Source organism: Schistocerca americana, chromosome 6, assembly GCF_021461395.2.
Source record: "Schistocerca americana isolate TAMUIC-IGC-003095 chromosome 6, iqSchAmer2.1, whole genome shotgun sequence".
In the NCBI taxonomy this organism is placed as follows: Eukaryota; Metazoa; Arthropoda; class Insecta; order Orthoptera; family Acrididae; genus Schistocerca; species Schistocerca americana.
In genome coordinates, this window is record NC_060124.1 from 117,407,503 (window position 1) to 117,551,681 (window position 144,179).

The following is a 144,179-nucleotide window of genomic DNA, read 5'->3' on the forward strand; positions in this document are numbered from 1 at the left end:
TACAGCGCTGAGCCTTGTTCCTCTCTAAGTACCATTATGACATTCATTTTCGCCCTACCGGACAGCATGCCAATGCAGACGCTCTTTCCCATCTTCTGGTGGGCCCGGATCCTAAGTTTGATTGAGAGGAGATTATGTGTTTTCATTTGGATGTGGTGTCCCGCCAAGCGGTTGATGGCTTCCTGATCACTAGTTCTAGAGTTGCCAGGGAAACGGCAGCTGACCTGGTTCTCCGGCAAGTAGTTCACCTCATTCAGCAGGGGTGGTCATCCCAACCTCCAGGCCGGGCCTACATCTACATCTACATCTACATCGATACTCCGCAAGCCACCCAACGGTGTGTGGCGGAGGGCACTTTACGTGCCACTGTCATTACCTCCCTTTCCTGTTCCAGTCGCGTATGGTTCGCGGGAAGAACGACTGTCTGAAAGCCTCCGTGCGCGCTCTAATCTCTCTAATTTTACATTCGTGATCTCCTCGGGAAGTATAAGTAGGGGGAAGCAATATATTCGATACCTCATCCAGAAACGCACCCTCTCGAAACCTGGCGAGCAAGCTACACCGCGATGCAGAGCGCCTCTCTTGCAGAGTCTGCCACTTGAGTTTATTAAACATCTCCGTAACGCTATCACGGTTACCAAATAACCCAGTGACAAAACGCGCCACTCTTCTTTGGATCTTCTCTATCTCCTCCGTTAACCCGACCTGGTACGGATCCCACACTGATGAGCAATACTCAAGTATAGGTCGAACGAGTGTTTTGTAAGCCACCTCCTTTGTTGATGGACTACATTTTCTAAGCACTCTCCCAATGAATCTCAACCTGGTACCCGCCTTACCAACAATTAGTTTTATATGATCATTCCACTTCAAATCGTTCCGTACGCATACTCCCAGATATTTTACAGAAGTAACTGCTACCAGTGTTTGTTCCGCTATCATATAATCATACAATAAGGGATCCTTCTTTCTATGTATTCGCAATACATTACATTTGTCTATGTTAAGGGTCAGTTGCCACTCCCTGCACCAAGTGCCTATCCGCTGCAGATCTTCCTGTATTTCGCTACAATTTTCTAATGCAGCAACTTCTCTGTATACTACAGCATCATCCGCGAAAAGCCGCATGGAACTTCCGACACTATCTACTAAGTCATTTATATATATTGTGAAAAGCAATGGTCCCATAACACTCCCCTGTGGCACGCCAGAGGTTACTTTAACGTCTGTAGACGTCTCTCCATTGATAACAACATGCTGTGTTCTGTTTGCTAAAAACTCTTCAATCCAGCCACACAGCTGGTCTGATATTCCGTAGGCTCTTACTTTGTTTATCAGGCGACAGTGCGGAACTGTATCGAACGCCTTCCGGAAGTCAAGAAAAATAGCATCTACCTGGGAGCCTGTATCTAATATTTTCTGGGTCTCATGAACAAATAAGGCGAGTTGGGTCTCACACGATCGCTGTTTCCGGAATCCATGTTGATTCCTACATAGTAGATTCTGGGTTTCCAGAAATGACATGATACGCGAGCAAAAAACATGTTCTAAAATTCTACAAGAGATCGACGTAAGAGATATAGGTCTATAGTTTTGCGCATCTGCTCGACGACCCTTCTTGAAGACTGGGACTATCTGTGCTCTTTTCCAATCATTTGGAACCCTCCGTTCCTCTAGAGACTTGCGGTACACGGCTGTTAGAAGGGGGGCAAGTTCTTTCACGTACTCTGTGTAGAATCGAATTGGTATCCCGTCAGGTCCAGTGGACTTTCCTCTATTGAGTGATTCCAGTTGCTTTTCTATTCCTTGGACACTTATTTCGATGTCAGCCATTTTTTCGTTTGTGCGAGGATTTAGAGAAGGAACTGCAGTGCGGTCTTCCTCTGTGAAACAGCTTTGGAAAAAGGTGTTTAGTATTTCAGCTTTACGCGTGTCATCCTCTGTTTCAATGCCATCATCATCCCGTAGTGTCTGGATATGCTGTTTCGAGCCACTTACTGATTTAACGTAAGACCAGAACTTCCTAGGATTTTCTGTCAAGTCGGTACATAGAATTTTACTTTCGAATTCACTGAACGCTTCACGCATAGCCCTCCTTACGCTAACTTTGACATCGTTTAGCTTCTGTTTGTCTGAGAGGTTTTGGCTGCGTTTAAACTTGGAGTGGAGCTCTCTTTGCTTTCGCAGTAGTTTCCTAACTTTGTTGTTGTACCACGGTGGGTACAACCCTCTTCGTAATTATTTTGTTCTATGAGACCACCTCTCCATCTTGGAAGGAGTTCTCCTTCTGGCTACCGATGATACAGCTCCTTGTGTGGTAGTTCCTGCGAGTTTGTGAAGAGAAGTCCTCACGTTATTACATGAGGGCACTGGGGTGTTTCCCATACTAAAACCTCGGCTCACAGACATGTGTACTGGCCCGGTATTGACAGAGAAATTGAGCACTTGGTAGCCGCCTGTTCCCAGTGTGCGAACCAACAGGCATCTCCCAGGTCAGTGTTCTCTTCATGGCCGCCTGCAACCCAGGCATGGGAATGTGTTCACATCGATTTTGTGGGCCCGTTTCTCAATGGCATTTGGCTCATTGTCATTGATGCTTATTCCCGATTCCCATATGTGGTTTGCTGCTCCTCAACAACTTCAGAAGTTGCAATCCAGGCACTAGCAAAAATCTTTTCTGTGGAAGGTCTGCCAGTCACCCTGGTCTCAGACAATGGACCTCAGTTTATTTCGCAGACCTTCCAGGATTTTTGTAGGCGCTTCGGTATTCGGCATGTTTCCTCTCCCCCCCTTTCATCCACAATCAAATGGGGAAGCCAAGCGCATGGTGCGCACATTTAAGATGCAGATGAAAAAGTATGTGCACGAATTTCCTGCAGAGGAGGCATTGACGTTTTTCCTGACGGCATACCGGACCACACCAATGGGAGAACGCAGCCCCGCAGAGCTCCTCCGCGGGCGCCAACCTAGGACTCTGCTGCACCTCCTCTGGCCTGGTCCTTGCCAGTCTTCGCAAAACGGAGTACCTAGCTTTCCACCGGGTATGTTGGTCTGGGCACGTGTGTTTGGTCGCAATCCACGTTGGATACCGGCTGTGGTCCTGCGCCGAAATGACCGCCGGCTCTGTACCTTGCAGGCGGGGGACCAGGAGGCTTCCCCATTGCCGGCACCCATGTTGGTTTCTCAGTGGACATTACCGCCCCTCCCCCCTGTGACTCCACCGCACTGCGATGGTTCTCAGCCTTGGCAGCCTCCAGTAGTTCCAGCGCAGGCATCACCATCGTTAGAGATGCTCCAGCGAGAGCCGGCCCCCCTCGCAGGCCCGGTTTCTCAGAAGGTTGGTTCACCTGTGGTCGTCCCTTCCCCATCGTCCCCACCATTGGGTCTTGTCCCTCCCGAGGTGGACCAGGATCCGGAGTTTGACAGCTTGTCTCCCTTTCTGTCCCGGGCTCCAATGGTGGGATCACGGGGGCCTCTTCGTGTGGGTCACTTCCAGCTGTATTCGAAGGTTCCGGCTCGAGGTTTGGCAGATCCCCTCGACTCCAGCCTTCCGATGGACGTGGAGGTCATCGCTCCTGCATGACGCTCCACCTTCCGACGCAGTGGATCACAATGGCTTCACCCCCGCGAAGGAGGAGGAGTGCAGTAGCCACCAGAAAGATCGCGGGAGGCGCACATCGGCACGGCGTGTCACGGATGGTAGTTGCCGCAAGTAGAGTCCTGTCCACCAGAGGGCACGCGAGAATTCAACCACGACCTCTGCCGGTGGAACAACAACAACAACTCAGGCAGCACGGGCCGGGCCCAGTCAGTTCACATCAGGCATGCCTAGGACACAGTTCCCGGTCTACGCTATGTGAAGTGCAACGGAAACGTGTTACTACAGTTCTCAAGGGAAAGAGCCGGGGGGAGGGGGGCAAACCGGAGGATTTGACCCGGGCGGCAGTTTCAGAGGATGCCAGATTCATATGGTTCAAATGGCTCTGAGCACTATGCGACTTAACTTCTGAGGTCATCAGTCCCCTAGAACTTAGAACTAATTAAACCTAACTAACTTAAGGACACCACACACATCCATGCCCGAGGCAGGATTCAAACCTGCGACCGTAGCGGTCGCTCAGTTCCAGACTGTAGCACCTAGAACCGCATGGTCACTCCGGCCGGTGCCAAATTCATACCTTGAAGAAAAAACCCATGATTCACAAAGCACTTTGCATCCAGAGCACATTGGTTTATCAATTGTACATGTGATTTTGGAAGTCATGCCTGTTGGTTTTTGAACACATTCCAATTTGATATATCTGAACATTGTCACATCAAGCAATAAAAAATTTTCCCACAGACAAAAGGGTATGGTTTTATATGAGCTGAGCTGAGTAAATCCAGACGGGTGAATGGCAATCGCTGTTTGGTTATGTGGCTGATTGGGTGTGCAAATGATAAGCCTTGTTTTAATTATTAGTGAAGTCCATAGATTCAGACTACCAGGGCAGAAATAAACGAATAACAGGAATAACAGGTCAGAAAGATGACATATTATTTTCTCGTTGTATCCGAGATTAGATTAGTACTTGTTTCATAGACCATGAATACGACACTTTGTAGTGATGTGGAACATGTCAGGTTAATAAAAGGTATCTATACAAGATATTGCATTAGACAAAATATTACATGACTTGTTTTTTAAGTGACCAAAGACTTTTGTGGCATCATAATTTACCCCTTCTGAGCCAAAATTAGATTTAACCTCGAGTAGTGAAGATCACTTTCTCCTAGTGTTGTAGCCATGTACACGGCTGTCACTTTTGAATTCGTTCGGATTGTTAATAACAAATTTCATAAGTGAATATATATATTGTGAAGCTACACTGAAGATCTCTAGCTCTTAAAATAAGTGTCTGCAGGATGATCCTGGATGAGCTCCACCAATTATTCTGATTACATGCTTTTGTGCAATGAACACCCTTTTACTCAATGTTGAGTTACCCCAGAATATGAAGTCATACGAAAGCAGAGAATGAAAATAGGCATGGTAAGCTAATATACTGAGCTGTATATCGCCAAAATTTGCAGTGACCCTAATAGCATAAGTAGCTGAACTCAAACGTTTCAGCAGATCTTCAGTGTGTTTTTTCCAGTTCAACCCCTCATCAATGCATACACCTAGAAATTTTGAATATTCTACCTTAGCTACCAATTTCTGATCAAAGTCTATATTTATTAATGGTGTCATTCCATTTACTGTGTGGAACTGTATATATTGTGTTTTGTCAAAGTTTAATGAGAGCCTATTTGCAGAGAACCACTTAATGATTTTCTGAAAAACATTGTTTACAATTTCACCAGTTAATTCTTGTCTGTTGGTTGTGGTAGCTATACTTGTATCATCAGCAGAAAGTACCAGCTCTGCATCTTCGTGAATGCATAATGGCAAGTCATTAATATGTATTAAGAACAGCAGAGGACACAAGACCAAACCTTGCAGCTCCCCATTCTTGATTGTTCCCCAGTTTTAGAAATCACCAGTTTTTTGCATATTATGTGAACCGCTTATTTCAACTTTCTGCACTCTTCCAGTTAGGTATGATTTAAACCATTAGAGCACTGTCCCATTAATACAACAGTACTTGAGCTTGTCTAGAAGTATCCCATGATTTACACAATCAAAAGCCTTTGAGAGATCACAAAAAAAACCCAACGGGTGACTTCCGGTTACTCAGAGTATTTAATATTTCATTAGTGAAAGTATATATAGCATTTTCCATTGAAAACCCTTTCTGGAAACCAAACTGACATTTTGTTAAAACTTTATTTTTACAAAGGTGTGAAGCTACTCTACAATACATTACTTTTTCAAGAATTTTGGATAAGGCAGTCAGAAGAGAGACTGGGTGGTAGTTGTTGACATCAGACGTATCCCTTTTCTTATGCAGAGGTTTAAAAATGGCATACTTCAGTCTATCTGGGAAAATACCCTGCTTCAGAGAGCTATTACATATGTGGCTAAGAATCCCACTTATCTCTTGTGAACAAGCTTTTATTATCCTGCTGGAAATGTCATCAATTCCATGCGAACTTTTATTCTTGAGAGAGTTTTTTAGCTTCCTAATTTCAGAAGGAGAGGTAGGTGGAATTTCTGTTGTATCAAATTGTTTGGGTAAGGCCTCTTCCATTAACTGCCTTGCTTCTTCTAATGAACATTTAGACCCTATTTTCTCTACAACATTTAAAAAATGATTATTCAAAAAGTTTTCGACTTCCGGCTTGTTGTTTGTCAAGTTCCCATTCGCTTTGATGGTAATGCCATCTCTTGGTTGCCCTGTCTCCCCTGTAATAATATTCCAAATTGTTTTGATTTTGTTATCAGAGGTATTAATCTCAGACATGATGCACATGCTTCTGGACTTTTTAATAACCTTTCTCAGTGTAGCACAGTAGTTTTTATAATATTTGGCTGTTTCTGGGTCAAGAAATTGAAATTTTGACAGAAAATTTTAGCCAGATCGCTACACTGCTAAGGGTCAGTTGTACAGTACCAAGTTAGCAGCCGCTTAATTCTATTCTCGGGATTGTGCGGGAAATGCGTTGTACGAACATGTATTAACGCCTAACCATAGAATAAACGTGGGGTACTTAAACCTGTGATTCTGGCAGGCTTAGTGAAGTTAACTGTAGAATAACTATTGACAATGGCAGAAAAAGTTACAGAATTAGTGATGACAAGGGCGAGGTTGGAGAAGAAACGGTGACATCACACAAATTATATGGAAGAATATGCTAACTCCAAATTTATATAAACGTTCCTACTACTTTTTGATGTCATGCTTGAGAAACTGGAGCATGTGAATAAAATGTAAAACTATTGCCTAACATAAAACATTTTGCTTGTAGTAGGCCTAATAGGTATTTGAGTTTGGTAGTTCAAAAATGGCACTGAGCACTAGGGGACATAACTTCTGAGGTCATCAGTCCCCTAGAACTTAGAACTACTTAAACCTAACTAACTAAAGGACATCACACACATCCATGACCGATGCAGGATTCGAACATGCGGTTCCAGACTATAGCGCCTAGAACCGCTCGGCCACCTCGGCCTGCGAGTTTGGTACTTCTTGAGCTATATTCTGTCTGTTTTATTTATGTAGATGAGGTAGATAAAAATGACCATTTGTGCCAAAACAGTCCTGCTTATTTGACGTCTGTTACAACTGCTAAAATATTAGAATCTAACAGTGACAACACAGTCGTAATCAAATCAAAAAACCACACCAGTCTTGGGTACTATTTGTATTAACAGTTATTTCAGTATTAGACAACGACATTTTGATTTTTCATGTAGCAAAACGTTTGACGAACTTTAATGAGGTAACCGGTTCTTTCGCAGAAAGGAAAGCACGCCACGTAAAACTGTAACAAGATTGGAGAGAAAAAATGCTATGACCTAAGGACTGAAGAAATGTTTTGCTTGTCTCTTGTCTTTACTGCGTTTATGTTTTGTATATTTAATTTTATGTCGCACAAAAGAGAAAGTTATTATCTAATAGGCAATAAGGAGTACGGTATAAATTTTCTGAAGAGTTCTTATTCTCCCGGTCAGAAATAATACCACTGAGTATTAATAGTGAGTTTCTTTTGAACAGGAGAGACACCACAGGACATTTTAAATTCCACTGTACTACAGCTAAATACAGTGACGTGCGATAAAAGAATGCTGTGTGTAGCGGCGTGGCATGCATTTCGGCACACGTAAGACTAAATAATGTGTCTTACATTTTGTCGAACATATATGTTTTCTGTATTAAACTCTTCAGATAGGTTTTTTTTTTTTGGTCATCAGTCTACTGACTGGTTTGATGCGGCCCGCCATGAATTCCTTTCCTGTGCTAACCTCTTCATCTCAGAGCAGCACTTGCAACCTACGTCCTCAATAATTTGCTTGACGTATTCCAATCTCTGTCTTCCTCTACAGTTTTTGCCCTCTACAGCTCCCTCTAGTACCATGGAAGTCATTCCCTCATGTCTTAGCAGATGTCCTATCATCCTGTTCCTTCTCCTTATCAGTGTTTTCCACATATTCCTTTCCTCTCTGTTTCTGCGTGGAACCTCCTCATTCCTTGCCTTATCAGTCCACCTAATTTTCAACATTCGTCTATAGCACCACATCTCAAATGCTTCGATTCTCTTCTGTTCCGGTTTTCCCACAGTCCATGTTTCACTACCATACAATGCTGTACTCCAGTCATACATCATCAGAAATTTCTTCCTCAAATTAAGGCCGGTATTTGATATTAGTAGACTTCTCTTGGCCAGAAATGCCTTTTTTGCCATAGCGAGTCTGCTTTTGATGTCCTCCTTGCTCCATCCATCATTGGTTATTTTACTGCCTAGGTAGCAGAATTCTTTAACTTCATTGACTTCGTGACCATCAATCCTGATGTTAAGTTTCTCGCTGTTCTCATTTCTACTACTTCTCATTACCTTCATCTTTCTCCGATTTACTCTCAAACCATACCGTGTACTCATTAGACTGTTCATTCCTTTCTGCAGATCATTTAATTCTTCTTCACTTTCACTCAGGATAGCAATGTCATCAGCGAATCGTATCATTGATATCCTTTCACCTTGTATTTTAATTCCACTCCTGAACCTTTCTTTTATTTCCATCATTGCTTCCTCGATGTACAGATTGAAGAGTAGGGGCGAAAGGCTACAGCCTTGTCTTACACCCTTCTTAATATGAGCACTTTGTTCTTGATCGTCCACTCTTATTATTCCCTCTTGGTTGTTGTACATATTGTATATGACCCATCTCTCCCTATAGAGCTTACCCCTACGTTTTTCAGAATCTCGAACAGCTTGCACCATTTTATATTGTCGAATGCTTTCTCCAGGTCGACAAATCTTTAGCCTTGCTTCCATTATTAGCTGTAACGTCAGAATTGCCTCTCTCATCCCTTTACTTTTCCTAAAGCCAAACTGATCATAACCTAGCACATTCTAAATTTTCTTCTCCATTCTTCTGTATATTTTTCTTGTAAGCAGCTTCGATGCATGAGCTGTTAAGCTGATTGTGTGATAATTCTCGCACTTGTCAGCTCTTGCCGTCTTCGGAATTGTGTGGATGATGCTTTTCCGAAAGTCAGATGGTATATCGCCAGACTCATATATTCTACACACCAACGTGAACAGTCGTTTTGTTGCCACTTCCCCCAATGATTTTAGAAATTCTGATGGAATGTTACCTATCCCTTCTGCCTTATTTGACCGTAAGTCCTCCAAAGCTCTTTTAAATTCCGATTCTAATACTGGATCCCCTATTTCTTCCAAATCGACTCATGTTTCTTCTTCTATCACATCAGACAAATCTTCACCCTCATAGAGGCTTTCAATGTATTCTTTCCACCTATCTGCTCTCTCCTCTGCATTTAACAGTGGAATTCCCGTTGCACTCTTAATGTTACCACGGTTGCTTTTAATGTCACCAAAGGTTGTTTTGATTTTCCTGTATGCTGAGTCTGTCCTTCCGACAATCATATCTTTTTCGATGTCTTCACATTTTTCCCGCAGCCATTTCGTCTTAGCATCCCTGCACTTCCTATTTATTTCATTCCTCAGCGACTTGTATTTCTGTATTCCTGACTTTCCTGGAACATGTTTGTACTTCCTCCTTTCATCAATCAACTGAACTATTTCTTCTGTTACCCGTGGTTTCTTTGCAGCTACCTTCTTTGTACCTATCTTTTCCTTCCCAACTTCTGTGATGGCCCTTTTTAGAGATGTCCATTCCTCTTCAACTGTACTGCCTATTGCGCTATTCCTTATTGCTGTATCTATAGTGTTAGAGAACTTAAAACGTATCTCGTCATTCCTTAGTACTTCCGTATCCCACTTCTTTGCGTATTGATTCTTCCTGACTAATCTCTTTAACTTCAGCCTACTCTTCATCACTACTATATTGTGATCTGAGTCTATATCTGCTCCTGGGTACGCCTTACAATCCAGTATCTGATTTCGGAATCTCTGTCTGACCATGATGTAATCTAATTGAAATCTTCCCGTATCTCCCGGCCTTTTCCAAGTATACCTCCTCTCTTGTGATTCTTGAACAGGGTATTCGCTATTAATAGCTGAAACTTGTTACAGAACTCAATTAGTCTTTCTCCTCTTTCATTCCTAGTCCCAAGCCCATATTCTCCTGTAACCTTTTCTTCCACTCCTTCCCCTACAACTGCATTCCAGTCGCCCATGACTATTAGATTTTCGTCCCCCATTACATACTGCATTACCCTTTCAATATCCTCATACACTTTCTCTATCTGTTCATCTTCAGCTTGCGACGTCGGCATGTATACCTGAACAATCGTTGTCGGTGTTGGTCTGCTGTCGATTCTGGTTAAAACAACCCGGTCACTGAACTGTTCACAGTAACACACCCTCTGCCCTACCTTCCTATTCATAACAAATCCTACACCTGTTATACCATTTTCTGCTGCTGTTGATATTACCCGATACTTATCTGACCAGAAGTCCTTGTCTTCCTTCCACTTCACTTCACTGACCCCTACTATATCTAGATTGAGCCTTTGCATTTCCCTTTTCAGATTTTCTAGTTTCCCTACCACGTTCAAGCTTCTGACATTCCACGCCCCGACTCGTAGAACGTTATCTTTTCGTTGATTATTCAATCTTTTTCTTATGGTAACCTCCCCCTTGGCAGTCCCCTCCCGGAAACGGAATGGGATACTATTCGGAATCTTTTGCCAATGGAGTGATCATCATGACACTTATTCAATTACAGGCCACATGTCCCGTGGATACACGTTACGTGTCTTTAATGCAGTGGTTTCCATTGCCTTCTGCATCCTCATGTCGTTGATCATAGCTGATTCTTCCGCCTTTAGGGGCAATTTTCCACCCCTAGGACAAGAGAGTGCCCTGAACCTCTATCCGCTCCTCCGCCCTCTTTGACAAGGCCGTTGGCAGAATGAGGCTGACTTCTTATGCCGGAAGTCTTCGGCCGCCAATGCTGATTATTTATCAAAATTTAGACAGTGGCGGGATCGAACCCGGGCCCGAAGACGTTTTAATTATGAATCAAAGACGCTACCCCTAGACCACGGGTATGCGATACAAAATGAACATACCGGTATTTTTGAAAAATCTATTTTTTTTATTTTTGGCCTCCTATCTCAAACGCTCGAAGGGGAGGGCGCCAGTATCAAGTTTTTGCCCCGGTTCGGAAATATCGTAGATCCGGGGCCAAATGATACCAACAATGGAAGACATGGGCGGAAAACCGGGCTAACTCAAAAATGTTAAAGCTTAGAGATACGTGTTGCCATCTGTTGCTGGGTACGGGAACTATCAAAATTGACATTAGTCCCACTCCTAAATATCACCTAAGGGTTAGACTAATGTCAATTTTATTAAATGAAACAATAAGTTTATTACCAGGACGCGTTTCAAAGGTTTAAACCTCTATCATCGGGTGGATTTACGTTAGTTAGTATGCCATTTGTGTGTGTGTTGTGTTAAAAGACACTATTTCAGAACCTGGTTTTGGGTTTCTTCCTGTCAGAAGGTAATGGCAATTTTCCATTCTGATAGTTCACGTACCCAGCAACAGATGGCAGCACTTATCTGTAAGCTTTTAAATTTGAGATTGAGCCCATTTTTCCGGGCATGTCTTCAATTATACCTCGGGCACTACAGAGTAGTCTGGCTCATTTCACGGATTCCAATTTCGATAGCATGAAGTGCTAATGCTAATTAGTAGCTTTTTTTAATGGACTAAACAACTTGACCGTCACGTCACTTAACGGCTCTCTTAAGCTTAAGAACGCAGCAATTGCTATGGTTGTGGTTTAGTGTTAAACTTATTTCACAACGCATTTCAGGAAAGGAATCACATTTCCATTTTTGTGTACATCGTGTCTTCAGAACATGTATAGTGACTGTCAGCTTCGAAGGACAGTTTGTATTTAGGTGACTTTTATGTCAGCAGCATACCCTTCTTAAAATCGTGCCTGTTTTAGCGTGTATCAGGAAACCTACTTCCTCGGATCTCTCATCAGTTTCCCTTCCCAGCACATCGTAAACGAATGTTTTCCATGATGACAGTATTCCCGTTGAAAAGAAATTTGCTCATGATGGTAGTTCTAGAAACAATGAAAATGTCTTGAGAATAAGACAAAACTAATATAAAACACTGATAAGAATTTCATTCTCTTTTTCGTGTGAACTGTTCTTCTCAACTTATCATATTACGCTCTACACGATCCTTGGCAACTCACGAGCACATGACGATGACCGAACAAATGCGGGACAGAAACGCAGGATAACTTCAAAACAAGTGCGCTAGTGCCGGCACGCGATTGGCTGCGACAATCTGGCCTGTCATTGGTTAGGTTTGTGTTGTGCCAGAACTGCGGTACGGACGATTTTCGTGACTGAGTGATAAAGAAAGTGAAAACATGAGAACCGTAACATAAAAGCGCTGTTTGTATGGGTATAAATGCCTAGGAAGTTGACGGGTTCTAAATTGAAAGAAGTGTTCCGAAAAATGAAATAGCCGAAAAATATGCGTGAGGAGTGCCGAATCGAAGAAAGGTTAAAATACAATTCCATGAGTTTATTGTTTACTTGATGTCATTAGAATCCGAGACTCAAGTGCATCTCGTTTCGTGACACCCGCAGGTTCGGGAGGCATATAAGGTAAATGTTGCAGTTTGTCATTTTGTTTTGACCTTCTAGCTTCCACACTTTTAAACTTGCATGTACTGTTTCACGCATAGAAGATCCATGTTTGCAAGATTCCTTGTCTTTCGAACTCTTCATGTATCCAGGTCATTTGAACGATGTAATGTGTGTTCTTCCCTTCAGCTTTGACAGCTTAAAAGTACAAACATTCGCCCACAAAAATAAAAGGCTTATATAATTGCTAAAAAAAGACTTTGGCTCTTTGAAGCATATGGATGAAGTGTGAACTCATATATCCCCATCACAATATCTTATTATTAGGGCTATTTACTGTAGACCTGAAGAAGTAATTAAGCAAATTTACTCACCATCTTTAATTTTCACGTTTGAAGACTGCTCCACCACTGTGACTGACACCTTCGAAAGCTTTATATAAATTTGCATTATTTATCTGTTGTGTAGCATATGACAACCATTACATCGATATTTGTGCTTCAGATCCATGGTATAGGTCGATTTTAACTACTTTCTTACCCTTTGATATTTATACATAAACGTGTAGTTCGAGATTTAAACCGATACCAGCCTTTGGAACTAGTGATAAGTACTGAATAAAGAACTTCAGTTTTTATGTATTTCTTTCTTTTTCATAAAATGATAAATTAGTTAGACATAATTATCAAATTGGTCTATGGTTAACTTCCACCATTATTTCAGAACCATATAAATACCTCATGTTCAATACACTCTTAAGCAGAACCAGTTGATTTTGGAAATTATGCTAGTGATATCAATTCGAGTAGGCATCCACCAATGCTGAAATTGCAAAGATTGTGAAATAGCTACTGGGTTTTTTTCTGTGTATCTTATTTTTTAATAAAATGAATTAGGTTCCTGCAGCACATTTAGTTCCCATACAGTAAAGTAAAAGCAGCATAAAAAGTGAGACAAATAGGAATATAAAATCAAAGCAAGTAGGGATAGCACAGTCCTCTGGTAATGGTACGGGCAAGAACAATCAAAAAGCTGCAGCCTAGGTTTCAATCAATTTTTTTCTTGTTGCAGCAGAAAAATCAGGGAACCATAATACACAATCTCTTATAGAAACCATAAAACACATGCAGGTCACATGAAATGTAATACTTCATTTCAAAAACACAACTACTCAAGAAACTGAAAACATCATAAAATTACTTAAGAGCTCTCAATCCTCGGGATGCGATAGTGTATCAAATGGTGTTTTAAAATCACGTGCAGACTTAGTCACCTGTTCTACTATTTGTGCAACTAATAAATGAAAAATGGGGTATTTCCAGAGGGACTAAAACAGGTGATAGTGATGCCAGTTCACAAAAGTGGAGCAAGGATTGTAGTATCCAACTATTTGCTCATCTGAATGCTGCCAGTGTGCTCAAAGGTATCTGAGAGAATAATGTAGATAGGATTTATAGCAATAGTGTACAAAATGCATTACTGATACCTACACAGTTTGGCTTTCATAAGGTTTTTCCCACAGTGTGTGCTATAGTGAGGCTACCGGTAACAGATGAAATTCTAGGTAAACTAAATTTTTTAAGTTACCAAGCAGGGAACTTTTGTGACCTCGCTAAGGCATTCAGCTGTGTAGATCATATCACAGTGCTAAAAAGGCTCCACACTATGGAACCAAAGACTGACCTTTTAATTGGTTAGAATCTTATACACAACAGAAGACAGACCTGTCTTAACAGAGGCAGGTTTGAGGAAATGTAAAATACAAAGTCCCACAAGTCTCAATCCATGGGCCACTGATTTTCTTGTTTTTTTGTTAAAGATCTACCAATTAAAATTAATGCCAGAGCAAAAATAGTCATGTTGACTGATTATACAAGTATTCTGATCAAATGGTCCAACTCCACAATGTGTGACCTAGCTCTGACAGTCACCAATCATGTACATAAATAGTTCACAGCAAATAGTGTAACCATAAATTTTTCAAGAACTAATATGAGGTAGTTTCATTTAGCAAATTAAAAAAAAAAAAAAAAAACTTCAAGTTCCTGAATTGGATATTAACAGTCAGAAAATTTATGAAACCACACATTGAAAATTCCTTGGCAGTCAGCAAAGGTGGAAAGAGCAAATTGAAAAGCTGGTCAAGAAACAGCTCAGCAGGCTTAGCACTATGAGCCATTTCTTACTTTGTTGACAGATAAATAACACTGTTGTCATATCTGGCATGTTTCCATTCTATACTCTCCTGTGGTAGGCCGTTAATCTGAGGAAATGTCACAGGAGTTGAAAAAGTTTTCAAACTTCAGAAATGGGCAGCGAGATTAATATATGGGGTCACTAACAGTACAACTGCTGCGATCTCTTCAAATCTCTCAGGTCAGTATAGAAACGCACTGATGATGTTTGTAGCCAATAGAAAAAGTGCTCCTTCACAACCACAACAACGAGACAGGTGAAAAATTTACACCAAGGCTCTGCAACTCTCGTGGAAGTATACAGGGGTATTACTGAATCAGGTATCTATAACAGTACGCAAGTGCAATATGTTTCCCATCAGTATAAAAAAGGAAATTAATAATATACAGATACTCAAAAGTAAATTAAAAACATTATTGATAGAACAAACATTTATAAGGGGTTATGTACAGTTAAACGGCATCCTTTAGTGTAACAGTAGAAAAAACCATTTAGCTAAAAACACTCTTAAAAGAAAGAAAAGGATGTTTAGGTCATGAAGATAAAATTTTGCATATTAATTCAAACTGTGTTGATAAAACATAAATTTGTTTATGTCGTTAGAATAAAAGTCTACGTATTCTCGGGAGAAAAAAATTATTTTCATTGGTATATGTTGTTACAATGTAGATTTGTTTATTTCTATGTGTCATGAGGGTAAGAATATTTAGTTTCATTTGTTTTACAATTTTTACTGTTCACTTAAACTTATGCCGGTGCACTGCAGGTTATATTATAAGTAATCAATTGTTCTTAGAAAATAAGTAATATAGTATATGTATAGAGTGATTCAGGAGAGGAATGTCACATAAGTTTTGAGGTGATTCTACATGTGAAAATAAATGGAAGAAGTCCTGTGAAGGTTCTCACTACACACATCGACGAATAATTGTGAAGAAAAGCGTGACTGTTACTTATAGAAACGCTGTGTAGGTGCAGTGGTGGACAGATGATTGATCCATCCTACAAGAGATGTTCAAAAATCCCCTGCCTATCGCAATGCAGTTCTCGAAGCATTGGAGGGAGCGTTGGGTTGCCCACTGAATATTATCTTGGTGGGCTTTAATGAGGACAACAGTGTCGGTGATGTGAGAGGCAAGTTCTTCACTTGCACCCACCTTCGTAGCACACACATCCCCCATTAACCAGCCACATAAACAGAAGTCTGATGTGGTTAACTTGGGTTATCTGTCAGGCCAGTTAATGGGCCTGCCACGGCCAATCCACTGTTGAGGAAATGTGTTACTCAGATACTGTGATACTTTTCTGGTACAGTGAATAGGTAATCCATCATGTTGCAGGTACATTTGCTGTTGCTGCTCTAATGTAAAGTCTTCCAAAAGTGCAGGTATGTCTTCAATCAGGAAATGTGAACGTGCTGTGGCTATTATGTGATTTGGTAGGAACACAGACCCTACCATCAGGTCATCAATCAAACCACACCAGACATTCACGAAGAACTAACTTGGAATCTTCTTTCTGTAGTGTCATGTGGGTTGTCCTTTGTCCATTTATGAGAATTGCAGCTGTTCATGATACCTTTGCATGTAAATGTAGCCTCATCTGTAAATAAAGTGTAGTGCACGACGTATCTGTGTACAGCCAACCATTCACAAAATTATTGTCTGCTTACTGGGTCAGCAGGGTGCAGATGTTGCACAGGCTGCACATGTAATGTACACTGCACTTGTGTTTGTGGAATTTTGAGCTGATGGCAAATACCATGGCACAGGGGGTTCGTCGATCAGTGAAATGTGTCTAGTATTTTGTCACAACCACATGGGAAGTATCTGTACACAAACAACATTTCTGCGTATTCTGCATGGGTGCAGATGTTGCGTGTTGGTATTCATGAACACAGTAGACTTGCTCAATTAAAAACAGTCAGACATGACACACACAGGATGTCATGATTGTTCACTGATCCAACTCACAATTGCACACTGGGTGTACTTGTAGCTGTTGCCTCAGTGCGACATCACAGTGCTGCCGTTAGTTAGAGAATCCCCACACCTGTTTCAGGATATGGATCACTCACCCGTTTCACGATTATTCTGTCCACCACAGCACATATACAGCTTTTTGGTAAGTAATGTTCACATTTGCCATCATATTCATGCATGGATGTGTGTAGTCTTCAAACCACTCCACTTCTGTAAGGATCGGAAATCGGACACATGCTCACAGGACATTTTCGGTTTATTTTTACATGCAGATGACCTCACAAGTTATGTGACATTCCTCCTGAATCATCATGTATGTGATATATAAAATGTTCATGCAATACAGATTATTTAATTTGATTTGACCTATATTACTAATACACTACTTACACAATATGTTGTCAACAGGACCAGATTAAAAATCAGATCAAACCACACTGCAGAGGGCATTTTATCAACATGAATGTAGGGTATGGACAAGAGTTACATTAGGCAGAGCTTTTTTAAAAATTTTGATTGTTCATCACAATAAGGTATCGAATTTGGAAGAAAGTAAACTGTCCAGGGATTTTTAAAAATAGGATTTTGCTTGTTTTGAATTATTGTAATTATAATTTTTCAAAAGATGAAAATACGTAGAACATAGCTTTACATTCCTCCTCCCCCCTTTCCCTCATGAACCTAGATCTTGCCGTCAGTCGAGTGACATGTTGCCTCAGTGGTACAGATACCCGTACTGTAGTTTCAACAACAACAGAGGAGTATCTGGAGAGGCCAGACAAAAGTGTGGTTCCTGAAGAGGGATAGCAGCCTTTTCAGTAGTTGCAGGGGCAACAGTCGGAGCAGATGACGGACTGATCTGGCCTTTTAACATCAACCAAAACAGCCATGCTGTGCTGGTACTGCGAGCAGCTGAAAGCAAGGGGAAACAAAGTCGTAATTCTTGACAATGATGTGTAGCTCTACTGTATGGTTGTATGATGATGGCATGCTTGTGGGTGAAATATTCCAGAGGTAAAATAGTCTTTCCATTTGGATCTCTGGGCAGGGACTACTCAGAAACAAAACCGGCATTCTATGGATAGGAGTGCGGAATATCAGATCCCTTAATCATGCAGGTACATTAGAAATTTTAAAAGGGAAATGGATAGGTTGAAATTACATTTAGCGGGAATTAGTGAAGTTGGGTAGTTAGGAGGAACAGGACTTCTGTTCAGGTGAATACAGGATTATAATACAAAATCAAGTAGAGGTAATGCTGGAGCAGGTTTAATGATGAATAAGAACTAGGAATGTGGGTAAGCTGCTATGAACAGCATGGTGAATGCATGCTCCTAGCCAAGTTAGACATGAAGCCTGCACCCACCACAGTAGCATAAGTTTGTATGCCAGTGAGCTCTGCAGGTGGTGAAGAGATTGAAGAAGTGTATGTTGAGACAAAAGGAATTATTCACATAGAAAGATGAAAGTTTAATTGTGATGGGGGACTGGGATTCGATAGTAGTTAAAGGAAGAGAAGGTAAAACAGTAGGTGAATATAGACTGGGAGAAAGGAATGAAGGAGGAAACCTCCTGGTAGAATTTTGCACAGAGTATAATTTAAATTATCACAAACACTTGGTTTCAGAATGATGAAAAGAGGTTGTTTTTGTGGAAGGAACCTGGTGACACCAGAAGGTTTCAGATTGATTATATAATCGTAAGAAAGAGATTTCGGAATGAGATTTTGAATTTAAGATGTTTCCAGGGGCAGATGTGTCCTCTACCCACAATGTGTTGGCCACAAACTGTAGATTAAAGTGGCAGAAATTGCAAAAAGGTAGGGAATTAAGGAGATGGGAAGTTGAAAGAACCAGAAGTTGTTGAAAGTTTGAGGGAGCATTAGGCAATATTGACTGGAATGGGGGAAAAGAATACAGTTGAAAACAAATAGGTAGCTTTAAGAAATGAAGTAGTGAAGGCAGCAGAGGATCAAATATGTAAAAAGATGAGACCTAGTAGGAATCCTTGGATGACACAGGAGATGTTGAATTTAATTGATGAAAGGAGAAAATTGTAAAATGCAGCAAATGAATCAGGTGAAAGGGAATACAGATGTCTAAAAAATGAGATTTACAGGACAAATTTATAAAAAATGAGATTGATGGAGAGTTCAAAATAGCTAAGTAGGAATGGCTAGAGGATAAATGTAAGGAAATAGAAGTGTATTTCACTAGGAGAAAGATAAATACTGCCAACAGAAAAATTATAGAGGGCTTAGGAGAAAATAGAGGCAGCTGTATGAATATTAAGTGCTCAGATGGTAAACCAGTCGTAACTAAATAAGGGAAAGGTGATAGGAGTATGTAGAAGATCTATACAAGAGAGACGAACTTGTAAGCAGTATTATAGAAAGAGCAGAGGACGTAGATGAGGATGAGATGGGAAATATGATATTGCAAGAAGAATTTGACAGAGCACTGGAAGATCTAAGTCGAAACAAGGTCCCAGGAGTAGACAACATTACGTTACAACTTTGATAATCTTGGAAGAGCCAGCTATGACAAAACTCTTCCATCTGGTGAGAAAGATTCATGAGACAGTTGAAACCTCAGACTTAAAGAAGAATGTAACAACTGCAGTTCCAAAAAAAAACAGTTGCTGACAGGTGTGAAAATTACCGAACTCTCAGTTTAATGAGTCGTGGTTGCAAAATACTAACATTAGTAAAAGCTGACCTCGGGGAAGGTCAGTTAGGATTTCAAAGAAATGTGGGTACACGTGAGACAATACTGACCCAGTGACTTATCTTAGAAGAAGTGTTAAAGAAACCTACATTTATAGCATTTGTAAAGCTTTTGATAATGTTGACTGGCATACTCTCTTTGAAATTCTGAAGGTAGCAGATTTAAAATAATGCGAGTGAAAGGCTATTTACAACTTGTACAGGAACCAGATAGCAGTTATATGAGACTTCAGGAACGTGAATAGAAAGCAGTAGTTGAAAAGGGGGTGAGACAGAGTATTAAATCAGATGATGCTGAGGGAATTAGAGTATGAAATGAGAGACTTAAAGGGGCAGATGAGGTTTGCTATTAGAGCAAAGTAGAGATGATATAAAATGTGGACTGACAATGGCAAGAAACATGTTCCTGAAGAATAGAAATTTGTTAAGATTGACTATAGATTTAAATGTTAGCAAGTCTTTTCTGAAGGTATTTGCCTGGAGTGTAACATTGCATGGAACTGAAACGTGTATGGTAAACAGTTTAGACAAGAAGAGAATAGAAGCATTTGAAATGTGATGCTACATAACAATCCTGAAGATTAGGTAAGTAGATCACAAAATTAATGATGAGGTACTGAATAGAACTGATGTGAAAAGAAAGTTTTGGCACAACCTGACTAGAAGAAGGATGTGGTTGATAGGACACACTCTTAGACTTCAAGGGATCACGAATTTAGTATAGGAGGAAAGTGTGTGGGGTAAAAATCGTAGAGGGAGACCAAGAGATGAATACAGTTCACAGATCCATAAGGACGTAGGTTGCAGTAGTTATTTAAAGATGAAGAGACTTGCACAGACTAGAGTATCATGGAGAGCTGCATCAAACCAGTCTTCGGACTGAAGACCACAACAACAATAGCTTTATTCCATAAAAGTGTCCATAAGAAGGTGTAGTATGTGTCCATTATCATGTGGCTAACTTAAAATAAGGGATAGGATGATAAGGCACATCCTGAGTCATCGGGATGCAACTAATTTCATGTGATGGCAGGTGGGGGAGGTGGAGGGGAAGGGTAAAAATTGTACCAAGAAACCAAGGACTGACTGTAGTCTGTCATCAGGTTCACACAGATCAAGAGTCCAGCTAAGGAAAAAGAGACATTTACATGGGATAGACTTAACAAGGAGAGATACACCAAATCAGTTTTGGACTAATGAATATAGCAGCTACTGCTTTGAGTTCAGTATTTGAAGTGAAAAATTACAATTATCTTGTGAAACATCTTGTAAACAAGAGATGACGGTTCAGGAAGAGTAACAGAAACAGTTGCAATATGTATGCTTTTCTAAACTTGATCACATGTACCACAATAATCTTTTATAATTCGTGTAATGAGGCAAAATGTCTCATGGATAGCAAAAGTAAAATTGAAAACAAACTGTAAAAAGACATAGTTTTAAAACATTATACTGTCCCTTGCCATTTTCAGTTCTGAAAATTTTTTCGTGTGTAGGTGGCTGCATTGCACTTACATCTCCAACTAAAGAATCAGTTGAACGTTTACAGTACTGACGTATACATGAAAATTAGCTCCATGCCTCACTTCAGGATAAACATATGGCAAATGGTCCATTCATTTATAGTAAAAATTTCTGTTATTTTCAAAAACATGCACAAAATACATAATTAATACTTGTTGTTTTTAACTTAAGTTTGTCCTTTTTCATATCTGTTTCGAACATTTGTCAGTCTAGAATTGTGTGTCTCTACAACATATCCTGACATTCTAACCATTCAACTGTTGAATAATAGTTTATCTTATAAGGGCAGTGCAACCACCTGGAGGTGAACAAAATAGTAACTTGTAGCTGTCTTTTTTTCTTTCACTAAACCCATTGTACACAAGTTCTCAGGAGACTGTCTGCACATCTCCGCAAATTGCGATCCACCCCCCCCCCCCCCACCCCCCCCAAAAAAAAAAAAAAAAAAAAAAAAAAAAAACCACACACACACACACACACACACACACACACCTACCTCTCACACACATGACTACAATCTCTGCAGCTGAAGTCAGTCTTTCACATTATTGTTGCTGTCCATCCTGGATTTTTCATTATTTGAAGATAATGCTTGCTGCATCTAATAAATTATCTGTGTCACCTGGGTTACAGGTTTTGTAAATCTTGAGTTTCTCACCTGTAGGCAGGTCAGTGTCGCCACTCCATGAGCTCTGAGCAGATGTGAGCTACCACCATTGGAGCATCGTAATGGGACACTGTGTTTCATGGTGAGTTTTGCTCTTGGCTTAACCACTTAGGTGATTGCCAAAATAACGAAACAAGACTACATGTGCCAATTTTAACCATGCTTATTGAAATTTTAACCAACCAGAGTTCGAAATGAAGGACAATATTATACATTTTAAGGGGAATGTGCATTTTTTGAGCCTACTATTTGACATGAAATTAAGCTGGCTCCTGCACCTGAAAGCCCTGTGAACAAAGAGCATAAAATCATTGAATATTTAGAAGCGCCCCAGTGGAAAGGCATTGGGAACCGACAGGTCCCACTTCCTGCAGTTCTCTAGGGCATTTGTCAGATTACAGCTAAATAACAGCAACGTTGTTTGTGGATCAACATGTACTTCCTACCTCAAGACGTTAGATTTCTGTCCAGCATGAGGGCATTTGGATATCAAAATATAAAATATGAGTTTCTTAGACATAGATACCTTATGGGTTGCGAAGCAACTCAAATTGCTTGATACAGGCAAGTCTTCAGGTTCAGATTGTATACCGATTAGGTTCCTTTCAGATTACGCTGATACAATAGCTCCCTACTTAGCAATCGTATACAACCGCTCGCTCACCGATAGATCTGTACCTACAGATTGGAAAATCGCGCAGGTCGCACCAGTGTTTAAGAAGGGTAGTAGGAGTAATCCATCGAACTACAGACCTATATCATTGATGTCGGTTTGCAGTTGGGTTTTGGACCATATACTGTATTCAAACATTACGAATCACCTTGAAGGGAACGATCTATTGATATGTAATCAGCATGGTTTCAGAAAACATCGTTCTTGTGCAACGCAGCTAGCTCTTTATTCGCACAAAGTAATGGTCGTTATCGACAGGGGATCTCAAGTTGATTCTGTATTTCTAGATTTCCGGAAAGCTTTTGACACCGTTCCTCACAAGCGACTTCTAATTAAGCTGCGGGCCTATGGGGTATCGTCTCAGTTGTGCGACTGGATTCGTGATTTCCTGTCAGAAGGTCGCAGTTCGTAGTAATAGACAGCAAATCATCGAGTAAAACTGAAGTGATATCAGATGTTCCCCAGGGAAGCATCCTGGGACCTCTGCTGTTCCTGATCTATATAAATGACCTGGGTGACAATCTGAGCAGTTCTCTTAAGTTGTTCGCAGATGATGCTGTAATTTACCGTCTAGTAAGGTCATCTGAAGACCAGTATCAGTTGCAAAGCGATTTAGAAAAGATTGCTGTATGGTGTGGCAGGTGGCAGTTGACGCTAAATAACGAAAAGTGTGAGGTGATCCACATGAGTTCCAAAAGAGATCCGTTGGAATTCGATTACTCGATAAATAGTACAATTCTCAAGGCTGTCAATTCAACTAAGTACCTGGGTGTTAAAATTACAAACAACTTCAGTTGGAAAGACTACATAGATAATATTGTGGGGAAGGCGAGCCAAAGGTTGCGTTTCATTGGCAGGACACGTAGAAGATGCAACAAGTCCACTAAAGAGACAGCTTACTCTACACTCGTTCGTCCTCTGTTAGAATATTGCTGCACGGTGTGGGATCCTTACCAGGTGGGATTGACGGAGGACATCGAAAGGGTGCAAAAAAGGGCAGCTCGTTTTGTATTGTCACGTAGTAGGGGGGAGAGTGTGGCAGATATGATACACGAATTGGGATGGAAGTCATTAAAGCAAAGACGTTTTTCGTCACGGCGAGATCTACTTATGAAATTTCAGTCACCAACTTTCTCTTCCGAATGCGAAAATATTTTGTTGAGCCCAACCTACATAGGTAGGAATGATCATCAAAATAAAATAAGAGAAATCAGAGCTTGAACAGAAAGGTTTAGGTGTTCGTTTTTCCCACGCGCTGTTCGGGAGTGGAATGGTAGAGAGATATAGTATGATTGTGGTTCGACGAACCGTCTGCCAAGCACTTAAATATGAATTGCAGAGTAGTCATGTAGATGTAGAACTGGAGCCTATCAGACAAGCCTAGTTCAGAGTCAGTGTGGAGAGGCTGGTGAACCACCACTCCAGATTCGGTGGTGCTTGGCTTGTGAGGCCCTGAAAATCGTAGTAGTGCTTCTGTCATTATCATTTAGTATGGTAGTCCACCCCAACTTCAAGTGGCTGTTCAGGAATCGGCCCCATGTAACCAAACCATTCAGGATACATGCTGTTGACTGCCTCACAGATCTGGATATATCAAACCTCCGAATACACAGTCGGGGATGGAGCATATTTCTGCCTTGGTGTCTTGAGAAGCCCAAAGTGATATTGAGGTTGACACAGTACAAGAAAACTTGCAACCCAAATTACATTTTTACAACTTTGCTTTCTTCAGTTTTAAATGTGCAGCACAGTTTTATCACTGCAGCACACAGATGGCACCCAGTTATACAGTGCTCTCTGCTGTACAACTGTTTTCCCTGATAGGTTTTTTCCAGGTTGCCTTGCGGAACACTTTACAAATTATTATGGCACCATAGTGGAACAAGGGCATCACAGTACAGAGTTTTGCATCTGCTCTGACTTTCACAGTGTACTAAAAGCGATCCAACACACACATTTGGTAGAGTTATAGATTCTGATAATCCATAGCACCTTACAGTAGATCCAACACCAAGGCAAGGAGGTGGTCTTTTGTGTAGTACCCTGGGCAAGTTAGTATAGAGAGAAATGCCACAGCTGACAAAGCAGCCAAAGAAGTATGAAGGGATGCTGTTGTGCATCAAAGTGCAGCTCTGTTGCACACCTCATCTCATAGTCTGACAGAAGAGCACTGTATCGGTGGAAAAGTAAATGATAGAAAGTGGAAAACAGCAGACTGTGTTTGCTCAGATCAACCACATGAGCATGGTGGTCTTAAAATTATAAATTGCTGTTGTCAAAATGTTATGTATATCTAAAAATATGATCGCCGTCTGTCTCGGGCCTATTTGGACATTGTTGGAATTGAGAATATGCATTACTGCAGTAACGGAAAACAACACACAAAATGTGTTTGCTGAGAACAATAGTGCCATATGGGCAAGTACTGCATGTGAGAGGCCCTCATTAAGTTCATTGGCCATGTAAAACCTTCATACTTCCGTTATTGATATGGTACCAAAATAATGTATTTTCCAGTGATGATACAGTGTTGTAAAATTGCCAAATTGTTTGAATTTGAACTTTAGTTTGAACATTACTTTTGACAAAAAGTCTTACTGCAGGTTTGCAACCATGTTTGGCCCAATAAAACTCTCGTCTTGCTTACTGTAGTCTTTTTGCTACTGCCCCTGACAACACATTTCACTTTAACAATATCCTTGTATCAAATCTGTGTTACAGAGAAGTAACAATAAGACCGTAACAAGCCTTGATGTAAACAACATTTAGAATAATTGTGGCGACAATAGTTGATCACATATCTTATGGATGCCTAGAATCTAGTGACAGTTAAAAAACCTTATTTAACATCAAAAGCCAAATTGGCAAAGTAAACATGTTCAGACACCATGTGGCTGTAGTGAATGAAATATAGCAAATATAATTTCCCACATTAATTTTTAATGTGAATCTATTATTTCTATTATTAATATTCTAATTACAACTTAAACATACAACATTTTAAAATCATTTACAGTGAATATTATTGTTCATCAGAAGCTATGTGACTTGAATCCCGTGTCATTGCACTTACATTATTAATTTTTAAAGCTCAGACACTGTAATTGTAAAATGTGCAGAAGAAACATAAATCTGCTGTATTAATACATAACTATAGCTAGCAGTGTTACATGTATAGAGGAGAAGGGAACTTTACATTGAGGCCAGGAGAGGGAGCTATATGGCATCATATACTGAAGCACCAAAGAAACTGGTATAGGCATGTGTATTCAAAGACAGAGGTATGTAAACAGGCAGAATACGGCGCTATGGCTGGCAATGCCTATATAAGACAAAAAATGTCAGGCGCAATTGTTAGATCGGTTACTGCTGCTACAGTGACAGGTTATCAAGATTTAAGCGAGTTTGAATGTGCTGTTATAGTCGCCACACAGGTGATGGGACACAGCATCTCTGAGGTAGTGATGAAGTGGGGATTTTCCCATGCGACCATTTCATGAGTGTACCATGAATACCAGGAATCTGGTAAAACAGCAAATCTCCGACACTGCTGCAGCTGGAAAAGGATCCTCCAAGAACAGGTTTGACAATGACAGAAGAGAATCATTCAACGTGACAGAAGTGCAACCTTTTCGCAAATTATTGCAGTTTTCAATGCTAGGCCATCAACAAGTGTCAGCATGCAAACCATTCAATGAAACATCACCGATATGGGCTTTCAGAGTCAAAGGCCTGCTCGTATAGCCTTGATGACTGGTCGACAGAAAACTTTACACCTCGCCTGGGCCCATCAACACTGACACTGGACTGATCGGGACTGGAAACATGTTGTCTGGTCAGACAAGTCTTGTTACAAATTATATCGAGTGGGTGGATGTGTACGGGTATGTAGACAACGTCATGAATCCATGGACCCTGCATGTCAGCAGGGGACTGTTCATGCTGGTGGAGGCTCTGTAATGATGTGGAGCGTGTGCAGTTGGAGTGATATGGGACCCCTGATACGTCTAAATACAACTCTGACAGGTGACACATAATTAAGCATCCTGTCTGATAACCTACATCCATTCATCTCCATTGTGCATTCCAACGGACTTGTGGAATTCCAGCAGGACAGTGAAACACCACACATGTACAGAAATACTAAGAGTGGCTCCAGGAACACTCTTCTGAGTTTCAACACTTACGTCGGCCAACAAACTTCCCAGATATGAACATTATTGAGCATATCTGGGATGCTTTGCAGCATGCTGTTCAGAAGAGATCTCCACCCCTTCATACTCTTATGGATTTATGGACAGCCTTGCAGGATTCATGGTGTCCGAGATTAGGCGAGGCTTGTGGCACTTCTGCGTGCTCACGGGGCCCTACACAATATTAGGCAGGTGTACCAGTTTCTGTGGCTCTTCAGTGTAGATATAGGCTCATATAAAAAACAATGACAGTAGTAATATAAATGACATATTTTACAAGAATTTAACTGGGATAGTCTCTTGTCAGAATACACCCTTTAAAATATGGGTAATTACTTATCATCCCCTCACTCGAGTTTAACTCAAAGCGATTTCAAAAATAGTGTAATATCCACACCAAGTTGTGATGTTCTACTGTGTTTTTAAATTAATTTCTGGAAGGTTGACTGACAATTCCGTGATTACTGTTGCTTTTTTTATTAAAATATCAGCATAAGTGACAGTACTTCTCTGATTTTAATTTCAGATCATGATGTTTGATGATGACTTGGCACTACAGTTGCAACTGCAGGATATGAACAGACAAGTAAGGCTTCATTTCCCCTACCTTCCATTATTTGGAATTGTGTAATTCAAGTGTGTTCCAAACTTGTATGTTACTGTATTGCAACTTTATACTGTGTAATCAAGAAAATGTCAGTAATACTAAAGGCAGGTAAGTGACTGTTTAAACAAGCAACTGTATGCTGTATTTAGTATTCACCCCCTGTGTGAGTTATCAAGGTTTTGAATCACTGTGTAGTTTAATTTCTCTTTTTGAAGACAGTTTTGCTATAGTGAGATCCAACAGTGGTATACATGTTGGTGGTTTCAGTCTTCATGAATATATTTTTTTACATCATACAAATTGTACTTCACAGTCAAACATATAATTGACAACTGATATCAAGATTCCTTTAATAATATTTCAGTACTCATGTACAAGGTCGAAACATTTTCTATTCATCAACCATGCATCTTAGGCAACTTCCTGTCTTTAGTTTCTCAATCTCTTTTGGTTTCATTTATAAGGCTATGGAACCTATTGTTTCAAAAAGTAGTATTTTAGTTTGGTTTGGATAATTCTTGGGTAGTTAAGTGTTCCAAACTCTAGTGTAAGATTTTCTGTAACATTCGAATTAATGAGAAGTTGAAGTGTGTAAAGTCTGCCACTACACTTTGCCTGTAACACTAACAATAGATATGGTGCCGTTAGAAAAAAAGTCTAGGAATACAGTGTACTAATTTTGTACCAGCCTGCATTTTTCTTCACTGTTTCCCTGTTCCCAAATCTGAACCCATCCTTTGACCTGTCTGAATAACATTAAATTTCTTTGTGAGTAGTCACTGTCCCCCATTTTTTCAGACCAAAATAGTATTTCTGTTATTGGCTTGTCAAATAAGTCAGAAGAAAGCTGTTTATATGTTCATTTATTTACTAAGTTCCATGGGCCCATGTGAGTCAAAGCTGCCTAGTGATGGAATGAGTCAGTACATAGTTCACAGAATGCCGATTAGAGAATTTTTAAACAAAAGGACTAAAGAACTAATAAAACCAGTAATGAGCATATATGAATGAATAACCTATTACAGGGAAAAGTTATCAACTACTGTGTGGGACTCCTGTACAGAGTGCAAGGGGAGTGCCACAAGCAAATCTTTCAACTTAGGTTTGAAGACTTTGGGTTTAACACTTTCTTTTTTAGGGATCCGTCCTCAGTCTGTAAAAACGGAATCCTTTTAGGATCGCTTTGTCTGTCTTTATGTCCGTCCAACTGTTAAGAACCCTTTTTCTCTGGAACAAGTTGATGAATCAAGATAAAATTTACGTCACATATTGAGGTTAGTGGTGCCTTGGCAGCGTAAAAATTTTACATTTCTAAATCAATTCAGTCAGAAGATGTAGGCATTTGTCATATATTTCGATACTCAGAAAAACACTTGTTAAACCTATAGGGTACTTCTTGTTGACCTAGAATCATGAATTTTGGCAAGAAGCAAGGTTCCACAGTAAAACTAAAGAGAAAAATCCAAAATTGTTAATTTGTTGTTACATCATGCAAAAAATATATTTCTTTTGTCATTTGTTATGACTTCAAACTTGAAATTATAACACTCTTGAAAGTTTGGATTTCCTGGGGCCAATATCTGACAGTATCAGTGTCGATAACGGGCAAAACTCGTCAATATACTCGATTCCCAGAAGTATGAACTGTTTGTAGACATACTTAAGTTTGTACGAAACCCTTAAGTGTGCAAGTCCTGCTTGTATCTGGTCATACCCCCCACTTTCCCGTTGAAAGCCTGTTAAAAATGAAACCTGCAGCAGGATAGTGCACACATTTCTTTACAGTTCTTAAGGAAGTGTTACCCACATGTGGATCATTTCTCCAGCTAGTGCTCACTGAACGAATATTACAGGTTCTTCTGAAAGAGTGACTGTTGCCAACAGCATATCTGGCTATACACATTTCGTGAACTGACACTGCAGATCAGTCTGCCTGCCTCTTTTTGGATTAGCAATATTCTTGGTGAGAGCACAGGGTTGTCTCAAAATATTATACTGAGTGAGATAATAGAGAGAAAGTAAGCAGTGCAGAGAAGCCTTAGTAGTCCAGTGTCAGAGACAGTGGAAACCATTCTGAGGGTGACGATTACAACATTCAGGTTCTGCTCAATATCTTGCACATAATAGTTCCATGAAAGTATTCCATCCAGCCTCGGACCTAAAAATTTAAAATGGATGTCTTCACTGACTGTTTGGCCAGCTTCTGACAGTGAAGTTACAATTATACAAGAGTTCCATGTCATGTCAGAAATGGTGTACATTGTGTTTTGTTACATTTAAACATTAATCTGTTACCTGAAAGCCATGTGCGATGTTACTGACTACTCTGTTAGCTACATCATTTACATTACAGTCCACATCTTCCACAATAACACCTCTAATCTGCAAATGGGACAGTTTTTGTGTCATCTTTTGTGTTTATTGTCATGACATTGATATATATCAAGAAAAGCATTGCATGCAGAACTGAACACTGTGGTGCACTTTACATGATCCCAGTCAAATAAAACGCCTCCCTGTTTGCAGACACTGATAGAAAACCTTCTGCTTCTACTTTCCACATATGAAATAAACCATTTTGAGCTTTTTCCCTAATTCCATGATGTTCCAACTTGTGTAAAATTATTGGTTGCTCCACACAATCATATATTTTTATTAAATCTGAGGAAATGCCTATTGCCCTCAATGTGTTGTCCAGCCATGTTGGTACCTCACACACGAAAGAATAAATAACCTTTTCTATGGATACTTCCATTCTGGACTTGACAGCAGATTGTGTGTACTGAAATGTGCCACTACTCTCCTTTACATTGCTTTTTCAGAAACTTTCAAAAACATTGGTACACAAAGAAATTGGCCAGTAACTGTCTAAATTATCTCTTGTTTACATTATGTCTTACCATCATGTGTCTGAAGCTTTTCTTATGTATGTATGTATGTATAGTGAACATAATTTTCATTTTGCTTGCAGCCATCAATAATGGATCTACCTGACGACTCATCTACACACCGGTGGAAGAGTCGAAAAGAAAGTGAAAATGAGGACCCAAACAAAAAACCAATGACACTCATAGATCCATCTTTTGAGTATATTGATCCAACTCCAGATGTTCACGCTATGTTTTTGCAGTTCAACTCCCGCTTCTTTTGGGGTAAACTTTATGCTGTTGAAGTAAGATGGAGTCCAAGGATGACTTCGTAAGTCATATTTTTCTTCTTTGTACATATGTAAAGCATTGGGTTGGTTATATTGCAAACTTAAAAAAAATCAGAAAATACTATTTTGCTATGTCTGAGTTCACTTTCTTGTTCCAAGACAGCAAAACAGCCTGTTAGTGTAGCTTAATATGTATTGAAGATGTGTTCTCTTTCTGATGAAAATAGATAATTATGTGTTTGCCATATGTAGACAGGGGAAGTGAAAGAAACAGTACAAATGCCACTTGCAGTATGTGCCGGAATAAATATGATTTTTAACGTAGCTCAGAACATACTTGGAACTTAAAGTACAAACAGTTATTATGACATTAATATTTCAGCATCCCATTTATACAGAATTTTGTGTTGCTAGCTGAAAAAAGTTTATCCATTGCAACAGTGAAACAATATTTCATGATAAATTCTCTCTAATTGGCATTCTGAGCAATACTTGGATGAACTTTAATCCATTCCATCCCTCCCCCCTTTTTTTCATAGATTTTCCCAAATGACCTGTAAAAAGAATGTCTGCTTTTGCAAAATTAATTTCTCAGTATTTTAAAATCAAAGTCAATCAATGTGAAAGGAAACTTATTTCAGGGTCAACACAGCCAGCAGAAAGTCTCAGTTGACTATAAAAAAAGGCCAGGTTACTCCCATAGGTAAGGAGGGTAAAAGACTGCATCTATGAAATTATAGACCAACATTCTTAACATAGGCTTGCTGCAGAATTATTGTGCGTATTGTCAGTACAAATATAATATATTTCCTTGAGAGAGAAAACTTCTATCTACAAATCAATATGGATTTAGAAAGCATCACTCACATGAAACTTAACTTGCTCTTTTCTCACCCAATATCCTGTGAACCATGGATGAAATAGCAACAGGCGGATTTGATCATCCGAGATTTCTGGAAAGCATCTGACTCAGTGCCACACTACAGACTGTTAATGACTCAGGCCCAAGCACACAGAATAGCTTCTCAGATCCGAGTGGCTACAATACTTCTTAAGTAACGGAACTCAGTACATGGCCGTGGGCAGCAAGTATTCATCGCAGACAAAGGTATGATGTTCCAGTAAAATATGATTGGACTGCTCTTGTTCTCACATACTTAAACAGTCTGATGGTTAGGATGAGCAGCAATCTGTGATTGTTCGCTGCTGGCACTGTAGTGTACAGGGAAGTGCCATTTTTGTGTGACTGTAGGTGGATATGGGATGATATGAAGTATTTTTATTTGGTTAATGAATGAAAGCTTGCTCTAAATGTGGAAAAATATTAGTTAATGCAGATAAGTGAGAAAAATAATCCTGTAATGTTTGAATACAGTGTTAGTGGTATGCCATTTGACACAGTCATGTCAATTAAATATCTAGATGTAATGTTCTAAAACAACATGAAATGGAACATGAATCTAAAGTTGGTTGTAGGGAAGGTGAATAAAAACTAAACTCCGCCCAAACAGGCCATGAAGAACCGATGGTACCAACAGGTCACCATGTCATTCTCAGCCTACAGGCATCACTGCATGTGGGTATGGAAGGGCATGTGGCCAGCACACTGCTCTCCCAGTCATATGTCATTTTACATGACCAGAGCCACTACTTCTCACTCAAGTAGCTCCTCAGTTTGCCTCACAAAGGTTGAGTGCACCTTGATTGCTAACGTTGATTGGCAGACCAGGTGGTCAATATCCAAGTGCTAGCTCAGCCTGACAGCACTTAACTTCTGTGATCTGATGGGAACAGGTGAGGGAAGGTGAATAGTTGATGGATATTTATTGGGAGAATTCTTGGGAGGTGTAGGTCATCAGTAAAGGAGGCTATATACAGAACTCTTGTACAACTGTTTCAAGAGAAATGCTCAAGTGTTGCGTTCCCTACCAGGCCAGATTACAGAAGTGGTTTGTATTACAGAAGTGCTCAGTGACCTCAAATTGGAATCCTTGGAAGGAAGAAGATATTAGTTTTGCAAAAGTTTAGAGAACTTGTATTTGCAACAGACTACAGAATGATCCTACTGCCACCAACATACATCTTGTGTAAGAACCATGAACACAAGATAAGTGACATTAGGGCTTGTATGGAAGCATATAGATAGTTGTTTTCTGTCACTCCATTTGTGAGTGAAACAGTGAAGGGAATGACTAGCACTGGTAAAAAAATACACTCCACTATCCACCATATGGTGGTTTGTTGAGTATGTGTTTGGTTCTAGATGGAACAAACAATAGCTGTTCAGTTGGAGGAGGAAAGACAAAACAATTACCCAAACATTTTGTGTGAAATTTCAGGTAGAGCAACTCTAATGCTGTGACCAAGTGGAACACAGTAGAGTGCAGTGTATTGGGCAGAAAGCAAATGAATGGTTAAAGAAAAATAAAGAGCATGAAGAATCACTTTGTTTGCTTTAACTGTTAGCAGTGGAAAGTGATTCGTACAAATAGGGAAGACATGCTGTACTTTTAATCGAAATACCATCAGTTTCTGAATTTGTTTTTCCGTTTTGTAATATAACAATATATCCTGTTGCTCTGCATTTTAGGCACAGAAGTTTAATGTCCACTAGACTCTGAGCGCAACATATTGCTTGTGGTGTTCACTTGTCCAAGTTCAATCATTGCTGCAACTCTTACACTTGATTATCAAATGCTTACAAGAAAATGAATGTTGAAACTGCATCAGTTGGGCACATAATTTGCAGATTTTAGCATAAATAAGTGTCAGATACTACTGTACTTATGTAGTAACTGTTTGGGCTTACTTGTGTTGGGAGGTTAATCATATATCCTAATATATATTCACTGAAGCAGAAGCTTTAAAGCTGTTACAAGAGTGGACAGAAGGCAGGCATAAAATTCTGTACAAAAGGGAAGATCGCACACACAACTTGAGAGAGTAAAAGTAGGAGGTATTGTGTAACAAGCAGGTAATGAGATAATGTAATGTGAGTTGGGAAGAAGACTGAATAGTTCAAACACAAAGAAGCTAACTGGAATCTGTGAATACCACTGGAGCTCCGTCGTCGGCTGATACTCGTATCTGAGTTTTCATTTCTCTCCTGAGATTTCCTTTGTCACGGTTCAGGTGTGGAAGTGTCGTTGATGGCTTAGCAATCCACTCCTAGCGTGGAACAGGTGGCCATGGACATTACAGCTGATGGAAGGTGGAGGACGTGGCTGAGCCTGGAGGAGTTTAAGTCTCCGGCGTTTTTCATTCTCCATTCTTCGACGTTCCAGCTCAAAGTTTTGAAGAGCATTTGAGGTAACTGGGCGCCAGCGACTTCGATCTTCTGCTATTGTGGACCAGTTACTCGGATCGATGTTCAAGTTTTTTAGATTTTTCTTGTACTGATCCTTATAACGTTTGAGAGGGGCACCTCGTAGCCTTTTACCGGTGCTCACCTGGAGCTCCACTCAGTTGGTATAAGGAAGTAGTTAACTGCCCAATCAGCAAGATGTATCATGCTGGAAATATATTTTTGTTTGAAAGAGTTGCGTATTAACAGTTTCTTAATTTTTTCCTTTACTTGTACTGTGAAACATTTCTTCTTGTCAAATTTCATGATTCTGTAATCAAGTGGAAGTACCCATAAGCTTTTAATGAGTGAGTTTCCAAATATCAAAATATGTGACATACATGGCTGTATCTTTTTGGTTTCATTGACTTAGAAGCTTACATTTATTACACCATCAAGCAACTACAGTAAAACCCCATTTCTGGTTTCCTGCATTTTACTTTTTCCTGCCTGTAATGTTCATTTTTGTCAGTTCCAACAGAAGTAATATCCTCTCAATACAATGCCTTCCCATTGTTAATGATACCGTGTTAGAACATTTCCTGCATTTTAAATTTTCTTTGACATTATCACGACCTTTAACATTGATTTTCATACAGATTTCTGCAAAAAGTGCATCATACTCATGCTTAAAGTCAGCCTTGGAACAAAAAAACAGAAAACACAGACTATATACAAAGTTATTGACTGTTTAACATAGCATTAGCATAGGAAGCAAGATTTTCACTGCTGACGTGTTGGGTCACAGCCACCTGTATTACAGGTTCATAGTGTTTGGAAGAGTGGAAAAGTATGCTGGGTCACTCTCTCAGTGATATCATGATCTGATGGTAATGATTCCAGTAGCAACCTTCCTTTTGCTCATTGCATTGTATTAAAACACTTTTCTATAGGGGGTCTTCCATGAATCATTGCTGCTTCTGCATGAAGTACGTTAATCCATACTAGTTGTGCAGTCCTAGCTTGGCACGACGTGATGTCATATGTAAATATGCCTCCACAAGGTGTTCCGTAACATGACGATAATTTCCTCCCTCTTTCTCACACAGGACATCCCTGGACCGAGTGACCTCATTGTTGCAACAAGCTGTAGATTTTGTCCCTATTGTTCTCTGTTTACAAAGACTGTTGATTGTAGTGTTTTAACCGACATTGTGTTAAAAGTTTTATTTACCATAATTTTATAATGATTCTCAATAATAAGTTGTATGTTGGAAGACAACTATCTTTTTAATGTGGTTTCATGAAAGACTTGTACCTCAAGAGTTTTATTTACACCATTGGACATGATGGGTACAAACCCGCATGCGAATTTGTGTGTGTCAGCACTCAGCCACTGCATTTTTGGCCATGACAGAGGCAATGGTTGAGTGCTAACACACACAAATGCATGTTTTTTCTTCATTCTGATCATGCCCCGTGGTGCAAAAAGTACAGAAGCAAAAGTATTTTGTGAAACCACATAAAAAAGATGTTCACATTCTAATGTGAAACTTATTATTGATTATCATTATAAAATTATGAGAAGTAAAACTTGTGTGAGGGGTTTGGTGTGGGGAAGGGAAGTACCAATGAGGTGCAAGCTGGTTCTATACAAGACTTACTTCATACCCATACTAATTTATGGCGCAGAGAATTGGACTATGACTAGAAGAGAGGAGAGTAGGATACAATCCAGTGAAATGAATTTCTGAGATATATGCTAGGGAATACGAGGAGAGACAGAGTGAAAAATGAAGATGGTAGGAAGGAAATTGGAGTGGAGAAGTTGACTGAGAAAATTGAAAAGAATAGATTAAAATGGTTTGGACATGTGAAGAGGATGGGAGAGGGAATAATACCAAGAAGATGGAGTTCAAGATAGAGGGCAAGAGGCCAAGAGGAAGACGGAGAACAAGATGGATTGATACAATAAAGATGAGTTTAAGGAGGAGAAACCTGCTCTGGAACCAACTCGTGGAAGAAGAATGGTGGGAAGACCGAGTAAAGTGGCGAAATACCATTGATACCCCAACCCAAGCAGATGTTTGACAGAGAAGAAACGAAGATGATGATGATGATGATGATGATGATGATGATGAAAACTTGTAACACAATATTGGTTAAAACACTAAAGTTGGCAATCTTAATAAACAGAGAACAATAGGCACGGAATCTAGAGAGTTTTGTGTTTCCTGTAATTTCGTGTATTTTACTCTTCCCTGTATTTTACACTTTTTTGGGCAAGTCCCTTGAAAAGTGTGAAAAATAAGTTTCGCTGTATACACCTTAGAGTGTTACATAAATTTCAATTTGATACATCTCTCTGTTCCTGAGGAAAAGAAAGACTTAACTGACAGGTGGACAGACAGTCTGATGACAAAAATTTTTTTGTGTGACATAATTACAAATTTTTGGATTTTTCTCCTTTGGTTACAGTGTGAAACTTTCCTGCTTGACAAATTTCACGATTCTAGAGTAACGTGAAGGACCAAGTAGATTTTGATGAATGAGTTCAACTATCAAAATATGTGACATAAATTACCATATATTTCTATTGCATTGATTTCAAAGCTTCCCTTTTTGTTACACTGCCAATAGACCATAGACTTTAATATGTGATGTAAATTTCAACTTGATATGTGTACCCATTCCTGAGTTAAAGGGATTTGGAAAGTTGGACAGACAGACAGACAGACAGAGAGAGACAGACAGAACAGACAGACAGCAATGTGATCCTATAAGGGTTCCATTTTTACCAATTGAGGTATGGAATCCTAAAAAATAGAGGTGAAACAAAAGTAGTAGTAAAAAGTTTCTTCTATTGAGGAATTGATATTAAACATGACAGCTGAAGTAAGAGCATTGAAGTAGTGGCAGTGATAAAGCTTCCTGAGCCAGACTGTTCTACTGATTTAATGTATTGACATACATTTGAGAGGGAAATTTATTTCACATTTTGTTTGGGCAGGCCTTTGTGTTAAAATAAAGTGTAAACCTTGGAAAACAAGGAGAAAGTTTGAAATTTGATATTATGGAAGAATATTGTATATTGGGTGAGCAACTGAAATGGGTTGCTACAGTAAAGAATGGGTAAGGGAACATATCTCTAGAAAATCTTTGCAGCAGGTACATGTTAGGTGCGCATTTGCTACCCCAAGGAACGATCAACTTCAAACTGTAAGGAGCACTACAGGTGAAAAATGGTTGTCAGGTAAAAACTAGAATTTTAAAACAGTTTCTCTTGGGTGTTTAACATAGGAGATGCAGAAAGGAAATGATCAGAACAACACGGGAAGAGGTGAAGGACTCCATCAAATCAGTTCTGCTTGTGAGTGAAAAAGAAGTCATAAATAAGGCAGTGACATTTTAGTTTAGAATCTAGTTTAGAAATTCCTCAGATGTACAATGGACCATGATATGTATGTGGAAAAAAATTTCTTTCATTCAGTTGCAAATAATGTCACCATAATGAAAGAGTGGGTAAGATCAAGGAATTTATTAACAATATCTGCCCTAAACCATGAGTAAGCTATAATTCAGAAAGTTCTTTCTTTCCTTATTTTCAAAATATACTTCATCTGCTTTACTGTTAACACATTAAAATATTGGAAAATTGAAGGCTCTCTCTCTCTCTCTCTCTCTCTCTCTCTCTCTCTCTCTCTCTCTATTTTCATAATATATTTTTATTCCAAATCATTTTCCAGATGTGCTGGTGTATGTTGTTATGAAGGGAGAGGTGGTTTATGTTCCATTCGTTTGAGTGCACCATTGTTGAAATTACGCCCACGGAAGGATCTTGTTGAAACATTACTTGTAAGTATTTTAATTTTTATTGTGCTTATTCCAAGTTAAACCTTCGTTAAAATGTATTCCTCGCTCTTGCACAGCAGAAACTGTAATATTGAGAGACTGCTGTATTCTTTTGTATATTAAACAGTGGGATAGATGAGTTAGTAGACTAAAAAGATTTGTGAAGGTTGAAAAAATAGGCAGTTATTGTTTGTAAGTGTTATATTGAATACATAATTGTAGACTGGAAAAGTAGCTAGAAGATTTAACATGCATTAAGGTATTCAATATAACATCCGACTGTATATTTGCAATGTATGCATACCAAGTGATTCATCCATTTGTGTAATTTATTACAGCCAAAAGAATAAAATTTTCAGGAACCACAAAAACTTTTATTTCTTACTGTAAAACAGTAAGGGCCTGCCTTCTTTAGAGAAGTGATAAAAGCTGCTCTCCATCTTCCAACAAACTTTGAAAAGTCTAGAACTTAAACTCTTTGGGAATAATGCATTTTGCAACTGTTTTAGGTACAAAACAGTTTGAAGCAGTATTTTTCTGTAAAGATGGAAACACAATTCACTAATTGTTACTTTCCTATTGACTTACATTAAATGTTACGTGTGTGGTATATCAGGAGTGAATAAAGGTGTAAAACTTCCTGGCAGATTAATACTGTGTGCCTGACCGAGACTCGAACTCAGGACCTTTGCCTTTCGCGGGCAAGTGCTCTACCAACTGAGCTACCGAAGCACGACTCACGCCCGGTACCCACAGCTTTACTTCTGCCAGTACCTCGTCTCCTACCTTCCAAACTTTACAGAAGCTCTCCTGCGAACGTTGCAGAACTAGCACTCCTGAAAGAAAGGATATTGCGGAGACATGGCTTAGCCACAGCTTGGGGGATGTTTCCAGAATGAGATTTTCACTCTGCAGCGGAGTGTGCGCTGATATGAAACTTCCTGGCAGATTAAAACTGTGTGCCCGACCGAGACTCGAACTCGGGACCTTTGCCTTTCGTGGACAAGTGCTCTACCAACTGAGCTACCAAAGCACGACTCACGCCCGGTACCCACAGCTTTACTTCTGCCGGTACCTCGTCTCCTACCTTCCAAACTTTACAGAAGCTCTCCTTTGAACCTTGCAGAACTAGCACTCCTGGGAACATCCCCCAGGCTGTGGCTAAGCCCTGTCTCCTCAATATCCTTTCTTTCAGGAGTGCTCAGTTTTAATCTGCCAGGAAGTTTCATATCAGCGCACACTCTGCTGCAGAGTGAAAATCTCATTCTGGAAACATCCCCCAGGCTGTGGCTAAGCCATGTCTCCGAAATGTCCTTTCTTTCAGGAGTGCTAGTTCTGCAACGTTCGCAGGAGAGCTTCTGTAAAGTTTGGAAGGTAGGAGACGAGGTACTGGCAGAAGTAAAGCTGTGGGTACCGGGCGTGAGTCGTGCTTTGGTAGCTCAGTTGGTAGAGCACTTGCCCACGAAAGGCAAAGTTCCCGAGTTCGGGTCTTGGTCGGGCAAACAGTTTTAATCTGCCAGGAAGTTTCATATCAGCGCACACTCCGCTGCAGAGTGAAAATCTCATTCTCGAAATAAAGGTGTAAATTGAAAAATTATACTGTACTGAAACTTAAGATTTCATTTCCAATGTCAGATTAAAAAGGATTATTGCTTTCATCAAACATAATTAACTTTATTTCATTCGACACATATATGTGAATAACTCGTTATTCTTTGACAAAATATCCTAGATCACTGAAGTGGCTCACTTGCTGAAGTTTGCTGTTTTTCTAACAGGGGTTTAACTAAAGAAAAGAAGACTTTAGTTTTCCATCCAGTCTTTCTCATAATATTTAACAATCATTTTGTTCATATCTTGAAGTTTTTTCTTTTTTCAAAGTAATTTCTTCTTGCACTGCTGATGGTGCTATTACAAAGTGTTAACAATGTTACAGTATGCTTTTAGCTTTCCTGCGATCATTGTTGTAGATCACTTCACCCTTCATGACACAGTTTTTTTTTATTTCGTTCACTTTATTATGATTCTTTTGCAGGGCTGAAGTTTGAAATGTCAGTTACCAGGTTCTCTGAGTACTCTGGAAACTGCCCCCTTCCCTTCCTGTGCTCTACAGGTCAGTTCATTCTCAGCCAAATCACTGTTGTGTGGCATCGGAAATGTTAATGTATTTCTGATCAGCCTTCTTAATGTCACCCATAATTCATCAGAAAACTCTTATTAGTTGGGACAAATGAATGCCCCACTACAGGAAGTAACAATGTTATTTAATTAGGAGAGAGATCTTGAGCCAAAGGATTGCAAAGCATGTTAATGTTTCTTCTTGTTTTGACCACTGCAGCAGTTGTCAGTGTGCTTCACAGAATGTTAATTCCTTAGGTCAGTGATTGTGGATCTGTGGCACAGTGCTGCAGCCGTTTGGTTAGAGCAGAGATGGGTAAATGTCTGTTTTGCAATGCTATTTTATCAGCATGGAAGAACTTTGTGTGAAATTCATGATCACTTTTTGATGCTGAGGAAAGTTAGACCAAACTTCTCAAGCTAAAACAGTAGTAGTTCATGTAGATATGTCATTCCTTGAAAGTATTACCATTATTTTTAAGATTTATGTGGTATTGCCATTGATTTTACCTCTTCCTTGTAATGTATCTACAGGAAAAGAACCATGTCATCCACATTGTCCGTGCAATGAGAGTGATTTATCACATAACTTCTAAAACAGCCAAACAGCCTCTTCCTTCAGCGATGGAGAATTTGTTAAAAATAGTATTTGGCTGCTGCTGCAACACTCTTGGGTACAGTGACTCTCTCCATTTTTGAAACAGTTCGTCTTTCACAGAGAACAGTTTGCAGATGCACCAAAGAAATGGTGATGTGGAAATACAACTGAAAGCCAGAACTAAAGATGTAGTTGTTTTTTAGCTTTGGATGAAAGCACAGATGTAACAGATGTTGCTCAACTTGCTCAATGTGTAAGAGGTGTTGATGCTGAGTTCAGTGTAGTGGAGCAGCTCTTTGATCAGTACCAGTATAGCTATGGCAGGTGACTATTTTCTTGGTTAGGAAACACTATTGTTAAATGTGACATTTTTTGTTAAAAACTTCCATTGATTGTGACAGGTGGAGTTACTGCAACGATTGGTCCAAAGTCTGGTGTCACTGCTTTGGTAGAAAAGAAAGATGAAAGAAGTTGGTATCCATCAGGAAATATCAGTGATATACTGCATTCTACATCAAATTAATCTTCTGGCAAAATGTGCCAAAATAAGTGGCATAATCAACGTTGTTGTAAAAACCATTAATAAACTAAGATCACATGGCTTGGGACTTCGGGATTTTAAATCTTTCCTGGTGGAGGTAGTGTGATTGTGGCATGTTCCAGATTTTTGTGAAGCATGCTGGTTGAGTTGAGGTGCTGTTTTAGAAGATTTTTCAACCTGTGTAAACACAGCATTTTTCGTGGGCATGAACAAAATGCCAGTAAAAGAATTTGACAACCCCCAGAAGACAGTAAATCTTCCATTTCTAACTGATGTTAGAAAGAACTTTAATGTCTTGAGTACACCTTTACATGGTATACTTAAACTGATTACCGAGGCTTGTGGTGCGATATTGGGATTTAAGAAAAATTTATGTTGTTGGTAAAGTAAGTTTCAGAAGGTAATTTGTGCATTTTTTGTATGTTGCATTAGTTATAGGTGAAATAAGTTTTAAAAAAGGAGCTACTGAATGAACATTTTGATGAATTTGTTAAGGTGCTGCAAGCTTTGTTAGAAAACTTTTCCAGTAGATTTAGTGACTGAAATTGACTTTAAATTGATTTTAGTATTTTTATGACACCTTTTACAGTGGTACCTCATGGAATTCAGTTGGGGCTCAGTGACTTTCAATGTAGTCCAATGCTCTAGGAGAGGTTTTGCACTGCAGAAAATATTGAAATGTTCATGAAAACTTTTCTTGAACAGTCGCCACAGCTGTTTTTAATAGCAGCTAGAGTCTGCGGTATATTCAGGACCACATATTTGTGTGAAAGTGTTTTTTCAACAACGAAATTAACAACCAATATCTGTCTGGAGCTATGGGTACAATGACCAGTAATCTCACTTCAAAACATTGAGATGCTAGCAAAAAAAAAAAAAAAAAAAAAAAAAAAAAAAAGGGGGGGGGGGGGGTAGAGTGAAGAAGATAGAAGTTTCCTTTTCATAAGTAGGAGGTCAGCTCCTAACTTAAAACTTCTCAGTCATGTATTATTCGAGAGGAATTCTGCCTTGTACTGGACACTTTTTTTACCCAGACATGTTTCATCACTTTTTGTGTTGTCTTCAGTGGGTTTATTTGTTTATTTCCTTTCTGAAAAATTGTTGTTATATGTTAACCACTAAAGAAACTTTTGCTACAAATTATTTACATTTATAGAATGAGCGATTACTGTCACATCACTTTTTGTGTTGTCATCAGGTGTTTACTTGTTTATTTTCTTTATGTAAAATTATTCTTACACACTAACCTCTTAAGAAACTTTTGGACAAAATATTTACATTTGTAAAACGGACCATTAGTGTCAAATAATTTTCATTAGTTTGCATACAGTACAGACCTGTGACATGTATCGATGAATTGAGGCACTCTATGTTGCCCATTTATGATATGCCTAAAGATTCTAGTTCTGTGGTAAATTTCAAAATAAAGTGGATGTGTACATTTGTTTATGTAGCTCACATGAAGCTATTGGTTGTTTGTGCTGCCAGTTTTAGATCTGTACACAATTTACAGCCTGTCATCAGCAAACAGCAAAATATGTAGTTTTTTTTTTAATTGTGCATTTATGACTGAGAATTGTTGTAAATTGGGTTATTTAATTAGTAACAGCCTATACCAAAAATTAACAACAGAAGAAAATGCCACGAAACAAATGAACACCACACAGACACAATATCACATAATGGTGGCAAAAACTCTGTGCTTGGTAAACAAATCGTAGAAAATGCATATCTAACAACGGCAGCAGCAAAAGAAATAAGCATGTTACCTTGATACAAACAAAGTAAAAAATGCCACAATATATATTTAAAAAAAAACTGTGAGTAACATGCGAAATAACCTGATATATAGCAATCCTCAGTGGATAATGCCTAACAAACAGAAAATAAAAAAGTTGTGCTATTTGCAGATGTCAAGCTGTAAATTGTGTAATAGATCAAAATCTACCAGCATAAATAACCAATAGCATTGTGTGAGGTACGTAAAAACATTAGACACCCAGTTTATTTCAAAATTTACTGTGAAACTAAATTTTTAGACATATCATAAATAAGCTCCACTCGAATTCAAAAATCTTAGCAGTAACCCACGCGCTTTCAAATCGAAACTGAAGAGTTTCCTCATGGGTCACTCCTTCTATTCTGTCGAGGAGTTCCTTGAAAAATTAAGCTGATTTTCACTGTATTGCTGGTAGCGTTTGCTTAAAACTTATGGACTGATTTTCTTTCAGGTTCATGAACATTTATTTTTATCTGTTATTACTTTTATGTTGTAAGTTCATGTACTGACACGTTCCATGACCTTGGAGGTTTGCTCCTCAATTTGGTCCTACGGAACTTGACATGTAAATAAATAAATAAATAAACAACATAGAGTGCCTCACTTCATCGATACATGTCACAGGTCTGTACTGTATGCAAACTAATATAAAATATTTGACACTAATGGTCCATTTTACAAATGTAAATATTTTGTCCAAAAGTTTCTTAAGAGGTTAGTGTGTAACAATAATTTTGCATAAAGAAGATAAACAAGTAAACACCTGAAGACAGTACAAAATGTGCTGAAGCATGCTTTGGTAAAAAGTAAACATCAAAACGGTGTCTTGCATGAGGTGGAATTTCTCTCCAATTTTTCTTAGTAAAAACATGATTACGTAATGTATTAAGTTAACAGCTGGATAATAAAAAAGCATGTTTTCATTGCTTATCAATTTATGTCTATGCTATATTTGTCACTAGGAAATTAAGTTGACAAAAGTGATACTTTATTCTCTTTTTCTTGAACCTCAGTGGCAGACAGGCACATTGAAAAAGCCTGCTAGGTATTATTTAGCTTTCAGATTAAGTCCTTCATCAGATATTGACAGCTGCCATCCTGGATTTTCCACAGTTTGCATTATTGAAGGATGTGATGCATTCTAAAAACAAGACACTTGGAGTAATCATCATAAGAAATGTTATGAAAGTAATCATACTTGTTTTGAGACATCAGTCTTCTGACTGGTTTCATGTGACACACCATGAATTCATCTCCTGTTCCAACCTCTTCATTTCAGAGTAGTGCTTGCACAATGAATCCTCAGTTACTTGCTGAGTGTATTCCAATCTATGCTTTCCCCCTTTCTTACTCCCTACAGTTCTTTCTAGTACCATTGAGGTTATTGGCTGGTGCTTTAACCCTTTAACTGCTCTGGACGTGTTAATGCACGTGACTTTGTACCTGTCCCTGCGTGCTCTGAACGTGTTTACACGTGCCACCAGTCCTGAACGTGTCTTAACAGTCCACCTGATTTTCAACATTCTTCTGTAGCACCACATCTCAAATGCTTAGATTCTCTTCTGTTCAGTTTTCACACTGTCCGTGATATACAACCACACAATGCTAATCTCCAAACATACATTCTCAGATATTTCTTTCTCAAATTGTTTGAAACTGGTAGACTTCTCTTAGCCAGGAATTGACTCTCTGCCTCTGCTCATCAGCTTTTTATGTTGTCCTTGCTTCATCTGCCAGGGTTATTTTGCTTCCAAGGTAGCAGAATTTCTTAACTTCATTTACTTCATGACCACCAATTTTCATGTCAAGTTACTTGCTCCTCTCATTTCTGCTGCTTCTCATTACTTTTCTCTGTTTCCAGTGTACTCTTAATCCATATTCTGTACTCATTAAACTGTTCACTCCCTTCAACAACTCCTGTAATCATTCATGACTTTCAATAAGGATATCAGTGGTATCAGCGAGTCTTATCATTGATATCCTTTTGCCCTGAATTTTAATCCCACTCTTGAATCTTTCATTTCTGTCATTGGCTTCTTCAATATATGGATTGAATAGTAGGGGCAGATGACTGAATCCCTGTCTTATACCCTTTTTAGTCCAAGCACTTCATTATTGGTCCTCCAGTCTTGTTGTTCCCTCTTGATTCTTGCACATGTATATTATCTGTATTTCCCTGAAGCCTACCCCCTAGTTTTCTCAGAATCTCAACATTTTGCAACATTTCACATTGTTGAACACTTTTTTCTAGATCAGCAAACCCTGTGAGTGTATCTTGATTTTTCTTCAGACTTGTTTCAGTTATCAATCAAAAAGTCAGAATTGCCTCTCTGGTGCACTAAGATTTCCAAAAGCCAAACTATTCGTCATCTAACATGTCCTCAAGTGTCTTTTCTATTCTTGTGTATATTGTTATCGTCACTGTACTGGATACATCAGATATAAAGCTTTATGCACCTATCTGCCTTATCTGTCTTCGGAATTCTGTTGATAATATTTTTCTTGAAGTTGGAAGGTACATTGCCAGTCTCATAAATTCTGCACACCACATTTAATAGTCATTTGGCTACCATTTCCCCCTCAATACGTGTAGAAATTCTGTTGGAATGTTATATGTATGTTTTGCGCTACTTGATCTCAAGTCTTTCAGGGGTCTCCTAAATTCTGACTAATAATGGATCCTCTGTGTCTTCATTATCAACTCCAGTTTCTTCTTCTATCAAGTCATCAGACAAGTACCCCCCCCCCCCCCCCCCCCCCCTCGTAGATGCCATCAGTGTAGTCTTTAAATTTTAGTTACACGGTAAATCACATAAATCTAAAGGCTGTCAATTCAACTAAGTGCCAAAGTATTACAGTTAAAACAACTTAAATCGGAATCCATCATGCAGAAAATGTGGAGAAGGCAAACCAAAGACTGTGTTTTATTGGCAAAATTCTTAGAACATGTAACAAGCCTATTAAAGAGACTGCCTGTACTACACTTGTCTGTCCTCTGCCAGAGTATTGTTATGTGGCATGGGAGACTTCCCAGATAGGTTTGATGGAAGAAATCGAAAAAGTTCAAAGAAGGGCAGGTTGTTTTGTATTACCACAAAATAGGGGAGAGAGTGTCATGGATATGGCACAGGAATTGGGGTGGTAGTCATTAAAACTGAGGCATTAATCATTGTGGTGGCAAGATCTTTTCACAAAATTAAATCACCTGCTTTCTGGTCTGAATATGAAAATATTTTTTTGATATATGATTGACAGACTTAAGACCTACTATTCATAACTTAATCATTTAGTGGCTGTGGCTATTTCTGTATTCTGCTGATAAGAGCACTTGGAGAAAAGATCCAGGGCAGATATGGGAAATTATTTCCCTCTCTCTTGTCTTTTTGTCTTAGAAAATGTGTTAAAGTAGCCCCTGTTCTTCTGCAAATAGTTATTGTAACATCTGAGATAATTTTGAACAACCAGTTTAGTTTCCAGCATGGAAAAAATACTGTAGATGACATAATTAACTTTGTTTAGATTAACACCTCACTAGGCAAGAATTTCTATGACTTCAGAAAGCCCTTTGACTCAATAAAACATGCCTCACTGATTCACAAACTAGATAATTATGAGGTTAGAGACAGTCTGTTACAGTAGCTGATGTCATACCTATGTAACCTGAAGCAAAATGGAGAACAAGGACACGAGGTAGCCTTCTAGGCTGGATTCTTGATCCAGAGCCATTTTTGTTATGTGCTAATATTTGCTCATCTGTCACATTCCACCAGTTCTGTTTACAGAGTAAACATATTTATTAATTGAAAATACTGAAGCAAAGAAAAAGTCCCTGATTGAATCAGTAATATGATAGGTAGATTTGGATTATGGTTCTTGCTAAACAGACTAACTCTGAGCTTCTCAAAAACGAATGTGGTCCAATTTAGGACCCAGCTGTCAAAAGGACAAGAAATGCCACAAAAATAACATAGGAATGCAATATGAAGCTTCTAGAACTGGATCTAGATAAGAACTTATTACATGTTGTCGTGTGGTTATAATTAAACTGGCAGTGTTCTGAGTGCTGCGGGGTGGGCTGTTTACATTGCAGAACACTGGAACATTATAGGTATTCTCATTAATTGGTGCAGTCATGTAGTATGCAGGAAAAAATAATTATTCCACAAAGTTTTCCACCAGGTGAAAATACGGTGCTGTAAGCAGTCACAGTGTGGTGTGGGCGCAGGAAAAGAGGAGAAACGATCAAACACGCGCAAAAAATTGTTGTGGCATGTTTATCAGGATATGGTCACAAGTTGCAACATGTGTTCAGCATGGTCTCCTGACTCAGTGATGTGCTGTATTTGTGACAAGACATGGTCAACAGCTACCCACATCATATACAGTGTAATCGGAGCAGTATGTCACCATATGATGCTTCCAATCAGGTAGAACCTGGATACATCCCTGTTAGATGATGTAACCTTTCAGATATCCCCACAACCAGGACTCACATGGATTTAGATCAGGGATCTCGAAGGCTGCGAGTGTTGAAATTGTACAGAGATGAGGCTGTCATTACTGAAGGTTTCTCAAACCAAATCTTTCACCTGGCAAGCAACATGTGGTGTCGCCCATTCTTGCATGAAAATAGTGGTGTAGACACAGTTTTGTTCTTGCAAAACTGGTCCTTGTAATGTGTGTATGTCACTGTTGACCTTACAGGCCCACAAGGTGTCATTTCCTTTTAAAAAATCAGAGAGAATGAAGGATCTTGTGAAAAAATCACACCACTCGGTCGCATAATCTATGTGCAGTGGATATATATAAAGTGTGCCTCGTCTGCCCAAAGAATATACCCCAGTGACGCTATTCTTTCCTTGCGTACCGAAAAATGAGGGGCAAAGTCAAGGCATTGTAACCTATGTTGGAGCTTCATTTAGTGCACCTTTTGTTTCTTAGAGAGGTATTGGTGTAAAATGTGCCAGAAAATCTTTTGAACCATTGATCAGGGGAGAGACAGTTCCTGTGACACAGGTCGGGCACTGGCTGCAGAAGACATGTACTGCATAACTGGCTATGGCTATAGCAACAGCAACTTCTACAACTACTGCCATGGAACTGGCTGCATCCCTTTTTCTGTTGTGCACCACGTAGGCACTGTTTCTGTCTGTGATATTCCACAATGCAGGGCTGTTGTTGTTGTGACAAAACAACTTTATCAGTAGTGCATGGTCTTTCTTGCCAATAGCCATTGTGTTTTGTGTATAAAACTTTAACGTTCTTAAACTCTTTACCCAACAGTCACTTCTCAAAATCAACGTGCATCACCAAGCAACAAACAGTCCACTCATATCAGAACAGAAAACACTTCACATTATGACTACTTATAGTGCCGTACTTTCACCTGGTGTCAGAAAGTGAAACTATTATTTTTTCCACATACCCTGCGAGTGCACAGATTAAGGACATACCTATGATGTTTCAGCATCCTGTGGAGTATACAGCCTGCACCACAGCGTTCAGAACACCATCAGTTTAATTATAATTGCCCAGTACATTGAGTTAAGCATAGAGCTTTGCATTTACAATGCAAATATTATCCATTGCCATTGACACAGGGAAGACTGTGTACCACAGCAGTTTTAAATGTGTAATTATGTATCATATTTTTTGCTGGAGAAGTTTTAGTAATGTATTGCTCCAGACATGTGCAGCACACTCAAGACAATCATGCTGTCATCTATTTAAAACCATGGAATTTTCAACACCCCTTTGTATACCAATGAGATAGCCATATATTTATACAACAAATCATAATTATTCTCAGTAAATCAGTTCGATCATTTGTATAACACAAGAAATTAAGATAATATGAGTCCTGTTTGTCAATTAAAATTATATGGTGGCTCCCAAATACAAGAGAATGAAAATACTAAACAACGTGAAAGATAAGAACATTTGAAATGTTACCTAACTGTGAATTCTGTTCTGCACTTGGTGTCTTAGTGAGAAAAGTTTAGTGGAATGCTGGAAAACTGGTTTTATGGGAAATACTCTGACAATGTCCATGACATGGTTTTTCATTAACGTGACTTCTTCCACATTTATTGTCACTCGTCACAATATGATGAGCACTATCAGCGCTCGCATAAAATGTTGTTCACAGGCAGGCACTTTCAGCATCCTACTAATCAGTATGACAGTGGCAAATTATGTAGAGTGCACTTTCGTTTACATATCTTTCAATTGGATATCAAAGTTGACTTTCAATTACACAGTTATTGAGCATTACATACTTTCTAATCTTTCATAGAAATGAAAAGATGTGACTGAAGTGGCATTTACTCACAGATAGAGTCAAAATAGTTCATAAAAGGTAATAGAAGTTACTAAATGATGTTGACTGATAGCGGATTTTCACAGGAATGTAGGTCATGTACTGATCAAATACAGACTGAAGACTGTTGGTTGGGTTGTGCTATTTAAAAACTTGCCTACAAATACATTTGGATTTTGGGAAATACATATTTGTTTGTAGAACTGCTAGGCTATAATTTACATATTTGGATAAGTAATGTATTCCAGCAAAGCGTTGTTGAACAAAATATATAGTGGGGTAATAAAATGCAAAAGGTTACAGAACAATTGCAGATCTGTGCTGGAAATTAGCAATAATAAATACAGTTGCCATATTTGAAATTGTGATAAATTATGAAAATTTTTAATTAGTGACTTGTTTGATTAAAGTTGCATGTCATTTGGTCCAGACAAATTGTGGCAATAAAAGTATAGTGTCAAATTTGGCAATTAAACGGGTATAATGGGCCAGAAGGAAACAGTAGTTGTTGCGGTATCTGGATTTCAATGCTGATTATTTTTTTAAGTTAAATTGAAGAAGTGCACAATAAAATGGACTAACCCACAGTATTTAGAAATGGAGAGAAAGGGGGTTTTGTAAATCAGGCTGGAAAATATATATCTAATTATTTTAGTCTCTCTCTCTCTCTCTCTCTCTCTCTCTCTCTCTCTCTCTCTCTCTCTCTCTCTCTCTCTCTCTCTCTCTCTTTTTACAGTAACCCATACAGAATGGACCAGTTAATGTTTCTGATCCGTCATGGCCTTTATATTACAGTATAACATGAAAAATAATAATTGATAAGGAAGTTCAACATTATGTAAAGATTTGCTTGTGCATTATCAAATATACACAAATACACAATCACAAATCACCATTAACTGTAGTTAATTTTTTTCCTATTACTGTTAACATTGTATACCAGGCTCAATGTTTTCTAAATGTACTTATTCTGAAGGACACACACACACACACACACACACACACACACACAAAAACACACACACACGATCATTATTGACAATAATCGGTGATAGCAAACAATGTGTCATCATTAATGTTCTCAGATAATGTTTCTGGTTTAAGGTTCCTATAATGTGCATGTTGAACTGGTGGAATGTAATTTAGTAATTGCTGTAAATCCTTTAGCTTGACAGGTTTTATTAGTCTTGGTCCATCATATTTGAGAGTCAATGTCACATTAGTAATGAAAGGTGAAACACAAGCAATTCTCTGTGTTATATTACATCCTCTGTGATATTTAGGGTTTAGATCAGTGTCTGTTTTGATAGATCCTATACCCAGCAACAGATGCCAGCACTTATCTCCAAATCTTTCATTTGAGGGTTAACCTGTTTTTCCGTGCATGTTTTCAAATAATTTCAGTAAAATTAAAACATGTTACTGCAAAGTCTGGGTTCTGGTCTTTTTAATGGTTTGTTTCAAAAGTGCGATAGTTACTGATCAGCTTACTTGAAATTTGTCATTACTTTTAATTAATATGGTTTTTAGAAAACCTGAATATGCTCTTTTAATCTGCACCTAAAAAATTATTCTCTGAATAATACATTTGCATGGACTATGGTCTAAATACTGTTTTGGACAGATGAGGGCATGTACTACATATACACAATGTAGCTAACTAAGTTTAGATGAAAATTAAGAAATAATAGTTAGCAGGAGTGCAATAAGAGTAGATGGAAATATTCCAGCTCACTCTGTTTCCCATTCTAAACATGAAATTAGGTTTACCGAAAAAGAGCTACATGACACTCCGATACTGAGATGTTATTAGTTGGTGGAAAAGTTTGTACTTTAAGAAGGTTGATGATGAAAATCTTATGTAAATCTGACTTCATTTTCAGGACATAAATGTTAACTTCAGTATATCATTCCATCTCATTAGTGATAATTTTATATGAATTAATTGTATTACTAATTTTTGTAATGTTTCTTGCATTACTAATTTTTTACTTGTTTCTTGTAGTGTAATATGATGATTGACAAGTGAAGGTTACGAGCTCAATAAATCAACTATATTTTAGGTCAAATGCTGTAATAAGATTTCCCATAAACGCTAATATTTTATTCCAGTTGCTTTACATAAAAAGTTGGCATCATCAATAATATCCACCTTTATGAGAGTTTTCGTCAGCTTTGAATGCTACTTTGCGAAGTCTTTGGTGATAAGTATATTACCGCAGATGATTTTCATGAGACTTCATGTCACTGCTGTTGTTGGGGATTTACTTCTCTGTTGGTGGCATGTAGTTGAAGAGTTTGTCAAAGCATGCTAACAGGTTCTAATTGTTCTGTGGTATTGTTTGCTAACTAAATTTCCATATTGTCAGTCTCTCTTTTTTTTTAGTGTTTATCCCTTTGTATGGTGTCTGCTGTTTTCAAGGTGTGGCTAATTATTTCATTTCCATATGCACATTAATTAGATACTATGATTAAAGGTCAAACATCATATTTGTAGATGAGTTGTCTTAAAATACCTTTGTTATGGGTTTTTCAGGGAGTGTATTGTTATGCTGGTGTTAATGTTCCAGATTTAGTTTATCTTAATAAATTAAATTTGTTATACGTTTTGGCGGTTGTGTTTAGTTTATATCTCAATTTCAGCATGAAATGATACACGCCTACCTCTTTGTGACAAACAATGATCGGGACCGAGATGGCCATGGACCTGAATTCCACAAGCACATGTATCGCATCAACAAAGAAGCAGGCACCAAAATATCTGTGTACCATAACTTTCATGATGAAGTGAAGCTTTATCAGCAACACTGGTGGCGGTGCAATGGCCCATGCCAGAAGTGGCGACCTTATTTTGGTATGGTAAAACGAGCAATGAATCGACCTCCTGGGCCCACTGACTTTTGGTGGGCAAATCATCAGGCCAAATGTGGTGGTACCTACATAAAAGTCCGCGAGCCAGAAGGTTTCTCTAAAAAGAAAACAGGTCATGCACCAGTAAAAGGTGAGTGACCTGCCATTAACAGCTGTTAGCTGAGAATTGACAGTGAATTCATGCTGAAGGTTGAAATATTGGTGCTGCAGCAACAGTTGGGATTACATAGTATTCATATATCATCCATTTGGATTTTTTAAGATTTTATTTTACAAATTTATAATGTTTCACTCCTTAAGTTTTTGTTCAGTCAAGTGATACAGTTTATAAATTTGCTACAAACCACATAAATAACATTTTTTAAATGTAAGCAAACTATATATTTCTCAATCTATTCTCCATGCAATGTAATGCACCTTCTTGAGCAAATTTCCTTCTTTAAAATTATTCATAAGAGAAATTTACAGTCTGTGCATTTGATATAAATTAATTTTCATTTAGCGATTTTTGGGCATCAAATGTTGGGAATAAGCTTCGTGTGTAACAATTTTGAAGCCTTCGGCTATCACTGTCACCTTCAAATGAATGGGTTCATTGTTCTAATGCAAGAATTGACTTCATTTGCTTCTATTTCAGTGCACTAAGTGAACATCTCAGTTACCTTAAGCAACAAGAGCCCTCAGCATTCTTATCTTTTCCAAATAACAAAACGTGGTGACATCTGACAACTCCCAAAAATCTGTCACCATAGACATATTACAACTTATTGTCTTGTTTCATTTACACGAACCTTCTGTTTTGATCGCTGACTTTTTATTCATGTGAGATCGATTGTCAAATATAATGCCCCGTGATCATATTCCCAAGTCGTAATTATTTTGGAGTGAAGGAAACAACTCACTGAAAAGTGAAAGCATTAGGTCATCAGCAGATTGACATAATAGAATGAAATGTCCCTAGTTTTCAGACGAATCCTTTCTCGAGCTTGAGTTCAGATACCTATGTGCACACACACAGCTCCATTGTGCTATCTGAATACACTGCAGTCGTAGCGGGTAGATTGAGGTGAGGGGTTGTGTCAAGTGGTTTAGTTGAGGGGAAAAAAGAGGTGGTGTGTGGAAAGGGAATTTGAGGGAAGGTTTCTGGTGGCTTGGAGAGATGCAGAAAGTGTACAAGATAGGAATGCAGGAGGGAGACGCTGCAGGTGCATGGGATAGGGATGTGACACCTGGGTAGACACTGGAGCCAGTGGTCCCTCTGAAACAGCCCCCACTGTGTCTGTTTGTAGCTGGTCAAAATGACGGGGCTTCCTCCTGTCATGAATGCGAATGACGCATAGGGGTGGCCCTGGTGACACTTAATGATGGCAGGAACCCAATTCATCCTGAACACAGAAAAGCGCATGTAGCCAGAGCTGTCACAGAGCTAGCGAGGCTGACGAATGCATCATCAGGTGCAGCAGATGGAGGAGGATCGGTAGTTGGCATCATTGTAGCAGCTCTGCTGGCTCTTGTCTCCCACTGGAGTGAAAAGTTGTGAACTCACAAAATGGTTTAAAGCAGCTCCAGGGGACCTCCAGATATACACTTTCGCATCTGAGCTTTAAATGTCCTAACCATGCTTTCAGCCTCGCCATTAGATTGAGGATGGAATGACGGAGCTGTGAGATGGTGAACGCCAGTTGCCTGACAAAAAGATGAAAATTCTCGAGAAACAAACAAGGGACTGTTCTTGGTGACAACGGTATATGGAAGTCCCTCAACAGCAAAAATCTTAGACAGGGCCAAAATAGTGGTCGCCATTGATGTGGACAGACAACGTGCCATGAAGGGCAACTTGAAATAGGCATCAACTACCACGAGACAGTACTGATTGTGGAAGGACCCAGAAACATTGACATGTAGGTGATTCCATGGGTGCTTCAGCATCATCCAGGACAGAAAAAATGCCCGCAGGGTCACCTATTACTCAACACAGTGAGTGCAAGTGTCAGTAAGCCACATAATGTTCCCATTTATGCCAACAGGTCAAAGCTTTGGTGTGAGAGGTCCCCCAATGACCGACGTACAGAAGCCACAGTGCATTATGACGTAAGGAAGTAGGAACCACAACCCAGAGACAGTGTCCTCCATAGGTGATAAAAGGACCCAGTCACACAGAAAGGCAGTGCTGGAGGGAGAAATGTCTATGCAAGGGAGCCAAGGTGCAGCCTGGGGGTTTTTCTGGCCGCTTGAGGTGCACAAAAGAAAGGACCTGACTAAGTACAGGATCTGTGACAATGGCCAGTGCTGTCGTGGTGCTAGCAATGGGAAAACCATTGACCATGTTCGATATTCAGGATATAAGTAGAAACAAAGAAACTCATCCTGATCGAAAATGGATAAGGCATTAGCATCGGCCAGCATGGGCATGTTGTGCCATCGGCTGCTAATGGATCTGATGATAATGGAAGAGAGGCCACTGCTAAAAACAGTGCACTACCTTGTTGAGCATGGAAACTGAAGTGTTAAAAAGAGCAACAGACAGCTTGTGATCTGTGATTAAATGGAACTTTCAAACACACAAGACGTGAAATTTTATGAGGGGAACACAATCACTAAAGCCTCCTTTTCAATCTGAGAATACCATTGCATGGGCTGTTCAGACCCGTCCACATATTTGTGTGCCTAAACCATGCCAAGACCATGCTGAGAGGCATCTGTAGCCAACACAAGATGCTGCAAAGTAAGCAGACACAGGACAGATTGATGCTTAGATTAAGCAAAGTGAACACTCGGCCACAAGTGGGGTGACCAGAAAAAAGGCACGTTTCTATGCAAACAGTGGATGTGCCCAGTTTATTTTTGTACGCAATGTTACATAAAAACATCCACAGTTGCATCAGCATGGTGACGTAATGGCTGGACCACTGAGTGAGAAACATCAAAACTTAGGTACCCAATAGACAGCTGAAAAAATTCAGATTTGGCAAGATTGCACTTAAGAGCCATACACTGCAAAACAGAAAACAGTGATTGGAGATTGCGAAAGAGGTGTATGGTGGAAGAACGCAAAACAACAATACTGCCAAGGGGGAGGTGACTATGAGAAAACTGAATTACCAACAAAAGGATAATGTTCTACGAGTCGGGGCATGAAATCTCAGAAGTTTGAATGTGGTAGGGAAGCTAGAAAATCTGTAAAGGGAAATAGAAAGGCTCAATCTAGATATAGTAGGTGTCAGTGAAGTGAAATGGAAAGAAGACAAGGATTTCTGATCAGATGAGTTTAGGGTTATATCAACAGCAGCAGAAAATGCTATAACAGGAGTAAGATTTGCTATCAATAGGAAGGTAGGGCAGAGTGTGTGTTACTGTGAACAGTTCAGTGATAGGGTTGTTCTTATCAGAATCGACAGCAAAACAGCACTGACAACGATAATTGCAAGCTGAAGATGAAGAGGTAGAGAAAGTATATGAGGTTATAGTAAGGATAATACAGTAAATAAAGGGAGATGAAAAACTAAGTCATGTGGAACTGGAATGCAGTTGTAGGGAAAGGAGTAGAAGAAACAGGTTACAGAAGAATATGGGCATGAGACAGAGAATAAGAGAGGAGAAAGACTAATTGCATTCTGTAATAAATTTCAGCTAGTAATAGAGAACACTCTGTTCAAGAATCACAAGAGGAGGTGGTACACTTGGAAAAGCTGGGTGAAACAGGATGATTTCAATTAGATTACATCATGGTCAGACAGAGATTCCAAAATCAGATACTGGATTGTAAGGCATACACAGGAGCAGAATAGATGCAGATCACAATGTGGTATTGAAGAAGAGTAGGCTGAAGTTTGAGGGATTAGTGAGGAAGAATCAATACACAAAGAAGTGGGAATCAGAAGTGCTAGGGAATGACGAGACATGCTTCACGTTATCTAAGGCTATAGAGACAGCAATAAGGAGTCGCTCAGTAGGCAGTATAGTTGAAGAGGAATGGACATCTCTAAAAAGGACAATCACAGAAGTTTGAAAGAATAACGTAGGTACAAAGAAGATAACTGCAAAGGAACTGTAGGTAACAGAAGAAATACTTCAGTTGATTGATGAAAGAAGTAAGTACAGAAATGTTCAGTGAAATTCCGGAAAACAGAAATGCAAGTTGTTGAATGAAATTAAATGGAAGTGCAGGTGCATAAAAAATGTGGAGAAATCGAAAAAGAAATGATTGTCTGAAGGACTGACTCAGCATATAAGAAAGTCAAAGCAACTTTCTGTAAAATTAAAAGCTAGGTTGGTAACATTAAGAGCCCAATGGGAATTCCACTGTAAAATGCAGAGGAGAGAACGAATAGGTGGAAAGAGTACATTGAAGGCCTCTATGAGATGGAAGATGTGTCTGATAACGTGTTAGAAGAAGAAACAGGAAGCGATATAGAAGATACAGGGGTTCCAGTATTAGCATCAGAATTTAGGAGAGCTTTGGAAGACTTAAGATCAAATAAGGCAGAGGGGGTAGACAACACTCCACCAGAATTTTTAAAATCATTAGGGGAAGTAGCAACAAAACGACTGTTCACGTTGGTATGTAGATCATATGAGTCTGGCAACGTACTGTCTGGAAAGTATCATCCACAGAATTCTGAAGGCAGCAGGAGCTGATAAGTGCATGAATTGTTGCACAATCAGCTTAACAGCTCATGCATCCAAGTTGCTGACAAGAATAATATGCAGAAGAATGGAAAAGAAAATGGAGGAAGTGATCAATGACGCCAGTCTGGCCTTAGGAAAAGTAGAGGCATCAGAGAGGCAATTCTGACATTGCGGTTGATAATGGAAGCAAGACTAAAGAAAAATCAAGACACTTTCATAGGATTTGTTGACATGGAAAAAGTGTTTGACAATGTAAAATGGTGCAAAATATTCAAAATTCTGAGAAAAGTAGGAGTAAGCTAGGGGAGAGATGGGTAATACACAATATGCACAAGAGCCAAATGGAAATAATAAGAGTGGACGGCCAAGAACGAAGTGCTCGGATTAAAAATGGTGTAAGACAGGGACGTAATGTTTTGTCCCTACTGTTCAGTCTATATGTCAAAGAAGCAATGATAGAAATTGAAGAAAGATTCAAGAGTGGGATTAAAATTCAGGGTGAAAGGATATCAGTGATTTGACTTGCTGATTACATTGCTATCCTGAGTGAAAGTGAAGAAGAACTGCATGATCTGCTGGATGGAATGAATAGTCTAATAATCACAGAATGTACACTGAGAGAAAATTGAAAAAAGACGAAACTAATAAGAACTAGCAGAAACGAGTACAGTGAGAAACTAGATATCAGGATCAATGGTCACTAAGTAGATGAAGTAAAAGAATTCTGCTGTCTAAGGAGCAAAATAACCAATGACAGATGGGGCAAAGAGGACATCAAAAGCTAACTAGCATTGGCAGAAAGGGCATTGCTGGCCAAGAGGAGTCTACTAGTATCAAACATTGGCTTAATTTGAGGAAGAAATTTCTGAGAATGTACATTTATAGCACAGCATTGTATGGTAGTAAAACATGAACTGTGGGGAAACCAGAACAGAAGAGAATTGAAGCATTTGAGATGTCGTGCCTCAGATGAATGTTGACAACTAGGTGGTCTGTTAAGGTAAGGAATGAGTAGGCCCTGCACAGAACCAGAGATTAAAGGAATATGTGGAAAGCACTGACAAGGAGAAGGGACAGGATGATGAGACATCAGTTACGACATCAGGGATGACCTCGTCAGTACTAGAGGGAGCTGTAGAGGGCAAAAACTGTAGAGGAGGACAGAGAATGGAATACGTCCAGCAAATAATTAAGGATGTAGGTTGCAAGTGCTACTCTGAGATGGAGAGTTTGGCACCAGAGAAGAATTTGTGGTCGATCGCATCAAACCAGTAAGAAGACTGGTGAAGAAGCCCAAGTCTACATATGTTTGTGCGTGCATTTACCTAAGTCACAGCTGCTCCTGTGTGCACTTGCATTTTTAGTGTTTATTAAACACACACATGTCAATAATTAATGTTTCTGAGACGAGAAACGTGGACTCTGAGACGAGAGGATGGAAAAAGGTTAGAAGCATTTGAGATGTGGATGTGGAGGAGAATGGAGAGAATAAGCTGGATGGAAAGAGTGAGTAATGAAAGAGTATTGGAAGGGGTTGGTGAGAGATGATGTCTGGTGAAGGTTGTAAGAGAAAGGATAAAGAACTGGTTGGGACATTCATTGAGAAGGGAGTGCTTGCTAATAGATGCTTTGGAAGGATTGCTTTGTGGGAGAAGACTGAGAGGAAGAAGGAGATACAAGGTGATAGACGACATAAAGGGAACAGGAAATTATGCAGACCTGAAGAGGATGGCAGAAGACTGGACAGCCTGGAGAACTACCATGTGAAAACCTGCCTTTAGGCAGAACACTGATGATGATGATGTCAATAAACAATTTGTTCTGGGAGGTAGTCACTATAAAGATATATTTTATGTCCATCAATACTACTGTGTTGACCACGTTTGAAGAGGAGCTACGCACCGATGCAGTGTGGCATCTTTCGGCACTTGTTGCAATTAGCCCAACGCCTAGGGCATGCACCACGCTCGTGTTTGACAAAGCAGTATGGGCAACACAGAAGGGGAGCACATGCCGTCGTTCTGACATTGTCTACTGCTGCTGGCTGTAAGCAATACTTCCTCAAGTAATACTGAGTCGGAGGTCATACTGCTGCAATGGCTTCCCTGTCCTCTTGAAAACTTGCAGTGTGGCTAACAGGGTTTGACTGAACAACTTCCAATACCTCCTTTCATGCAGTTATCTCGTGGACTTCTGTATCTGGGGCCAAACGAATAATATCATCATCCACTATGCAATGAGTTTAGGATTACTGACTGGTACTAGTGACAAATTTACGACAATGGATCAACCTTTGTAATTCTGCAGTCCAAACACTGTGAGTAAGGATGGTTTGAGCATTACTGACAATCGTAAAATTCTACACATGTTGCTGTGACATGTATTCTATCACAGAAATAAGTTGACAGAAGCTTGCACATTTCATCATGTGATAAGCTGGCCAGTTCTTGCAAAGGTGCAAGTTGGCACAACAACTGATATATGCACAGTGAAAGCCAGGAACGAAAGGAAGCCCTATACAAGTTCACATCACCCATGTGAAAAACCTGGAAATATTGGAATAATCATATGTCATAGGAGTCCCGGTCTTCATTTGATTCATTATATGCCAGAAAGGGCAATGGTTGCTCCAATGGAACAGTAACCTGCTGTGAACATACAGGTGCCACTTGATTGAGAGTGGTGGTAAGAGCCCACTGTTGTTTTATGAATGCTTGCTGCTGGGTGATGATACATTGGAGTATTTCTTCATTGAGATGTTTGTGGGGTGACTTAGCGCAGACACTAACACATGGAGAAAACATAACCCTTACTCGTTGCCGAGTTTGTTACAGCAAGAACAAACATGATTTAGGGAACATAGTACTTTATAGAGCCAATGTAAGATACAATGAAATACAGGTTCACCTAGCACTGAACACATTGAATGGACAACAGTAACATGGTTTACAGAATATGCTGAGCACTCATTTGCGATTGCTTAAATCATATCGTTTCTTTGGTGGGTCACCAGAGCGCACCAGAGGGCCGACCCATGTGGCCACTATAAGCAGGCCTGTGAACTGCATGAACGTGCAATCTCTGATATTGCACATGTCACGAATCAAGATACATCACTGCTGTCCCTCATTATTTTAGCCTTTCTTCGGTTTACTCTCAATCCTTATTCTCTACTCATGAGATTGTTTGTTCTGTTCTACAGATTGTGTAATTCTTATTCACCTTTACTGAGGATAGCATTGTCATCAGTGAATATTATCATTGATATTCTTTCACTCTGAATTTTAATCCCACTCTTTAATCTTTCTTTTATTTCTGTTATTGCTTCTTCGATGTATAGACTGAACAACAGGTGTGAAAAACTACATCCCTGTCTCTCGCTCATTTTGTTGAGAGTGATTCGTTCTTGGCCTTCCTTTCTTAATGTTTATATTGGAGTAGAATAAACAGTTGCATTGCACACATTAATATTTATTGAAAGAAAACAGCATACACTATTACAGCAGAGGAACTAATTGTTCTTCTTTTAACACAATAAAAACTTGACTCCTTTTTTTTTTCCGGAAAAGGAAATGTCAAAGAGAATCTGATTACAAAAACACAACAAATAAAGGAGCCGTCATCCACTTGCTTAACTTTTAACTCTTAATACTCACCCTCCTCGAAATGATATCTAAAAGTAAGCTCTAAACATTGTCTTACAGTGACATTAATTAGTATTCTTTGTTAACAAGAATGCTTGATTTTTATCTGTCAAAATACTCCGAATGTCAATTGTTTCATCCATTATTTTCTCTCTGATGAAATAGTTTTTACAGCTGTAAGTTTTGTTCTTAATTTATCTATATGATTGTTCAAGAAGTTAATTTTTGCATTCATTGAAATTATCCATTCAGCTGCTTCATCAGAATTAACTGCTTCACACTAGGATAATGGCTCATCATTGTTCTTTCCTCACACATCATTTGTTTGAGCTTTTTCAGTATAAACTTTCTGTTCAGAATGCAGTGACATTTGATGACATTTGTTTAAATATACTGGATCATTTCCATGAAGTTTTGTTGTGTTCCGCAAGATCTTGGTTGTGTTAGATTAATAAAAGTGTTCTTTCAAATTTTTCACCTGATCTGAGCAACCATAAAATTCCTCTTCAGTGCCTGAATCTTATCTTTTACTGCAGATTTCATCTTCAGTACTTGGAATTGGTAATGCACCTCCATTTTACAGTTCAGTAAACTCTGTTTCCTATTTTCAGTTGAGCATTTGCCATTCAATAATTCTTTGAATATACAATCCATAGATTCCACAACCTGTTTCGTGTCTGGCATCCAGATTCCATATTCACAGCCACATGGAGACTATCCAATAACAATACATTTTCTGTCCTTATGGATGATTTAGAATTAAATCTTTGTTTGGGTCTTTGAACAAAAACTTTACATCCTTTCACATGTAAATGTTGTACACTATTCTTCCTAACAGTCCACAGTTAATAAGGTTTTTTTTGTTGTTGTGGCTGTTTGGAACAGCAACCCTACTATATCCATTAATGTTCTGTTGAGATGTTTAGCTACAACATTTTGTTGTAGTGTATATGTCATCACCACTTCATGGCAGAACTGCACTCATTTCCACAAGCAGAATCTAAGCCTTTGTAAGAATGGATTCTCTTCTAGTAATTACCAGTTTTTTTGTGTTTGAATCTTCCATTTCCTGGATTTAGCCATTTCAGAAATGCTTCACCCTTGGCCCCCAAAAGCCAATGATCATGCCCTTTTGGACATTAGATCAATCACTCCATTTCTGCATTACGACAACGACTGCACTGTTTCCGCATATCTCCCGACACGTATTCTATCGCTTCCCTGATGACCGGAGACTGGGGTGCAAGACTCTCACGTCTCTCACGGGTGATTTACGTATTGTGTGCAGCCTATTTTCTTCGCAGGACAGAAGGCTGTGTCGATCCTCACAAAGCTTCCTCTCCGAAGATTTCATGCTGGTTAGGGAAATGATACTGAACTACGTCTCTACTTTTGAAATTATTTCTTACTCTCAGAATACTTTCATATTAACTTTGCTATATTTTCTTCTTCACAATAAAACAACTACACTAGTTTCACGTGCACTTTCCAGTCTCGCAAATCAACCGCATCTGGGAAATCTTAGTACATATCATTACAGTATCTTTCGGTTTTAATAACCTTTGTCAAAACAGTTGTTGCTCCTAGCAAGTCAAACAACAGAGTATAAGAGTCTCTAGATAAAGCATATTTCGTTTGTTCCCAACAGTCACCACTATTTCACAGCCAAAGAGTAGCCCTTGATTACTCCTTGTACTGGACATACAGCTTCCAAGGCATGTGTGGCCATCGCTTGTCAGTGCTGATAGACCGCCACAGCTTTAGTCTTCTCATAATACACACCTGTCCTGCACATACATAAACTGTGGCACAGTAGACACATTTCCACTCTCACACACTCATCCTTAAAATATCATGTGTTCGAGATGGTGAAATACGAATGTCTCTAGAATTTATCCCGAAATTCTCGAGACACTACAGTATTATATACTCTCCACTGCAAGTGCTGTCACAGGCTGTCTGTTAATGGTTATTCACATTGACATTGATCCTAGGCAGTTATCACATTAATGTGACTTGACGGTGTAGATCTGCAATAAAATTCAACAATGTAGAAAAAGATAGATCGCTACTTACTATAAAGATGGCATGTTAAGTTGCAGACAGGCACAATTAAGACACTTGCTCATAATCTTTTGACCACAGCTTCCTGCCCATGGTCTTACTGCTATTGAATACTACCTTTCCTAATTTTCTACAGACTCCAATCATACTGCCTCATTCCTCATACACTTTACTGCTTCTCCATTGAAAGGAAGAAATACAAAAAAAATCCACAGCACAGCCATGGGCACCCACATGGTGCCCTCCTGTACCAACCTGTTTATGGGCCATGTAGAGGAGATTTTAGTCTCCCTAAATGCCAAGCCCCTAGTCTGGTTCAGGTTCATTAATGATGTCTTCATGATCTAGACTCAGGGCCAAGGCACCCTCTCTTCATTCCTTCACTACATCGATGCCTTCTATCCCATCCATTTCACCTCTTCCTCTCTGATGGTTCCATACTCACATTTGTCCACATTAAACCAACCAATCACCAACAGTATCTACATGACAGCTGTCATCCCTTTCAAACTAAAAAATGCCTCCCATAGAGCCTGGTCACCTGGGGATGGCATATCTGCAGTAACAAGAACTCTTCCACAGTATGCTGAGGGTCTCACGAAGGCTTTCACAGATGGTACTGTCTGCCAAACCTAATCTGCAAACAGATCTCCCATGCCATTTCCCCCTCACACTCCCAATCCTCACACCACTCCCAAGAACCAGCCACAAAGGCATGCCCCATTCATCACTCAGTACCACCCCTGACTGGAACAAATGAATGTCATACTTCACCAGGGCTTTGGTTACCTATCATCATGCCCTGATATGAGGGAGATCCTGCCCGAGATCCTAAAGTGGCGTTTCATTGCCCACCCAACCTCCACAACATCCAAGTCCAACCCTATGTGACTCCCTATTCCAACACATTGCCACAAGGATCAAATTCCTGTGGAAGAGCCAGGTGCAAGATCGGCCCAATCCATCCACCCAGTACTTCCTATTGCAGTCCTGTCACAGGTTTATTGTACCTGATCTGGGGCCAGGCCACATGTGAAAGCAGCCATGTCATATACCAGCTCTGCTGCGGTCATTGCATAGCTTTTTATATTGGCATGACAACCAACCAGCTGTTCCCAGCATGAATGGCCACCATCAAACTGTGGCCAGCAGCAGAGTAGACCACCATGTGGCACAACATGCAGTGGAACCTAACATGCTTGATTTCAATGGCAGGTTCACTATTGGAACCATATGGATCCTCCCCTCCACCACCAGCTTTTCTAAATTACACAGATGGGTGTTGTCCCACATTCACTGCTCCTGTAATTATCACGGCCACAGCCTATGGTAACACACTGTCCCCACCCACACTCTCCACCCAACAGTTTCCACCCCCCCCCCCCCCCCTCCCGTCTGTCGTGTCACCTCCTCCTCATTATCATCCCCCACCCTCTTTGTTTGCTGCCCTCTGCCAATGCACACGCCCATCTATCCCTGCTCGTCTCCTTTTTCACTCCGTTTTCGTCACCTCCCTGCTCCACAACATGCAGTGCATGTCGGCAGTCTAGCCCCTGCACACTCCACCACACAGGGCTCCTATCTCCCACCACCTGTACACTGCTATCCCTTCCCCTTTGCTGCCCCCTGCAGATTGTTGCTTCCATTCCACATGACAGCTGCATTCTGGTCCAAGTGTCAAAGTTGGCAATTATGTGTGCAGAAGATGCAAATGAATGGTGTATGTTTCTCTTTCTCTTTCTTTTTCTTTTTCTTTTTCTGATGAAGGCTGTGGCCAAAAGCTTATGTGTAAGTGCCTTTTGAGTGTGTCTGTCTGCAACTTAATGTGTCATCTTTACGGTAAGTAGCAATCTGTATTTTCTTTCAATACTGATATTCCAACCTGGAGTTTCCATTGTTTGATTTTACAGTAAAATACAGATTGGACTTACAACTGATTGCTGAATCCCTTTGCCTTTTTTCAAACGTACCACAGTCAACACAGCACAGCCATTCTGATGGAATCAGACTTTAAGATTATGTTAAAATTCATTAGTTCTCAATATGTTTTTCTTCTTTCATCTTCACATGGCTTCATATTTATGTAATGTAAACAAACTTTCTGTTGAGTTTTATGAGTAGTCTTCCACATCCACAGTAGATATTGAATTATTCTGTATTGAAAATAACCTCTCTATTGTTTTCTGTGAGCTCCCTCACAGATAAGATTGCATGGTTGTTTTAGAACACATGCAGTGTACTTTTAGATAAAAAATTCCATATCCAAACCTCTGTTGGTAATCATCTTTGCCCTTACCGTACCTTTCCGAATGGCTTCTGATTTTGAAAACTAATTTTCATTGAGAACCATGCCTCAAATCCACTATCAACTTGTCACCATTCAATGTAACAACGCCACAGGAAGCACTCATCCTAACAGCGTCTCATTTCTTGCCTCTTTTTTTGTTTGATACCATCCTTCATCATATTGTTCCATAAATAGACCTATTTGGTACCTTTGGTTGCTAGTAGTAGGTGTCAAGAACTTTGCAGGATGTTTATCTTCATTGTATTAATGACATCTAGCATCTTCAGTAAGCTGATACCTGTTAATTGTAGTACACTTAAAATCATGTGTCAAACTCCACAAAAATATGACTGCTGCTTTCCATTCACCTGGAAATTAACATAGATGAGTCATTGCTAGATTTCCACCTTCAGTTTTACCGCCAGTGTTCAGTAGATCTCCTACAGTTTTCTTCATTAGTCGTTGATATTTTTCTATGAATTCACAAATATAATTTTCATCTCAGCTGTACAGTACAAAATTTGCTGTTCTCTGGGGCAAATTATTTTTGTAGTTCTTCTCATACTGTTTTGAATTTGCCAAATTTTGTATATGCATTTGCTGCTCACTGCTACTGGGAAGTGCAGTTTTTGCTAGTGCTTTACCTTGAATGTATACGTCAAAACAATCTCTGTTAAACTCATTTTCATTTGCTATGACCAAGAAGTGTAACTCCACCGAGTTCCTCGTTGCTATGTCTATTCTCCAATGTCTGTAGTATTTTCCACAAACTGTCTTACTGTTGTTAAAAGAACAAATTTTCTTTCACACAAAATTAATGAGCACAGCTTACCATAATTAACTCTTTCCAAATGTGTCTCACAAAAAATACACAGTCAGCATCGTCAAATGTTTTGTGTCTGCCATACATAAGAGTTTTCGATGGACTTACTGACTCTAATTCAAGGTTTATTTTTATGTCAGACTTCCTGGACCCATAACCATTGTCAGAGTAGAATAAACATTTATATTAAACACTTTCATGTTTATTGAAGGAGAAACAATATACATCATTAAAGCTACTTCTTCTTATTCTTCTTCTTTTCAGAAAACAAGGCCTTCCTGGCTCATCAGTGTCTTTGTAAACAGTAGCAATGTCAAAGATAATCCAGTCACAAAAACAGAATAAAGTAGCTGTTATTCACTTGCTTAATTTGAACTCCAAACAGCTCCCTTTTAGTTCTTATACATATTGTATTGTATCCCTCTTTCCATATGGCTTACTCCTATTATTCTCAGAATTTTGATCAATTACCACTTTACATTGCCAAATGCTTTTTTGAGGATTCTATGAAGGTATCATGATTTTTCTTATGTTTTGTTTTCTGTATCAAGTACAATATCAGAACTGCCTCTCAATTTCTTTACATTTCATAAAGCCAAATTGATTGTCATCTAGTAGATGATCAATATTATTTTTCTTCCATGTATATATTATTGTTGTCAACAAATTTGATGTGTGTGGTGATGTGCTGACTGTGCAATAAGTCTCATAATTATCTGCTGATTGTGTCTTCGGGATCGTGTGGATGATGATTTGCCAAAAGTTCGATAGTACGTCGGCAGTCTCGTAAATCATACACACCAACTTGAATGGTCACTTGCTTGCCACTTCCCCAAATGATCTAGAAATTCCAAAGGAATTTTATCTTTCCCTTCTGCCGTATTTGATCAAAAGTCTACCAAAGCTGTATTGAACTCTTGTCTCTAATACTTGCTCCCTGTGTCTTCCATATCAACTCCCATTTCTTCCTAATCACATTATTAGTCAGTTTCTTCCCTTTTTGTTGACCTTCAATATACTCATTCTACTTATCTGCTCTTTCCTGTGAACTTATCAGTTGAATTTCTATTGCCCTCTTAATGTTGATGCCCTGACTTTAAATTTCACAGAAGGTTGCTTTGACTTTTCTATATGCTTAATCAGCCCTTCTGATGACCATTACTTTTTCAATTTTTTTTTTTTTTTCACATTTTTCATGCAACCATTTCATCTTGGTTTTCTTCCAGTTCCTATTTATTTCATTCCTAAGTGACTTGCATTTCTGTATTTCGTGTTGGTCAAATTTGTGTATTTTCCATTTACCCTCTTCAATTGAAATGCCTATGTGGTATTCATTGTAACAGTATCAATAGCCTTAGAGAACATAAAATACATCTCATTATTCCTCAGTACTTCAGTATCTTATTTATTTGCACATTTATTCTTCTAAATGAGTTTTTAAGCTTGAGACTACTCATTACTGAATTGTCATATATTTGCTCTAGTGCGTACTTGACAGTCCAATGTCTGATTTTGCAATCTCTGTCTGTGATGTAATCCAGCTGCAATCTTCCACTATTTCCAGGCATTTTGCAAGTATACCACCTCCTATTGTGATTTTTGAACAGTGTATTCACTGTTGCTAACTAAAAATTATTGCAGAACTCAGTTAGTCTTCCTCCTCTGTCCTACTACAAATTCACCTGTAACTCTTTTTTCTATCACTTCATCTACTTCTGTATTCCAATCCCCAATGATATTAGATTATTTCTTTGTACATATTGAATTACCCATTGAATATCCTCATATACTTTATGTATCTCCTCATCTTTCACTCGTAATATCAGGTGTATACTTGAAATATTGTCGTTGGTGTGAGTTTGCTGTCAGTTCTGCTGAGAAAAACCCTAGTTCGGAACTATTCACAGTAACTTACACTATGCTGTATTTTTCTACTCAAAAAGAATCCTACTCTTGTTATGCCATATTGTGCTACTGTTGGTATTACCTCATATACACCTGATCAGAAATTCTTACCTTTTTTTCTATTTGACTTCACTTATTCCCTCGATATCTAGACTGAGCCTTTGCATTTCCATTTCCAAAATTTCTATCTTCCCTACCACATTCAGAATTCCGACATTACATTCTCCAACTTGTAAAGTGTTAACCTTTTGCTGGTTATTAACTCTTTCATGCATTGGTTTCCATCGCCTTCTGCATCCTCATGTCATCGATCATTGCTGATTTGTCTGTCTTTTATGGGTAGTTTCCTAACTAAAGGGCAAGAGGTTCACTTGAAGCTCTGACCTCTTTGACAAGGCCATTGGCAGACAGGGGTGACTGATCTTCCTGGGATTCTTTTACCACTATTGTGGATGGTTTTTATTTAGAATTTAAGCAGTGGCAGGGTTTTAATGTGGGACACAGGATATTTTGATTGATAATCAAAGACACTACCACTAGACCACAGCCTGGAAAGGATGACACCTTTCAAAAATGCAGTTGCTGCTGATGGATATTGGGCTGGAAATGGATGAAGCTATGGATGGAGCCATCAGAGAGGTGAAAGTCTGTGTCCAGGAAGGTGGCACATTGAGCTGAGGAGGGCCAGGTGAAGTGAGTGGAAGAGATGGTGTTGATACTATAGCCGAGTGAGCATAGGGTGTCTTGGCCCTGGCAACCCGAACATGGAGATAGGTTTTTGGGAGGCTAGTGGGAGGCTAGATGGGTTTCCCCAAGATAGTCCATAAATAGCACAACATAGGAGGGTGCCATATGCAGATGCCCATGGCAGTGCTGCAGATTTGTTTACATATTTCCCCCCCTCCCCCGCACTCCCTCCCCCCAAAGAATAAGTAATTATGCGTAACAGGTTCCCATGTGCTTTAAAAAGGCCCTAATTTTCAAAATCCTTCATAGGGCTCTCTAAAAAGGTCATATTTTTAAAGTTTCAGACCCTAAAAATGCTATAAAATCTTTGCATAAGTTCCATTACTTTATCTCTCAGGATACTTGTAGAAAGAATCATTCGTGTGTGAGACAACAAACAGGAAGGAAAGCAAAAGGTTATCACCCATGTACAGTTTGGCTATGGGGAAAAAGGCATGTGGTTACCGTTAGGGGAAAATGGGATGTATGGACGGTCGCAGTGAAAAGGCCAGTGCTACCAACCTGCAGATGCACACATCTCATAGTATACAGCAGCTATGATATTTTGTACTCATGGTTGTAACAAGGGTTCACACATTCATTGTATGGGCGGTGAGTGTCAGATTTGGTATCGGACTTTTCTGTAGACAAATGTGTGAAATTAAATTAAGACTGTTACAATTCAATGAGCCCAAACACCCACTGCTGTTAGATCGTTGAGCCTGGCAAACGACTAAAATGGGGAACAGAGGACAGACAATACAAAAGTCAAACAAAACGTGCCGACATTAAACGCAGTACAAGTTGCCTTCTTTCCTTAATCAGACTGTGGAGGGCTTGCCTGATTCAGTGGCGAATTGCTGGAAAGCATGACATCGTATTCCTTCTGCCCATTCACATTGGTTTTCTTTGTAGTGCTACTGCTGCTAGGTTTACACGAGAAAGGATGGAACATGCCTTCATCGATATTCATTAGATTTTCTGTGTGACAAGAAGAATCAATGTTGTACTGAATCATGCATTGCCATCCATTTTAGTTCTTTTCATCAGTACCCTGTGCGCTAGTGCTTTTTTAGTTCTTTAAGGCATATTTTGTTGACTGTACTGCCCTTTAGTAAAATTTAAAACTTCCATAATGGGCAAATGTGTTTCTAATCATCTTTGTTGTCTGTAGTGAGGAGCATTGGCTAGCTACGTGAGACTCAGCCCTGGCATCACTTGCATAGGAGACTGAAGACGCCATGAGAGTAACTGCATATCCTTTATTGGCAGTAGTTGGCTCGTAGTATGCTAGTGGTGCTATGGGTTATACGCCAACTACAGACAAGAAAGAATAGGCATTAAACCTCATGTTGTCTTCAATCTCCATCTACACGGGACATCAGGACAGAATCTCACTTACGCATTGTTCCTCAATTTACCATCTTTATTTAACAAAAGATGAATTCAAGAATTAGTTTACACCCTTTGTTGAGTCGTTCATTGAATTTTTCTACCCTTAAATGCCCATAATGGGTAAATGCGTTTTTAATCATCTTTGGTTCAACGAAGATTTTGCACTTGGGAAGATGGGAGAATCATCCTTAAAACTACGTGCAGTAAGTACATTTTCCATAATGTTTCTGTACGTATTTTCTTTATTATGGTGAACAGCATTTTCAGCAGAAGAGTCTTACAGAATTGTGCCAATAGAAATGCTCTTTCGAAAATAATGTAGTTTCGTGACTGAAACAGAATAAAATCTTTTAGTTTCTACCTGTCAGAAAATTTCAATTTACCCCTCAGGGTGTAATTACCCCAGGTTGGGAACCACTGACTTAGTGGCTTTGCATACTAAATATTCTGCTGCTTAGATGGATTAACATTGCTCATTCTCGCACTGTTTACACATTATGACTAAATGAAAAGGAGCCATTGCACACACATCAAAAAAAGTTTGCATCACCCCGGTTCCCAGAACTCCTGAAGATAGACATTGACTGTGGATATTGTATTACAGACACAGTCCCTTTGACTGTTCAGAGATGTCACTAAACCTGCCCAAAGATGTAAACAACCATGCATGAGCAGCGCCTTTCAGACGGAGGGGGTCCGACAGGCTGTCAGTTCTGGTCATTCCACCAGGAAGGAGATACACGGCTCATGTTGTCTGTAGTTCAACCATGCCTAGACGGTCAGTACCACGGTTCTATCGCGTCCGCATAGTTACTTTGTGTCAGGAAGGGCTCTCAACAAGAGAAGTGTCCAGGCATCTCAGAGTGAACCAAAGCGATGTTGTTCGGATATGGAGGAGATACTGAGAGACAGGAACTGGTGTTAGGAGACAACCCAGTCAGACTGAATGCCTTAGACACAATGTCCAGCGAGTGCAGCAAGGTGGTGGTTCCCTGCTGTTTTGTGGTGGCATTATGTGGGGCCAACGTACATCGCTGTTGGTCATGGAAGGCGCCGTAGCGGCTGTACGATACGTGTATGCCGTCCTCACACTGATAGTGCAACTATGTCAGCACCATATTGGCGAGGCATTCATCTTCATGGACGACAATTCGCGCCCCCATAGTGCACATCTTGTGAATGACTTCCTTCAGGATAACGGCATCGCTCGAGTAGAGTGGCCAGCATCTACGCCAAATCGATGTTGAGTAGTGGGACAATCGGGACCAACAGTGCCTAGATGAACTTGTGAATATTATGCCATGATGAATACAGGCATGCATCTGTGCAAGAGGACGTGCTACTGGGTATTAGAGGTACCGGTGTGCACAACAATCCGGACCACCACCTCTGTAGGTCTAAAGGTGGTACAACATGCAATGTGTGGTTTTCATGAGCAATAAAAAGAGCGAAAATGATGTTTATGTTGATCTCTGTTCCAATTTTCTGTACATGTTCCGGAACTCTCGGATCCGAGTTGATGCAAAACTTTTTTTGATGTGTGTACTACATTCATACATGTATGAAATAATTGTTAGCTCACTTGTAGAAGTAAACAAACTTGACAAAAGTCTGGAAATTGCACTGTGGATGCCTTGAATAATTGCAGGATAAAATTACAAAGCCAGTAATATGACCACCGCTTTAGCATGATTTTTGGCAAGCAAAATATATGAAGCTTTAGCGTGCATTGCTTTGTCATGATAGACACACGTGTGACCCCAGCATTAGAATTGCTTTGTCCAATGGGTACGCATTAAAGATTCCGATGCCATGCTTAGTAACTTGCTATGCCTAAAATTATTATTCAAAACAATCAGTTTCATGAGTACTTTCAATTCATTGGGTGCATTTGAACAGCAAAATTTGATACCAAGTTATTGAGGCAGGAAAACTGTGAAATAGGGCACAAATCATTTGACTCTAAAGTGGCGCAAACAATATGACCAATTAGCAGCAACCAAGACCCAAGAATAATACAGTTGGTTCACATGATGTGAGAACTGCGCCCCTAGTAGATGAAACGGGAAACTGTGACATAAAAATTTATGTTCAGTGTGGAGTCCAAAGCTCTTGTTACATTCATTTATGGATAGTATGAAATCTAATTTATTAATCTGGCAGCACTGTACAGAGGACTTTGTAATAAGTGCACTATGTGATCGTCGGCTTGAGTACAGATTTGAGAAGTTGTACTGTACTATAGATAATTGATGGAATGATTGGACTTTATAGTCTTGCAGAAAGGGCCTTAATAGTAAATGTTTAGCCAAATTTAACTTTCCTTCTTGACATTGAATATACATATGGTAGCTAATGAAAATTACATTTTTATTTCTAATTAAGATACATATTAATATAATGGAAGGAAACATTCCATGTGGGAAAAATTATATATAAAAAAATTATATATAAAAACAAAGATGAGGTGACTTACCGAACAAAAGCGCTGGCAGGTCGATAGACACACAAACAAACACAAACATACACACAAAATTCAAGCTTTCGCAACAAACTGTTGCCTCATCAGGAAAGAGGGAAGGAGAGGGGAAGACGAAAGGAAGTGGGTTTTAAGGGAGAGGGTAAGGAGTCATTCCAATCCCGGGAGCGGAAGGACTTACCTTAGGGGGAAAAAAGGACAGGTATACACTCGCACACACGCACATATCCATCCATCCATACATACAGACACAAGCAGACATATTTAAATATGTCTGCTTGTGTCTGTATGTATGGATGGATATGTGCGTGTGAGCGAGTGTATACCTGTCCTTTTTTCCCCCTAAGGTAAGTCCTTCCGCTCCCAGGATTGGAATGACTCCTTACCCTCTCCCTTAAAACCCACTTCCTTTCGTCTTCCCCTCTCCTTCCCTCTTTCCTGATGAGGCAACAGTTTGTTGCGAAAGCTTGAATTTTGTGTGTATGTTTGTGTTTGTTTGTGTGTCTATCGACCTGCCAGCGCTTTTGTTCGGTAAGTCACCTCATCTTTGTTTTTATATATAATATACATATTATGTTAATGATGGTCAGAGAAGCAGCTGCTGTGAACTTAGTCATTTTAACCAAAAGTAAATAAATAAAGAAGGAACTAAAACACCCAATTCTGTAGTTTCCAAACAAAAAGAGAAAAACAGTAATGAAGCAGTAGAACAAGTGGCTACTCTATCAGAACACATTTCTAAAAAATCAGCGTTAGATGCTGAAATAATATGATTGATAAAATGTGTTACCAGTTCTTTTTTTTACAAGTCTTAAGGATATCAGTAATGTTTTTCAGCAAATGTTTCCAGACAGCAACATTGCAAAACAGTGTTCATGAGGACCAACTAAGTGTGCATACTTGGGCAGCTTTGGGGTAGCACCATATTTCATGAATGTGCTGCATGATAATAATGTGAATATTTTCACACTATGCTTTAATGACGAATACCAAAGAAATTAGATTTACATATCCGTTACTGAGATGATGTAAACAATAAAGTAGAAACGCTATATTGATATTCTACTTTTCTAGGTCACATTACTGCTGTGGGTGCTGGGAAAGCATTTTATGATCAAACAAATAAACTAGGCTTGCAAAAATTAATTCAGATTTAAATGGATGGTCCAGCTTCTAATTGGAATGATTCAAGGAAATTCAAATCCAGATGCTTAATTTAGGTAGCAGTGGCCTGCAGGTGTTGAATAATGGTTTTAAGAAAGGAAACAAAGTGGCAGGATGGAATTTAAATACTTTGTGTTCAGCACTTTACTGTCTGTTCAATGATTCTCTCTCATGTAGGGAGGATTTCTTAAAAATTTCAGCCAGTAATAAAATTACTTGCAGACTTTGTAGTCATTGGTGGCTTGAAAATATTCCAGCAGCAGAGAGGACATTAAAGGTATGCAAAGTGCATAACTTTGCTTCCGCCGTTTACTGATAGGTGGCGACAACGGTAAGTAGCAGTCGAAAGAAACAGATCGCCGACATCAGGCAGTTAGCTTGGACCTCGGTGAATATAACCTCATTCAAACATTAGTCGATTTGTGTCTGCATCATAAAGTTGTTCTTGATTGAAAATGTCAGTTTTCGAGCCTAATTCTTGTCATTTGCGGGAGGTGTTACTGTTTTGTTTCAGTATGAAGAAAACAGTGGCTGAGTCTCATCGAATGCTCTCAAGTACATATTGTAAGGATGCTATTAGTGAAAGAACTTGCCATGAGTGGTTTCAATGCTTCAAGAACGTTGATTTTAATGTCGTAGACCCGCATAGTGGTGGAAGAGAGTGTTTTCGAAGATGAAGAATTGAAGACATTGCTGAGTGAAGGCTCGCGTCAAACTCGAGAAGAATTGGCACAATTAGTGGGAGTGACACAGCAAACCATGCAGCAGTCACGTCTCAAGGCTGTGGGCACGACTGAGAAAGAAGGAACTTGTGTCCCATATGAGAAGAAACAGAGACGCTGAACGGCATTTGTGCGTTTGTGAACAGTGGCTTGAGAGGCAAAAACGGAAGGGATTTTTCTGCATTGCTTTGTGACCAGGGATGAAAAATGGGTTCATTACGATAACCCTAAATGCAAAAAAATCATGGGGATATTCTGGCCAGGCTTCCATGTCTATGGCCAAACCGAATATTCTCGGCTCCAAGATCATGCTCTGCATTTGGTGGGACCAGGTCGGCGTCGTGTACTATGAGGTGTTAAAACCAGGTGAAACAATCACAGGAAAGACTTATTCTTTTTTAAGTAAGTTCTTGATGCCAAATTCTTCAAAGCTGTACAGCATCATCAAGAAGTTATTGACTTGATATTGTGTTCAAGCAGATGTAGCAAGAGGTTTCTCATCAAACAAATTAATGGAAGTGGATAATATGAAAAGTGAAACGTGTATTGCCCAAAGAGTAATAACTGTTCACCTAAAACATACTAGTGGATTAACAAATTTTGAAGTGAGCAAGGAACTTTGTTCATGTGCTGCTACTGCCAGGAACTTTGTTCATCTGTTGCTAATGCCAGGCAGAAATATACAATGTATTTTGAAGAACAGAAAACATTGAGACAAACTGTAATGCTAGGTTCTAAAAGAAAAGCATTGGTATGTGAAATAAGAGGACAGAAAACCAAAAAGAGAAGATTAAAAGATGCTATTAGTTAACAAGAGAAATGTGGTGCCGATTTGGCAGAAAAAGCTGAAAATGTGGGAAACACGAAATTATTTGCCAGTCACAGTTTCAGAAGATCAGTCAAGGAAATAAATAAATAAATAAAAACAATTGACAGGAATAAACACTAAAACTGAACCCATGCTGAAAGATAAGAAAGTAAATTAGAATATGTAATTATACTTAATTGCATATAAATAATGGTATAGTGTGTATAAAAATGTACTTATAAAATACACATTTTAAAGTGGATCATAATGCCTTTTGATTGATTTTGCTAAATAAAAAAAATTACGTGGAATTAGTGAGTATTTTATTTTATCTTAAATTTGCAGCTTCTTGTTTTAAGTTTTCTCTTTAGAATTCGTGTTCACTGGCCTTAAAAAGGCTGTAATTTTCAGATTAGGAAAAGAGTGGGAACCCTGTGTTGAGGATATGATTGGTACAATGCATAAGGAATTAGGTAGTGGGTTTGGAGTTAGAAATGTGTTCAGGGAGAGGCAGTGTTCAATAGCAGGAGAGCCCTGGGCATGGGATATTGTTCATGGGAAGGTGGCATCAGTGATGTTGAGGTGCAGCCATATGGTAATGGGATGAGTTTGTAGAGAATTGGCAGAGGAAATGGTTCCTTAATATGTAATGCTAGAATGTGGGTAATTAGGTGTAGGTAATTGTGAACAACAGTGGAGATATTTTCAGTGGGAGCATGGTGACCAGGATTGTTGATTTTACAGGTTTTGGGAAGCATGTGTGGGGTGTATGTGCAAGTACTCAGCGAAGTGAGGAGGCAAATGAATTCAGGGCCTAATGATTTGAGTAGAGATTAGAGGTTATGTCTCGGATGGGATCAATTTGGAAGGGCTTGTATGTGGACAAACAGATAGTTGGTGCTTTCTGTCAGTTAGGCATCCTGACAGAATGCAGAGCTGCGGCTGCAGGAAGGGTGATTAAATGAGGCTCTGTCTTAGTATTCTAGATGCCTGTTCTTTCTTGATATGAGAGATGTGTGTTCTTGGGTAGGGACTTGGGGTATGTTGGTGAGGACCAGGTTAGACATAAGGAATTCCTGGAAGATAATCAGGGGTTGATAATGTAAGTTTGGTGGTGGTGGTGGTGGTGGTGGTGGTGGTATGAACTGGGAGAGGCAATGTTTAATGTTGAGATTAGAATAGCTTTGGTTGGAGGAACTGATAGCTAAGAAGTGTTTCCACTTTATGGATCAGGAGGAGGAGAGAATTTCTTTGAAAAGTCCAGTATGGTTGAACATATGTTGCTGGCTGAAGGTGAATTGAAACTTCTGTAGAGATTTTTTTCCATATGGGTTGACAACTTGGTTTTGGGTTTGTTTCTGTTCTGAGTTTTATGGGATGTTTAGAGGCAGTATTGAGGCAGATAAAATAGGCCAGCAAGGCAGGGCCTGGGTGCTATGAAGGGTTGACAAGGGGCTCCAGTGGTGGGAGGATAGGTGATGGCAGTGTCATTCTGAGGTGGAAGTGGGCTGTCAATAAATTAGATAATTTTTCATTGGGGTGTCTGGAGTGGTCTTCCAGGTGTTGTAGGGAAGCAGTTTAAATCTCAGAGATCTGTTGTTTGTAGTTGGGATTACACGGTAACAGTATTTGATGAAGGGAGCAGAGGTGGTTGAAGGATGGCTGTACCACAGAGATTTGTTTCTATAGTGTCAGTTTGGTGGGGGATGAGAATTAGCAGAATCTGAAAATTTGAAGAGCATGAGGGAAGGAGTGGCAGCAGCCAGAGAAGGGAATATTTATGGTTAGTATGTTGGGGTATTCCACAGCTTTTCAGGAACAGGATGTGGGACTGGGTTTTAGCTAGGGGTAGAGATACTTTCCTGAGCTAATACAGAAGGATTGGTCTCTTTGGGATGGATCGTCACTGGGGTAGGGAGGGGGGACCAAAGTACATAATGAAGCAGTCGCAGAAAAGACAAATGAAAGCATTAGATGTTTGTAAAGGGAAGTACGGATAACAAGGTGAGCCATTAGAAATAAAAAAGGGAAAAAAAATTGTGCTATGGCATATAGGATAGTTCTGTAATGTGAAAATATCGGCGGCAGCGGCTCACATGCGTGTACAAGTGTTTGTTTATTGTGGCTCAAAAAGAATTTCTCTGAAAGCCCAACACAAGGCTACTGTTTATAGAGAGTTTGTGATTTACTAAGGCTGATGCACTACATATTATCTACATTGTATATACTGACATGATGTGACCTTGGATTTCACATGGCCTCCGCCTCATCAAGTAACAAAGTTAGTATGGTACAGATCTTATAAAGATTTTTATAAGTGCACTGCCATTGCCGCCATTGCCATCCACCTGGCTACTCTCTCCACTTTCTATGGACATTTCATAATCTCCAGTTGCTAGTTTTCAATCAGTAGAAATCAGAAGATTTGGATTGCATGTACTTTGTCTCCTGTCACTATCTACTTTAAGTATAAACCAAGACTGTATGTGGAAGCACTATAATAGCCATAGGTGAATGCTGTGTTTCATTTCAATGTCGTGTGTTAGATTTGTTTAGTTAAATGAGGGTGATCCATGAAGTAGAGAGGACTGCTTTGTCACTGACAGCTTCACCTAAGGAAAAGAAATTTCTGACATATCTTCATTACACTCAGAAGCTTGGACAGATCCTTAGTCTGAATTGGTACACATGTATACTGTCTGCACTACGTACTGGTGGCAGAGTTTGCTATCTTTGCACTGTGTCGTGTCAGTGCATATTTGTGGGAGTGCTTGTATCGTCAGTTTCCTGTGCAACTTTCTGAAGTTATTAAAATGCCCAAGTGTCACTGTGTCATGTCAGTGCATATTTGTGGGAGTGCTTGTATCGTCAGTTTCCTGTGCAACTTTCTGAAGTTATTAAAATACCCAAGTGTGTTCTCTGTACATTGTTTCTGATTTCAGATTATTATTATCAAATCCATGCCAACATACTGTAATGAGAGTAAATAAGTAATAACAATATTTTCCTTACTTTCAGGGACTGCTACAGTGTCTAAAGAAAGGAATGACATCCGTAATTTCTTTCCATTTATGGGTGAAGGTAAGGCATTGGCCACAAGCAGTTCACATGACAAAGCAAGACCTGTTTCAGATGGAAAGTGTTCATCTGAAAAGGATACTCTCAGAAACACAGATATGGTTATTTCTAACAAAAAGGAACCAAGTGATTTAGTGCATCGTGGGCCAGTGTCTGTAAGTAGTTTCATTAAAGGTGCCCCAGTAGCCAAAGATAAAAATGTAGGTGTTAAGGGGCTATTTGACAAGCCAGTTTTAAACACTCACTCTAAAAATGTAACAAATAGTAAAAATAACCTCCTAAGCAATAATAAGAGCAGTTCACCTTTTGGTTCATCTCCAAACAATAAGTTTGGAAAGGCTCGAATTGGAGGAATGTTGGCCAATAAAGGAAATGGAACTATGGTAATCACCCAAAAAGGAAACAAGCAGACACAGAAAAAGTCCAGTGGTGCAAATGATTCAGCACCTCACCACTCTGTTTCTGCACCAGTTACTCCTTTTGTTGGAAAAGGCTATACTGTTGGATCCACTAGCAGCTGTCAGCCTGTGCCAGCAGCTACTGAAAAGCCATGGTTGTCCTTGCTGGACAAAATTGAAGCTGACAGGAAGAAAAAGAAACATTTGTCCTCTTTGACAATTGGCAAAGTCTTCTCAACAACCAAGACAGTAAAAAGTAATGAAATTATTAAAAATGAAAGTAAAATGAAGAATTCCAGTGAGTCAATGCGGTCACCACCCAAGAAATTCAAAAATGATCCTGCTACAAAGCCTTTTTTCCCAACTGATGTGGGCAGCCACAATAAAATCCACAGTAGCATGGATAGTAACAGCCAAGCACAGTCATCAGCAAATGGCAGTTTGGAAGTTATGGTCAACTGTCCAACTTGTGGAACATTAGTGGAAGAAAATGCAATCAATTCACACTTAGATACTTGTTTGCAGCATAGAGCAGAAGACACACCTGCATCTCAGAATGTAGCAAACTGCCCAATCTGCAACAAGAATTTTCCATTAAATGAAATTAATAGTCATGTTGATGTATGTCTGAGTAATAATGATGATTCTACCTCTGTAACAATGGAAGAGGAAGATGAAATGATTAAATGTCCTATGTGTGATGAGAAACTTTTAAAACATACACTGGATGTCCATCTAGAATCATGCATTCTCTGTATTACAAAAGCAGATGCTTGTTTCATTGAAGATGACTGTGAGAGTGAGGTGAATGATGCTAGTGGAAGTGATGGTGGAGAGGATTTACACCCATGCCCTCTATGCATGAAGTTAGTGAAAGAGAATCTCATGAACATCCATTTGGATGATTGCTTGTCAGCAGACATTTTGCAGGAAATGGCTCAAGAGTGATTAAATGTTCCTAGAGAAAAAAAAGTCAAGCTGTGGAAGACTTGTGTTTATCAGTTTAAGACTTTTTGAATTTTAATTATATTCTTTGTTATTTATGCTCCAAGTGATTTTTCAAGAACATTCTTTTTAATCTTTTAGTCATAAATGGCATTTCATTGTAATTTTTTTTACCAAGTAATTTGTTTTATAACTGATGCTCTTTGAAGACAATGAAAAAAAAGTCCATGCTGCAATCTTGTATTATGTAAATTGTTGTATTTGTAATAAAATTTTATTTTTATAAAGTTTTATAAAAGGTTTGTATTAAATTCAGAACTGTTAACATAATTTTGGAATTACATTGTTTGTCCTCAGCAAATTCATATGCTGTTATAGACTGGTATTGATAATTGCTTCCAGCAACTGTGTTGTGGAGATAACAGTATAGATGAAGATGAGTCGTGTTTTATGAGACAAATATTACAGTATCATACCAGTAAATGTCAGCAAAATTACAATACATGTTTCCTGTCCTCAAATTGCCTGCAGCGAAAGGAAGACCCTTAAGTGCATGGTTGACTTTAGTGATGCTTCTCAAAATCAGGTCACTGCAAGATCACTTGCAGTGTGGGTTCAGGAGATATCCCTACACACCTGATAACCTGACTGAGAAATGTGAAATTGCAATGAAATCCAGACCATATCTATATGACCTGTCCAATAAAGCTTGCCGGCCATGGATCTTCTTCAGTGGGGGTGCTCTCACATTGCTCGAATGCTTATGGGAATTGGTAGATTGACTGGCTCGAGTAATGAGTATAGCGGCAGGGACACTACAAATGTAGTGTGTGGACAGTAAGTTGGAGATGTAGGTCACACAATTAGCATGCCAGAGATAAGTCCTTGCAGTTGCACTGTCCTCGGTGGCACAGATGAATAGAGCATCTGCCATGTAAGTGGGAGATCCCAGGTTCGAGTCCCAGCCGGGGCACAAATTTTCAACTGTCCCAGTTGATATTTGTCAATGCCTGTAAGCAGCTTAAGCAGCTAATGGTCTGGATTTCATTGTAATTTCATTTTTCAAGATCTGCAGGATCACCCATGGTATCTGTTCTTTCGGACAGGTCCGAAAGAACAGATACAATCTTCATATATGACCCAGAAATAACAATTCAGTAACTTTGTAGATGTATTATTACATTGTGGGCATCTCAGCACCTTCATATGGCCCCTTCTTCTGAAAAGATTTGTTAGGCACTGATTTGAGACTTGCCTGTGCAAATATTTTAAGCTGGAAAATGGCATCATTCATCCAGGTGTTTTATGTGTAACAGTGTTTGTCTTTGCAATTAACAGTAATATGTCCATGGTAAGGAACCTGTGTAGTGCTCCTTATTTGTTGATGATTTCTGCATCTTCTGCGTGTCTTCTAGCCTCCTAACAATCACTTATCAGTTGTAAATAATGATCAAGAGGTTGAAAGATTGGGGGCATGCCACACGTTTGTGTTTTATTCAAGAAATTGGTTTCTCATTTTTAATCATTTTCATTGTCTTTCTAATTTCTCTGTTTTATTGGTGAAATATGCATTTCTCAGTTCTAAGGGCAAGTTGGAATTAGGGTCTAGGAAGCAGACCGAGGCCCAGTTTTGCTCCAATTTTACAATCTTATTGTGGTCTCTGATTAAATATGGAGAAAAGCTTTATGGAGCTAGCCCTTCATACCAAAAAATGTTGGGTTTGATGTAGTATGAGGAAATCAAGGCTGTCAATGAGAATTTACCATACAATCCAATTCCAATGTTGTACGTGGAGTTGGTGGTGCACCCCCACTGCTCACACAATGGCTTCTGATGATGAACCAAAACTGCCAGCATCCATCGCTGTTCTCTAACCACCTCTAGAAAGTTTGTTCAGCAACTGTCCGTGGATAATGAGAACTACTCATTTATCATTTCTGTATAACATGAGGGGTGTGTATAGAGTGTAGGTATACTTTAGCAAAAGTTATGGAAATTCAGTTCACTTATTCATGTGTTAACCATGTCTATTGTGTAGTTGTAGTTAAAAATTTTATAAAAAAGTACGTGTGCATACTCGCATGCGCTGATGCGCGCATTCTCTCTCTCTCTCTCTCTCTCTCTCTCTCTCTCTCTCTCTCTCTCTCTCGCGCACACACACACACACACACACACACACACACACACACACACACACACAAACTCAGAGTTTAATAGCTAAGGCTAATTGCATTAAAACATTGTATTTAAGTTGTTAAGAAGCTTGCCTACAAACACAATCATTTTACTTAGCTGTATGTAAATCATTTCTCTTCAACACAGCACTTCACATACCTTCAGTATTATAGAAACTATATGTTATTAGAAAATGTTTCACTTTTGCTTTGAATTTATGAAATTTTTAATTTCCTTTATCAGACAGTGTATTAAAAATATTTTTGGTAGATAAAGTACACATTTTTGCTCTTGTTTCTTCTGACGTTCGTCTTTACCATATTTTTCCTTATTTATGACCAAAGCATTTTCCTAAACCATTTTCCTGGCTCATGTGTTACAAACTTTCTTCTGTGGATCATCTTCAGTATGTCCTTACGTAAAAAAGGCCTCCTCATTTATACTATAAAGCTGCTGTCTTACTACTGTTGGTAGCTGTATTGGGTTCAACTGGGTATCAAGAGTGCATGCTGAATTATAATTGGAAAACAAGATGCATCTGTAGCAGCAAGAGTGGTGGCTGCAAAACAGGGAGTGCGAACTTGTCTTTGCTGGCAGTAGAGAAAGTATGGATGAGTGCTCACTGGCAGTGGGTGAGTCTACCAGCCACGGGAGAACTGATCTGGCCCCTGTGTGGTGATGCACAGTGACATCATGCTCGATGTCATTTACAATCAATCATGGGCTTTGTCAGAGCAGCTTCAGGGACAAAATCCTGGAGACAGATTGAATAGTGCAGAAATCTAATCTCTAAAAAAAGTCCTTAGCTGAATATGAGAAACAGAGTATTGATCTAGAAAATAAACTGTCCATGGCCACTGTTGAAGTAAGGTGGTACTAGGGGAGCGTAGCTTGCTGACCAACATGGTCAAGGAATACCTATGACACAGTTATTGCTACTGCATGTGAGAAACTTAGTGTAAAGGTTAACATAGCTGATATTGAGACAAGCCATTGTATAGTACGCACGCTATCAGTGCCGTGAAACACATGCCCACAATAATTAAATCTGTGTCCTACTGGAAAAGATACGATGTGTGTTAGCCAGAAGGGGAGTCGCCAAGACTGGAATTACTGTCTTGAAAAATACCATACATTAAAGAATAAAACTGTTGCCATCTCACAGTTTGTTTTACAAAGTGCATGGACTCAGGATGGGAGGATCATAATGAAGGCAGCATAAGGAAAAGATAAGTAATGGGCACATCTTAACTGAAAGACATTAAATGAAGTCTCATGAGACAAAGACATTTTTCAATTATTTTTATTTTTTAAATATAGGTTTGCTCAACTATTCTACTTAATTGCATTACTAATTATGTATACTCATACATCAGCCTAGTTGATATTGAGGTGCTATATTAACAGCAGTACCCTTAACCTGCCTTTTAACCTCATAGTTTTTTCCCATACTAGTATTGTAAGCTTGTTTCACTGTAATCATAGAATGCAGGCTTTCATGGCTGGCACTTGCATGGTATCTGACATTTGACTTACGAGCATCAGGCCTTGGTCCGAGGCATAATTGTCTGCCTAAGGTTTCGTCTTCCAGTGTTGGAGACATCATCAGAGGCTTTAACAACTCTGAAAGTTGTTACAGACAAGCTCAGCAAGCCGAACTGTTTGTACGTATCCATGCAATGGTCAGTTTGTGATGTTATCAGACTGCTGTCAACGATGGTGGTGTCTCACCAACGTATGTTATGGAACTTCTAGTGGGAAAGAGTTGTCAGTGTATGTTTCATTCAGCACTAAAGCTACAATTTATCTAATTTCCATATTTCCATCCTTCTTGTTTTTTGATAGTTTTTGTGTTGAAGTAAATGGTTGTAGCTCCATCATAAGTTGCAATGAGAAGTATCTTTTTTTTATTTCTTGATGGTGACTAGATCTGAACACCTTTGTCCATTCTCAAACCATCCATAAATACAGTGATAAATACGGGCAATAGCCTATGTATGAAAACTGCCCCTACAGTGATCAAACTGGCACTATGGCCAACTCAACAACAGTAAAATATGCCACATAGAGCAGATATTAGGAAGTTCTAATGTCCATCCTATGTGGTGGGGCAGGGGGTGGGGTGCCATCTTGTTGAGAACAAAACAACGTTTTCTTCCTTTAAACACTGTGCGAAACATGCACACTCTACTGAAAGCCATTGAACGGATACAGACAGTTGAGAATTTATTTATGCAAAATTTCATTTGTTAAGCATTGACTACATCATGGCAAAACAGCCAATTGTTTTAATTTAAGTTAAGCTATTAGCATAATAGTAAATATTACAAATGGCACAAGATCCTTTTGGTCATTCCACTACCAAAATGTACAATTTCCTCAATGTAAGCCCTGAAATGACACTTTTTCATCATTGTACGTAAATTGTTGATTGAACTTAGGTGTAATTAAGCATTACCACTAAAATTAATAGCTTATGCTTAATGTTAAGTAAACACTATCTCTTTCTGTCTCACACATTTTTCCCCATTCTAATAATGTTTAGGTCACTCTGTACACTATCAATCTCATTTGACAATTTTGCCGAGTCAGGAATATTTATTTTTCATTAATTTAAGTTAGCATTATAACACTACTACACATGTATTCAGTTATGAGGTCTATAAAAAGGAATTTGTACAACAAATCAATTATAGGCCTACATTTGAATGATCATTTTATATTCAACAAAACAATATTCCAGTGCTTCGTGAAATTAAATCTTTATTTTGCTTTCATGAAATAAAACATACTTGCAACTTAGCAGCCAGTGTACTGTATGACAAATTGAGTTCAGTGACCACCAAAGATAGCTTATTGTATTTGTATTCACTTTTATTTGTGTGATAAAGATGACTTGCAGCATTCGCACTGCATGAGCTACACTATTCTGTAATACCAAGTGATTATCAAGTGACCATTGATATCTCACGTGAGCATTCAAGTTCAGAAGTTGCCATGTCTAAACAGTTACTTATAACTTCAGTAACCTTTAAATCAATGTAATTTTGTGGGCACACATATTGCATCACTTGTGAAATCATGTGCCCCAACTTGCTACCACTTACTGTTCTAAAATGTTGTCTTGGCAAATTGACGTGACAACTCTTTATTTAGACAATGCAGGATTCGTACACTGTTAAGCATTAAGAAATTCTTCATCTATGTAGTTCTTCTGCCAGGCCTTTGTAGTATGATCAAAATGACTATGTTGCTGCTTGAGGTGCCAATTTAGCTGCTTAAGAACCTTGATTTTCTTCCTGTTTTGCATGTTTATTTTACACACAGTGCATAACTATAGAAGATGTTGTGCTACAAAGATGAAGAAAAGTAAACAGAAAAGTTGTGATGTTCAAACTTTTCCCCAGCTGAAAAAGATTTTACGTCGGAAACCATATGGTGTCAGCATAACAACGCAGTAGAAGGCAAGAAATCGATAAACCAGCAAAGAAAAGGCAAGGAATTCACAGAACATAGAAACAAATTGTGACCCGAAATGTTTAAAAAAGTGTTTCATCAATATTAAGAAATTGACCAAGAAAGCATTTGTGCATGACAGGGTATAATTATAAGATGCTTTTACAGTTATTACATTTCATATCTATGTAATTACACGGGAACAAAAACATTCTCAAAACTCTTCAATGTTGAAATGCATAAAACTGGAAGCAATACCAGTAATTTTGTCAGGCCTGATGTTACCGAAAATGGACAGACGCTATTTGCAAGCCTGAAGCCACAATTTATTTCCCTAGATAACAATGTAGATATTCATCCTAAAGTTGTATGGGGTGATTTGTATATATTTCTTTAATATGCTCAAATAAATTATTTGTTTGAAAACAGTTTGCGGCATAAAAGATAGTTTATAACATTATTCATTCTTGTTGACTTATTGTTGTTCTACACATTTAAAGAACACTACAGGGTACAGTTCATTCAGGCTCCTCACCTGATGCACTGACTTTTATATTGTTTTGTGCAAATAAAATGCTCCAGCTCTGTGTGATATAGTTTTATTCTGATACTAAACAGCTCAACATTTTGCACATAAACAAAGACTGCAAGAGGCGAGAGAAATGGCAAATGGAAAAAAATTCCATGAAACGGTGTAGCATCAGATAATGGCACTGTCTGACCATTCCAGCATACGACGACTGAGCCACCACTTTATAAATACAAGTTGACTTACATATGCGTACTACTAATCTTGTTCACCAGTGTGTGCATTGTTGGCATAATAGCTGAAGCACTTATTTTGCAGTTAAAAGTTAAATGCAAATTGTGTAGTTACTGTTGTTAGAGCTTAAAGAACAGTTTTGAAAGGGGTTTTCAATTTTTCCTTTTTTGCATTGCTACTATGAGTGTATAGAATGGCTTAAACCAGACACACTAATTATGAATCATCTCCAAGAATTATTAGGATTATAAATAATCTCTACTCATTACTTACATACCCAATAATTCCATAACACTCTGGTACAGTTGTCCAATGCAGTGGACAGCTTTTAGTGTCACTTCTTTGGCGTTTTAATCAGTCCTGAAGCTGAAAATGCTCACAGTCCACTCCAGTAAATTCTCCCCTCTGGTACTGTGCCCTGCATGCATTTGCAACATCAGGACTGATTAAAAACACCAAAGGAGTAACATTAGCTGTCCACTGCACTGGATAACTGCACTACAGGACTAATTTAACATTACAGATCTAAAGCAATATTTGGAATTTAAGCAGTGTGACTGTGGTGCATTCACTTATCTACTGGCAGTCAAAATATATTGTGTTAATAATGTTTTTAGTATTTACTTCTTTTTAAGTCAAATTTTCACAAAAAAAAAAAACATTGTTGTGTAATGCAACTCAACTGTAACCTGGCAGTTTCTGTTGAACTTGAATTGATCCACAACATTTTGCCAATCAAAGTTGGTCCTACTTTACAGTGATGTAATCTGAGATTTATGTTTATACAATGCAGCTTTCTGAGTTCAACTTGATCTGAGGACATTTTTCTTTGTTAGTCTATGGCCAACTGTTTTATACAGCCAACCCAGAAACCACACCATAAACTGATTGGTAGACACTTTAATGAAATAGTTCCTTCAGTACCTTCCGTATCAGTGGTATTCAGTTAAAAAAACAGTTAAGTGCTTTGGCATAATGGTGAAGGAGCATCTGAATTGAGAACAACCTACTTCAGTGTGCAGGAAATAAATCAATCTCTTGCCTACATACATAAAAAGGCACAAATAGCAAAAACTACAGACAACTCAAGCTAGCAATGAATGGTTGCATAATGTATGTTTGCCACATATCCAGCATCATTTTCACACTTTCTGTTTACTTAATTGGATTCTTAATCTTCTGCATATTCCCATACATATCAAATGTGTCATTATTCCACAGCAGCTACACCAAATCATATACATCCAGCATTTTGGCTTTTCCTTTGCTTAACACGAAATCTCTCTCCATCTCTCCCTCAATTTCATCTGTGCAATGGGGAAACAAATTGCCCTGTAATGTGCATCTTATCCAATGCCACTCTGTATTCAAGATGAGATTGAAGCTTTATCTGTTACCATCAGTGTAGCTTCCCTCTCAACATATCAAAGCAGTTTTCTTTGTATCCAAAGGGAACCAGTATCTCTGCCACACTGCAAACAAAAAAGGGGCAAGAGATCACATATGTTACAAATCACAAGTGATTGAGAAGTCACAGTTTCCATAATAACAGCCTATTAGTATCTGTCTTTGATTTCAGTCAGAACAAGGAATCACAATTAGCAACTAAAAATTCTGTCTCTCATCTTCTCCAATTTCTTCTCTAATTTGTTCATATATTTTAGAAATTCCTCAGTAGAAAAATCAGGTCCGTAAACCAAACCCTACTGTACCTTCCCTGATAAACTTATTTTTAAGGCATTTATTTGTGTTAGGCAGTTCATTAGAATGTTTATCTAAATGGATTAATTTCTAAGTTGTCTTTCATAAATTCTTTCATGCTCTCACTTCTCTCTCTGTAATTTGGTCCATTTAAAGAGACACTTGCAAGCCTAGCTTGTTCTGATTTTTAGCAGAATTTATTAAGGAAACATTTTTCAAAATTACTACAAGTCATGTGGTGATGTGCCCAAGTTAGTGCTTCCCCATCCAAAAACTACTTTAAAAATTATATTTTAAACATATCAGTCACACCAGAAACAAAATTATCATGACAGTGCTGTAAAAAATCATCAGGATGGAATTTGTCAGGAAAACTTTTAAAAGCTACTTTGGCCAACACACCATTACAATTACTGGCAAAACTTTTTGCCACAAAACTTTCTTGTTATTCAACAGAATTTATGCTACTGTGATGTATGTTACTTTGTCACAAAACTACATTGGTAATGACAACTCTCTCTTCATCGATGACCTCACTATTAATTACAGCAGCATGGTTGTCTTTCTTGGATTCCAAAGTTAAAAATTTCTCTTCTAGATTCTGTTTAGTTAGATCTCTTTGAATTTCAAGATTTGACTTTCCTGTTTTCTGAAACTGTGAACAGTTCCAAAATTTTTCAGTTTTTTCAGCTTCACTAATGAAATTTGGTTCTTCCTTTACAGTTTTAGTCTCTACTAAATTAACTCAAGTATTCAACTGTTTCCAAACTGATCCAAGCACTGGACTGTTTGCATTCCAATTCTATAGCGAATTTCAGTTTGGGAAGAGCTTCTTTTATCTCCACTACCTGAACACTGTTATTCCAGAGTTCAGTTCTCTCTCCTTTTGAAATTTCAATTTTTTTTACTTAGTTCACTGTCTGAAACTTCTGAGGAGTTTTAACACTTTGTAGCATGCTGGAGGATGAGTGAGTGGTGGTGACAGGCTGTGGGGCCCAGGGAAAACACAGTTAACAATTACAAAGAAGATTATTAATACTGTACATATTATAGCGAGACAAGTATGCCTCTCCTCTCTGACCCTGTCTGGAACCATTTTGTGGGTGGTGGCATTTTTCTGGTGCTGTTGCTATGCAGGTAACTCACAATGCTGAGGCCGGCAGCCTCTGTAGGCCACAGGCGTTGACAGTGGTGCGTCGTGTTGTGCTGCGATAGTGGCCGACTTGGGAGATAGCCCCTTGGCTACCGTGGTGACAGCATGAAGAGTCTGCTGTGTGCAGAAATAAACCCACTGTCCTTGGATAGAAGTCAGCCAGCAGCTGCTGCTGTGATAGCGACTCCTGGTAGGAACTAAGTGTTTGCTTCAGCAGGTGTGGACGGCAGAATGGCAAGGCTGAGACTCCAAATCTGATGAAGGACTAAAAATTGCAGGTGCAGCCCAGTTTCAGACCCATGGCTGCTGTAGCAGAGCCCAGTCATCTCACTGTCCAGCATCACTCCGTTGTCGTGGTGGTACTGCTGGCTTCCTGCAATGATGAGTGATTAAAATCCAAACTTATTTGTGTGCCTCCTGTCCCCATTTGTTTCACTAAAACCTTGTGCCTAGTTGCATTGCCAAAACAAAGAGACTCACCCTATTGTGGTGACACCTCCCCACTTGCTACACAGTTATGGCTGTGCAGTGCTGTTTACCACTGAGCTCAGCCATCTTTGCTGTGTAGTCCATTGCCATATCTGTTATTGTAAACCACATTACCACAGTGACATTACCCACCTGTGGCTGTTAACATAATGCTTTGTGGTGCTTCCATGCTAGATCTCCTTACTTTTGTTAAAGACTAATGATTTCCTGAGCAAGTAGTGGATCGCAGCACAACACTGCCCCCCTCATACGGAGAAGACTTGATCACTCAGGTCTTACCCCAGTCCGGAACTCTTTTGTAATTAGTTCTACCCTTAATCTGTAAAACTAGTATCTATCACTAAATCGGCTGTTCTCAACTGCTATCCAAATTACTATGGCCATCCCTGACTCGGTTAAATCTATATTTCATTCTTGCTTGTTCCACACGGTTCATCATTTCAAATATATGAGAGGTAGGCAGAGCATAGTCAGCACAGTCCTAAGAAGGGCATTACTCAAAGTCACGGTTACTTGTCATGTACCATCTCTGTGCTGCTACACATGCTGCAACAATTTCTCAGCAGTGATCCACCCCTCCTGAGCTGCTATCATTGAGCTTAGTGAATTGTCCAGGCTACATTCCGAGGTGGTGTTAAGAAAGGTAAGATTTTGTGTGGACAATATCTCTAAAGGTTCTTCAAGTCAGTACAGCTGTGGCTGTGTCATACTTAGCAGAGTAACTCTTGTCATAGTAGCTGGCAAATGAAACATGGCCCCGAGAATATTGCGCATAGTCATAGTGATCAACAATCCACAGCCTCACAATTCCAAACATCTAACGGCATTAGTTTATCCTGTTCATATCAACTACCAACCCTCAGTACGCTGTACACAGAGGATGTCCATTGAAGACTTGCATTATGAAAACGCAGTTCTAGTTTGACCACATCTTTTTTGGAAGGATGTCCCTCTGTTTTACCCCTGAAGAGTTACATAATCCATGTACTCCTGCTTGTCACAACTTTGCAAGTCAGGCATATGGTAAGTACCCCACTGTGGCATTACTGGAGCTCACCATTAGTCGTCACCACACGATGATCCCCAGCTTCTGCTAATGGCAGCACCCCTTCTTCTCTCACTGGCATGGATTTCCCAACTTGTACTCACTTCACCAGATAAGTGTGCCCAGTGTAACACCTGAACACTGCCAAAACAAGCATCCATCTTCTTCAGCCTTTCTCCCACGTGGCAATCTGAGGACAGGGACCTATGTTATCTCCCTCCCCCAAGAAGCCTGCTGTCTCTAAACAGCCTATCTCAATACATCTACAACAAAACCAGTCTTAACACAAGAGTATAACTTTATTGAAAATAATGTTCATATCCTACACTAAACACAAAAGAAAAATATTTAGTAATCACAAAAGTCATATGATATATCAGTTATTTCCTTGGCCTTAATCCATAATGATCCTGAGGTTTCTGGACCTCTCACTCCTGTTGCTCATTCTTCTGCTTTTTATTTGTCTTATCTCTCCTCTCTTGTACAAATACCTCATGTGGAATTGCCTCCAGTGCACCCTCAAATGGTCATAGACATCCAATGAGCACAGTTGTTGTTGTCATTGGCAGCTGTACCTTCATATTTACCAGTAATGTTGTTTCAGTTACTTAGTATGGCCCTGGTACTGTGTTATAAACTTACTCATCTTCCCCTGCAGGGCATATGGGCTTGACATCATCACACACTGACTCCTTTATATTGAGGTAATATCCCCACTCATTTCACCACCTCTACCTTCTTCTCCAACACCATTGCAATTGCTCATTGGACTTTTCTCTGTGCTTCCAGTACTGTTCTAACAAACTCTCTTAATGCATATTCTTTTCTACAACCTTTAGGGTTAATATCGAACAGTAATGGCATCTTTTCCCAATGAAACACCTCAAATGGTGACAACTCTGTACTAGTGTATGGTTAGAGTTGTACACACTCACTGCAAAGGAAAGATACTTATCCCATTCTGAATGCTGAGAGTTCTTGTAATAACTAAGTATATTCCCAATTGTATGATTAACTCGTTTTCTTCTTCCATTAGCTTGTGGGTGAAGTTGGCTGGTTGCCAATTTTTTCACCTTTAGTAACAGACACAACTCTGTCATCAGGTCTGACATGAAGTTCATCCCCTGCTCTGTAATTATCGTTTTTGGCACACCAAACTTCAAGAGCCATTTGTTCACCAACACTTATGCAGCTCTGACCCTCTGTTTGTCTGGTATGAGCACCATCTTGGTGTAATGAGAAAAATGGGCTGTTATGATCAGAAAAAAAATGGTTACCTGCTGGTGTTCAGTTGAATTGGCCTAATATGGCCACCCCAGTGAAACTGAACAGTTTCATTGCTTCTGGCAGCCTCTGTAACATTACCTGTTTCCGACTCAAATCCACATAATTCCTAACAAATCGATGGACATCATCGTTCCTCCCCTTCCACCAATACTTAGCTTGTCCAGCACCACCACTTATGGTCTCAGTTTTGTCTCTCTGTATAATAATCCATCATTCATGCTAAACTACTCTTGCTGCCCATACTGCTTACACTCTCCCTCTGTGCTGTGTGCAATTCTCTAGGACCTAATACTTGTATGACAGCTATTTTTCTGCTGAACTTGTCTGCATTTCCATGTTACTTTCCTGGATTGTAGATTACTTCATACTCAAATTCACTGAGTTTCAACACCCACCTCACCAATCTACTAGATGGTTCCTTCAACTCCTTCAAACCAAGTAACGACTTCAAAGCGGCATGGTCCGTCACCACCTTGAACTTCCTTCCACACAGGGAATATTGGAAATACGTCACTCAATGTATCAAGCTAAGGATTTCCCTCTCTGTCCTGAATAACTTTCCTCTCCTGTAGTGAACTGTCTTGATGCATAGGCAACAGTATGTTCGTGACCGTCAACCTCATGGCTCAAGAAAACACCCCAGAGAATGATTTGAGGCATGATATGATAATATGAGTTCCTGAAAGTCTGGAAATACCAATACTGGACTCTACGTCACTACTCTCTTCAGCTCGACAAATGCTTCCTGGTATTCTTCAGACAATACAAACTTAATCCCTTCTTTAACAACTGCATAAGCAGCCTGGGAATATCTACAAACCCCTTCATGAAATTTCTCTAATAACTTGTGAGACTGAAAAAAGATTGGCATTCCTTGGTTGGTAGTGATACCAGAAATACTTTTACTGTTTGTATTAACCTCAGATTGGTCCTCACACCATCCTTACTAATGATGTGGCCCAGATAGTTAACCTCTTCCAGGACAAAGTGACATTTTTCCGTGCTGAGTATCAAATGAGCAGCTTATAGTCTTTTGAACATTTCCCTCATTTGTTATCAATGCTCTTGCATATCCCTTGGAAAGACAATTATATCATCAGGATTTGAGACATTGACATGGTTTCATTCCCTTCAGCACTCTGTCCATTGGAATATTGCCAATATATTCTTCAACCTCAAGGCCATCCTTATATATTGATGGTGTCCCCAGGATGCTGAAAATACCAGTTTGGGAGTAACTTCTAACTGGTGTTATCCAGTCCTTAAGCCCATTTGCTGTAGGTTGTCTTCTGTCTCTGTGATGTTTGGAAATGAGTAGGCATCTATCGTAGTCTTACTATTCAAATGACAGTAATCACAACAAAACTGATACTTCTTTGAGCCATCTATAGACTTCTTTGGCATGATCACAATTCCTGCCCCCCAGGGAATCGTACTCTCAGCCTGGTTTATAAATATCTCCAACATTAGTTGCAGTGATTGTGGAATTGTGTGTGGCATCCAATATACTGGTGCTTCATTTCTTGCCAGAATCCTATGTGTGTTACTGGAATTGCAGGCAGTGACACTCGTAGAAAAAAATTCTGAAATTCTAGCAACATGTCCTCCAATTTTGTCCTATTAATTCTCCTTAAAAGCTTCAATTTCTCATGAAATGTAGTCATAGCAGCATCCTGTACCACATCACAGACAACACCTTCGTGTATGGCAATCTTCCTCATATGTAATCTCCGATGTAGCCAATAACATTTGCTTTGACAACTTAACTTCTTTGGTGCCAAAATTATCCACAGTGACAGTTGCCATTCTGCCAGTGGGCCTCTTGTGTACCCGTAAAATACCATGTTTCATCAAACATCATGCTGCATCCAATATTTCACTGCCCTTTAGCAGTTTTATTACACATAATGTATCAAATGGTAATTCAGGTTCCACAGTCACCCATAGTGAATTCCCGATGCCTCCTGACGCATAATCATGCGAATCAAGCTTTACTGTCATTGCTCATAGTTTAATTGGATTGTTTTGTACATTAGATATTACTTGCAGTGGATAAACATTGAAAACAGTTTCCCCCAGTTGGAATGACTTCCCACCAAGTACTACTACATATTGTTGAAGGTCGATTATGGCATGATGTTGATGCAGAAAGTGCAACCCTAGGATCATGCTGTAACCCTTGCTTACATGACACATCTCTTCTACACATTGCTTAAACTTGGTTGCTTTGAACAAAAAACTCATTACTACTGACCCCAATGGTCATGTATCACTATCCCCTACTCCATGCAAATTATACACTGGTAATTTTTTGCCCCAGTGGCCAACAAAACTTTATATTTCCTACCATTTATCACACCCATTATGGCAGATTCCACCTTTGCATTCATACTCACTGCATTTACTTTTATTGGGAACCCCTGTTGGTAGCCCTGAGACTCCCTCCTAAGTTTAATGGACCTTTACTTCCCCCTGGACCACCTGTATTATCACGCCTGTATCTGTGTCAGTCACCTACATCTCCCTTGTTAACATCTTCGCAGAATTCTTGGCTACCTCTATTACTCTCATCACTCCTTGGTTGCTAGTAGCACTGCCTTTGTGTATTTCCGGTTTGCCTATGATTAAAACACTTCATGTTTGATGCAAATATGTGCCTTAGATCTCTCATTGCAGTCAACCTGCCAGTTTCCTCCTGTTCCAACTCTAACCTAACCCAGCATGGAAATTTTTAGGCGCTCCTGTAATACCTTCCCAGACATCTCTGGTACCAAACCCCTTATAAAAAATCTTAGAGTGCTCGCTGGTCAGCTTCCTGTAGCACCACTTTTTCCACTGTATTAGTTTGCAGTAACTCATAGGTGTGAACATTCAACTTCCTAATCCTATCCACAAAATCCTTCACTGCATCATTAAGCCCTCTGGACACAATACGCAACTCCATCTGAAAAAAAGTGCGTTATTCTGCTTCTTGTACCATTGTTCTAACCCCGTCTCAGCTGATCAAAAGTATCTGTATTACATAATGCTTATGTACACCTTACAGACAACTTCGCTTCCCCCATAAAACGCAACCTTGCAATTTGCAATAACTACTTATCTGACCAAACCTCTCAGTTAGCTTGATCTCTCCTACAAATGCTACCTGATCCTCAGACACCTTACCAGAGCTGGGAGAAACAAGCTTAACAATAGCCAGATCCACCCATAGAGCCTGAGACCTCAACACTTATATTTTATGATCTTTATCCGCCAATATGTAATTTACAACCACATTATCCGCTCGCAACTGAGCTACCTGATTCACCAACGATTGCAAAGCCTGCTCACTGGTGATACCTCATCTTTTTCACCAAAACTAATACAAATGGAACAGGTAGCTGCAGGGTACTCTATCAGCCTACTTCTATCTAATAAGAGGCATCTGGACTCCTTGCAATATCTAGCTGTGTGCCCAAAATTATTACATATAAAGCAGTTCACTGCTAACTATTCAGCACAAGGATCAGAGTACCCAAAAACATGACACTGAGTACAATGCACAGGCACTAAATGCTCATCTCTAGAATTCCCCTTAAACTGTGATAAGCCAGCTGGCTCCTCCAGTCTTGTAAAGGAAACCCTTGTCTAATTATGTCCTGTAACCTTTGACCCAATGATTGTCATCATACAAGAGCAAAAATAGTCTCACTGACCCTAACAATGACAGTGTGGCCTGTGACTTGAAGGATGCACTGCAGTGGTATCACTCCTACATTGATTGCAGAAATGTCGCCCCTCCAGAGACCACTATGTGGCATCAGATGGGTAATGGCAGAGACAAGAGGGTCCACAGCAGACACTGTTAACAATCATGAACAACTGTATTGATCTTGATACTTAGTGTAGCAAGACAAGCATGCCTCTCCATGCTGACTCTGGCTCAGGCTGTTCTGCAGACGGCAGCTTCGTCATGGCGCTGTTGCTGAGCTGCTGCCTCGCACTGCTGTTGCCAGCAGTGTGTGTATGCCATGTGTGTTGATGTCAGTGGTTCATATGTTGTGCTGTGATGCTGTCTTGGTGTCCCTTTCGGCAGACAATCCCTCAGTTCCACAAGTGACCATGGTGATGGCGTGAGGAGTCTGCTGTGTGTGAGATTCAACTCCCTGTCGCCGGCCGGAGTGGCCGAGCGGTTCTAGGCGCTACTGTCTGGAACTGCGCGACCGCTACGGTCGCAGGTTCGAATCCTGCCTCGGGCATGGATGTGTGTGATGTCCTTAGGTTAGTTAGCTTTAAGTAGTTCTAAGTTCTAGGGGACTGATTACCTAAGAAGTTAAGTCCCATAGTGCTCAGAGCCATTTGAACCTTTTCAGCTCCCTGTCCTCAGATTAAAGTCAGCTGGCAAGTGACTTTGTGGTGCCAAGTTCCACAAGGAACTCAGCGTTGTAGTCAGCAGGCTTGGATGGCAAATCAACAGGGCTGAGACATTAAGTGCCCTGAAGGACTTAGTGCAGATGACAGTTGCCACCCAATCTTGAACGCATGGCTGCAGCTGGTGGAGCACAGTTGTCTCACTATCCATCATCACTTTGGTGTTGTGGTGCTACTGCTGGCTTCCAGCAATGACATGTGGTCCCTGCCTTAAAATGCAAACTTATTTATGTGCCTCCAGTGCCTGGCTGTTTCACTAAAGCCCAATGCCTAATCATTTTATGAAAACAAGAGACTCGCTCTGGTGTGGTGACACCTCCCAACTTGCTACATGGTTACTACCTGAGACTGGCTATCATCACTGCGCAGTCCACTGGTGTGTCTGTTATTGTAACCCATGTGTCGCCAGTGACAGCTACCGACCTGCAGCTGTTAACGCAAAGCCAGTTTGGATTATCAGAGTATTCATTAATGCTTTATTGGGAAAGTAAAATTTTGATTTATGGATGTAACTGCAACCAGTGTAAAGGCTTAGATGCCCAACATGAGTTGTTGGAGTGCCTATGTGACGAACCTTCCTGCTCCCTCAGGACAAAAGCAGTTCTATCCAGTAAAAGCCACCAATGGGACACACTTTCAGCCCTCTTCTGAATGCATGAAAGTACCCACCCCAATGAGTAGCCAGTGGGAAGGCGTGAGAAAGAATTCATATTGCTGCAGTTTGGGGACCAAAGGATAGGCGAAGTTGCTCCCTTGAGTTCCAGTTGTCAGCCTGAGTGGACGGCCTCATGCTATCTGCTCCTGCTCTTTGCATCCAGCTTTCATGCAGAGCATATTCCCTTTTGATTTCCAGGTTTCAGTTGGAGCATGGAGCTGCATGCCATCTGCATACATTCCTGTCCTCTCTTATTGGCTGTCAGCTATTTCAGTCATGAACTACCTGTCTCTCCTCTTTGTATTCTCATATTTTGCTAACACTCAGGCTGTTGGATACCCCTGCTATTCAGTCAGGACATGCCCTTACGTACACTGTATTGTCAGATCAAATGTTTATTTTACTTCTCTCTTTTATTTTGAACCACATCTCTTCCAGTGCCCCCATCCCCCATGTTTGACATAGGGCACCTCCACATTAGGTTTGGTTTGTACATTTTGATGTCAGAAGCTTGGATCATCTACCATTTGGCCTGAAGGATGACCATGAAATTTTGGTTCATATTCAGCACTGTGTGGCCAGGTAGAAGCATTTGTCATGTTATTCTGCATGATCTGCATTGAGACTTGTCACGTGGCTAGGGGTATGCCATGTTAGAGCATTTGATGCAACAGGAGCAGAGCCCACCTCACTACAGAGAGCAGCACGGCACCAAACTTCACACAACTTGCTTCTGGTGCTCCATGCTAGCCTGACCCATTTGACTGATGTGGTCGCAAGCCAATACCGGCTGGAGTTTCTCGGCTGCTGCATGCTATTTCCACAGCCATGTGCATGGGTGCTGTATACAGTTGGCGTGGCTAACTTGCTGCATGCATGACCATGTCTGTTGCTGCATGGCTGGGCCTGCCGGCTGAGGTATCCATACCATGGACCATACGTCAGCTGCTGCCCAGCTGCGTTGGCTTTGTTGTGCAGCCCACTGTGACCAACCCTTGCCTAGATATCACTGTTCCGCACTACCTGCTGCCTTGCAGCCCACCTGCTGTACTTGTGGGCCCTTGCATCAACCCCAGGACCACACTATGCCTCACTGCGATTGCAGCAGTCACCAACAGCTCCACACTTTGCTTCCCTTGTGCCATGTGCTTATGACTCATGCTGCCCACACATGCCTTGGTGCTACCACCCACTGCCCAGTGTGCATCATATACACTGCATCATACCATAACAAAACAAGATTTGATAAGTACCCTTCAACTTTTCAGATCAGAAAACTGAGATTTTAATGAGCATTATTCAATGCAGAATTATGATGACATACAACTGACTGGCACGTAACTTCATCGTATGGGATTAATGACAGAATGTTGGAGTTCTTTTGTTAAGCTTTAGTCTTGAGAGTGCTAAATGATTTACTATAAAATGTCTGCTTATTAATGTGCCCATGTCTGTCTGTTGTTGTTGTTGTTGTTGTTGTTGTTGTTGTGGTCTTCAGTCCTAAGACTGGTTTGATGCAGCTCTCCATGCTACTCTATCCTGTGCAAGCTTCTTCATCTCCCAGTACCTACTGCAGCCTACATCCTTCTGAATCTGCTTAGTGTGTTCATCTCTTGGTCTCCCTCTACGATTTTTACCCTCCACGCTGCCCTCCAGTACTAAATTGGTGACCCCTTGATGCCTCAGAACATGTCCTATCAACCGATCCCTTCTTCTGGTCAAGTTGTGCCACAAACTCCTCTTCTCCCCAATTCTATTCAATACCTCATCATTAGTTACGTAATCTACCCATCTAATCTTCAGCATTCTTCTGTAGCACCACATTTCGAAAGCTTCTATTCTCTTCTTGTCTAAACTATTTATCGTCCATACTTCACTTCCATACATGGCTACATTCCATGCAAATACTTTCAGAAACAACTTCCTGACACTTAAATCTATACTCGATGTTAACAAATTTCTCTTCTTCAGAAACTCTTTCCTTGCCATTGCCAGTCTACATTTTATATCCTCTCTACTTCGACCATCATTAGTTATTTTGCTCCCCAAACAGCAAAACTCCTTTACTACTTTAAGTGTCTCATTTCCTAATCTAATTCCCTCAGCATCACCCGATTTAATTCAACTACATTCCATTATCCTCGTTTTGCTTTCGTTGATGTTCATCTTATACCCTCCTTTCAAGACACTGTCCATTCGGTTCAACTGCTCTTTCAAGTCCTTTGCTGTCTCTGACAGAATTACAATGTCATCGGAGAACTTCAAAGCTTTTATTTCTTCTCCCTGGATTTTAATACCTACTCCAAATTTTTCTTTTGTTTCCTTCACTGCTTGCTCAATATACAGATTGAATAACATCGGGGAGAGGCTACAACCCTGTATCACTCTCTTCCCAACCACTGCTTCCCTTTCATGCCCCTCGACTCTTATAACTGCCATCTGGTTTCTGTACAAATAGTAAATAGCCTTTTGCTCCCTGTATTTTACCCCTGCCACATTTAGAATTTGAAAGAGAGTATTCCAGTCAACATTGTCAAAAGCTTTCTCTAAGTCTACAAATGCTAGAAACATAGGTTTGCCTTTCCTTAATCTTCCTTCTAAGATAAGTCGTAAGGTCAGTATTGCCTCATGTGTTCCAACATTTCTGCGGAATGCAAACTGATCTTCCCTGAGGTCGGCTCCTACCAGTTTTTCCATTCGTCTGTAAAGAATTCGTGTTAGTATTTTGCCGCTATGATTTATAAAACTGATAGTTCGGTAATTTTCACATCTGTCAACACCTGCTTTATTTGGGATTGGAATTATTATATTCTTCTTAAAGTCTGAGGGAATTTCGCCTGTCTCATACATCTTGCTCACCATATGGTAGAGTTTTGTCAGGACTGGCTCTCCCAAGGCTGTCAGTAGTTGTAGTGGAATGTTGTCTACTCTCGGGGCCTTGTTTTGACTTAGGTCTTTCAGTGCTCTGTCAAACTCTTCACGCAGTATCATATCTCCCATTTCATCTTCATCTACTTCCTCTTCCATTTCCATAATATTGTCCTCAAGAACATCGCCCCTGTATAGACCCTCTGTATACTCCTTCCACCTTTCTGCTTTCCCTTCTTTGCTTAGAATTGGGTTTCCATCTGAGCTCTTGATATTCATGCAAGTGGTTCTCTTTTCTCCAAAGGTCTCTTTAATTTTCCTGTAGGCAGTATCTATCCTACCCCTCATGAAGTAAGCCTTTACATCCTCACATTTGTCCTCTAGCCATCCCTGCTTAGCCATTTCGCACTTCCTGTTGACCTCATTTTTGAGACGTTTGTATTCCTTTTTGCCTGCTTCACTTACTGCATTTTTATATTTTCTCCTTTCATCAATTAAATTCAATATTTCTTCTGTTACCCAAGTATTTCTACTAGCCCTCGTCTTTTTACCTACTTGATCCTCTGCTGCCTTCACTACTTCATCCCTCAGAGCTGCCCATTCATCTTCTACTGTATTTCTTTCCCCCATTCCTGTCAATTGTTCCCTTATGCTGTCCCTGAAACTCTGTACAACCTCTGGTTTAGTCAGTTTATCCAGGTCCCATCTCCTTAAATTCCCACCTTTTTGCAATTTCTTCAGTTTTAATCTACAGTTCATAACCAATACATTGTGGCCAGAGTCCACATCTGCCCCTGGAAATGTCTTACAATTTAAAACCTGGTTCCTAAATCTCTGTCTTACCATTATATAATCTGTCTGATACGTTCTAGTATTTCCAGGTTCCTTCCATGTGTACAACTTCTTTCATGATTCTTGAACCAAGTGTTAGCGATGATTAAGTTATTCTCTGTGCAAAATTCTGCCAGACGGCTTCCTGTTTCATTTCTTAGCCCCAATCCATATTCATCTACTATGTTTCCTTCTCTTCCTTTTCCTACTGTCAAATTCCAGTCACCCATGACAATTAAATTTTTGTCTCCCTTCACTACCTGAATAATTTCTTTTATCTCATCATACATTTCATCAATTTCTTCATCATCTGCAGAGCTAGTTGGCATATAAACTGGTACTACTGTAGTAGGTGTGGGCTTCGTGTTTATCTTGGCCACAATAATGCATTCACTATGCTGTTTGTAGTAGCTTACCCACACTCCTATTTTTTTTATTCATTACTAAACCTACTCCTGCATCACTCCTATTTGATTTTGTGTTTATAACCCTGTAGTCACCTGACCAGAAGTCTTGTTCCTCCTGACACCGAACTTCACTAATTCCCACTATATCTAACTTTAACCTACCCATTTCCCTTTTTAAATTTTCTGACCTACCTGCCCGATTAAGGGATCTGACTTTCCATGCTCCGATCTGTAGAACGACAGTTTTCTTTCTCCTGATAACGTCGTCCTCCTGAGTAGTCCCCGCCCGGATATCCGAATGGGGGACTATTTTACCTCCGGAATATTTTACCCAAGAGGTCGCCATCATCATTTAATCATACAGTAAAGCTGCATGCCCTCGGGAAACATGACGGCTATAGTTTCCCCTTGCTTTCATCCGTTCGCAGTTCCAGCACAGCAAGGCCGTTTTGGTTAGTGTTACAAGGCCAGGTCAGTCAATCATCCAGACTGTTGCTCCTGCAACTACTGAAAAGGCTGCTGCCCCTCTTCAGGAACCACAGGTTTGTCTGGCCTCTCAACAGATAACCCTCCGTTGTGGTTGCACCTATGGTACGGCTATCTGTATCACTGAGGCACGCAAGCCTCCCCACCAATGGCAAGATCCATGGTTCATGGGGGGGGGGGGGTCGTGTCTGTCTACCTTTATTAATTCAAAGGTGAATGGAATATTACTTCTTCAGGGAAGAGTTATTAAATTTATCATGTTGCCATTGCCCCTTCTCTCTACAATGTCTTGATTTTAAGATGATGTCTGTAGGTACTGTTGTTTCAAAGGAAATGTGAAGTATGATTTACAGAAATATTTGAGTTTGTTTGTGGTGTATGAAATTATGTTTGTATGATTTTTAGGAGGGGCTTCCATCTAATCTCCAGGTACTGGTACTGGTAAGATGTGGTGTAGCAAACACAAAGTGTCCTAGCTGTTCATGATAATTTTTTCGGTTTCATTGCTGTGATCCTTCCGGTGTTCTTTTATCTTTCCTACCTAAAACAATTCCTGTGCTTTTGCTGATTGCAGGTTTCTTCTCCTTCAGACATGACGGTGTGAGGAGTTGTGCTCCTTTTCTCACTATACCATATCTAGCAGAGGGAGTGGTTTGCAACTGTAAACCTTGGTGGGAGTGTTTTTTTATTTCATCACCAGAAGCAGATGTTTCATCCATGTCTAGGTTTCAAACAAAAGCCACAAACCAATAAGCTTTTCAATCTCAGTTGAGTCTGTCAGATTCCTAATGGGATTAATTGGCCTTGGGTCTGCAGACAATCACACAGTCATATATTTAATAACTATCTGCTGCTGCCAAAACCACTAGAACGCTGTGCGACCTACCAAATTGTAAGACAAAAGGATTAAACACTCTCTGCCTTTCCTTCCTCTTCGTTCTGTGTATAACTGCATTCTCTCTCCCCACATTTTATTCTTTTCTGTCTATACTTTTCACCAAAAGTGGTAGCTGCCTGTGAACCCAGTGCCCATGAGGGAAAGGTGCTCTACTACATGAAGCTATAATGTATATGATTAATAATGTGAAGAAGATAAATATGTTGATGAATAGTATAAATAATGATTACAGTGAAAGTTTGATTTTATGTTCTTCAGTGTTACATTTTTCGTGATTCTCTGTCATAAATTCATAGCCCCTGTCAATAAGATCAGTGCTAAAAATTCCTCAATTTTACATTTCTTTCTAGTAAGTTTTACTTTGATTCTACATTCTTACTCGATGTCTAGCTTGACTTCAGACTTCATGCTGGTCTCTTCCCATTGACATTTGACTGACATTGGCTGAACAAGTTATAAGAGACATGAAAGACATGCTCACATCTTGAGTGGTGACACAGTTAAGGAAATCTTTTAGGCCATTGTGGAAGGGGGCAATGTGAGAGAGGAAATGGTGACGTAATCCAAGATCGGCGTTCTGAACACAACTTGTAACATTTAGCTTCGCCACGCAGTTATGATAAAACTATTACTAGGTTGTGGCAGCAGTGGAAAACAGTTGAAGTGAAGTGTTCTGGACTGTGCCAATACATGGTGAAGTGGCCAAACAGTCACCTTTTCTTGTGATCACTTATAACTCAGTCTCATCTTTTTGCAAGTATTTCCAATGTATTGTACTCAGCAACAATATTGATCACAAACCATTTAAATTCAAACACTGTCTTGAAAAATGTGCTCAGTCAGAACTCATGAAAGTCTGCCATTTTCAGCTAGTGAGCTCCTATTGGCTGATGAATTGTTACATCTTCCAACAGCCACCACACCAACATAAAATGAGCTCACGTGCTGGATGTGGAGAAAGGGAGAGTGCCCCTTCATTGACAGGAGTGCAGGTAGGAGTAAAAGCCTTTTGTGAAATGCTGAAAATATACTTTTCGTGCAGATCATGTGTTATGGCAGAGATGTCACATGGAAATAGAGCAAGGGTTTTGCGATAGCACATTTTAAAGACTTTTGTGTTCAAATCTGACACAATACAGTCGCAGCAACTACATATGCTACTCACGTATATACTTTGTACCAAACACTGTAGATTACACATATTGACAGCAGTGATAGAAGACATGAAGCAAAACTGTAGTGCCTGAGCTTTCTTTTAAATTTATTTTTTGCACAGTGCACAGAAATTCAATGAACCAACTTCTAATATGCTTGTAATGTCAATTGGGAAAGTATGTTCATTCTTTAATGTCCCTGTTTCTCTCATCAAGAGAGGGGAAACACACATCGTACATGTTAGATTCCGATGCCTTCCTCCGTACTTCATCCCCCTGTGGGTCCAGGTCTTAGAATAGGCCCGAGGTATTCCTGCCTGTCATAAGAGGTGACTAAAAGGAGTCTCTCACCTTTTGGCCTTCATGAGATGGTCCCCTGTAGGGTTTGACCTCCATTTTTCAAAACTTTCCTGAAGAGCGAGCCTTACATGGTGCATCATGTCCACTGTGCATTGAGGGCTTTAGCCCACTTTCTTGTCATGGCGTTGCAGTCCTACTCATCTTCCATCTCTTGGGTGAGGACACCTTCCTGGGTGTGTGTTCCTTACCCACTATGCAGTGTCATTTTGTCTGCCCGGTAGCTGAATGGTCAGCGTGGTTGATTGTCAATCCTCTGGGCCCGGGTTCGATTTTCAGCTGGGTCGGGGAATTTTCTCTGAACAGGGACTGGGTGTTGTGCTGTCATCATCATCATCATCATCATCATCTTATCATCCTCATTGATTGCACGTCGCCGAAGTGGCACCCAGTACCTGGCGAATGGTCTCATTTTCTGTCCCGACAATGACCACAGAATTGTTTGCACCTCACATCCAGCATGGTAGCCAGTCCATTGTGGTGGGGCCACCATGTACCCTGTTGGTTGTAGCCCCTGACTACACAGGGATCGCTCTGCTGATGTGTGCGCTGTTAACTCCCCATGTATGTCAAGGAGTAGATGCCCGTCACCCTGGGGCATCGGGAATCCCGGCAATGGCCATCCTGCCAGGTGGCCTTTGCTGCAGCTGGGTGGTGCCCGTGGGGAGGGGCCCTGGTCAGAATGGGTGGTATCAGTGCGGATGACATGTCGTCAATTGCTGGTGATCAAACACCAGCAGTCTCTAAGCATTCAAAGTCTCAGTACAATGAAAGGAATTAGGATCCTAAATCATTCCCCTCCCCGGTCAGCATTCAAAGTCTCAGTACAATGCAAGGGAGTATGATCCTGAATCATTCCCCTCTCTGGTCACACCATGGGAGGAATGCCAGGCTAAGGATGGCAGCGAACCTTATACACCCCGGTACCTCGTATGTACGAGAGCTGATGGAAACTCCTCAGTTTTTTGTAGAGCATTTCGAGGAAAAGTTTGGGGAGGTGGACGGCTTGTCCAAAATGTGGTCAGGGTCAGTCTTGATAAAAACAGCATCCTCTGCCCAGTCACGGGCATTACTCGCTTGTGACATGTGGGGGGATATTCTTGTTACCATCACGACCCATAAGAGCTTAAATATGGTCCAGAGTATTATGTTCCACAGGGACCTTCTTTTGCAGTCTGATGACAAGCTGCCTGCCAATTTAGAGTGGCGAGGTGTTCATTTTGTCCTGCACATCCATCGGGGTCTGAGGGATAGTCAGGTTGCCACTGGTGCCTTCATCTTGGCCTTCGAGGGTGCCATGTTGCCTGATAAGGTCAAGGTGATGGTCTACTGCTGTGACGTCAAGCCATATATCCCTCCCCGAATGCGGTGCTTTAAGTGCTGGAAGTTCAGCCATATGTCTTCCCACTATACTTCCTCAGTCACATGTCGAGATTGTAGACATCCATCACATTCCAATACTCCATGTGCCATGCCTCCCATCTGTGTCAACTGCGGATGGCACCATTCGCCTTGCTCGCCAGACTGCAGGCTTCTCCAAAAAGAAAGGAAAATCATGGAGTACAAGACCCTGGACTGATTGACCTACACTGAGACTAAGAGGAAATTTGAGCACCTACATCCCGTGGCTGTGACCACCTCTTATGCTGCCGCTATGAGAACAGTTGTCGCCCCATCAGTTCCTCCCATTCCTGTTGCCTCTCAGAACCAGAAGACTACACCTGCCCCCTTGATGGTGGGGGGGGGGGGGGGGGGCACTTCCCTCTCTGTTGCTCCTGCACCACTTCAGGAGCAACACCCCCCACCCCCGCAATCATCGAGGATAACAGTCCCCACTTCTGAGCTGGAGAAGGGTAAGTCTTCTTCGACTCCTCTCGCTAGGAAGGGGTACCTTCGGTCACTCGCTTCCCAGGTTTCTGCTAGTGGGAAAGACAACACCCACCAGTGGCTGAAGAGCCCAAAAGCAGCTGGTCATAGGGCTTCACACTCATCCTCAGTCCCGGAGACTGAATCAGTGAAGTCCTCCCAGACAGGGAAACCCAAAGAGCAGCAAGAGAAATCCAAAAAGAAGGTCCCCAAGACCAAGGGAATTGGGGCGACACCCACACCACCGCTACCTACAAGCCCCTCAGACACAATGGATATAGACTGTTGAGGCAAAAGTCAGTGGCAGCAGGTGACCCTGAGGCGTAAACTGCCTCACTGAATGTTCCATGTCTTCCCAGTCTCATGATGACTTCATCCTCCAGTGGAATTGTGGTAGTTTTTTCCACCACCTGACTGAGCTACTGCAACTGTTAAGCTTTATACAGCTGCTTTCTGCATTGCCCTCCAGGAAACCTGATTCCCAGCTATGCGGACCCCTGCTCTCCGTGGCTATAAGGGATATTATAGGAACCATAGTGACTATAATGGAGTGTCAGGTGGAGTTTGCGTTTATGTCCTAAACTCAGTCTGTAGTGAAACTGTGCCCCTTCAATCCCCTCTTGAAGTTGTGGCTGTCAGAATAAGGATGATGCAGGAAATAACTGTCTGCAATGTATATCTTCCTCCAGATGGTGCAGTACCCCTGAATGTATTAGCTGCACTGATTGATCAACTACCTAAACCTTTCCTACTTTTGGGAGATTTCAATGCCCATAACCCCTTGTGGGGTGGCACCGTGCTTACTGGCCGAGGCAGAGATGTTGAAACTTTACTGTCTCAGTTTGGCTTCTGCCTCTTAAATACTGGGGCCCACCACACATTTCAGTGCGGCTCGTGGTAGTTACTCAGCCATTGATTTATCCATTTGCAGCCCAGGACTCTCCCATCTATCCACTGGAGAAAGTATGATGACCTATGTGGTAGTGACCACTTCCCCAGCTTCATGTCACTGCCCTGGAGTCAGGCCCATGGATGCCTGCCCGGATGGGCTTTAAACAAGGCAGACTCGGAAACTTTCACCTCTGTGGTCAACATTGACTCTCCCCCACAGTAACATCGATATGATGGCCGAGCAGGTGACTACAACAATCGTTACTGTGGCAGAAAATGCGATCCCCCACTCTTTAGGGTGCCTCTGGCAAAATGCGGTCCCTTGGTGGTCACCGGAAGTCTCTGAGGCAATTAAGGAGTGTCGTCAAGCTCTACAGCGACATAAGCGGCACCCTTCCCTGGAGCACCTTATAGCCTTTAAGCAGCTCCGTGCCCGCGTTCGCCGGCGTATCAAAAGACAGAAGCAGGAGTGCTGGGAGAGATATGTCTCCACCTTTGGGTGCCATACGTCACCTTCCCAAGCCTGGACGACGATCTGACATCTTTTTCGGTAGCAGACCCCAACAGGTGTCCCTGGCATTAACACAAATGGTGTGTTATCTACCGACACAAATGTGATTGCTGAGCAGTTTGCTGAGCACTGTGCTCTAGCCTCTGTGTCAGAGAATTACCCCCCAGCCTTTCGCACTCTCAAATGGCAGCTGGAAGGGAAAGTCCTCTCGTTCAATACACGCCACAGTGAATCCTATAATGCCCCATTTGCAGAGAGGGAGCTCTGCAGTGTACATGCACATTGTCCTGACAGCTCCTAGGCCAGATCAGATCCACAGTCAGATTATTAAACATCTCTCATGTGACTACAAGCAACATCTCATTATCTTGAACTGGATCTGGTGCAATGGTGTCTTTCCGTCGCAATGGCAGGAGAGCACCATCATTCTGGTGCTTAAACCTGGTAAAAACTCGCTTGATATGGTTAGCTATTCAGCCAGTCAGCCTCACCAAAAAATGGTTCAAATGGCTCTGCGCACTATGGGACTGAACTTCTGAGGTCATCAGTCCCCTAGACTTAGAACTACTTAAACCTAACTAACCTAAGGACATCACACACATCCATGCCTGAGGCAGGATTTGAACCTGTGACCGTAGCAGTCGAATGGTTCCAGACTGTATTGCCTAGAACCGCTTGGCCACTCCGGCCGGCCAGCCTCACCAACGTTCTTTGTAAGCTGCTGGAATATATGGTGTATCAGCGGTTGGATTGGGTCCTGGAGTCACGTGGCCTGCTGGCTCCATCTCAGGGCAGCTGCTGCCAGGGTCACTCTACCACTGATAATCTTGTGTCCCTCGACTCCTGTCATCCAAACAGCCTTTTCCAGATGCCAACGCCTGGTTGCCATCTTTTTTGATTTTTGAAAAGTGTATGACATGACCTGGTAACATCATATCCTTGTCACATTATATGAGTGCGGTCTCCAAGGCCTGCACCCAATTTTTATCTAAAATTTACTGTCGCTTCATACTTTCCATGTCCATGTTGGTGGCTCCCATAGTTCCCCCCATATCCAGGAGAATGGGGTCCCACAGGGCTCTGTATTGAGCGTATCTCTATTTTTAGTGACCGTTAATGATCTAGCAGCAAGTGTAGGGCCATCCGTCTCACCTGCTCTGTATGCAGATGACTTCCGCATTTCAAAACTGCTCCACCAGTACTGGTGTTGCTGAGCAGCACCTATAGGGAGCCATCCAAAAGGCACAGTCATGGGCTCTAGCCTATGGTTTCCCATTTTTGGCCACTAAGTCGTATATTACACACTTCTGTCAGTGTCATACTGTTCGTCCTGAACCAGAACTTTACCTTAATGATGATCCATTCACCATAGTGGAGACATCAATTCTTGGGACTGGTTTTCGACGCCCGATTGACTTGGCTTCCTCACTTCCGTCAGCTTAAGCGGAAGTGCTGGCAACACCTAAATGCCCTCCACTGCCTGAGCAGCACCAACTGGGGTGCAGATCGCTCTACGCTGCTGCAGCGCCACAGAGCCCTTGTTCAATCCCGCCTTGACTATGGGAGTCTGGTTTATGATTCAGTGGCACCCTCAGCGTTGCGTTTACTCAACCCAGTGCACCATTGTGGTGTTCACCTAGCGACAGGAGCTCTTAAGACCAGTGACCACCATCCTGGTAGAGACCAGAGTCCTTCCATTGCAGATAAGACAGGCTCCATTGCTCTCCATTTATGTTGCACATGTTTGTAGTTCTCTTGCATATCTGAATTACGGTCTCCTTTCCCTGCCCACAGTGGATTATCTCCCTGATCGGCGGCCCAGGTCAGGGCTTACAACTGCAGTCAGTGTGCGGTCCTTCTCTCTGAACTGGAGTCCTTGCCTTTACCGCCTATACTTGAGGTTCATTCACAAACACCTCCACAGTGTACACCTAGGCTGCAGCTTTGCCTGGACCTTTCGCATGGCCCTAAGGACTCAGCTATCCCTGCGGCTCTCCACTGTCACTTCCTCTCGATACTCAACATGTACCTGGACCATGCAGTGGTTTACACTGATGGCTCCGTGGCTGATGGTCACGTTGGCTTTGCCTATGTTCATGGAGGACATATAGAACAGCACTCGTTGCCAGATGGCTGCAGTGTTATCACTGCAGATCTGGGGGCCATATCTCTTGCTCTTGAGGACATCCGCTCATGCCCAGGTGAGTCATTTCTCCTGTGTACTGACTCCTTGAGCAGCCTACAAGCTACTGACCAGTGCTACCCTCATCATCCTTTGGTATCGACCATCCAGGAGTCCATCTGTGCCCTGGAGCAGCCCAGTCATTCAGTGATGTTCGTCTGGACCCCAGGTCATGTTGGAATCTCGGGCAACGAAATTCCCAACAGGCTGGTCAAACAGGCTACGCAGAAACTGCCTATGGAGATCGGCTTCTCTGCAACTGACCTGCATTGAGTACTATGCCACAAGGTATTGTGGCTTTGGGAGATGGAATGGCATAACCTCAGTACTCACAAAAAACTGCAAGCCATTAAGGACACAACAAATGTGTGGAAGACCTCCACATGGGCCTCTCGTAGGGACTCCGTTGTTCTCTGTTGGCTCCACATTGGCCACGCTTGGGTGACACACGGCTATCTCCTGTGCCGTGATGACCCAACTCAGTATCTGTGCGGCACCCATATCTTGGTGAGCTGTCCTCCTTTGGCTGCTCTGTGATGGACTCTTCAGTTACCAGACTTTTTGCCATTAATTTTAGCTGACAATGCATCATCAGGTAATTTAATTTTACATTTTATACATGACGGTGGGTTTTATCATTCTATACAAGTTTTAGTGCATGTCCTTTGTCCCTTTGTGTTCTGCACTCTAATGCTTTTAGGGTGGATGTTTTAATGTGTCACAAAGTGGCTGACTTTTCATTTCTATTCTCGTGGTCGGCCAGCCATGGTCATCTGCTTTCTTGTTTTTACCCCTTCTACCTGTTTCTTACTTCTCTGTGGTTTTCTTTTCCTGTTTTGTCCATAATAGTGTTGGTTGTCCTTCTGTCATTCTTCTGGTTCTGCTTTTCTCCTGTTATTGTGCTGTATGTCTCCTTTCTTTTCTTCTTTCCCTTGTGTACTTATTTTACCGGGAACAGGGAACCGATGACCTCACAGTTTGGTCCCTTCATCCCATCCCCTTTTAAAGAAACAAACCAACCAACCAACCACTCACTGTACTTCAGTTTTTGGTTTAGTTGTCGTTCATCAATTTTTACTTTTTCTTGGATGAGCACAAAGGAAAGATTTCTCAAAAAAACTTGTTTTTATGTATAGCTTGTGGTCACATCATGTCAGAAAATAGCTCAGGTGCTTGTACCCAGATACCAATTTCAATTTTTTGACGTGGCTTTACTTGCTGTGATTTTTTAAAAACTGATGAAATTCATTACACAAATTGTTGTATAAACATTGTAAAATACATTTAATGTTCATCACTTATACAGATTTTATACAGTGTATTGTAGAGGATTACAATTTTTAGTCACATGTGCCACTTGCATATTTTTTTGCTTGTATTTTGGGAGTTTTAACATTTTCCTCAATTTTGCACTTTTTAATTGTGGACCACACAAAAATGTAAAATAGGATTTTCACTGTAATAACATTTTCCTTTGCAGTGCACAAAACTGATGTTAGTGCATTGATGATAAATGTGAGGTAAACTGAGAATGATGTGGAGATGACTAATATGATTGTTGCTGTATTGTGTATAAAGGAGCCCCTGTTTTGGTGTAACATTGTAAAAGCTTATTTTAGCTTATCACACAGTGAGTTTGCAGTTCATGCAACAGTTTACTTTTGGATTTGTTTATGTAGCTGTCTCTGGCACCTGTGGAAGCTTGCAATACTCAGTGGACTGCTAGGTGAAAACGCATGGCCCGACGGAGCTGTTGCTTTGCAATAAACCAGCCACATGAAGACATGCTACCACTTCTCCTTACTTTCTTCCTCTTGCCTTTGTGTATTAGCATACTTCGTGGGAAGGAATCCAGTGTTTTTAATGCATAATTTTGTTGTTATTGTTGTTGTGGTCTTCAGTCCTGAGACTGGTTTGATGCAGCTCTCGATGCTAATCTATCCTGTGAAAGCTCCTTCATCTCCCAGTACCTACTGCAACCTACATCCTTCTGAATCTGGTTAGTGTGTTCATCTCTTGGTCTCCCTCTACGATTTTTACTCTCCACACTGCCCTCCAATGCTAAATTTGTGATCCCTTGATGCCTCAGGACATGTCCTACCAACCGATCCCTTCTTCTAGTCAAGTTGTGCCACAAACTTCTCTTCTCCCCAATCCTATTCAGTACCTCCTCATTAGTTACGTGATCTACCCACCTAATCTTCAACATTTTTCTGTAGCACCACATTTCGAAAGCTTCTATTCTCTTCTTGTCCAAACTATTTATTGTCCATGTTTCACTTCCATACATGGCTACACTCCATACAAATACTTTCAGAAACGACTTCCTGACACTTACATCTATACTCGATGTTAACAAATTTCTCTTCTTCAGAAACACTTTCCTTGCCATTGCCAGTCTACATTTTATATCCTCTCTACTTCGACCATCATCAGTTATTTTGCTCCCCAAACAGCAAAACTCCTTTACTACTTTAGGTGTCTCATTTCCTAATCTAATTCTCTCAGCATCAGTCGACTTAATTCGACTACATTCCATTATCCTCGTTTTGCTTTTGTTGATGTTCATCTTATATCCTCTTTTCAAGACACTGTCCATTCCGTTCAACTGCTCTTCCAAGTCCTTTGCTGTGTCTGACAGAATTACAATGTCATCGGAGAACCTCAAAGCTTTTATTTCTTCTCCCTGGATTTTAATACCTATTCCAAATTTTTCTTTTGTTTCCTTTACTGCTTGCTCAATATACAGATTGAATAACATCGGGGAGAGGCTACAACCCTGTATCACTCCCTTCCCAACCACTGCTTCCCTTTCATGCCCCTCGACTCTTATAACTGCCATCTGGTTTCTGTACAAATTGTAAATAGCCTTTTTCTTGCTGTATTTTACCCCTGCCACCTTTGGAATTTGAAAGAGTGTATTCCAGTCAACATTGTCAAAAGCTTTCTCTAAGTCTACAAATGCTAGAAACATAGGTTTGCCTTTCCTTAATCTTTCTTCTAAGGTAAGTCTCAGGGTCAGTATTGCCTCACATGTTCCAATATTTATACGGAATCCAAACTGATCTTCCCTGAGGTCGGCTTCTACCAGTTATTCCATTCGTCTGTAAATAATTCGCATTAGTGTGTTGCAGCTGTGGCTTATTAAACTGATAGTTCGGTTATTTTCACATCTGTCAACACCTGCTTTCTTTGGGATTGGAATTATTATATTCTTCTTGAAGTCTGAGGATATTTCGCCTGTCTCATACATCTTGCTCACCAGATGGTAGAGTTTTGTCAGGACTGGCTCTCCCAAGGCTGTCAGTAGTTCTAATGGAATGTTGTCTACTCCCGGGGCCTTGTTTTGACTTAGGTCTTTCAGTGCTCTGTCAAACTCTTCACGCAGTATCGTCTCTCCCATTTCATCTTCATCTAAATCCTCTTCCATTTCCATAATATTGTCCTCAACTACACCGCCCTTGTATTGACCCTCTATATACTCCTTCCACCTTTCTGCTTTCCCTTCTTTGCTTAGAACTGGGTTTCCATCAGAGCTCATGATATTCATACAAGTAGCTCTCTTTTCTCCAAAGGTCTCTTTAATTTTCCAGTAGGCTGTATCTATCTTACCCATAGTGAGATAAGCCTCTACATCCTTACATTTGTCCTCTAGCCATGCCGCCTTAGCCATTCTCGCATTCGGGAGGACGACGGTTCAATCCCGTCTCCGGCCATCCTGATTTAGGTTTTCCGTGATTTCCCTAAATCGTTTCAGGCAAATGCCGGGATGGTTCCTTTGAAAGGGCACGGCCGATTTCCTTCCCAATCCTTCCCTAACCCGAGCTTGCGCTCCGTCTCTAATGACCTCGTTGTCGACGGGACGTTAAACACAAACCACCACCACCTTAGCCATTTTGCACTTCCTGTCGATCTCATTTTTGAGACGTTTGTATTCCTTTTTGCCTGCTTCATTTACTGCATTTTTATATTTTCTCCTTTCATCAATTAAATTCAATATTTCTTCTGTTACCCAAGGATTTCTACTAGCCCTTGTCTTTTTACCTACTTGATCCTCTGCTGCCTTCACTACTTCATCCCTCAGAGCTACCCATTCATCTTCTACTGTATTTCTTTCCCCCATTTCTGTCAGTTGTTCCCTTATGCTGTCCCTGAAACTCTGTACAACCTCTGGTTTAGTCAGTTTATCCAGGTCCCATCTCCTTAAATTCCCACCTTTTTGCAATTTCTTCAGTTTTAATCTACAGTTCATAACCAATACATTGTGGCCAGAGTCCACATCTGCCCCTGGAAATGTCTTACAATTTAAAACCTGGTTCCTAAATCTCTGTCTTACCATTATATAATCTATCTGAAACATTTTAGTATCTCCAGGATTCTTCCATGTATACAACCTTCTTTTATGATTCTTGTACCAAGTGTTAGCTATGATTAAGTTATGCTCTGTGCAAAATTCTACCAGACAGCTTCCTGTTTCATTTCTTAGCCCCAATCCATATTCACCTACTATGTTTCCTTCTCTCCCTTTTCCTACTGTCGAATTCCAGTCACCCATGACTATTAAATTTTCGTCTCCCTTCACTACCTGAACATAATTTTGTGGTGAATTGAATTTTATTAACAGTATCAGTATGTGCGTAGAATGTGAGTTGCTAAAAGAGTAACCAGTTAAAAGGTGCTGTCTCTCATGTATTTGGTAGGTCTTTGCCATCTGATTATATTAGGCAGTTTGCATTATTCAGTCCTCACATAGAATTTTAAGCCATACGCAGTTCTCTTAAAGAGGCTCGGATGTGGATGTCCTTCAACATTGTTTTCTATAGCTAAAGATTTTGGGGTGTTTCTTGGAATTGAAAGAGTTCCTTCTGTTTGCTTTGTTGTTTACATTTTTCTATAGTGCTGTCGTTAAAAGTTCTCATTTGTTGCATGTAATTTTGTCACCAAGTGTAAAATGTACTCCCCATTTTTTCAGCTCTGTTCTGTTTGCTTTTATTTTTCAAGATTTTATGGGGACTGTTGCACCTGGAATTTTCAAATAAGTCTTTGTAACAAATAATGCATTGTTCTGGAGCTAAATTTATCTTCTGTTTACAAGCATTTATTTCCATTCTTTTCTTTCAAGGAGTCACTTATAAGAATTGAAAATGAATGTGCATTTTTAATTCTTATGTCAACTAAACTGACTGTTTCCCTTCAACATTTCTTTATAAGATTTTCCTGTCCTGTATTTGGTGAAATTGCTATGTGCTCTGTTCCTGTTTGCTTGTTCTAACCTGTGTAAATTCATCATAAGGCTAATTTAATATAGTCTTTGTATCCCTTGTTTTTCTTGTATTGAAATTTTGTCATCTTGGTGTGATGCTGTCGTGGTTTCTATACAGACAAGATTCCTAAGAAGAATGGTCATTGCCTTTTGAATCTTGGACTGCTGAAATGCAACACAAAGAAGGAGTAAGCCACAACTGAAATTTTGAAGCATGTGTACTTTGTCACATTATTGCTGACATGTGCATTTCAAATGCATTCACAATATGTAGTGTTGACTTTAAATATGCCAGCCTAGAAAACCATTTGAAACTGAGAGGTAATATGTCACCTTATTTAAATTATCGACTGTTTCAAATTGAAGCTTTTTTGCTATGTTTTTTTGTTGTGTTGTAAAGATGAAATTTTACTATGCTGATTTTTCTGTCTCACTAATAGCTATTCTAGCTTCCAGTCCACCTTTCCAAATCAGTGTTAGTACTTGACCTTCCGTTAAACAACATTAACCTTCTTTTACGCATACTTAGCATCATGTCACTCGGGCACATTATTAGCTGTTCATTTAAAACCCATTCCTCTGGCCATTCCAGGCCTTATCTCCCAACTTCCTCTTCCCATAATGTACATACTGCTATCCTCCTTTCAAGACACTGTCCGTTCTGTTCATTTCTCTTTCAGGTCCTTTGTTGTCTCCAACAGAATTACAATGTCATCAGCAAACCTCAAGGTTTTTATTTCTTCTCCATTGATTTTAATTCCTACTCCAAATTTTTCTTTTGTTTCCTTTACTGCTTGCTCAATATACAGATAGAATAACATCGGGGATAGGCTACAACCTTGTCTCATTCCCTTCCCAATCACTGTTTCCCTTTCATTTCCCTTGACTCTTGTAACTGCCATCTCATTTCTGTACAAATTGTAAATAGCCTTTCGCTCCCTGTATTTTACCCCTGCCACCTTCAGAATTTGAAAGTCAACATTGTCAAAAGCTTTCTCTAGGTCTACAAATGCTAGAAATGTAGGTTTGCTTCCCCTTACTCTACCTTCTAAGATAAGTCGTAGGGTCAGTATTGCCTCACATGTTCCAACATACCTATGGAATCCAAACTGATCTTCCCTGAGATCAGCTTCTACCAGTTTTTCCATTCGTCTGTAAAGAATTTGTGTTAGTATTTTGCAGCCGTGACGTATTAAACTGATAGTTTGTTAATTTTCACACCTGCCAACACCTGCTTTCTTTGGGATTGGAATTAATATATTCCTATTGAAGTCTGAGGGTATTTCGCCTGTCTCATACATCTTGCTCACCAGGTGGTAGAGCTTTGTCGGGGATGGCTCTCACAAAGCTACAGAAGTTTTAATGGAATGTTGTCTACTTCCAGGGCCTTGTTTCGACTTAGGTCTTTCAGTGCTCGATCAAATTTCACGCGGTATCATATTGCCCATTTCATCTTCATCTACATCCTCTTCCATTTCCATAATATTACCCTTGTATAGACCCTCTATATACTCCTTCCACCTTTCTGCTTTCCCTTCTTTGCTTAGAACTGGTTTCCCATGTGACCTCTCGATATTCATACATGTGGTTCTCTTTTCTTCAGAGATCTCCTCAGTTTGCTGTAGGCAGTATCTATCTTACTCCTAATGATATATGCCTCTACCTCCTTACATTTGTCCTCTAGCCATCCCTGCTTAGCCATTTTGCACTTCCCATTGATCTCATTTTTGAGACGATTGTATTCCTTTTTGCCTGCTTCATTTACTGCATTTTCATATTTTGTCCTTTCATCAACTAAAATCAATCTCTCCTCTGTTACCCAAGGATTTCTACAAATGCTCGTCTTTTTACCTACTTGATCTTCTGCTGCCTTCACTATTTCATCTCTCAAAGCTACCCATTCTTCTTCTATTATATTTCTTTCTCCCATTCTTGTTTATCATTCCCTAATGATCTTTCTGAAACTCTCTACAACCTCAGGTTCTTTCAGTTTATCCAGGTCCCCTCGCAAATTTCCACATTTTTGCAGTTTCTTCAGTTTTAATCTACAGTTCATAACCAGTAAATTGTTGTCAGAGTTCACATCTGCCCCTGGATATGTCTTAAAATTTAAAACCTCTGTCTTACCATTATATCTTACCATTATATAATATATCTTCCAATGTCTTCAGGCCTCTTCCATGTATACAACCTTCTTTCATGATTCTTAAACCAAGTGTTGGCTATGATTAAGTTATTCTCTGTGCAAAATTCTACCAGACAGCTTCCTCTTTCATTTCTTACTCCCATTCCATATTCACCCACTACTTTTCCTTCTCTTCCTTTTCCTACTATCGAATTCCAGTCCCCCATGATTATTAAATTTTTGTCTCCCTTTACTATCTGAATAATTCCTTTTATCTCACCATACATTTCTTCAGTCTCTTCATTATCTGTGGAGCTAGTTGGCATATAAACTCGTACTACTGCAGGAGGTGTGGGCTTCGTGTCTATCTTGGCCACAATAATGTGTTCACTATGCTGTTTGTAGTAGCTTACCCACACTCCTATTTTTTTATTCATTAATAAACCTACTCCTGCATTACCTCTATTTGATTTTGTATTTATAACCCTGTATTCATCTGACCAGAAGTCTTGTTCCTCCTGCCATCGAACTTCACTAATTCACACTATATCTAACTTTAACCTATCCATTTCCCTTTTTAAATTTTCTAACCTTCCTACCCATTTAAGGGATCTGACATTCCATGCTCTGGTCTGTAGAATGCCAGTTTTCTTTCTCCTGATAATGACGTCCTCCTGAGTAGTCCCCACCTGGAGATCCAAATGGGGGACTATTTTACCCCCGGAATATTTTACTCAAGAGGATGCCATCATCATTTAACCATACAGTAAGCTGCATGCCCTCGGAAAAAATTACGGCTGTAGTTTCCCCTTGCTTTCAGCCGTTTGCAGTACCAGCACAGCAAGGCCGTTTTGTTAATGTTACAAGGCCAGATCAATCATCCAGACTGTCGCCCAAGAAACTAAGGAAAAGGCTGCTGCCCCTCTTCAGGAACCAGACGTTTGTCTGGCCTCTCAACAGGTACTCTTCCATTTTGGTTGCACCTGCCATACAACTGTCTGTATTGCTGAGGCACACAAGCCCCCCCACCAGTGGCGAGATAATATGAATTAACAATACAAAGCATTTGTTTATGAGGTGAGAAATCCTGGGAAATAACAAAACAAGACAGAGGAAAACTTGAAACTGTTCAAACAGATTTTTCAAGGAGAAGCTGTCGAGTCTCAAGGCGAGAGAAGATACCAAATAACGAAACCAGGAAATAAATGAAAACTCCCATGTACATCACTTAAGAGGGTTAAAATGGTATAGGCATGCGCTGAGGTTAGGGAATGAATGATTGTTGGTAACCTCCGCAGGGTGAAACGATCAAGTGGAGAAGGATCTCATGAACACACCAGCATAACATTAAAAGAAAATCACAAATGACCCAAAAGAAGCATGTGACACATTCGTACAGATGATTGATACAATTGGCACAAATGAAACACATGACTAAGCATCCAATTTTAAATGCTACAAAAACTAGCTAATCTTTTTTCGTCTATGGCATTAGTGAGAGGGAGCTGCTAGCAGTCATTTCAAAACTGCAAGCTAAAATGCCTTGTGGCTAGGATGACATTTTACCTAAGCTGCTAAAGGTATACAGAGGAGAATTAGGGAAGTCTCTGACACATCTAATAAATATCTCCCTCAGCCATGGAGAATTCAGTTACCTTTTGAAATCACTGAAATCATACCTGCAAGAAGTGAATAAAAACTGACATGAAAAACTATATGCCAATATCATTTACTTCACAGTTTGAAAAATTATTAGAGGAAGTAATATTAAATCAGTTTGAGGCATAGTTCATCAATCATAATGTATTTAACAATCTATGACATGGTTTTAGAAAAGGAACATCTACTGTAGCAGCAATAGCAATTTTTATACATGAAATATTAAACAAGCTAGATGAAGGAGACAGGGTAATAGGCACCTTCCTAGATATGAGTAAAACTTTTGAACTGTGAATCATACAATTCTATTGCATGAATTAGAAGTATATGGGATGACAGGGGTAGCCTTACAACTATTACCTCCTATTTGAAAAACTGGAAATAATGTGTCAAGTTAACCTATAAAAGGAATGAACAGTTGGTAACAGCCCACTCAATCCACAAATACTTCAATGTAGTGTGCCCCAAGTAAGTATATTGGGGCCTTTTCTGTTTCTTGTGTACCTTGATGATTTAACTGAACCCCAAAGTTGCAAAGTTGTAAGCTATGCTAATGACCCAACTTATGTCAGCTGTGGCTGTGATATCAAACTATTACAAACAGTAGGGAAATCAGTTATAATTTTCTGTCAAGTTATCTTACAGCAAATAAGCTACTCATAAATGCTTACCTATAATCATAACATAAATAGAATCCTTTTACACCTCCATTGGCCCTTAGCTACACAAACACAAATTTTATGGGTATAATTGTTGATGAACACATGTCATGGAAAGCACATATAGACCATATTTGTAAGAAAATGTGTATCTCCTGGACCATGATGGCTTGAGATAAATATATTTTGGAGTGATACATCTGCATCTTCAATATGGTATTGAGATATGGGGTGGGGGTCCAGTTGTCTATACAAACAGGCAGTAAGAGTGGTAGCTAAGGTAAACAGGAGAGAGACTTATAGAGAAATCTTCAGAAAATATAAAATACTAACAATCTGCTCTATGCACATCCTCCCCCCAGGTGGCTCACAGTCCTTTTGGGGGCACGCACGTGGCCCCGAGCTATTGCAGTCTCCTTTCCTTTCCAGGCTGCCTTACCATCCCTGTTCCTCTCCCTCCCTATCCTTGCTCCTTTGTCCCTGCCCCCTCTTTTGCCTCTTAGTGGACCTGGCTATCCTCCTGGCTTTCTTTTGGCCTGTGCTATTGTTTAGTTTGCTGTTTCCATCTCCTTTACGGCATTTTTGGTCCCCTTGGGGTTTGACCTCGATTTCCAAAATTTTCTGTTCAGTGTGATCCATTTGGAGATGAACTCCCTACCTGGCTTCCATGGTGCAGGTTCCTCTTCCCCTCCCCGCCCCTTTCCCTTTGCACCCTGGCCCCCCTCCTGCTAGGTCACCAGCATAGTAGCCAGTCCGTGTGGTGGGGCTGTTAAGTACCCACTTGGCTGAGCCCCCTGAAATCACAGAGATCACACTGCTCGTACCTGAGCTGTTAATATCTTGTGTATGCCCAGGAGTCGATATTCATCACTTTGGAGCACCAGAACTCCCGGCAATGGCTGCCGTGCCAGACGGCCCTTGCTGTGGCTGGATGACACCCACAGGGCGAGCCCCTGATTGGAGTGGGTGGTAGTAGGGCAGACGCCTTGCGCATGAAACGACAAAAGCTTCACCATCCTGGCCTTTCTGTGGCTGTCTCTAAGAGTGGTAGCAGATGTGACACTCCTTCTTCTGATCCTTTGGCCTTCCCCTCCCTGGCCACCCCCTGGGAGGAGGATCAAGCTCGCCGGCTTGGGTTGAAACCATTCCCTCAGTACATGGTTTGTACCAGGACAGATGGAAGTTTCCACGACCAAGCCTTTGTTTTTCATGGATACAATTGAAGATAAATATGGCAAAGTGGAATCGATGAGTAAAATGCCATCCAGTGCTTTGCTCATAAAGACATCCTTTTTCCTCAGGTTCCCCCGACCGGAAGATGGTCCCATGGTGGACTCCGGAAATTGCTGCAGCCATAAAAGACCGCTGCTGTGCTCTTAAACACTTCAAGCAGCACTCTCCTATTGCTCTTCTTCTGGTCTTTAAACGACTCCATGCCTGGGCACGCTACGTAATCAAATTTCAGAAATGAATTTGCTGGGAACGATATGTAGCTCAACACTTTGCTCAAGCTTCGGCATCGACTCAGTATCTGCCCCCGTTTCTTCTCCTGAGAGAGGTCTCAGAACGACTGCCTTTGTCTTTTGTTTCTTGCTGCTCGGAGCCATTTAATGCCCCTTCAGCCAGTGGGAATTTGCCAGCGTCTCGCCCTTTGTCCTGACATGGCTCCTGGGCTGGATTGGCTGCTTAACCAACTGCTCCAACATTTATCGGTGGCTGCCCACCATTTTATACTGACCCTCTTCAACTGTCTGTCGAGTGAGAGAGTCTTTCCTACGCAGTGGCAGGAAAGCATTGTTCTTCCAGTGTTGAAGCCAGGGAAGCCGCCTCTTTGGTTGGATAGCTACCATGCAATTAGCATTACTAACACCCTCTGCAAGCTCCCTGAACATATGGTGAGTCGGCAGCTGTTTTGACTCCTTCAATCCTGCGACCTTCTGTCATCGACTCTAAGTGGTTTTCACTGTGGCCACTCTACGGTGGATAGCTTGGTCCACCTGGGGTCTGCTATCCGGTTGGCTTTTGCCTGCTGGCAACACCTCCTTGCAGTCTTCTTTGATCTGCATAAAGCCTATGACACCACCGGGCGCCACCACATCCTCACCACCCTTCACTAATGGGGCGTTCATGGCACTCTGCCCATTTTTATCCGTAGCTTCCTTTCTTGTCACTCTTTTCAGGTCCAAGTTGGCTCCTCCTACAGCACTCCCCATCAGCAAGAAAATGGGGTTCCACAGGGTTTCGTGCTGAGCATCCTTCTCTTTCTCATAGCCATTAATGGTCTGGTGACAGGTGTTGGGCCGACAGCGTCCCCCTCTTTGTATGCTGACAATTTTTGTATCTACCTAACTTCCTCCGTAATGGGCACTGCAGAACGCCATCTACAGGGGGCAATCCGCTGAGCACACTCATGGGCTCTCTCCCATGGCTTTCAGTTTTCGGTGGCCAAGACGTGTCATGCATTTCTGCCGTTGCCGTACAGTCCATCCCCATCCGGAACTGTTCCTCGATAGCCAGCCTCTCGAGGTGGTGGACACCCATCACTTCTTGGGTCTGGTCTTCTATGCCCAGTTGACAAGACTCCCTCATCGTTGCCAGCTAAAGAGGACGTGCTGGTCCCATCTCAATGTTCTTAGGTGTCTGTGCAATAGCACCTGGGGTGCAGACTGCTCTGTTCTCCTGCGATTGTATCAAGTGTTGGTCCAGTCTCATTTAGACTATGGAAGTTCTGTCTATGGTTCTGCATCACTTTTGACACTGCAGATACTAGACCCCATCCACCACTGTGGGGTCCGACTTGTGACTCGTGCTTTTCGGACTAGCCGTGTACTTAGCCTTCTCGCAGAGGCGGGGATTCCACCACTGAGAGTTTTGCACCAACAGCAGCTGATATCTTACCCCACATTCGCTGCACCCCAAAGCACCCCAATTATAGTCTCCTTTATCCAGACACGGAGGTCACTCTGCCGCAGCGGTGGCCACTATGTGGGCTTACCATGGCTGTCCACATTCAGTCGCTCTTTTCTGAGCTCCAGAAATTCGCTTTGCTGCCTCTCTTCTCTGTTCACATACGTACCCCTCCATGGTGCATCTCTTGGCCACAGTTCTGTCTTGATCTCTCAATCGATTCAAAGGATTCTGTCCCTCCAATGGCTCTTCACCACCAGTTCTCCTGTCTTCTCAGTTATTTTCATGTTTCCAAAGTTATCTATACTGATGATTCCATGGTTGCTGTCCGCGCTGGTTTTGATTGCACCTATGTACAGATGGCTGTAGTGTCTTTACTGCAGAATTGGTAGCCATCTTGCACACACTGGACCATATCCGCTCCTGCTCAGGACTATCCTTCACTATCTGTAGTGACTCATTGAGTGGTTTGCACGCTATCAACCGGTGCTTCCCCCACCACCCGTTGGTTATCGCTATCCAGGACTCCCTTTCTCTCCTTGCTCAACATGGATGCTCGGTTGTTTTTATTTGGAACCAAGGCCATGTTGGGATTCCTAGCAATGAACTTGCCAATCAACTGGCTAAATTAGCTACTACCAGGCTATCTCTTGCAATTGGCATTCCGGAAATAGACTTTTGCGCGGTATTACGTCTTCAGATTTTTGGGCCTTTGGGATGCAGAATGGCACGCTCTTTCTTTGCCAAACAAGCTCAGGGCGATTAAAGATTCTACAACTCCATTGCGTTCCTCTTTACAGGTCTCTCGTAAGGCCTCTGTCATCCTATGCTGACTCCGCATTGGCCATACTTGGCTGACTCACGGTTATCTCCTCTTTTGTGAGGACCTCTCTCTCCGTCATTGTGGATCGATGTTGACTGTGGCTCACATCTTATTGGACTGCCCCAGCTTGGACACCATGTGACGAACTTTTCGCTTTCTAGACTCGCTACCCCTAGTGTTGGCTGACAGTGCCTCAGCGTCAGTTCTCGTTTTATGTTTTATTCACGATGGGGGTTTTTTGTCACCTTATTTAAGGGAGGGACCGTCCATTTTATCAGTGAGTGGTGAGGATGGCAGGCCCTCTTGCTCCCCCCTTCACCCCTACTGGATTGGCTTCAACTGGGCTTGGTGGTTCACACCGACCCTCTGCCTTCCCACTCCTTTCCTTATGGGGTCTGTTGTGTCTTGAACATCTCTCTTGTCTCTTGTGCTTCTTCCTTAATGCCCCTGTCATAAGTCACTTTCTTTCCCTCACCTCTTCTTCCGCCCTTTTCGTTCCTTCCCTGCCAATAGCTTATCATTTTATGGATATTGTAGTTCCCTCTTATAAAGTGGGATTTTATTGGTTTTAGTTAATCCAAGGCAGGCAGGACTGATGACCGTGTAGTTTGGTCCAATCTCCAACCAACCAACCAACCAATCTATGCACATCCTACAGGCAATAATGTGAAACAAAATCCATAAAATAATGTAACAAACAGTGGTCTACATACATACAGCACACGGGGAAGGGAAAACTTTCACAAAATTGCATGGAAGTGGGGGGAGGGGGATATTGCACACCGTAGTCCACATACAATAGGGACCACCTTTTATAACAAACTTCCATCTTACCTCAAAACAGCTAATTTAAACTCTTTAAAGAATACACTTAAGCATTTATTAACAGAGAAAAATTGTTATTCAGTAGAAGATTTCAGGTTGTAACAACCCTTTGTAAAACAAATGTACATAGCATAAATTTGTTTTGGCAACACAAAAATGATAATTTCTGATCTTCAACGCTATATTAAAATATGCATTTATATTTCAAGTTGTAAAGGCTGTCTGTAAAACAGTGTATATAGCATAAGCCTGTTTTTTGCAACCAAAAATGGTTATTTATGGCCTTCACTATTCATATCAATGTGTGCACTTACACATGAAACTAAACCTTTGTATATGTGAACTAAAGTCTATGGCAATGTCTGAAAACTGATTGTTATGTGTACAACAAACAAACACGATATACAACAAAGAAATATTGATGATGTATACAAGGAACAAGAGGCTTGGATACCATTCATGTGTAATGGTTCTAATTAATGAATTTTGCAGCTGTGACAGTAAACAGTGCCTGAATTATACTGTAAACTATATACTGAGTAGAGATATGTGAGATATGGCAGACACTCTCCATGTGAGATGATGTAATGTTTTGCTTATGAAAACATTGCAAACCATTTTCTTATCATTGTTGCAGTAAGTTTCATGTAGAATTATTATGTGAGGGAGGATAATAGGAGTTTTCATCAGTGTATATGTTATAACCTTTAATCACTAATAAATTGCGTGGATATACAAAAGCAGAAACACTAGCGGGTTACATGTTACTAACTTCGTATCTGTCATTCGACTGCCGTGCCGTGACATGCGGCCCGCGCCGTTCACAGCCAGGTGGCGCTCCCGCGCTCGGCCGAGCTGCGGAGCGGCACTTTTGAATGTCGTGGCACTGTCACAACACTTTTCCCCCCTTGAAAAAAAACACTGACTTCCTTGGAGACACGGACAGTTCGGAGTCATCCATGGCCTCTTGGGAGGCCCCGAGAAGATCCTGCGGAGAAACACGAGAGTATGGTCGAAAATGTCCAGGACGGAAGCTTGCGCGTGGAACATGCCTCCTGGACGTGATGATGGGTGAAAACTCTGGAGCAGCATCCATAGGCATCGTGGACCTGGGGGTGTGCTCCAGCGAGATGGGTCCCGGAGAAGGCGGCGTCGCGACTGGGGCCGGTTCCGGCGTACTCGGAAGCGGTAGCGACGGCGGCGGCAGCAACACGCCTGGAAGATCGGCAGCAGCGACAGGACTGGCTTCTCGGGCCGGTGGAGACGAAAGAAGGGGCGGTGGTACCGGCGTGGCCACCACTCGTGGGCGCATCTGGTCGTAATGGCGAACAACCATGCCGTCGTCCGTACGTATTTCACAAAGCCGGCGGCCGCGAAGAGCCTGGACCACCCCTGGAATCCATTTAGGGCGAGATCCATACCCCCCGTGCCCACACGTCGGCGCCCACCGGGTGTTTTCCCGCACTAGGGGACACAGTACGAGGCCTGACAGGGTGGAGCAGGTGCAGTAGGGTGTGTGGTTGGCGGCCATGCAAGAGTTCAGCAGGGCTGCGATCACCCAGAGGCGTGAAGCGATAAGAACTCAGAAATTGCAACAGAGCGTCATCTGTGGAAAAATCACTAAGGAATTTTTTCATTTGGCTTTTGAAAGTGCGGACAAGGCGCTCGACCTCCCCATTTGATTGCGGATGGAAGGGCGGTGCTGTAACATGATGAATCCCTTGTCCAGTACAAAAACCACGGAAGGCCTGCGAAGAGAACTGAGGGCCATTGTCCGTGACAATCGTGGATGGAAGACCTTCTAGCGCAAAGATTTTGGACAAAGCCAGCGTCGTCGCCGCAGTGGTGGGCGACGGACATTGAACAACAAACGGAAACTTTGAGAAGGCATCAATCAACAGTAGCCAATAAGTGCTGAGGAAGGGGCCGGCAAAGTCAGCGTGCACCCGTTCCCACGGCTGCGCCGGATCAGGCCACGGAGAGGGCAGAGTACGAGGCGCAGCCTGTTGTTGAACACACTGATCACACGCAGCGACCATGTGGGCGATGTCCGAATCAATACCGGGCCAATAAACGTGCCTGCAGGCCAGGGACTTAGTCCGAGAAATCCCCCAATGGCCCTCATGCAATAGTTTGAGATCATCTTTGCGAAGAGAGGTGGGCACCACAACCCGTGGAGATGCGCCATCCGTGGCCAGAAGAACAACACCCTCACGAACAGACAGACGAATGCGCAAGGCATGGTAGTTGCGAAGGGGATCCGATGCCCGGCCCTTGCTCCTGTCCGGCCAACCCCACTGAACAAAACCGATCACCTGACGCAGGACCGGGTCCCGCGCAGTAGCCGACGCGACCTGCGAACCTGTAAGTGGAAAACCCTCGACCGCACGACGTTCTTCCTCATCAATGTGGAAACAGAGTAGTTCATCTCAATCGAAAACCGGGTCGGGGCCCATCGGCAAACGTGACAACGCGTCAGCGTTGGCGTGCTGGGCCGTGGGGCGATAGTGAATCTCATAGTGAAAACGAGACAAGTATAAGGCCCAACGTTGCAGACGGTGAGCTGCCTTATCCGGAAGCGACGCTGAGGGGCTGAACAGAGAGACCAGCGGCTTGTGGTCGGTGATGAGGTGAAACTTAGAACCATACAAAAAAACGCTGAACTTTTTTAGAGCATAAATGATAGCGAGCGCCTCCTTTTCTATTTGAGAGTAACGCCGTTGGGCATCGTTGAGGGTCTTGGAAGCGTAGGCGATGGGTTGTTCCGACCCATCCTCATACCGATGGGCGAGAACAGCCCCTAGGCCATATTGTGACGCGTCAGTCACCAGAACCAAGTGCTGACCCGGACGGAACGTGGCAAGACAAGGTGCCGACTGCAAATGAGCCTTCAGGCGGACAAAAGCCTGCTCACACTCGGTGGACCAACAGAAAGGAACGTTTTTGCATAACAGCTGATGCAGAGGATGAGCCACCGCCGCCGCGGAGGGAATGAATTTGTGATAATAAGCAACCTTGCCTAGAAACGCCTGAAGTTCTTTGACCGTAGACGGCCGGGGTAGAGCGGTAATGGCTGCAACGTGCTGTCGTAGAGGACGTATACCCTCACGGGACAAGTGGAAACCAAGATACACAATGGAGGGTTGGAAGAACTGAGACTTGTCCAGATTGCACTTCAACCCTGCTGAATGCAGAACCCGAAACAGTGAATGCAAATTGCGAAGGTGCTCCTCAGTGGAGGCCCCCGTGACAACAATGTCATCCACGTAGTTGATGCAGCCGGGAACGGAAGCCGTGAGCTGTTCCAAAAACCGCTGAAAAATGGCCGGCGCACTAGCGATGCCAAATGGTAACCGCTGGTACTGATACAACCCACAAGGAGTGTTGATGACGAGAAATTCCTTGGAATCAAGTTTGGAAAAGAACTGGCCCCCAGCGAGCTTGGTAAATAACTCCTCAGGATGGGGAAGAGGATAAGCGTCAATGAGGCTTTGAGCGTTGACAGTGGCTTTAAAATCACCACACAATTGCAGACTCCCGTTTGGTTTAGAAACCACCACGATGAGCGATGCCCATTCGCTGAAGGTAACAGGAAGGAGAATCCCCCAAGCTGTTAACCTGTCTATCTCAGCTTTGACAGGTGCACGCAACACCATCGGAATAGGGCATGCCCGGAAAAACTTAGGGCGAGCCGTAGGTTTAAGAGTAATGTGGGCTTCAAAATCCTTGGCACGACCCAGACCAGCAGAAAACACGGACGAGAATTCAGAACACAAGCCATCCAGCTGTTGATACGGAATGTCCTCAGATATGAGGTGCACATCATCATCAATGGAGAACCCGAACAACTGGAAAGCATCATAACCGAACAGGTTTTCAGTGCCCGCATGATCCACCACATAAAACGTGAGGGGCCTAACAACAGACTTGTAGGCAGTGGAAGCATCAAACTGGCCAACGATAGGAATTTTCTGCTTATTATAAGTTCCTAGATTTCGCGTAACTGGAGACAAGGGAGGGGAGCCCAACTCCAAATATGTGCGAGAATTAATGAGAGTTACTGCAGAGCCAGTGTCCACTTGCATGCGAATGTCTTTATCCAGAACACGAACAGTAACAAACAACATATTCGTTTGAGAAAGCACACAGTTAACATCCATGTCTGATGCCTCGTCCTCGTCGACAGGAACTTTAGGGGACTGACACACAGAAGCAATGTGGCCTTTTTTCCTACATGAATTACATGTGGCCCAATGGTTTGGACACGCGGCTCTGTCATGCTGTACGAAACAACGTGGACAAGAAGGAAGGGCGGAACGAACCTGCTTCTGTGGTTGCTGTTTTCGCTGCGAGCGTGGCGGCCCAACACGACATTGTTGACGCGAGTGCACCGCCGCCACATCGTCGTTTCCCTGTGAAACAGGCAAATTGTCTGCGTCGAAAGTGGTTTGTACAGCGCCTACATCACACCACGCGTCTGTTTGTGCACCAGCAGCGTGAGGCACTTCAAACGATTGAGCGATGCTGAGAACTTCCGACAACGACGAGTTTGGCAATTGTAAGGCACGTTGCTGAACTTCTTTATCAGGAGCAAGCCGTAAAATAGCGTCCCTAACCATTGAATCAGCGTAAGACTCATGATGAGTGTCCGTGACAAACTGACATTTCCGACTCAGACCGTGTAGTTCCGCCGCCCAAGCCCGGTAAGATTGATGGGGCTGTTTACGACACCAGTAGAACGCCACGCGGGCGGCAATGACATGGGTGTTTTTTCGGTAATAGTTAGACAATAAGTCACACATTTCTTGGAAGGACAGAGAGGCAGGTTCCCGCAGAGGGGCTAACTGAGATAGCAGCTGATAGATCCGTGGGGAAATCCAAGATAGAAATAACGACTTACACATAGGAGCGTCGACAACGCCGAAAGCCAAGAAGTGTTGCCGCAAACGCTTCTCATAATCCTCCCAGTCTTCAGCGGCCTCGTCATAAGGAGGGAACGGAGGCGGAGAAGAGGAAGACAGACGATGAGTAAGCGACGTCGACAACGCCTGAATAGCAGCCGTCAGCTGTGTTTGTTGTTCAATAAGCGCTTGCATAAGCTGTTCCATGTCTGCCCCGACACGAACACACAATTCCACAACGCAGGAAAAAAAAAAATATCCGACCTCGTCGCCAAAAAGTGTTATAACCTTTAATCACTAATAAATTGCGTGGATATACAAAAGCAGAAACACTAGCGGGTTACATGTTACTAACTTCGTATCTGTCATTCATCTGCCGTGCCGTGACATGCGGCCCGCGCCGTTCATAGCCAGGTGGCGCTCCCGCGCTCGGCCGAGATGCGGAGCGCCTCTATCGCCGTGTTCGCGTACTAACGTAGCGGCACTTTTGAATGTCGTGGCACTGTCACAACAGTATATAATTTATTTATTGAAGTAGTAAGGCTATGCGACAGCCACACATCTCAGTTTTAATCCACTGTACTTGATCAACAGCAGCCAGTGTTACTAAGCAGAATCATTTTAATCTTTTATCTTTGATTACAAACAAACATTTAGTTTTTTTTATATGAACATGTGAAGACACTATTAAGGCTGTTAGTGTTTCACTCACTTCCAGTGGGATCATAGGGAGGCCATGATTTAATGATTGTGTTTATCTGATTCTACATCTACATCCATATTCTGCAGACTACTATGAAGTGCATAGCAGAGGGTACAGCCTGTTGTACCAGTTATGAGGGTTTCTTCCCATTCCATTCACGTATGGAGCACAGGAAGAATGATTGTTTGAATTCCTCTGCACATGCTACGATCATTCTAATCTTATCCTCACGATCCCTATGTGACCAATATGTAGGAGGTTGTAGTATATTCATAGAGTAATCATTCAAAGCTTGTTCCAACATTGTTCATAGACTTTCTCAAGAGTCTTCAAGTTCAGTTTCTTCCATATCTCTGTGACACTTTCACATGGCTCAAAGAAACCTGTGAACATTCATGCTGCCTTTCTCTGCACACATTCAATATTCTCTGTTACTCATATTTGGTTTGGGTCCCACAAATTTGAGTAACATGCTAGGACTGGTAACACAAGTGATTTGTAAGCAATCTCCTTTGTAGACTGCTTGCAGTTCTCCAGTATTCTGCCAATAAATTGAAGTCTACCACTTGTTTTACTCATGACCGAGCCTATTTGATCATTCCATTTCATATGCCTACACCCGGGTATTTGCATGAGTTTGCCAATTCCAGCAGTGATACATTGATATTACAATCATAGAACACTATGTTTTTTTCCTCATGTAAAGTGCACAATTTTACTTTTGTGGATGTTTAAAGCAAATTGCCAAACTCTACACCACTTTGAATTGTTATCAAGATCTCTGAATATTCATGCAGCTTCTTTCAGATAGTATTTCAATATAGATAACTGCATCATCTGCAAAAAGCCTGAGATTACAGTTAGTATTGTCTGTAAGGTCATTGATGTATGACATGAACAGCAAGAGTTCCAACACATTTCCCTGGGGCACACCCAATGTTACCTCTATATCTGACATTAACTCTCCATCCAAAATAACATTCTGCATCCTCCCTACCAAAAAACCCTCAGCCCAGTCGATACCCATATTTTCATAATTTTGACAATAAGCTTAGGTGCAATACTGAATCAAATGCTTTTCCAAAATCAGGGAATACTGCATTTACAAGTGTTGCCCAGAAAGTAATGCACTGCTTTTTTATTTTTTATTTTATTTATTTATTTTTCTCTCCAGCTGAAAATGATGCTACAAACTTGAAATGTTATGTATGTATTATTTGAAGTCACCTGGCTGAGGGTGCCAAGTTTCCGTCATTTCCGACAGACAGCGTAGCTGCAGCACAGTTTCAGAATGGTGTCTGTAGGTGATGTATGTTACAAGCAATTTACTGTCATTGAATTTTTCACTGCAGAGAAAGAAACTATGGGGAATAGTAACAAATGCTTGTACAAAGTCTGTGGAGCATCTGATGTCAACAGAAGTACAGTTAGTCACTGGGCATGAAGGGTGAGTTCATCAGAAGCCTGTTCAGTGGAGCTCCATGATTTGCAGGGGTCACGGAGACCATCCATGGCTGTCACACCTGACATGTTGCAGCAAGCTGATGTTGTCATATGCTTATTGTGACTCAGCAGTTGGTGCTGCATCTGCCAATCAGCAAAGGAAGTGCAGATGCAATTGTCTGCACTCTTGGATATTCAAAAGTGTGTGCAAGATGGGTCTCACAGTGTCTAATGGTGGATCACAAATTGCACAGAAAAAAACATTTGTCTTGATTTGTTGCAATGTTTTGATCTGAAGGGGAGGCCTTCTTGTCCTGGATCGTGACAGGTCATGAAACCTGAGTTCACCATTTTGAGCATGAAACAAAATGACAGTCAGTGGAATGACACCATTCCCACTCCCCACAGAAGAAAAAATTCAAAGCAACTTCTTCTGCTGGTAAGTCATCATCACTGTGTCCTGGGACGGTGAAGGTGTGATTCTCAGTGATGTGATGCCAAGTGGCGGTACCTTTAATTCAAAAGTGTAGGTCTACACATTAACAAAACTCAAGATGCATTTCCAGTGACTTTGGAACCACAGCAACCCAGCAGATGTTTTGCTGCAATACAATAATGCTCAGCCCCACACAAGTCAGAGAACTGCTGAACACATCACAAATCAGGGTTGGACAGTGTAACCCATGGACCCTACAGCCCTGACCTAGCCCCATTGGACTTCCACTTGTTTGGACCATTAAAGGATGTCATTCATGGAAAATGTTTTGAGGCCAATGAGGTGGTGATTCACATAGTGAAGCACTGACTCTGCCACCAGGACAAGGATTGGTACCAACAGGGCATACATGCCCTTATTTTGCATTGGAAGAACACCACGTAATGGGATGAAGGTTATGTGGAAAAATAGTGTGTGTTTATAAAACACCATTGTTTTGTGTGTGTAATTCTCATTATGCTCAATAAAGAATTGTTGAAGAAGAAAAAATGTGGTAGTTTTTGTGCAACCCTCGTATCTTGCTCACATTGATCCAAAGCTTTCAGTATGTCATGTGAGGAAAGTGTGAGTTGGGTTTTACATGATCAATATCTTTGGAATCAATCCTGGTTGGCTTAGAGGAGGTCATTCTGTTCAAGATACCTCATTATGTTTGAGCTCAGAATATATTCTAAGATTCTAAAACATCTTGATGTTTTGATGTCAAGAATATTTGATGGTAGTTTTGTGGATCTTTTCTACTACCCTTCTTGTAGACAGGTGTGACCTGTGCTTTTTTCCAAGAACTGGGCACAGTTTTTTTGTTCAAGGAATCTACAATAGTTTATAAATAGAAGAGGGGCTGACTCAGCGACAGACTCAATATAGAATTTGACAAGGTTTTGGAGGTGTGTTCAGTTTTAATTATTTCAGCTGTTTCTCAACACCACTGACACTACTACTTATTTTACTCATCATTTCAGTGGCATATTGATTAAATTGGGGCAATTCATGTGGGTTTTTCTTTGTAAAGGAACATTTGAAAACAGAATTTAGCATTTCAGCTTTTGCTTTGCTACCCTCAAGTTCAGTTCATGTCTCATCCATGAGTTACTGGACACTATCTTTGCTGTCACTAACAGCCTTTACATAGAACCAGAATTTCTTTGGGTTTTGTGAAAGATCAGTTGACAATATTCTGCTGTAGTAGTCGTTGAAGACATCACACAATGCCCTCTTGATGGCCAAACACATTTCATTCAGCATCTCTATCTGTAGCTCTATGCTTTGTTTTACACCTATTATCCAGTAATCTCTCTTTCTTTAGAAGTTCCTTTACAGTGACTGTATACCATGGAGTGTCCCTCCCATTATGAACTGTTCTATTGGGTACATAGCTGTATCTATCCAGTGCCTCATCAATTATTCTTTTGAACTTGAGGCATAGTTTTTCTATATGCTCCTTCCATGAGCTAAAAGTTTCAAATTCCTCATTGAGGTATGACACTACTGACTTTTTGTCTACTTTAGTGAACATACATATCTTTCTGCTTGTTTTAGTTATCCTCTGTATTTTAGTAATCATTTTTACCACAACCACATCATGGTCACTGATACAACTTTTGATGTGGACACCCTCAAAGATCTCATGTCTATTTGTTGCCATCATATCCAACATATTTCCATCATGAGTAGGTTCTAAACTACCTGTTTTAAATAGTTTTCAGAGAAGGCATTTAGGAATGTTTTGCAGGATCTCTCATCATGCACACTGCTAACAAAACTGTAATTTTCCCAGTTGATTGCTGGATGATTAAAGTCTACTTCTACATCTACATCTATACTCCGCGAGCCACCTTACGGTGTGTGGCGGAGGGTACTTATTGTACCACTATCTGATCCCCCCTTCCCTGTTCCATTCACGAATTGTGCGTGGGAAGAACGACTGCTTGTAAGTCTACGTATTTGCTCTAATTTCTCGGATCTTTTCGTTGTGATCATTACGCGAGATATATGTGGGCGGTAGTAATATGTTGCCCATCTCTTCCCGGAATGTGCTCTCTCGTAATTTCGATAATAAACCTCTCCATATTGCGTAACGCCTTTCTTGAAGTGTCCGCCACTGGAGCTTGTTCAGCATCTCCGTAACGCTCTCGCGCTGACTAAATGTCCCCATGACAAATCGCGCTGCTTTTCGCTGGATCATGTCTATCTCTTCTATTAATCCAACCTGGTAAGGGTCCCATACTGATGAGCAATACTCAAGAATCGGACGAACAAGCGTTTTGTAAGCTACTTCTTTCGTCGATGAGTCACATTTTCTTAGAATTCTTCCTATGAATCTCAACCTGGCGCCTGCTTTTCCCACTATTTGTTTTATGTGATCATTCCACTTCAGATCGCTCCGGATAGTAACTCCTAAGTATTTTACGGTCGTTACCGCTTCCAATGATTTACCACCTATGGCATAATCGTACTGGAATGGATTTCTGCCCCTATGTATGCGCATTATATTACATTTATCTACGTTTAGGGAAAGCTGCCAGCTGTCGCACCATGCATTAATCCTCTGCAGGTCCTCCTGGAGTACGTACGAGTCTTCTGATGTTGCTACTTTCTTGTAGACAACCGTGTCATCTGCAAATAGCCTCACGGAGCTACCGATGTTGTCAACTAAGTCATTTATGTATATTGTAAACAATAAAGGTCCTATCACGCTTCCCTGCGGTACTCCCGAAATTACCTCTACATCTGCAGATTTTGAACCGTTAAGAATGACATGTTGTGTTCTTTCTTCTAGGAAATCCTGAATCCAATCACAAACCTGGTCCGATATTCCGTAAGCTCGTATTTTTTTCACTAAACGTAAGTGCGGAACCGTATCAAATGCCTTCCTGAAGTCCAGGAATACGGCATCAATCTGCTCGCCAGTGTCTACGGCACTGTGAATTTCTTGGGCAAATAGGGCGAGCTGAGTTTCACATGATCTCTGTTTGCGGAATCCATGTTGGTTATGATGAAGGAGATTTGTATTATCTAAGAACGTCATAATACAAGAACACAAAACATGTTCCATTATTCTACAACAGATTGACGTAAGCGAAATAGGCCTATAATTATTCGCATCTGATTTATGACCCTTCTTGAAAATGGGAACGACCTGCGCTTTCTTCCAGTCGCTAGGTACTTTACGTTCTTCCAGCGATCTACGATAAATTGCTGATAGAAAGGGGGCAAGTTCTTTAGCATAATCACTGTAGAATCTTAAGGGTATCTCGTCTGGTCTGGATGATTTTCCGCTACTAAGTGACAGCAGTTGTTTTTCAATTCCGATATCGTTTATTTCAATATTTTCCATTTTGGCGTCCGTGCGACGGCTGAAGTCAGGGACCGTGTTACGATTTTCCGCAGTGAAACAGTTTCGGAACACTGAATTCAGTATTTCTGCCTTTCTTCGGTCGTCCTCTGTTTCGGTGCCATCGTGGTCAACGAGTGACTGAATAGGGGATTTAGATCCGCTTACCGATTTTACATATGACCAAAACTTTTTAGGGTTCTTGTTTAGATTGTTTGCCAATGTTTTATGTTCGAATTCATTGAATGCTTCTCTCATTGCTCTCTTTACGCTCTTTTTCGCTTCATTCAGCTTTTCCTTATCAGCTATGATTCGACTACTCTTAAACCTATGATGAAGCTTTCTTTGTTTCCGTAGTACCTTTCGTACATGATTGTTATACCACGGTGGATCTTTCCCCTCGCTTTGGACCTTAGTCGGTACGAACTTATCTAAGGCGTACTGGACGATGTTTCTGAATTTTTTCCATTTTTGTTCCACATCCTCTTCCTCAGAAATGAACGTTTGATGGTGGTCACTCAGATATTCTGCGATTTGTGCCCTATCACTCTTGTTAAGCAAATATATTTTCCTTCCTTTCTTGGCATTTCTTATTACACTTGTAGTCATTGATGCAACCACTGACTTATGATCACTGATACCCTCTTCTACATTCATGGAGTCGAAAAGTTCCGGTCTATTTGTTGCTATGAGGTCTAAAACGTTAGCTTCACGAGTTGGTTCTCTAACTATCTGCTCGAAGTAATTCTCGGACAAGGCAGTCAGGATAATGTCACAAGAGTCTCTGTCCCTGGCTCCAGTTCTGATTGTGTGACTATCCCATTCTATACCTGGTAGATTGAAGTCTCCCCCTATTACAATAGTATGATCACGAAACTTCTTCACGACGTTCTGCAAGTTCTCTCTGAGGCGCTCAACTACTACGGTTGCTGATGCAGGTGGTCTATAGAAGCATCCGGCTATCATATCTGACCCACCTTTGATACTTAACTTAACCCAGATTATTTCACATTCGCATTCGCTAATAACTTCACTGGATATTATTGAATTCTTTACTGCTATAAATACTCCTCCACCATTGGCGTTTATCCTATCCTTGTGGTATATATTCCATTCTGTGTCTAGGATTTCGTTACTGTTCACTTCCGGTTTTAACCAACTTTCCGTTCCTAATACTATATGCGCACTATTTCCTTCAATAAGAGATACTAATTCAGGAACCTTGCCCTGGATACTCCTGCAGTTTACCAATATTACGTTAACTTTTCCTGTTTTTGGTCTCTGAGAACGGACGTTCTTTATCAACGATGATAATGTCCTCTCTGGTAAGCCGTCAGGTATTTTATCGTTTCGCCCAAGGGGGGGTCCCTCTAACCTAAAAAACCCCCGTGTGCACGCCACACGTACTCTGCTACCCTAGTAGCTGCTTCCGGTGTGTAGTGCACGCCTGACCTGTCTAGGGGGGCCCTACAGTTCTCCACCCAATAACGGAGGTCGATGAATTTGCAACCATTATAGTCGCAGAGTCGTCTGAGCCTCTGGTTTAGACCCTCCACACGGCTCCAAACCAGAGGACCGCGATCGACTCTGGGCACTATGCTGCACCAATGATTACAGTATGATTAGGAAACTTTATGTAAAAGTGAACTGTGGTTTCTCTAAGGTTTTGGGTTAAATCAGGAGATGAACCAGGTGGATGATAGGAGGATCCAATTATTTTATGCACACCCATAATACTTAGACTTGCCCAAACGAAATCATATGCAGCTTCAATTTCTATTTCAGCGGACTTGTCTACTGCGACAAATACACCGCCACTTCCATTTCCCATTAGCCTATCTCTTCAATATACACTCAAATTTTCATCTAAAGTCTCACTGCTATCAATTTCAGGTTTCAATCAGCTCTCTGTACCTAGTATTATGTGGGCTACACTGCTTTTCAGGGTCACTTCTAACTCTGGCACTTTGTTGTGATTGCTTCACGGTTAACCATTAGGATTTTAAAACTCTTATCTGTGAGAAGTATTTCTTTTGACTGTACCATGATACTTTCGGGTTCCTTACAACTATTGATATCTGAATGGGATGGAGAGTTACCTAATCTAAAAAAAAAAAAAAAAAAAAAAAAAAAAAAGACTCTTATGCAATCTACACACAGTCAGCTACCTGAGTAGCAGCCTCTGATTTGAGGTGTACACCTACAGTTCTCAGTTCTATGGTGCAAGTCCAGGAAGTCACAGTCTAGTTGTCACAGAACCTTCACAGTCTCTGGTTCAGTCCTTCAGCATGACTCAGAACCAAAGGGCCACAGTCAGTTTTGTGGACAATGCTGCTAATTGTGAGATTTGTTGAAGCTCCATGTGAGAGGCTGGTCTTGTCAACCTCCTCCCGTCAGTCACTGAAACGACTGAGGTATGACCTCAGAGCCCAGAAGATATCATTTGTTCCAACATATGCCACAATCTCCAGTTGGTTGCACCCTGTTCCCTCAATGGCAGTCATAATAGCCTCTTCAACATGTTGAATGCTGAGTGCCTATTGGTGTCCTTACATGTCCCTTGCTGCCATTTCTCTAAGGAGTACCATCATTCACTGTATGTTTGAACTGCCAATGATTGATAGACCCCTACCCTTTTGCCTTTGCCTCCTCTTGACACTGGACAGAACAGGTTTCCCCAAAACAGGTGAAGTGCATCCCAGTTTCATTTTCAGTCAAAGACAGCACCTCAAACTTGTTGGTTAGGGTGATTGGTACAACACTCTCAAGTCCTCCCTGGTCCCTGTCCAACCTGTACAGGATGTCTAGATCTACCATTGATACACCACTCACAGTCAACTGGTTGAGTAATTACAGAACCTGTACTATCCGCGGAGGAGACTGGAACTACAGGAGAGGATAGTACTTCAGGTACCTCTGATACTGGTGCCATAGGTACACAATTCTCAGAGGCTCTTCCAATATGCCAATTCACAGCACATGCCAATTGTTTGACAGTAGTCAGGACAATTTCTAGATGCTTATGAACATCAACCAATTCATCCTAGTTCAAGAACAGCATTCACAATGGGGCTGAATTTTGGCTGCTACAATGTATTACAGGGCAGTGAACAAATAACTTTAATTGAAGCCCATTAATTATCTTATAATCTGTTGAGCTAAAAAGTTTCTATCATTCTTGAAGTTTTTCCAGCGTACTGAATATTCTATGGGTTTTGGGATTGTAGTCAAATTATGTTGACTTCTTGCCACAATATTTTGACTGGCAGACATCCAGCCATCTTCAGGTGAGTGTCCACCACTTATTTTTGCTATAAAGCTGATGCCAGGAACTTGCAGTCTCCTGTGGCAGACACTCACACTAAAATGGCTGGACAGTTTCCAGCCAAAATATTGTGGCAAGAAGTCTATATGATCCAACTGCAATCACGAAACCTCATAGAATAAAAAGTTTCTAATTCCCTGTAAGAATTGAAGCAAATACACAAAATTTATTTCTATTAAGGCAACAAAGAAACCTGTGGCAAAAATAAATAATTTTGTAAAACTTCTTGTGGCTAATTGTAGTTATTAGCAAACTTGAAAATAGAGTTAATTTATGATAAATTTGTACAATGTATACTCTTCTTTAAGGGAAAAAAGATGTAATGCTTGGTGTTAGTTGCAGTATCTACTGCAGTAACTAAATCACAAATGCTGATTGACTGAAAATTAGACTATGCACAGGGCAAAAATCGCTTCCTAAACTTTTCAAAACTGTAGGTTTATTTGTGTTGATGTACAATGAAATTCAGGATTTATATATTCTTTGCAAGTAACTGCAAACCACAAAAGCTGTTTTGTTATCCAAAACACTTGCACCGGTAACTTACGAAAATATGGTTTTGTAAGCATCCAAAAATAATCTATTTCACATGTAACTATACAATGAAATGATAGAATGAGTGTTTTGAATGAGGAAAGGCCTACCATTCTCAGAAATTTTAAAACAGCACAAGTAAGTTTAGGCTTACAGTTGATGATAACGGTACTAGTTTATCGCAGCACTTACAAATGTTCAGAATTTCACACTATATCACAATACAAATGGGTATTGACACAATCGGTGAAAGATTATGCAGAATCAATGCAAATGGTTAACTATGCAAGTCTAGAATTTCAGTTTGGCACTGCCTGCACAAACTAAATTGACACTTGGCATGGTGGCTGATGGGAACGACTGTACTTGGGAAATGCCTTTAAGGGTTGCTGCCATCAGCCACCACACTGAACGTCAACATAGTTTGCATGGACAGTACACATGGTCTCACACAAATGAAAATTCTAAAGTCAGCTTTTATATATCAATAAACATGCAAATTGCATGGATTTTTTGCTTAGCTGTTTCTGTGCCAACTTCTTCACTGGTATGCTGAAGAAGAACACTGTACCAAGAGATCATCTCAGTAAAAAAATGCTAAAATGTACAACACCAACAAAGGACATCTGCTCGTTGCAGGTAACAATGATTGTTAAGAATTATTTCTATATATTGCATAGTAGGGTACATGAGAATAATAGTGAACATCTGCATCATTATTGTGGTCTGAAGCTGACAATTTATGTAATAATGTCTTACAGATATCCACTCATGAAACCTGTGTTATTTTTGCTAAATCTAGCCCCTTTTGAAATCTAGAAATAGTATGTGGACATCTATACTGAGTTCCCATGCCATATCAGTTATTTGTCTTAGAGTGAAAAAATGAATTAATCTGTTTCTGTGGGAACCACATTGGTAGTCCCAGTTAGTTCTTCAGTTATTGGGACCAGCCTGATTAATGGTAAATCAATGGATTTGTATAAGTGACACCCAGCAAAGCATTTTCTCTATAGTTATCACACACAGTGGGATCTTTCTTCTTAAATGGGAGGGGGGAAATAATTGTAGTTTTCCAGTCAGCGTGTATGGCTTATGTCTTTCAAATTGTTTCTTGCTACATTTTGTTTACTGATGGGATGGTGGCTTGTACATCAGCTGTGCCTGGTTTTTCAAATTAAAAGCAAGACTGTATGTAGATCACTGCAGCTGAGTGACTGCAAAAAGTCTGTCTTCCACATTTATTGTTTGTCACTCTTATCGGTCAGTACTTTCCCATGGTTATAATTTATAAATGTTTCCCTTTTAGTTAATTTACCAATTTATATATACAGGGTGACAATTATTGAACTATATGAAAAAAAGTAAATCAGTTACAAACTATGGCATGCACATACTTTATTCAACAAGTAAACGTCACTACAGATATTTGGATTTAGGTTATGACATGTTTGATAAGCCTTCCATCATTGACGATGAAGTGGCACAGATGAATAGTGAAATTTTGCATGATGCGCTTAAATATCAGAACATCGATGCTGTCAATGACCCCTTAATGGCTGTTTTCAGCTCAGCAATAGTTGTGGAGTTATTGCTGTACACCTTGTCTTTAATATACCCTCACAAAAAGGAATCATATGTGTTCAGATCCAGAGAATACGGTGGCCAATCGAGGTCCATGCCAGCGGCCTCTGTGTACCCTGGAGGCAGGATGCGGTCCCCAAAGTGCTCCTGCAGGACATCAAACACACTGCTGCTTTGATGGGGTCAAGCGCCATCTTGCATGAACATGAAACACATCTTGTTGAAATCAGGGTCACTTTGGATAATGTGGATGAGGTCATCTTCCAAAGCTTACACGTTCCATTCTGTAGTCACCGTGCCATCAAGGAATACTGCACTGATTATTTTGTGACTGGACATTGCACACTACACAGTCACCTATTGAGGGTGAAGAGACTTCTTGATCATGATATGTGGATCCTCAGTCCCTCAAATGTGCCAATTTTGCTTATTGACAAACCCATCCAAATGAAAGTGGGCTTCATCACTGAACCAAATTAAGGCATGTGTGCATGCACATACTAACTCCCAACTTGCCCCACAGCCAACTGTGTAGTTTGAACATCCTAATGCAAGCCATTCAGAAGTTTTGTTGATTTTATTTCATATAGCTCAATAATTGTCACCCTTACCTCTGCCTTGTCCTGTGATGTTCTGAAATCATCCTCTGCTTCTGTTGTCACATTGTTGTAGTATTTCATTTAACAGAGATAAACAACTGATATTCTTATAAGAACAACTTAGATGCCTTAATATTTTCATCTTTTATGAGTTAGGAGCATAAGTTAACGCATTCTAAACAAATGCTTAGGAACCTTATATGTTATATTTTAAGTTAATGCAATGGGTAACTGAGGTTTTTACTCTTATGGCTTTTCTTCTGTAGTGAATTTCCTGTTTTCAACAGAGTTTGTTCACATGGAAGGGATACTTCCACCATACACTGTTTCAGTATATTGGCACTATGACCTTATTTTTTACTGCTAATTTGAAGGTCATTTAGACCCTCATCTGCAACAACTGTTCCAAGCTAAAAGTTATTGTACTTCTCTACTGATGCTTTTGACAGCTTTTACATTATCTTATTTTAATTTTATATTGTTCTCTCATGGCAATCAAAGTTGAATTCATATAGTTTTTTGGTGGCATAGTTTTGTTGCATTGCTGAAGGTGCTAAGTATGATTGTCCATTCTGCTGATCTGCATATTAGTGGACAATTGCTGTCAGTGACTAACTAGCCCATTTTGCCGTCCATTTTCTGGTTCTTACCCTCTTACTTTGTCACTGACATGATTATTTATCTCTCCTTTTGCCTAAGGAGGATGGATCATTCTGAATCATCCTGGCAGTACTGATTTACTATTTTGTCTTTTCCAGCCAAGATTACTGAAGCATCATACTTCCCTTCATACCATGTCTGACTCTTATTCCTCTCTTATGGTCTTGCCATTGGGAGTGAGCTTTTTGTTGTGTGTAGCCCATAACCTTCCTGGTCCCCCTAAAAAATTCATAGCTTTTGAGTCTCGAGGTATTTCATCCCACAGCCATATCCTTTGTTAAGATGGGATTAACTTCATTTACAGGTTGCCACTTTACTTTTGCTGTATTCATACAGTACAAGCTATGTTCCTGCAAAGAGTATTTATGCAAAGTTCAAAAGTAAAGACAGACTCAAATTGTTTCTACAGTACCCAGCACACATGTTATTTGGTATCTCTGATTTGTGTAATTGTAAGTTATAAGTTACAAAATGATTGGTCCATTGAAAAATGCATTCCTGTAGATTATGTGTGATTGTGCATCAAACACATTAGTGCTTACAGCTTTTACAATGTAAGAGGAATTTTATTAATGAAGTTTTTTAGTAATGGGAATGCTTATGGTGTTATTGTAATTTAGCCTTTTATAGTATTATGGTAGACTCTTACATTTCTTACAACTTGCAATTGAAAGCTCAGTATGGTATTTCTATAATGTTCAAATATACTCTTCCAATGAACAATCTGATGCTCAAAAATATTGTAATTAGTGCTTAAACTGGTTATTTGGTAACTCCTGTTATTCAATTCACTGACAAGTCTGAGAAATTTACCCACATGTAACTCCCTTCCCCCTTAGACTTAATGAAAAAAAATTAACAGATCCCTATTAATCCCTCACTAACATGGGCCTCATGGAAAGGGGAAGAACCGTACAGGGTGCCTAGCCAATTTGAGTTACTGGAAAAATCCAGTGATACTTTACTGAGAGTTTACAGTTTTCTTTCATACAAGGTGCTATCCAAAATTTTCGGGACTGGTGTTGCCATCTGTTGAAAACCTTACCTTTGGACTAGTGGTCACCATCATCCTGGAAGTAGTTCCCATCCGCACGTACACACCGGTCCCAGTGCTTCTGCCACTGGCCGAACATTTTCTGGGAGTTCTGTTCTTTGAGGGTGTTTATCACCACCAGTGATGCTTCTTGAATCCTCTCTAGAGTGTCAAACTGACAGCCTTTTAACTTGAGTTTCAGTTTTGGGAATAGTACGAAGTTGCAAGGTGCCAAATCTGGTGAGCACGGTGGGTGGGGTACAACCGCCATGTTATTTTTTTGCCAAAAAGGTCCTGGTGAGCAAGGACGTGTGACAGGGTGCATTGTTGTCATGCAGCACCCAGTTCCCCTGATGCCAAAGTTCGGGCCATCATCGCCGCACGTTTTCACAGAGCTGTCACAGAACATCACAGTAGTATGTGGATTTCACTGTTTGGTTGGGTGGGATAAATTCTTTGTGCACAATTCCCTTGGTATCAAAGAAAATGATGATCATGCTCTTCACTTTGCTCTTCACCTGTCTCAGTGTTTTGGGTCTTGGAGAGCCCAGGCTCTTCCACTGGGACAATTGTTGCTTTGTCTCTGGGTCATAACCCAAATCCAGCTCTCATCATAGTGATAACCCATGACAAGGAAGTTGGATCATCAGATGTGGTCTGATGAAGGGCTGTGCACACTTCAACACTCTGTGCCTTCTGATCGGCAGTCAAGATCCTTGGCACAAATTTTGTGGCGACACACGATGCATGCCCAGTTCATTAGTCAACATTCGTTGACATGTCCCATAACCAATACTCACTTCATCCACAAGGTCTTGAATGGTTCAACGTCAGTCCGCATGAGCCAATTGTTGAAGTTCAGCAACAATGTCTGGCATTGTGCGGCTAATGGGCCTTCCAGTGTGAGCATCATCTTCGACATCTGTATGGCCAGCTCTGAACCGAGCATGCCACTCAAACAAACGCGTACAGCTCATACTCTGTCCCCCAAACAATTGTTGAATCATTGCAAGGGTCTCTGTAGCACTTTTCCTGAGATTCGCACAGAATCTGATACACATGTGCTGTTCTGTTCACGGATCCATCATAAAATCACCACACACCAAACACAGAGTATTACGGAAATCACTGTGGACACGCAATACGTCCTCCCAACTGAATGCCACTCCGCACCCGGACTCATCAGATATACAGCTCTCGCCACCTAGCGGTACAAAGATCTACTACTCCTACTTTCCAGATGGCAGCACCAGTCGTGAAAATTTTGGATTCCATCTCGTACATGTAGCTGCAACCAAGCTAGAGGTGTATGTCCACAGCATGAGTTCTTGCAGTGCCTACATGGCCAACCAACATGTCCCTTCAGGACAGATGCTGTTCTTTCCAGTAAAGGCCTCTGTTTTCAGTCCTCTGCTGAATGCACTGAGGTACCCATGCCACTGATTAGCCAATAGGGAGATGTGAGAATGGAGTCCTGTGCTTGCAGCTTATCGTGTTGTAGGGGACAGAGGACAATGAAGTTGCTCTCCTGAGTTCTAGTTATCAGCCAGAGTGGCCAGCCTTATGCCATCCACTCCCGCTCTTAGTGCCCATCCTTCAGGCAGAGCAGATGTGCTAACAATCAGACTCTCAGACTGGTGAATGCTTGTACAGTCCTGCTTAAATGAGCCCTCATGTACACCATACTGTCAGAATGTGCTCAAAACTTTGTTTTACTTCACTCTGTCATTTGAAATTGCTCCCCTTCCAGTGGCCCCCTCTTCCATCCTTGACATAGGCCATCTCCACACCACGTGTGGTTTGTGCAGTATAAGATTTCTCTATATTTTACTAATGTACCTAATGACATTAAATAATTTAGCCAAAAGTTGTTTAATGAGCATAAAGAAGTTGAATTTAAGTGTATACATATCTTAGTCTGTGTATGCAGTGTAAACTGATTCCTGTAGCTTACTTAACTCAGCTGTTGTTATTGCTTCTTCAGCTGTGGGTATACATCTGCTTTTTGATCACAGCTATCATTTTTAAATATTGCTGCCTGTGGCTCATTTTTCTTCCATTTTGGGCAATAATGGTATTCCAACTTCTGAATGACTTAGTCAATCCAGTTGTTTGCTGAAACTTTTCAGTGTAGTAATGAAACTGACAAATTAAACTGGTGCAGAGTATTTGTTACAAAAACGAGTACAAGACTGCCTCTGTGTTGTACCTGCTACATCATTTAAATAACTTCCCAACACTGCTTTATGTATTAGGTCATTGTTACAAACAAGTTTTGGCTAAATTCATGATTATAACTTTAAGGATTTACAGGAATTGTGTTTAACATTGCATTGTCTGTGTTGTAAAGTACTTATTTTGATAACAGCCGTATGAAGTATGAAGACAGTGTTATGTGAAATTATATTGAACTGGAACTACTAACATTGTTTTTTATTAACATTTAAATTACTACAAAATTAAGCTTAGCTGTTTAATGTTACTATAGTTCTAAGGTTGCTACATAAAATGTATTTTATTGAGTCAATGACTTTTGTTGCAGAAAAATGTTATGCTTCAATACTAGAAATGTTTACATGAAGGGAAAATTTTATAATTAGTTACTTACCTTATTATACTGACTTGGGGATTGAAAACTATTTAAATATAACATAAGAAATAAACTGCAGTTGAAATAGTGATAAATTTATGAATAAACAAAGTTAATAGTCTTCACTATGAGTAATTGCTATATATGACATTGCTATCCTAATCTACAATTGATGTAGTGCATGACATTGGTATTGAAATCTATGGTTGATCTGTTATATGGTGCTCTATCTGCCTTGCCAGTCTGCCATGTTACCCCACCAGAGCATTGTGTATTATGCACAA

The 144,179-nt window shown here is 40.7% G+C and overlaps 1 protein-coding gene across 2 annotated transcripts; it reads left to right on the top strand.

The window, feature by feature from the left end:
• Positions 1–12,419: 12,419 nt before the first annotated feature.
• LOC124619471 (DNA-dependent metalloprotease SPRTN) lies at positions 12,420–78,876 on the top strand. 2 transcript variants are annotated; one of them, XM_047145872.1, is made up of 7 exons: positions 12,420–12,714; positions 21,785–21,869; positions 27,180–27,239; positions 30,232–30,458; positions 37,447–37,555; positions 51,552–51,909; positions 77,444–78,876. In XM_047145872.1, the coding sequence occupies exons 2-7, from the start codon at positions 21,867–21,869 to the stop codon at positions 78,847–78,849; spliced, it is 2,163 nt and encodes a 720-aa protein (XP_047001828.1). In that variant the 5' UTR covers positions 12,420–12,714; positions 21,785–21,866; the 3' UTR covers positions 78,850–78,876. The 2 variants fall into 2 exon arrangements, with proteins under 2 accessions (XP_047001828.1, XP_047001829.1); XM_047145873.1 differs by lacking the exon at positions 21,785–21,869.
• The last annotated feature ends 65,303 nt before the right edge of the window (positions 78,877–144,179 follow it).

Coding starts and splice junctions, on each gene's coding strand:
- LOC124619471 (XM_047145872.1), top strand. Junction 37,556..51,551: donor ATCTTGTTGAAACATTACTT/GTAAGTATTTTA, acceptor TCTCAATTTCAG/CATGAAATGATACACGCCTA. Junction 51,910..77,443: donor AGGTCATGCACCAGTAAAAG/GTGAGTGACCTG, acceptor CCTTACTTTCAG/GGACTGCTACAGTGTCTAAA.